This window comes from Epinephelus lanceolatus, chromosome 19 (genome assembly GCF_041903045.1).
Source record: "Epinephelus lanceolatus isolate andai-2023 chromosome 19, ASM4190304v1, whole genome shotgun sequence".
NCBI classification, from domain to species: domain Eukaryota; kingdom Metazoa; phylum Chordata; class Actinopteri; order Perciformes; family Serranidae; genus Epinephelus; species Epinephelus lanceolatus.
The window spans coordinates 35498579-35616149 of NC_135752.1; the positions used below are offsets into that span (position 1 = coordinate 35498579).

Below are 117571 nucleotides of genomic sequence, written 5' to 3' on the forward strand. Positions count from 1 at the left end.
ATAGTATTTTTCCACATTTGATGCCAAATAATTCAACAGAACGCCTCAATATTTAGAAAGTCTTTTGTACTTTTTATTCAAGTTTTACCATTTATTTAGGGAAACTGTTAACATTTGTCTTCTCATAATGAAAATGTACATTTATCAATCTGCATAAAACATCACATATACAGTACATCAAAATAAATACATCATCTGGTGGGTTGATTGAGCTTCAGTCAGTTTAACTACAGCTACGCTATTCACATCGCAACCTCCATGTCTGCAACAACGCATGTTTTTCGTGACTTTTCAGTCAGCGGCAGGTCCAGACCTGGAGACTCTGAGGCCAGTCTACGACAGTCATCCATCTAACTACGGGTGAGGAATAAGACATCAGTACTGCTCTGGCCCCAGAGTCATTTAAATACCACGTATCTACAGCTAAAGCCAGAGCTGGACCTGCTGGAGTACAAAAAGCCTTGAAGGTGACGGCAGGCAGGAGGGAGTCGGGGACAGGACACAGCTGACATCCTGTGTCAGACTAACTAGGAAAGAAAATAAGAGGAAGCCGCTAACCTGTACTTCCTTCCTGTTGGTATCAGTTTGTGGCAACAGATGGTGAATCATGATAAACAAAAACTAAATCCACCCCTCTATCTGCGACTTTTAAAGTTGTAATCCTTAAGATTTCAGTCCTGGTTGGTTATTACTGTAGTGAAAGCTAGTGTGGTTTTACAGTGTGTTCTGATCACCGATGTATTAACAGATCCAATATGGCGCCACCACTCAACATTACTGCTGATTTGTTCTGGTGGACACAACATTTTCCCCATAGACCTCCAACTGGCTGCTCTCAGACCTAGAGTCGTCTCCTTTGGTCTGAATCAGGGACTCATGTTCCAAAGTTGTATAATTGCCTAGAGTTGGTTCATGTTCTCACGGCAGCATTTACAAGCGGACGAGATCAAATGCCTTGTGTGAGAAAGCTGCTCTTGATTGGTCAGAATTTCCATGTGGGAAAAATCCAGGAAGTAAAGCAAACGTTGAAGAAGAGTACACTTGCAAGATAAATGTGACACTTTCTAATGTCACAATGGAGGGACAACTACGCAGGTTGATTTTAGCGCTGCTCATCGTGGACTATATTGCTGTCATTGTTCATTATTACTCTTTCTATAATTGATTTTTACTATACCTGAAAAATGAGCATTTGTGTCAATTACTCATCGTGTGTTATGTTGAATTCGTAAAGAAACCTTTGTTTTTTCTCGCACGCCTCTGCGATGAACGAAGAATCCAACAACGGTGAACATTCCTCATGAATTAAATGAAACGGTGGTTGTGAAATTGCATGTGTTTGGGAAGTACTGAGCATACGACTGGATAAACGAGACTTGGATTATACTGTACAAGTTGTGTGATAGTTTGCATACAGATGTTTTCATGGTCTTTGTCTTCAATTCATGAAGAATGTTCACCTTTTTTGGATTCTCCGTTCGTGGAGGCATGTGAGAAAAAGTTTTCCTCATGAATTCAACATAACACACTCTGAGTAATCAATATACAAATGATCATAGTGCAGGTGAAGTATTCTTGTAATGCATGGAGGATTTATTTTTGTGAAACTTTCCTAGAGCCTAGAAAAGTGATTTTAAAGTGCATGATATCATCAAAATGTAAAGTCTATGGGCCAAGTGGGAACAAACACTAACGAGCATGTGGGAAGAAGCAAAACTGGAAGCTAGAATTTGTTTTTTGGCTGATGAACTGTTTTTAATTCAATTGAGTGGGTGCCATCTTTGAGTTCAGTATCTAGGTCATATAATAAATTCATAGTTTGCCTTAGGGGTACTCTGGAGTACTGCAGGGTGTATGTGAGGTTTAAGTGTTAAGGTTTAAGTGTTAATTAAAAAAATATCAGTCATGCATAATTCCTAAAATAATTATACTAATGTCAGTTCAATAAAAAAATGTATTAAATGTATTAAATATTCCTATTTTCAATGGAATCAATAACTGTCGCAAACTGTCAACTGCTGCAACAAAATACTACAACACTTAATGACAGATGAAAATAATCATTGTGTATTTTTGTGTTTGCTCCTTATTGTTCATGTGACTTTTTGGATTTGCACCCTTTCGACTTTGCATTTCAGCTGCTGCACAGCAGCTTCCTTTGGGATAAATAAAGTTTTATCTTAATTTGAATCCAGTGTAGGAATGGCGGACTCCGCCACAAGCAATAAAAACTACAATATAGAGAGAAGAAAAGAGTCTGACCTCACTGTATACTGTACTGTAGTATCAAAAGTGGAGTATAACGTCAGGAAAATCTTAAGGATTAAAACTTTAAATTCTCTTTCTGAGACATAATCCAGTTTTTTTTTGACAAAAATACTAAAAAGTGCCTCAATCCCCTAAATCCACATTCCTCGTACTGTGTCCTGTCCCCTCCTCCGTCCCCTTCTCCCCTCCTTAACTGCTATTATCCCCAACATCTCCTCTTTTCTCACCACGTCCAAAGTTCTTCGATGATCTTCGGGTCTTTTCCCCCTCCGTCCTCCATCTCTCACCATCTCCCGTCCACACTGATCCACACTGACTCCGCCTACCTCCATGTCTCCTCTCCTGTTTCCCATCACGTTCCCATCTTTAGATGCTGTCACGTTTAAAAGGAGGGGAGAACAGGATCAGTCACCGCGTCTCGTGGCAGAAGGGGCCGGACATCATCTATTTTGTATTTACATCGCCTCCTCCTGGGCGGAGAAGGAGGGAGGAGGGGATGAAGAGTTAGGACGGGGCGGGTCGGTCTCGGCTCAGAAACGTCTTCTCATATCGATACTTCATATTCACGAGTGTCCTGTTGACAATGAAAGAGAAGAGGGAGGCAATATTAGAAGTGTGTGAGTGTCCAGAACGACAGTGTCCCACCCACCGTTTACCTCAGGCTCACTTGGTTTATCTCACTGTTACACATTTGATCAATAACCATGGTCCTTATGAGCAAAGAGAGCGATCATGCTGACTTGTAGCTCCTTCTTGTGTGTAATCATAATGCAACATGTGAGCATCGAAATTAGGCTGTGTCCCATACTTAATGAGGAAGACACAGTTATCATTATGATTATTTTCTAAATAATCCACATTCTTTTAGTTGACTCATGACCCCTATTAAGTCAGAAAGATTACTTTAGTCCATCCATCATCCAGGGCCTGGTTGTGGGGGCAGCAGGCCAAGCAAAGCCCCCCAGACGTCCCTCTCCCCAGCAACACTTTCCAGGCCCTCCTGGAGGACCCCAAGGTGTTCCCAGACCAGACAAGATATGGAATCCCTCCAGCGTGTTCTGGGTCTGCCCCGGGGCCTCCTACCAGTAGGACGTGCCTGAAACACCTCTAACAGGAGGTGTCCAGGAGGATCCTGATCACATGCCCGCACCACCTCAACTGACCCCTTTCAACGTGAAGGAGCAGCGGCTCTACTCCGAGCTCCTTCCAGATGTCCGAGCTCCTCACCCTATCTCTAAGGCTGAGCCCAGACGCCCCACGGAGGAAACTCATTTCGGCTGCTTGTATCCACGATCTCATTCTTTCGGTCACTACCCAGAGCTCATGACCGTAGGTGAGGGTTGGGACGTAGATGGACCAGTAAATCCAAAGCTTTGCCTCCTCTGAGAATTGCCACCGTAACGTGGTGTAGGGATTTGCGTGCTGGAGGGTTAGGAGGAAACACTGCTGACCAAGTCGCATTGCAGCCCCTCTCTCTGTCTCTTTCTCTTGTTTGCTGTCCCTCTCTTCCTTGCCCTGTCTCTTCCTGCACCGGTTCTCCACTACATGGTGGACTCCACTATGCTCTGTCACGGTCTCTCTCTCTCTGACACATCTGCCTCCTGTCAGTCTTGTTAGTCCTTCCCAGTTTCCAGTTTCCCTGCACACCTGCCTCGTTTTAGTCGTTTGCTCCACCCTGGTGTTCCCAACCACATTCCAGTGTCAGTCAATCCTTGTTTCCCTCCTTATACCTGTGCCCGCCGACTCAAGCCCTGTGTTGTTCTTGTGATTAGTGTTCTGTGTCTCTCTTTTTGTCCTTTGTCAGTTTGTCTGTATTCATACATGCCAAGCCTCTTATTTGTCATTTCCTCGCTCCCCGATCCTCACTTGACCCAGAAGTCGTTCTGATGTGCCGTCTTAAACGCCATCTGAAAGCTTTTATTTGTGCTCAGAGGAGCGAGGATCGAGGAGTGAGGAGGAGCGATGAGCGAGGACATACGAAATCAGCCTTCATGGGAGTCTTTTATCGTCCGTCACGCCTCTGTATCGGATTGTTTAACTGCTGCAGCGAATCAGACTGATCTGATACAACTCATCATACTGGAGTTCAATACGCGAGTGAAGACAGATAAGAGAAGAACTGAAGAGCATCACTCCCAAGTTTTATATTCCATATTTCCTCATTCACCATCTAGTTTAAAAAAATCAGCCCTGTAGGTCTGAACAACAAAAGACAACTTTCTTTATTTATCAGAAAGATTTTCCTTTTCACGATCTGTTGTTTCCCTCGTTAACATTAATTAAAATAGGAGAGCGTGTGTCTGTCAGCAAGAAACACTTTTTACTACATTTATTATTTCCAACCAGTCACACGCGAGGCTGATCATTTCTGAGCGTCGGGCTGATGAGATGCATAATTTCAATTCTCCCTGAAACATTTAGCCTAATAAATCATTTTCAGAGTTGAAAAGACATGATAATCATATTCTGGGTTATTAATTACTGAATTCATGATCAGGATATCAATAGAGACAAAGGCAAATAATGAACAAATCATATGAAGGCATTCTGCGTCACTTAACGGCACATGGTATAAACATATTATAAATACAGAACACACGTGTGCAGACACAAGCTCCATCAAAGTCTCTACAGCCTATAAAGCCGACTGTGATCCAGCTGTGATCAGAGGAAGACTGTGTTACTCATTGCCATGGAAACATTCAAGTGATTTTACAATCATTGTAACTGCTGTCATATTTTGTCTGCACATAATGACATATACACCAATCAGCCAAAACATTAAAACCCTCAGTGGGTGAAGTAAACAACATTGATCATCTTGTTACAGTGCGATGTTCTGCTGGGAGACCATTGGTCATGGCATTCATGTGGATGCTACTTGACGCACTCAAACACCGCTGTGGGCTAGGTAACCCCCCTCACAGCAACGGTATGATGGCAGTGGCCCCGACAGCAGGAAAATGAGCCATGCTACACTGCAGAAACTGCTCAGGAATGACCTGAGGAATGTGACAAAAAGCTAAAGGCGTCTCCTGGTCACCAAATTCCCCAGATCCAAATCTGATCGAGCATCCATGGGATGTGCTGGTTCCTTAGAGGTACCCTTAATCTACGGCGGGGCCTCCCTGGATCAGACTTGTCTCTGACATGTCAAGGCATGGACACATGACCTCTGGAAGGTGTCCTGTGGTGTCCTGGCAGTTTTTGTGGTGTGGCATGGCTCATTTTTCTGCTGGGGGGCCACTGCCATCAGGGAGTACCATTGCCGTGAGCAGGGGTTACTTAGCCAACACCGGTGTTCGGGTGGGTGGAGCATGTCAAGTGGTATCCACATTAATGCCAGGACCAAAAGACCTACCACTGGTTTTAATATTTTGGCTGATCGGTGTAAATCCCACGTACAGGGTTGTTTTGTGAGTGAACAAAATACATTTCTGTATGACATGCAGACTGCAGATTATCACATACAGAGATGTTTTGTAAATAAGGACTGGGCTATGACTAAAGAAGTCAGGTAGGTCTATGAGTAACACCAGGAGATTTTTTTTTTGTTGTTTTTCTAACTTATATATTTGACATTACCCTGCGCAATCTACATGATGTTGTTGAATATCAGCCTCTTTTACACTGCCAAATTTTGGGCGAATGTTGGGCTGTTTTGCCGGCAAGCTGCAAGCGTTTAGACACACAGAGCCGGATTGGCGAGTTGATCCGAGGTGCCCAATTTGTAGGGTAGTCATATTCGCGGAACCCTTTTAGTTTAAACAGACCAAAGCGCCCTTCCACAATGGGAGGGGCTGTTGATGACGCCGCACGTGCGAGCCACTGGCGGTGGATAAACAGGAAACAGCTGATAGCAGGAATGAGCAAGAGGGAAACACAAACCTGACAGACACTGTAAAGATGAGCAACTGCGGAGACAACGAATTGCGCGCCCTCCTTGTCCTCGCAAACAAAGAAGCCATTAACCGTCAGATGACGGGGACGGTGAATCGCCCTCTGACTAGCCGCTGCTTCCCTCCCACGTCACTGTTTACGTCACACGCTGAGCTACACGTGTTGTTACTTGCTCACGCCCCCCATTGCCCCGAAAAAGGCACATTCTGTATAAACAAAAGTAGGTAGGCGGCATTTTGCTGCACTCCCCGATTTTGTTTTTATGCTGCCAATGCTGAAAATTTCCTGCAAATTTGCACAGTTCCTGTTTAAAAAGGGCTACTGTTTCTGGCTACACGGTTCAAGCATTGTTTTAAACAGGCTACGGTAACTGTTTTACATACACATATGTTTAGTTTTTTTAGTCAGCTAAAGAAAAAACCACGTGATGTCTGTATTGCAATGAATTGAGGGTAATTAAATCAGTGAAGTCTGCTGAAGTCTGCAGCCCAAGCAGACTCTCTTGAAGTCTGCAGAAAGTCCGCTTGAGGCCCCTCGTGAACTGGATGAATTGTGGATTTGAAAAGCCCTCAGCACTCCCAGACTTCCCAGGAACGCACTCACAGAGTTTGCAAGTGTGGTGAAGTGCGGACATGTGGATTCAGCCATGGTGTCTTTCCCTGTATGTGTTGATCTCTGGTGTTTTCTCTTGGATTGCTTTCCTGTGTTCTTCGTGCAATCCTGGTTTGTTCTCAGTTTAGATATGGTTCGTTTTTCTTTTGTACTTTGAGTTACGCCCGTCTGTTTTTGAGGAGTTTTACCAGCTGCATTAGAGCTCGCTTTTCGTTAAAACCATCTGGCTGCTGCTCTGCATTTGGGTCCTCATTTGAACTGAGACGTAAGACTGTGGAGCCTATATGTCTTTATAATCCATCATACTATATTAACATGAAAAATGCCCACATTTCCAAATAGTCCTGGTCATTTTGATAAAGACACTGAGCAATACATCCATATTTAAAGATAATGAGAGACTCTGACAGGCTAATAAATGTAAGTGGTACAAATTTAGGTGTTTAAAGAGTTAATGTGGTGAATACTAAGATAAATGATTACAGTGAGGGTGTGTGGATGGTTGGGCGCTCAGTGTACTGTTTCAGTTTTTAAACATAGTGGACACTCACCCCTCCGGTCTCATAGAGCGGGTTGTCAAACTCTGTTTCCACGGTGATCTGTCGGTAAGGATGGGGGTAGATCAGAGGGAGCCTTAAGTTGGAGTGATATCTGCACCTAAGGGACATGACGGTGGGAAAAAATGGAGATAATTCAAGGATCCAATTTGCAGAAAATATTCCAGAGAGGCATTTTCAATTACTCTATACATATTTATTTTATAAGATATATATAATTAAAGAAGTAAATCTCCAGCACCACTTGCAGTCAGAGGTTTTACCGTGTGACGTAGACATAAGCCCCTCCGAGCAGCACTGACAGCAGAAGAACCAGGATGAAGATGGCCAGCGCTACATTCCCTCCATCCAGAGTGGAGCCTGCAGTCGCCTCTGCAACTGAGACGACACACCACAAATGAATCGAGGTTAATTGAAGGCATCAAGAGAACAAATAACACCTGTGAAAGTCTAGTCGAGGATGGGCGAGCAAACGTACGGGTAAACAAATGAGCACAAACAGGTGGAGGGACAAACACACACGGAGGGGATGGACTTGGCAGGCAGATGTTTGCTGATGCAGGCGGCACACACACAGAGGTGAAGTGCTTTTTATTCTTTGGTTTGTTTGAAGGGTTTTTGTTTTGTGTCGGTCTAAAAAAACCACAGACTGTGTGGTCTTTTCAGCCCACAGTGTCAGAGCACATCAACACACACAGGTAACACTCACCTTCCAAAGCATGGTTGCCAAAGCAGTCATGGTTGGCTGCAAGACATCATTCTGTCAGTCAGTGCATAATGAAAATCGACATCACACTTCCTGTGGAGTTTGTATTTGTATCAAGGCTGCTCTGAAATGACCGTTCACTAATCCCCATTCTGTCTGTACTGTTACTGCACCTGTCAGGACCTGTCAGGGTTATTATTATATTCAGTTTAATTTAAGAAAATACAGAAATAACAGATTAAAATATTTAAACATTCTACGTATAATAAAATATTTGGATATGTGGTGTGGCACTAAGATTTATTTACATTTCAAATATATTTACCTTATATGTTTCGATATTTTTCATAATTTCTATTGTTATTTTTTAATTTTATGTGTATGATTCTTGATTTTTGCAGAATTTGATTTTTATTTTCTCTTACTGTGTTTTTTTTTTGTACTTGAATACAAGTTGTAACACCACATTGTCTCTTGCATATGGAAACTCATTTCGCCAGTGTAATAAGAAAACAAAAACAAACTAGAGCACTCGCAGAGCGCAGACCCCGCAGCTCGGATTTCCCGCCATTTTATCATCTGTTCCTTGTCCCATTATCAACCTTTCCTGAATTTCATCAAAATTCGTTCAGAACTTTTCGAGTTATTTTGCAGACAAACAGACAAACAGACCAACGCCAGCGAAAACATAACCTCCTTGGCAGAGGTAAAAACAAAACAGCAAAATATTTTAGGTAATTCTACTGAGAAATTTTCTTGAGATAATGACAGACAATACTATCATTATCATTATTTTGAGAAAGGTTTCTCATTAATCAGTATCAGAAATAATTTATAGATCCCTGAGGGGAAACTGTGATTCTTTACAGTCGCTCAGATGTAAAGAATGAGGAATTATAAGAAGTAAGAAAAAGAGTATGAAATAGAAGTATGAAAATATAAGCAATAAAATAAAATAAAGTAAAATAAAACAAAACTGTGCGTTAAAGAAATAAAAATAAAGTATGCACGATGCTACAGTGTTTAACACCTAGTACTTAAGATATATAAAAAAAAAGAAAATAAAATATATATTGTCACAGTGCTGAGGCTGTATTAAGTGTAAAATTTAACTACAATATAAACATCAATAGGATAAATTAAGAACAGAATAAGAGTAAACATAAGAAATATGTACAGTTACATGCATGATAAAGTTGTATACTGAAAAATATTTCAGTTTTAGTAATGAGTGGATCTTCAAGTGTTTATATGTATTAAATTCGACCGGGTTATGTGGACATCATATAATCTAATGCTCACTTGGCGGAGCGTTGTTCCTGTGGGCTCCAGCAACACTAAACCCCTGAGCTTGCCTGAGAAGAACTAAATGCACAAACTTTTTATCTTTAAATATCCCATGGAGAGAGACTCTCACTGCAGCCTGTTCTATTTTGCTCTGAAAATGTCGACGTGCAGCCTCATTCTGTGGACGATAAATGAGGTGCAGACTTCCATCTGTGTCACCGCTGATGAGGAAATACACTAGCCCTTTTTAGATAGGAGTTGTGCAAATCTGCAGGAAAGCCCAATCAGTCTTTTTTCAGCATTGGCAGTATAAAAACAAAATCGGGGAGTGCAGCAAAATGCCGCCTACCTACTTTTGTTTATACAGAATGTGCCTTTTTCGGGGCAATGGGGGGCGTGAGCAAGTAACAACACGTGTAGCTCAGCATGTGACGTAAACAGTGACGTGGGAGGGAAGTCAGACGGCGATTCTCTCATAAGTCGGCCCGTTCTTCACCGTCCCCGTCATCTGACAGTTAATGGCCTCTTCGTTTGCGAGGACAAGGAGGGCACGCAATTCCTTGTCTCCCCAGTTGCTCATCTTTACAGTGTCTGTCAGGTTTGTGTTTCCCTCTTGCTACTAGCTGCTCGCTAATTCCTGCTATCAGCTGTTTCCTGTTTACCCACGTTAGTGGCTCGCACGTGCGGCGTCATCAACAGCTCCTCCCGTGGTGGAAAGCCGCCTCGTTCTGTTTAAACCAAAAAGGTTCCGCCAATATGTCTACCCTACGAGGCGAAAAACTGGGCACCTCGGATCAACTCGCCAACCCGGCTCTGTGTGTCTAAACGCTCACAGCTTGCCGGCAAGAAACGTCTCGGAACTCAATCCAGGCTGCGATTATGTTGCAACTAAAATGTAATTGTAAAGCAGTTTTGTAACATGCGAAAGTAATTTCTAGGAGACAACAATATACGTGTAAATGTGCAAATTACTAAACTAAACTGATCAGACAATCGCTCTTTGGGTAAGGGGGTTAGCAAACAATCATTAGCATGCACAGGGGCATGATCAATCTGTATCACCAAGCATGGGGCAAAAAAGTCTTTGAAGAGTATTGTTTTCATGCATAAATCCAAATGTATCCAGAAGAAGGGCAGTTCATTCCACATGTATGTTATAATAAATTGTGCAAAAGTCTCACCCCTGCAGAGTGGAAGTGGGCCACTCCAAAAGGACGGGTTGCCCAGGATGCATTTAATGGCAACCTCTCCAATGAGCTCGTAACCTTCGTAACAAACGAAGGTGAGCGACTCCCCTGGCAGGTAGAGCCTCTTGGACAGGATCTGGTAGCCATTGTCAGGGAGCCCAGGGTTCTCACAGGAAACAGAATCCTCAGCTAGATACAGAAGAAGAAGAAGGAGAAAAAAACAGAGCTGGATGGATCTTGTTGAGTTTCTCAACACGAATCAGAGGTTTTTGCGTCAGAGCTCGACTGACAGATTTGACAGGCTCTGGCTGAGGTGACATGACTCATGGATAATCTCCACCCCCTCCTCCAGGTGGCTGAGGGCTGATTGGTACGGTGCATTAGCATTGCATTTACATATCAAACACTTCACACAAACATTAATATCCCTGAAAACACACACACATGCTCACACACACGCACGTCTTCAGTGCAGAGATGAAAATGCAGGAGATGAAGCATCGTCTCTGGCATGTGGAGACGCTGTGATCTGTGTCAGCAGAGGAAAGAAAGAGAGCCAGGCAAGAAATCACACAAACCCACTCATGTTAGATCGCACAGCCACGGGGAGAGAGCCTCTCATCTTCAGTTATCTGCCATGTGCAACTGTCTATCCTGATGAAAGCTTTCCCAAATCACAGCACTGACAAATTAACCAAATAAACCTCGGGATCCTTTCAGCCCACAACTTTTTCCCCGGAGGTAAAAGCAGCTGTGTTTTGTCCCTTTCTTTTAGGGCTGTCTTTCTGATACTCACAAACACAATGAGGGAGCCGAGACGTCCACACAGGGGTCCCTGGCTCACGGCCGTAGCAGGTTATGGTGGCGCCGCCCTGCAGGATGAAGCCGGGGTTGCAGCTGTACTGAATGGTCGTCCCCACCAAGAGTTTCGGGTCGGACAGAGACCTGGTGGAGTGCTCCACGTGGCCAGGATCTGAGCAGTACATGACTGAGAGAAAGAGGAATATATGATGAAAACAGACATATGAAGACACTCGTACCTTCAGTACTTAAAGGTACAGTCATAGATGTTAATACTAACTAGATATCAGACCCCAAGATGGCGCCTTATGTGCATTATATTCACAATATGCGAGACTGACCACATCACTGAGAGACTACAGCTGGTTTATTGGAGGTTCCTTGCAACAGGAAGTAGATGGTGGATGCAGCCTTTGTCAATGACGCCCCAAAGATATGGAACACACGATATCAGTGAAGCTAGCTCGCTAAATATTTTTATAAGAAAGCTAAAAACGTATCTGTTCACTTTAGACTTTAACTAGCTCTGACGTCCTGATACAGGTCTGAAACTCTTTGTTTTTACGCTTCACGCTGCTGCACTGAATATTGCCCTTATTGTAAAGCACTTTGTGCTGCATTTCTTGTATGAAAAGGTGCTATATGAAAAACATTTATTATTATTATTACTGTTTTTCCCGCTGGCCCTGTCTGCGGGTTGCAACTTGGCTCATAGACTTTACGTTTTAAATCGTTTTTCTCAGCATGAGGAAACTTTTACAAATATCAAACCCCCATGGTTAAAAAAAACATAATAGGAGGAGTCATAATTGTCCTTGTTTGCAGTTAAAGGTGTCCTGCCAACAATTTGTACAGACGCCTCTTGGAAAAAAATGGCTCCAAGGCTTAGCAGCGTTCCAGGGGGCCAAGGTCCAATGTGTAGGATTTAGAAGGATATATCGAAAGATAAGGAATATGCTATAATAGCTACGTTTTCTTTAGTGTATAATCAAGTGAAAATAACAATTGTTGTGTTTTCGTTACCTTAGAATGAGCCATTTATATCTGCATAGGGAGAAGGGGCCCTTTGCACAAAACACCTTATGTTTTTCCTTAAAGTCCCTGTTAAGGCTTTCTTAAAATAAAATCAGTTGCACAAACCACCTCTTTTCCTTCAGGTTAACTTAAAATGTTCACTTAAGTATTCAAGGTTGTCTCCTTATCCTCATCTTATACTCAAGGAACAGCTTAAAGTTTGTTAAAGGGATAGTGCACCCAAAAATGATCATTATCTACTCACCCATATGCCGATGGAGTTTTAGAGTCCTCACAACACTTGCAGAGATCCAAGGGGAGAGGGGGTAGCAACACAACTTCACCTAATGGAGGCTGACGGCGCCCCAGATTCAAACGTCCAAAAACACATAATTGAAACCACAAAATATCTCCATACTGCTCGTCTGTATTGATCCAGGTGTCTCGCACAAGCGCACACATGAGTGCGGTGCCCAGAGAGGCAGTCAGAGCTACAGGCTACAATGACGCTAAAAACAGAGTTCAAATGATGTTTTTCCAAACAACTTTTTATGTCGGGGCTTCAGGACACTTGGATCACTACGGACGAGCAGTATGGAGATATTTTGTGGTTTCAATTATGTGTTTTTGGACGTTTGAATCTGGGGCGCCGTCAGCCTCCATTAGGTGGAGTTGTGTTGCTACCCCCTCTCCCCTTGGATCTCCGCAAGTGTTGTGAGGACTCTAAAACTTCACCTGAGACTCCATCGGCATATGGGTGAGTAGATAATGGCTGAACTTTCATTTTTGGGTGCACTTTCCCTTTAAACCATTGCACATAAGACTTTAGGCATCACAAGCCTGAGCACAAGCAAACAAATGGTTACCACGGTAACTGTAGTATTTTACCACTGCAAAATCCCTGTCAATGCAGTAAATGCCTTAACATTTTACTTAACTAAGAAACAATCTAAGGGATTCTGTGCAACACCCTTAAGTCCCTCAGCTTAGGAAAAAATAAGTCTTAAGTGGCATACCTAAGGAGAAAACTGAATCGATAAGGCATATTGATTAAAGTAGTAGTATTGATAAAATCTTAAAGATACCCGTCCCTAGTCTTAAATGTGCTACATAACAAACTTGCATTGCCTTAAAGGTTTCATGTACTGAAGAGAGGACTTCAGGGGAAGACAAGATGCCTACGTTAACCCCAGTTGTCAAGAGGTTGGATAAATTGTTGGACTTGACTGTGGCACTTGACGAACGTTTAGCAGGTCTCCAAAATAAGTAGGAACTATCATGTGGTGATCATGTAAACTGGTACTTAGGTGAAGATCACTTAAAAAGAGTCCTGTCAGGAATAACAGATACATGCGCACACAGAAATTAATAAATAAATAAAAGTGGAACTGACTCTTTTCACAGAACGGCGGCTGTGAGCTCCAGGAGAGGTCTAACTGACAGGTGAGGGTCTCCCGTCCCACCAGATCGTAGCCAGGGTCGCACTGGTAGGTGATTCGAGCCCCTCGTACCAGCGCAATGTGGGATGTGGTCTTCCAGCCGTTCTGGATCTCAGGCAGGTCTGGACAGGAGTCGTTTCGAGACACCTCTGTAAAAAGAAATAATGACAATTGAAAAAAAAAAAAGGTTGATTAATTGAGCGGTTATGGTTTTGCCATTGATCGTGGTTCAGGTTCTGCTACAGTGAAGCGTTTCCTCCTTCACAGCAGCGACAAGGGTCGAGAAGAAAACAAGATAAACAAGAAGACGTCTGAGTTAGACGTGATCCTGGCACACGCTCTCTGTGAGACTGATGGACTTATTGTGTGATTACTTGACCGTGTGACAGAATGATGGATTTCATCTGTGTTGGACAGTCTTCAAATGTCGTCTCTCCAGCAGAGTCTCCGCTCTGACGAGGACAGTTTGTCTCTGAAGCTGCAGCTTGGAGTCGGTTTGAAATCAGACTCCCACTAAAACTGTCCTCAATAAAGTGATCACAAGCTGTCAGTTATCTGTCACAGCTGTGTTGATCTGCCGCAGAACAAAATGTTTTTTGCTCTTCTGTGCTGTCAGAGAGATTTTCCTCATCATAACAAAATTATACTAACTCAAGGTCCACTTACTGGCTTTCAACTCCGTCTCACAGCATTCATCAGGAGACTGAAATGACTCACCTGACGACCTCATGGCATTAACTGACAAACTTTGATCATGTGACAATGCCTGAGCAAACTGCACTGACGAAGACCATGAGATGCAGTTGAAAGCCTCCATTTAAGATGACACACTTCTCTTCTCAAGGGCAAGAATGAACTTTCACACCCAAGTTTTTGCTTTTATTTTCTACAGTTTTTATTGTCTAATCTATTTTATTTTAATTATGACTCAAAACACAGAGAAGAAACACTGCTAGGGTTGCAGTTAGCCATGAATATTCAAGGTGAAAACTTTCCATGGGAATTAACCACAGACTGTAACCACTGTGATGTCACACATTGGTTTGTGGGCCCCTGTTTTAAAGCTTTGAGTTTGGCCTGTAAGTCACTGCCACCTCGGATTTTTGAAGCCAGAAGTGACCATATTTGGACGAGGGGGTAGAGATAAGCCGCTAGCTGAGTTAGCATTGTGTATTAACAACTATGGTTAATTGTGATAATGTTAATGCTATTTTTTGCTGGCTGAAAACAGGCTTAAAATCATAAAAACAAAATGTACTTTCTGGAAAAACTGAATATCTGAGTCCTTAGTACAACCAAATGCTGAACAAGACTTATTTTAGTCAAATGAGTGGCTTTAAGCCTTAATGAAATGTAAACAGGTGAGCTGTATAAAAATTCACCCCTGCACAGTTATCATGGATGTTAAAATTAACTATAGAGAACAAATCTGTTTTTGCACCAGGCTGTAAACATGTTAATTTCTGCTGTGAAGTTAAGCATTTTAACATGGAGGTCTATGGGGTTTGACTCACTCTTGGGGCCAGCCTCAAGTGGCCATTAGAGGAACTGCAGTTTTTGGCACTTCAGTTGTAGCTTCGTTCTTCAGGCTCAGAGGATGCAACTTTGGATTAACAGGAAATAATGTGAATAAAATGGAAATAGAGGTTACTTGCCGATGCCGCATTTACCATAGTAGAAACATACAAACAAAATGGTAGTGTTTAGCATTGTCGCCTCACAGCAGGAAGGTTCCTGGTTTGAACCCAGGTTAATGATTGTCTGTCTCTATGTGTCAGCCCTGTGATAGTCTGGTGACCTGTCCAAGGTGAACCCTGCCTCTCTCCCAATGTCAGCTGGGATAGGCTCCAGCCCCCTTTTGACCCCTAGTCTCGCCACCAGACAATCAGAGATCTCCGCCTTCTGATAGTCTGGGGACACTCCTTTCTAAAGTGTGTTTGACACACCGGAGAAAACGGCCGGCAACAAAGCAACACCTCTTGTATTTTTTAAAAGGACACGCCCTCCCGGAAATGCGCGCTCCCCTTTTTCTCGTCCGCAAGGAAACAAACACACAGAGAGCTTGAAAATGGATGCCGAGAGATTTAACTCCGTTTTATCAAACGTGTGCTCAGTCCACAAGATTGTGGAAATGAAGGACTTACAGCGACTTTGTTTAAAACTTTTAACGCAGTCGGACTATGTTTACGAGCACAAGAGTTCAGCGAGCCACCAAAGGACCGCCCTGCAGATTTACTATTGGTTCTGCAACGTAGGGAGTTTTTTAAACTCTGAAATTGTATCCGCCCATCTAAACACAAAATCAGGGAGAAAGACGCTTTGCTTAACTAAAGACTAACTTGTGACTCTATTCGACCCCTAACACAATAAGCAGTTACAGAAAATGAATGAATGAACCATTTTCACTCAGCTGAACTTTAATTAGATGAGCTGACTCACTGTATTGGACTTTTGTTGAACAAGAGCAACAACAAAAACAAAAAACTTTCTTATGACCCCCCCCCCCTTTCAAAATGAAAGACTTCTCTTCAAAAATGAATTCTCCTCTCAGGCATTCATATCCTCTCCAAGTCAGTGTCTGATTTTGTGTGCATTTTTCCCCAAAAAGTTCAAGTCCTCAAATTCAAGTTAACATGGAAGCCAGTGAAAAACTTCCGGTGGTTACGTCTTCTTTAAATCTCTTATTCAGTGTCTCTCTTGAACTTGATACTGACTAAACTTTGAGTGATGTTTGAGAGCTGCTTGGAAAGAGACAGACGATATTTTTAGGTGGCGTGTCATTGTATCACGCCCCACAAGGGGGTTCAATTAGTGCACCCACCCAGGTGTGGTATTTCCATCACTGCCGATTGAAGACTGTTGGAGCTGGAGACAATAGATACCCATAACTGCTGCAGAGTCATTTGTCCTGGAAACGAAAGTCAGTTATAAACTTTCCCACTACATACAAAAGCCGGATGTTAGCAGTGGTTAGGGGGTTAGTTGTACAGCGAGAAAGGGACTCTAGTGGGTGTAAGGGGCTTTATCTCCAGTGGGGAAGGGGCTCTAGAGACCAGCTTGGAACATAGTGGAGCAAATAGCAGCTAAAGACACAGATATTTCCATCAGGAGTTGGTGGAGATCAAAAACAGAGCTAAAAGAGAGACACATTCATTAGGTGACACAAACACAAAGACTAATGAATCATCATGTTGCTCTGTAACTGCTGCGTATGGAAATAGGTAGCAGTCTGCTAACAAGCAACGCCTCTTGCACTACACGGACTCATTAGACCCAAAAAATATAAATTAGTGCAGCTTTAAAGAGGCTGTTTCACTCAGTAAAGCAGATGCTCTCAGTTTTTGTGTGTTCATTGGCAGAAGCCTTTTAGTTTTACTAAATGAAAAAACACAGAGGCTGAATGTTTTTCCCCAATTCATCTGTATCTGTGAAGATCTCACACAGCAGCATGTAGTGATTACACAGACAGCGAAAGCAGCAAGAGGCTCCGACCAACAGGCTCTTGATCGTTCTGAAGATCTTTTTCAATCAAGAATTCTTCTGATCGTCTGATTAAAACTTTCTTGACATGTTTGTCTCTGGGATCTTAAAATCAATGGAGCTGTAGATTTTAGATCTCCCGGTCAAACTTTATAAAACCCACAGAACCCATAAGATTACAGCAACTTTCCCTTCGGATCGATCAAAGAGAAAAAGTTTTAATTTCTACAAAATGGCCACAAAATCTGAGAACCAAATGACTGGATGCTGATTTTCCACATCAAAGTGTGTTTGCAGGTGTTGGGGAGTTCTGCTGCATGTTTTAAAAGTTGTACAAAGCCTTCAGTTTCTCCAGAAGGAGCTGTTTGACGTCTGATAAATGTCCTCGAGTGATGTTTCTTGAGTCAGAAAGAAGAAACCATAAACAAGTTAGAAACAAAAAAATCTCTGCTGCAGGCTCGAGGCTCCAAGATACATTACAGCCACTTCACCATGTTGCAGTGTCACAATCACAACAATCAATGCACATCAACCAATCCTTGTCAATTCTGCATGACTTCCCAACTTCGTCCAATCACCACAACTTTTCCACATATTTGACCAATCATCATAGTTCCCCATGAGTTTCACCAATCACAGCGGTCCCTCACACAACATCACCAAACTAACTTCCTTGTTCCTGATTGTGAAGACGCAGACATGTACAACATGCACGTCTCACATTTACCAACAAAAATAACTGTGACTAACAAATACTTTTCTAAGGCGAAACACACCTGGGGAATCGATAAAAAAAGTTGACAACAGAGAAGACAGATCCCCGTGAAAGAGGCTGTTGCACCCACACCTGTTGCTGAAAGAATCAAGGTGAATTAGAATAAATATTCATGGTTAGTGGTCTCGAAGTGGTCTGAGTTCGGTTTGCTTCAAGTCTGCGGTGCGGTTCACATAACCTGTAGCCTGGAAATTCAGACCCAAATCTAGAAAGATTTAGGGTCTGGCTATGAGTAATGCAAATGGCCCAACTCGAGGGGCAATACATACAATCAGAACAATACACGGGGTGACGTATCCAGAGCTTAGCTACCAGCGGAGTTAACTGGTAGATTAGACTCTTGCCGTATCCGGTCGGCAAAACAGCAAAAACGTCCTTCTTGCAAAGGAAAGATTCGAGCGCCGTCTTCTGTTCCTCTTTTAGAGAAAAAGCCAAGTCTAACTCGTTCATTGTAGCGGTCAAAGCCATTTCAAACAACTGGTGTTCATCCGTAGCCATCTTGCAATGTTTACTGACTGATTCTGGTCTTCGTCGTCAGCGCTGTCGTCATCTGTTTAGCTCGCCTCTGGCCCGCCTATATCAGATACACCGATGTGATTGGTGCAACTCAGCTCCAACGGCATGGGTAATGAGCATCATTACTGATTGCCAGAGTGACTCGCTGAGCAAATTCAAATTGTGCTCTTGCGAGAACTCTGGATTTCCAGGATACATCACCTGTACCTTGTGAACAAAATGCTCTCCGAGTTTGATTTGCTCTTTGCCACCATATTTATCCCTCTAGATCACATGCTGTTGCACTGGGATGCTTGAAACATCAGATGAAACCATGTCAGCCTGTAATGCTTGTAAGGATGCGGATGAGGAATAGTTTGGTCCGCGGAAGATACTGCACGTCTCCAGATGGGGAATGTAGACTACATCAAACAGCAACACTCTATAGCACAGAAACGATGAGGTTCTCCTCCAATTTTAAGTTCATAACCACACTGCAGTGCCACATCAAAGTAAAAACAAAACTACATCAATATATATTATATATAGGCTATAGTGTGAACAGACACAGGACTAAGGCCCCATCAGACCTGAAGTTGATCAGAAAGAGAACTGAGCCCTCTTTTAAATGAACTGACAATATGAATACAAAAAGTCCCTTTTCTGCTGGTCCACTTTTTGGTGCACTTTAAGAGGACTGAGATCCATTCGTTTAAAAAGGACCTAGTGTGAAAACACCCTTAAAATGCACCAAAAAGTGGACCAACAGAAAAGGGACTCAGCTCTCTTTGTATTCAAATTGTCAGTTCATTTGAAAGAGGACTCAGTTCTCTTTCTGGTCAACTTCAGCTCTGATGAAGTTGACCAGAAAGAGAACTGAGTCCTGGTCAACTGGTCAACTTCAGCTCTGATGGGGCCTCAGTCCTCTTTCTGTTCACACTATAGCCTGTATACAATATATATGGATGTAGTTTTGTTTTTACTTTGATGTGGCACTGCAGTGCGGTAACTGAAGAAAAACCTGAGTGTTTCTGTGCGTTGTGGACAGTTGCTGTTTGATGTTTTCCTCGTTCCAAATCTGGAGGAGTGCAGTTGTTTCATCATCAGCATCAGACCAAAGCACTCCTCGTCCACTGGTCGTGCTGTCGTTACCTGTGGCCGTGGTTCCGTTGTGTCTATAATGGGTCCCACTGAAATAGTTTGTGATCTGTATACGGCAAGCCTGGAGGGCTACAATACAACAGCAAAAGGCAAAGCGGACCCGGAGCCTTTTCCCGAGGTGGTCTGAGATCAGTCTGCTTAGAGGGCTGAAGAGGACCAAGTGTGACCAAATGTGTTGTTCATTTATAGCCTAACGTTAGCTTTTAAGTGTTGCCGATTGCATTTACATCTCAAAAATCATTACCCAGCAGGACATGTTTCACTACTTCTAACATTTTATTGATGATGACAATGATGACAAGAAATGAATGGGCAGATTAAATGATAATGAAAATAATTGTTAGTTGCAGCTCTTTTTGAATGGTTAGTTTGTTGTTAGTGAATCTCAGTGAGCTGTTGTTGTACAGCGCAGAGGTTCCTGCCAAGAAACAATTACTGCAGTTACATGAAATCAGCTGCAGATTGCTGTTATGTTCCCTCACAGACAGTTTATTTTTTCCCTTCCTCATTCATACTTTTGAAGGCACATTTGTTGCTCTGTGGATTCTAATGTCTCAAGTGTATAACAGACTCGAGCGAAGGAAGAACAAAACAAAACCACCTCCGGTATCCGCTCATGCCAAGAAGTAAATACAGAACATTAATGAAATTTACACTGTTTAAAGACAGAAAAAAATCATTACCGAGCCTGGAGAGACTTATGAATAAGTAGCCTCCTGTTGGGACTAGTGTGTGTGTCCCCGCATAATGTATATTTGATGATTGATCGGGCAGCGTACTGTATTGCATTACACTGTACAATATAATAGGCCTACAGGGATTTGTAAGTTGGAGTTCCTGGATCAATTATTCATTCTCTATTGACTTGGTTCTCCTCCTCCTCCGTGCTGCCTGAGTGTGTGTGGTGGGTAATTTATTCCAAGAGCAAACACACATTCGTGCACACACACACAAAATCAAAGAGAGTAGCCTACGTATTCATGCTGCGTCTCCTTGATTTACTCCCCTGGGATACGTGTGTGGTGTCAGGAGGGTGACAAGTAAATTGGACAGCGTGTGTCTCGGTGCAATTCTAAATTGGAGTCAGGTGTTGGATATGTTGAAGCGCTGAGGATAGCTGTGTGTAAAAAAAAACAGAGGAAGTGAGCTTATTTGGCTGCTTGTTAAACTCTGGGCTTGTGTCTAGATGAGAGTCATTGTGAGAGGGTGAAACAAATGGGACGTGATTGAATAAGGGCAGAGGGAAACGGAAGGAAAGACAAATAAAGATGAGAGGAGAGAAAAGGGGAGATGAAAAATGGAGTCGGCAGCTTTACGAGAAAAGGCGGAATTAAAACAAACAGGAAACTGAATGTAAGTTAACATTTCCTGGATAGTGCTGATGTTAGTCTATATTTTTATTTTTCTTGGAAATATGTTTGATTGATTTTCAATGTTTTTATCCCACAACAAAAATACAAAACATGTTTATTTGACATCAATTTAACCACTTCTCCCCGTGATTCCATCTCTACCGTCGTGCCAACCAGCGTTAGTTCAGGCAGGACACGATGTCAAGCTCAGCTCACATCTCAGCTACATCAGTTGATCTCAAACAGCCCAATGAACTGATGGATCAGCAATAGGCGAATCTCATTCAGGGCGCCCTATTTAAACTGCTCTGGCCTGCCTACTGTTGCTGCTTCCTCTGCAAGCCATTTTGCAACCCGCCTCCACCCCAGCTCCTCCTTTTCATGCTGTGTCTGACTTATCAGTGCCATTTCTGTTTGTCATTGATGCTGCTCTGTTCTGTTCCTACGGGTCTTTGCTGCTGCTCTTCCTGTCTTAGGCTTGTCATGCAGGCGCATGGAAGGGCAGGGAGGTTTGCCTCTCTGCCTCAGACGTTCCTCATTTGCACATGGAAGGGCAGAGGGGTGTGCTCTCTTTGCCTTATGGCTTTCTATGCAGGTGTGTGGAAGGGTGTAGAGGTGTGCTGTCTCCACCTTAGTCTTTCCTCATTTGCACATGGAAGGGCAGACAAGTGTGCTCTCTTTGCCTTATGGCTTTCTACGCAGGTGTGTGGAAGGGTGTAGAGGTGTGCTGTCTCCACCTTAGACTTCCCACATAGGCACGCGGAAGAGGCTTTCTGTGTAGGGCTGAGGAAAGGCAGAGAGGCCCCAGAACAGAGCCATACCACCAAACATAATACTGCAAATAGAAATAAAGTTTTCTTCCTAACTGAATTGTATTAATTACTCAAACAAATGTAGAAAGAGAGAGGAAAAGGAATATTCACGCAACATTTATAGGTACCATCTTATTCTTTATCCTGGGGTTCCTGTAGCGCATCAAAAAAGTCCAAAAAGGGACTCCATGTCTTACTGAAGGTTTTAGAGGACCCTTTGAGTGTGTATTTAATTTTGTCTAGCTTTAAGAAATACATAACACCTCTGACCCAGTGAGAAAAGGATGGGAGAGTGTGTTGCTTCCAATTTAGAAGGATCAAACGTCTTGCCAGGAGAGCAGTGAAAGCTGTAACTGTGTGGGCTTTATTTGGTAAGATAGCACGGGATTCCCTCAGAGTTAGACCAATAAGTGCGCAGACTGGGTTGGGGTCCAAGTGGGTTTCAAACATTTCACTAAAGGCTTTAAAATACATATACAGAAGGTGGAGAGGTTTGGACATAACCAGAACATATAAATTACGTCTGCTGGCTGGCCTCGACATCAAGGGCATAATGGCCCAACATGTGGATGTGTCTTTGCCAGTTTAGCATTGTAAGATGAGCTCTGTGTACCACTTTCAGTTGTATTAAGCTATGTTTAGTGGATGTGGATGCTGTGTGTATCAAGTCTAAGATGGAGTCCCATTGGTCATCTGTTAGAGCTATTCCAAAATCAGAGTGCCAGGCCATTTTTATATTTTCAAGGGAGTGTGGATTATTATCGTTAACGAGCTCGTGTATCAGGGATATCATTCCTTTACGATCTGAGTTCAATTCAAGGATACGGTCGATATTCTATATTTTCCTTATTGTGAACAAATCACATGAAAAGATTAAGAGTGTATCCCAAGGCTCTCAAATTGCATCCATGTTTCTCTCACTTGCGTCTTAGACCCTCCCTCTGGGGATGCATAGAGAGATGCAAGGAAACCATGCGAGGAGAGAGGAGACAAGGGAATATGTTTTGAGAGAAATGAACTGTTATATAATATTCCTTTGAAGCATCATGTGAAGCTACGCCTGTTTCTGATGACAGTGGCAGCTGATCACAGCTGGATCAGCTGTCAGTCGGCTTTACCCTCCGTTACACCACTGGGTGCCGGTGTTTCAGATTTACTCGTGAGCCCGTTAACTGGTGACTTTAATCCAAATGTGTCTGTGGTTGTCATTGTGACAACAGCTGTTTTCAGCTCAGAAGAGAATACACATCTGTCCTCGTGAAAGCTTCAGTTTTTTCAGGACAATGTGTTTAAAGCTATAAGCTGAAGAAAACTCTGTTTAAATGTGCTCTAGATCACTCACGTTATCCATTACGCAGTCAGAAATGTCTATGTATTTCACAGTGGTTCTAATAGGTTACAGGTAATGAGAGTTAAGTCGTATACACAGTTAGTGACCTCCCACCTGTGTGGATATTAAACCCTGTTTCCTCCAGACGCTTTTGCTTTGGTACCTTTGGAACCAACAGTAACCCTTCAGACATGGTACCTAGACCCTAGTGTTTCCACTGCAAACAGTCCTCTTAAATGTGGGCGGGGTTGTTGTCACTCACTGCTCTGTCCAGCACTCACTGTATTTCCACCTTTATCAGTTCTCCACAAGAACGAGTGAGGATTAGAATATACAGTTCACATAGTTGGTCGAAATTAAGATATATAAACACTTGGAGCTCCACTCATTACTAAAAGTGTGTGTCATATAAAAACTAAAATGATGGTCAGAGTTGTCACAGTGAAATTTAAGGTGTGCTGATGGATTCACGTCATCAACTCATGCATTGAGGAACATTACAAGTTAACGTTCCACCTTAAAAGTCACCGGCAGTCGACCCAGTGAATGAAGTTATTTTTTCTCAGACTCCAGCTGCTGTGAGAGGCAGCAACACATCCTTTCATTTTATAGTTACAATTTACTAATAAAACTCTCCACAGTATGAACAGTGGTTACATGAGCCTCAAAACCAGACACAACTCAGCCCTGAGCAGAGTGACCGTCCTCTACTGACCAATCAGACTGCAGCGTTCACAGCTCCACCTTTTAGTAACAGATCTGTGTGCTAGGTACCCCAACAGAGGGGTTAAAAAACAAATGTTGTAAAAATGTGTACTCAGTGTTTTTATGATCATATGCTAAGAATTAAATAAGCAAACAACAAAAAAAGTTATGATAAACTGACATAAAATTCATGTCAGACAAGGGTCAAAACTTATATGTTACTGTGTTGTACTAAACTAAAAGTTTCGAGTGCAAGCTGCTTCCAAAAAAATAATTTAAGTGAGAGAATTGAGGTTTGCTTTAAGTACGTTTTGCTGTTACATACTTTTACTCTGGTAAGGTTTTGAATGCAGGACTTTTACTTATTGTTGAGCATTTTCACAGTTTGGCATTAGTACTTCTGCTTCAGTAAAAGACCTGAACACCACTGAAAATTTAGTTTCATGTTTAAATAAGGTTCAGTAATTTCCTATAACAGCTGCTCACTGTAGTTTTTGTCAAACAAACAGAAGGAAACAGTGCATTTCTTGGGGACTACTTTCAGGCGCGGAATAATACCGAGGAGGCTCAGGGTGATGTGGTGAAGTGAAAATGGAAAACAAAAGGTGAGAGACTGACCTGATGTGTGACTTTCTTCATTTTAGGCGATCAAATTGCAAAAAGTGCATCTGATGTTTTTCTGTATATACACATCACTTCTAATGAGGGCAGTCAAACAGCATTACAAACAATCTTTTATTGACTGTTGTGTTAATGACAACACAATCCATACATCAGTGCTCCCTCGCCATTTCTCTATTGACAGGTCCAAAGATTGGTGCAGACAAGTATTGATATGCAAACAGGTGATTGAGGGCATTTCGAGCTCACTGTGGGAGTTCCACAGTGACTGAGATTTATAAAACAGAGACACACACAGCTTTATGAACCTGATAAAAAGAACATGTACGAAGATTTTTATGCATCTGGCAGCAGGGCGTTGTATGTGCACCTGTACACCAGTGTCCAACCACTCATCAAGGACGTGGTGGTTTACAATCCAGGAGTATTGAACAGTCAGAGCCGGTGTGTTGATTGAAGATATATTTACCTGTACTTAAGTGGTAGCTGGAGCTTTGTTGTAGCTTCCTTTTGATTTATTAAACTCTGATTTCTTTAATTGTTAAGTCCTTTGTTTCACTTACACTAGGCTCCCTTGACTCTTTTTACCAGGTTAAATTTTATCGCTCTCCCCTCATCCCCTGGGCGTAATGTGGACACACAACAATTTCGGGGCTCAAACAGGGTTGAATAAGGAGACTGAGTGTTTGTCTTTGTGTTGATTATTGCCAGTGGCCATCGTGGTCAGTATTAATGCTTGGATGTCCTTCTAGCGTTCATTGAGTGTTCACACAGCTATGTCGGTCTAGATCATGGATGTATTAAGAGACCTGGATACAGCACTGAAGGCAGGACCTAGTTCATTCCTGTGAAAGTTGCTCAGGGGCTGTGACAAGAGTATCTGCGGACAGCAAATTTGTGAATCCTAGGACAGCAAAGGAGTGAAGCACCCTACTCTCCCTATGACTGGCTAGTATCTGTTGCTGGAGTGGTTAGATTTAAGCCTAGTTCACATTACACAATTTTCACCGTGATTTTGACGTCGCAGAGGATCTTGAGAGCCACCTTGGGTTGGAGGTGAGTCGGCAGATAGTCTGCCACGACGAGTCCTCATGTGTGAACAAGCCTATGAGCAAGTCGCCCCCTCGTCTGTGACTGGGACTGGATATCTGGCATGCTAGAAAACTGGAGAAGTCTGACACGACTGACAAAGAGCATCAGCCAATGAGAGGCGGGATACGTCCCACGTCAACACGCAGGAGGACGGAAGAAATGTGAGGAGGACAAGCTGCAGGGTTGCCAGGTCTGCTTATTAGCCGTGACTTTGGGCTTGTTTTTTTATACAGTCGCTTACAAATATAGTAGTAGTCGCAGGTTGCGTTTTTTTGGGCGTGTTTCTAAAGTGGAGTTGCTTATATGAGCTTGGTCTCTAAACGTTGCTTTTCTCTATATATATATCCGTCGCTTCTTTTGGGCTTGTTTCCATAGCCCTGGTTGCTTGTTTCTCTCCCAAGATCCAGCAACACTGACAAGCCGGCAAGCAACAACAACAATGGCGGCGTCCACAGGATCACGGGGAGTGCGTTGTGTTTGGACCCAGGCCCTGGAGGCAGATCTGATTCAACACTGGGAAGAATATCCATGCCTTTACCATGCGTCGTCTCCAAGTTTGGTGACGTCACCGCGTTATCTGGGGCTCTGTCGGCGAGGGCTCGGTGGAGAAATCTTGTGGTGTGCACACACAGGTCGTAACACAGTTGGTGAGACTCCCGCTGACAGAAACACACGTCGCCAGGTATGAACACAAAAGATTACGATAGTCTCTGCAACGCAAAATCAGGGTGAAAATTGTGTAATGTGAACTAGGCTTTAGGCAAGAAGAGTGGGACTGGTAATGTTTAGGGTAAGAATATCAGGGTAAGCCAATTGGAAGTAAGGCCGGCCATTCCTTCACTATCCTACGATTTGTAAATTTGCCTGCGAGCAAGTGCTGTTCTGATTCTCCAGTGAGGGAGGCGACTGACCAGCAGCTTGCCAGTTCCACTTCCCGCATACTCAAGGAACATAACGGTCATGAAGGAACTTGTCTCCCGGTGCAACAGTGTGTTTCACTGATGTGTTTATAACAACAATGAAGCTCAATTTACGTCTTCAGTGGGAACCACTGGGCTTGGAGCTGAGAGGCACAGACAGGAAGTCAGAAAGTATTGAGAGACGGACTAAAATGTGACTGGGTTTGGTCACTTTCATCACCTTTGTTCGCCAGCTAGGGCTGCACGATTAATAAAAAAAACAATATAACTAAATCACGAAATCGATTCATACAACTCTGCAATCTCATTCCTAAATGACGACGATTGTCCTGACACGTCATGCTGCATTCATGTGTTGACTTATTTGCTGTGCAACAATCCCAGTTGCTATTAAGTGTTTGCTCTACCAACAGGATCCCCCACCCCCCCGAAGGAAACAAAATATTTTATTTATATTATTTACCTAGTTTATGTGCGCTCATGTTATTGTAGCTCCGAGTGTTTTCCTGTTGCTCGGCTGCGTTTATCTCCCTCCCAGTGCGTCAGCTGTGAGAGACACTCGACTGACACAGGTGACCTCATGTTACCTCTCATTACTTAATTGTAAGTGCAATGACATGTTCCAAACAAGTTTAATTTATTACTGTAATCAGCCTAAAACAAGCCGGCTCAACTCGTGTCTGTGCAGCAGCCCAGAGTTTTAAAAGTGTCGGTGTGTTCAGACCTTTTGTAGCTTAGTTTAGTTTCTCTCCTGTGTTGCTGTTTGTACTCTCAGGTATCTGCCTTTGTTTACTGCGTCATGCTTGCTTTCAGATGGATCAGATTCGTGTTACTTCACCGCAGATGAAAGACAGTATTTCCTGTTTTGGTTGCTTCACAATAAAAGCTACTGAATGGCAAAACAACTTGAGAGTTTTATTGTCAAGAACTTGAAACATTCACTGTTTTACGGTCGCTTAACTCAAGACAAGCGCGTCATATAATGGTCAGTGTGTTAATTATTTTTAAACTGTAACTTCTATATTCAGCAGTATTTAACTTAATCTGTTTGATGTTCTTGATTAAGAGATGAAAAGAGACTTGAGGGTTTTTTTGTTGTTGCTGTTACAAGAGACTTTTGAGTTTAAGTCCAAAACTTAGATGCTAGTCCAGCATTTTGACAACGACCATGTCAGACATGTTTTTCCACTTGAGCATCTAAGAACCAGAAAAAGTCTTTTTGGCCCAAATGGCATCATGATTTGGACCCTGGAAATTGCAGTACCACTATGAAAATTGGCTTCAAAGCCCGACTAACTTACTGGAGGCCTTTTTTGTTTTTTGGAGAAACCCTGAGCAGGAATAATGTTCCCTGGTGGAGGTGGGTGTTTCAGGGCTCCTGCCAATGAAGTTTTCATGAATATATGTTTTTGTTGAGAAAATAAGAATCATGTGAGAGAATTGTGATCTCAGTTCTTAGGGGGAAAAATTCATGATTCACATTTTACCTCCTTATATCTTCACAGTAAAGGTAGGACAGGCCCTGGTGGTGCAGTTTAAACTCTCACCCATATAGTTGATGATGAAGCCCTCGCCCTTGCCGAAGACGAGCCCTGCTGGATCGGAGTGGAAGGTGACAGTCAGGTCAGGGGTGGTGGAGGAGAGCTTGAAGGGGCTGCTCCCTCCGACATACCGTCCCAGGATACGAGTGGTGACCTCGTCGCCGTCGGTGATGGTCAACATGTCGCTGTCACTGATGTTCAGCCTGACAACAGAGAGAGAGGGAGAAGTGTATTTAGCCAGTGGTATGAGCTCAGGACAGGTTGTGATGACTCACAGTGCAGTCATCATGTCTGCAGTCGACTGTGTGGGAGACGAGATGACCTCAGAGGCTAAACGCTGCATTCATCCACGGGCGAGGTGTTTAACAGGCTGTAAACATGCCGCCGCGTTTTTATTGCCCCGGCGACGTTTGTTTCACCACACTGGCAGAAGATGATGCAGTTTCTGAAAATTGAATTATCTGTAAATATGATTTGACATAAATCTAGCAAAGGACTGAAGGATGTAATTGGATTAGTGCTCACAGGCAGTGTGGCTAAAGTTGTCAGATCCATTTCAGAGCATAGAATAAAATTATTTATGTGTGGAATGAATAAAAATGAATTTTAAAGGACAGAGCTGGTGATATTTAAACCTTGATTACTGTACTGCTTACATCTCGATATACCTTAACTTACACCTTATCTTTCCTTACTTATTTACAGTACATGATGTGTAATTGAGCTGTAAAACACACTGTGGTGAATTTATATACTTATTATTATTTTGGGGCTGTTGCAGAGTTATTACTTCATTAACTACAATTTTAATACCATTTACAGGACTTTTAAAATGTATGTATTTAAGTAAAATGTGAAGAAATAGTTTCACATTTTGGGAAATGCTTATTTGCTTTCTTGCAAAGAGTTACATGACGAGATTACAGACAGATTATACATGTCCCAATACCCCCCCTCAGACCTACCCCTTGGCCCTACCCCCATATTTGCGCGTTCCTGCAAGGGGTAGGGATGTCCCAATTCCTTTTTGTGTGTAGGGGTAGGAGGCATAACGAGGGGTAGTGGGTATGAAACTAGCCTTCGGAGCGGGGGATTTCACATGCTGACTTGCCAGCGAGGGGTAGACGTCGCCATGGCTACCACCGAGCAAGAGACGGGGGAAAAAGTTCATACAAAGCTAACGTTACCGTCGTCAGGTTGCTTGTTAGCTAGCTAGCTAGCTCGCACTATCTGGCGTCTGTCATCTGTCCTGTTCTGCAAAACTGTCAGACTTTTCACGTTACGATAACACGCCAGCTAGTATAACTATGTTGCCTCGTAATATTAGCTGGTTAGCTCGCTAGCTCGCTAGCAGAAGTCCCCTGTCATCTGTCATTCATCAAACGAAGCATGATGAATACAGCAAACGCGATAGGTAGGATGAACTCAACTGGAGACTCCATTGTAGATGCCGATTGGAAATGTAGATGGCTTCCAGCTTCCTGTTTAAAATAGTTAGAACGTAACCGATGTGGTGACGTAGTGAGGGGTGTCCCAATTCCTAGGGAAAGATTTCAAACCCTACCCCTCGTTGCTTCATTTCAAGGGCCAAGGGGTAGTGGGCAATGGATAGGGGTAGGGCCAAGAGCTAAGGGGTAGTGGACAAGGGGGGGTATTGGGATTGGGCCTAACAGCTACCACTCCGATCTCTATACGCTAAGTATTAAGCTACAGCCAGCAGCCAGTTAGCTTAGCTTAGCATAAAGACTGGAAACAAGGGGAACTACGCAAATGGCAAAAAAAAAAAAAAGTTAGCCACGTACATTTCTCCAAACCACGGATACGCTACATTTGCACGTAATTGTGTAGCAGATACGCTGAAACTTTACATTTCAACAACAGTAGTTATGTGTGGTTAGGTTAGGCACAAACCACTTGGTTATGGTTTGGGCTTGTTTTGGCTTAAAATACCAGGTTTTGAGGGCACAATCCTGTCGAGAAACATGGTGTTGTGTCAGTAAAAAGACAACTGGTTTTTGTGGCACTATCCTGGCAGGAAAATAGCGATGGGTTGCTAAATAACGCCCAAATCTGGGGACTGAAAGGAAAACAGCAGTGACTCACTAAAACACAACCGGTTTTGTTGTTTGTTGGTCTTGAATAGTGGTCTGCAGCCGAGGTCACACACCATCCATCGCTTTAGAAATGTTGATATGATACGTAAGAAACATCCAGTAACTCTAAAGGCTCATTAAAACTCCCTTTACGTACGAAAATAGATTGTCTGTATCAAATGTTGTAAATGTCACTGCCCTCATACCGCCATGCTTCCTTTATGTTGGCATAGATACAGCCAACAGGTGGCAGTAGAGGGCAGAGTCAAAAGTTTCACATGATATCAATGGTAGAACAGAGACAGCGCTGTAGACGGCAGTGGACTGTACATCTCTATACACACATCACAACACGTGGACGGTTAATTCTTTTCCCTGTGTCACCAATTTGTTAAATCCTGCCATTATTTAAATGTCTTTGTTCTCTCGTCTCGTAACTTGCTTGAACTGCGCTACACTGCCTCCTGAATCTCCGCTAGCACTGCTCCATTTCCTCTGTATCTGTATCTGTTTTTTTTCATCCATTCAAAAAAAATTGTAACAACGATGAGTTACAGAAATAATTTAATCATACAGCTCTTGAAGACTGTTACTGACCATGTTAATCCAATTCTGAGACTTTTCAGGACACAAACAGCAGTCTCCTGGGTCAAAGTCCTGTGTTTGTTTGACACATCCCTCCATTCCAACCTTTTTTAACAACCTACCTTAATCTGAATGTCTATAGACACATGACTGTAATGTTTCTTGTTGTTACAGCCAGACTTAGATCTGTTTTCAAGGATGTTTTGGCTGCATAACGTCTGCCAATAGATTCATCTTCTCAGCCAAATGATATGTCACAAATTCTGCTTTTGATGTAACATAGCCCAGATCTGGTCCACTTTATTTCAGACAACAAAATCTTGCACACGACAGCACTGAGAGGTCTTTATTGGGTCCGTTTTGATCTGTCATGATCTGTCTTTGCATTGACAACCAATACAAGCCACAGCTGAATTAAAAATCCTCTGTCGGTTTTGCGAGGCCTCAAATGAATTGTCTCCATCCTCCATCTCCGCTCTCTTCCTTCATGCTGGTTATTTAACAGTTTCTAAATGTAACTACATTATTTTAAGGGGCAGAGCCTTTGCTCATCATCTTTGGAATAAACTCCCACTGCAAATTGAGGAGGCAGCGCTGATATTTCCTCTTAATTTCTATACACTTTTGATAAGAAGCACTCAGACATACGCCGTCAGAATAATTCAAAAGCTGCTTGACTGAAATAAAACTTCACATATTGGCTTTAAATTTAGTATTCGCATGGAAGTTTCTGAGACATGAATGTGAGAGGAGAGACAATACAATCCAACAGCATTGCAGAGTCAGCCACAGCGGCCAGTAAAAGAGAAAGAGTCAAGACGAGGGCACAACAGCTGGGTGAAAACTGCAGCAGCAGTCTTATCAGCACGCTCTCTCAAGTTGTCAAGTTTTGGAATTTAATGGTTCAGTGTGAGCAGGGAGAGAGAAATATCAATAGATGGGGTGCTGGACCCCTCACTGAGCCTCCACATGCATTTTTAATGATAACATTGGGCTCTCTGTGGAGCCAAAACTTTGGATCAAAAGTTCTGGTGTTTACGAGTCAGTGTTGGTGTATTTCTCACAGTTGTACATCGAGCAGCACCCGTTTGTCCTCCCCGACGTGTATCCTCCAGCTGCAGTCCTCTCCCTCTCCGTACCACTCCGGCCAGTTTGGAGAGAGGATCACCCCGCCGGGACCGGTCAGGTCACCTCCACACTGTGCTGCAGAGAGAGAGGACGAGGACAGAGTTAAAGTCAGATAGCAGCCAGTTAGCTGAGAGGATTAAACAAACAAGATATAACATGTTAATCAGCGAGCCTCAGAGGTTTTATAGATTGATTGTGTTACCTTAAAGTCGAGCTGTTATTAAACGTACGTCAGAGAGTGATATCAATCTGAACATTTAACTCTCTGCAAGAAAGCGAATAAGACTAATTCCCAAAATGTTGATTTTTTTTGGGAGATTGCAGCTCTCAAAGCATCAAACACACTGGAAAACAGCATCAGGCCTCATGCAAGGGAACAGATTAGTTTTCTGGATTCACAAGTGGTCCAGACCTGCTGTATGAATCATGTGCATATTCTGTTGGACTTAAAAGTCCACTGTTTGGGAGTTAGGGGGATATATAATATAATAACATATATAATATAATAACAATGTTTTCTATAGTGTGTTATAGCCTGAAAATAAGAATCATTGTGTTTTTGTTATCTTAGAATGAGCCACTCGCTTCAGCCACCACAGTTCTCCAACAGACTTTTCAGTTGTTATTACCTGACACACTCAGGCCTCCGTAGACAATATGTGGAACGTTTGATACCCAGTTTCTGTCCCCCTACGTTCACCTTTGGGGTTATCCTACCTATGAAGGGGTGTCTCCTGCCTTACCTCTCCCCTTTTGCTGTTGTGTTCCATGGGAGAGGTAAGTGACATTGCTCTCATAGTAACTTCTGTGTTTTAATGCTGTTAAGCTATGATTATAAGTTCATCTTATGCTAACATATTCCTGTGTCACTTAATTTGTGTAGTTAATTTGGTTTTTGTTTTTACCTCTTGCTGTCAGGTATGTTTTCTGTGTTTTCTTATGCTTAACTGAATGTAACATGGCCGCCCTTTTGTTGTTGTAATCCATTGGAAGGGGGCTTGAGTTATATGGTCATAATTGACGGCGTTTTTTGTTTCTTGCTGTCAGTTGTCAGGAATAAACGGAGATCACCTCCAAAGATATTCACGGTCTGGGCCTCTTCATATCTACACTAGAGTCCACCGGTTACATATGGATAAGTACCTCATACAACCCTGTGGTGGTACTGATTCCCCAGATTTCAGCAGGTTGGGATGAAGTGTGAGAAGCAGTTCCCATCCACATAATAAAAAAATATATTCACTTGTAGAAACAGGTCTTATGAAAGCCTTTACAATGAAGATGTCACCACAGCAATAATGTTTAAACGAACCAACGTGTTTATATATGGGGTAGGGGTTATGTTGGGTCTTAATGAAATAAAACAATAAATAAAATCACTATATAAGGTCTGCGTCAAGTTATTGTTATGTAAGCGAAACTCTTGCACGAAGGCGACATAGTGTAAAGGGATTCTTTAATACAGTGGTTCCCATATGGTGGGTCCTTGTGCAAAAGTGGGTCCCGACTCCATTCTGAGTGGACCACGGTTTGACAAACCTGACTTGCAAACGTGTCAAGTTTGTAAAAAGCACACTTTATTTTGAAGTACAGTGAATTTCTGGCACAGAGCTTTTAGTTTAAAGTTCCATTTCCTGCTGTAGAGTGAGTGACTAACAGACAGCTACATGACAGAAACAGCAAACTAGACCACTGACATGGCCAGACGCACATATGATGCTGCATACATTAAACACTGTGGACCTTGAACTCATGACTGAGGAGTAATCGTAACCCTGTGGCTGGACCAGTTGGGAAACACTGCTTTAATATTCCCTCTACTTTGTTTTTAAGATGCACAAAATCATCGTCAAACACCACAGCAGAAGGCAGCACTGTTTTCTCAAATGCGCCTAGAGACCAGAGTGCCTGGCTGACAGTGTTTGCTAACACAAGGTTAGCATTCGATTGAGGAAGGGTCACAATGTCCTGGGTGCATTTCCTCAGCTCTCTTAAGCCTTATTGAAGAGTGTCGTAACACCCTGATTGGCCCAGAGGGGAAATGCACCAAGCTGCTCTCCATTCTTAATTCGTCAGTGCCTACACCTTGCACAACAGGTGACCTGAATTACCCTTAAAGCAACTCCTGGGAACTGTGACATCCAGCCAATAAAGGGATTTGAGAGCAGGTACCACACACTGAGGGACAGCTACAACCTCACTTCAAAAGAGCCAAACTATGCCTTTAAGTAAAAGTACAAAAGAATTAGAAACAAAAGCTGAAACTAAAAGTTTTAATCATGCAGAATGGCCCGTTTCAGAATAAAATCTAATACATGTTTTTATCAGAATTGCTGATGCATTGAAGTGTTCATGGGGCAGCACGGTGGTGCAGTGATTAGCATTGTCAGCTCACAGCAAGAGGGTGAATGTGAGCATGAATGGTTGTCTGTCTCTATGTGTCAGCCCTGTGATAGTCTGGTGACCTGTCCAGGGTGAACTCTGCTTCTCACCCAGTGTCACCAACAGGAAAAGTGGTTTACGGAAAATGGATGACTAAAGTGTTCATCATTTTAATGTTACAGCTGGTTATGGTGGAGCTCATTTTTAGGACTTCATATACTGCTGGGGAGTTTAATCTGTAGTAGTCCATCATCATTAAATAGTTAAGTTACTGTACAGTAACTGAGGTTATCAAATAAAAAAGTACAATATTTCCCTCTGAGGTGTGATGGAGTAGAGTGCATGTAGTTTTTATCCTTCAAGACGGCTCTTGAATGAAACTTGAAACAGAGCAAAAGAGGAAGCCTTACACAGCAAGTTGCTCACATGTTATGAACATGACGCCTTCATCAAGTCAAAACAAGTGATTTACGACAAGTTTGTGCAGTTTGCTGATTCTTATATGGAATTTTTGTACAAGTGAACTTCATCGGTGCTAGTGAGCCGTCTGAAGGTGTTGTGGGCCTATCACTGAAACACCAGTGAAGAAGAGGACACAGCTGATGACCCCAGTGAAGATTTTACCCTCCTTAAACCCCCATCCATGGCTCCAACCTTCACTCACAATTGCAAGTAGGTCAAGAACACCCATCCACTTTCATCCGCTTATCGGGGGCCAGGTCGTGGGGGCAGCAGGCCAGGCAAAGCATCCCAGATGTCGCTCTCCCCAGCAATGCTTTCCAGCTCCTCCTGGGGGATCTTGGGATGTTCCCAGGCCAGATATGTAATCCCTCCAGCTTGTTCTGGGTCTACCCCAGGGCAGAGGGGTTTGCGTGTCCCCGTGATCCTGGGAGCTGTGTTGTCCAGGACTAATAGCCCCTGGGTCTTCCAAGGCAAAACAGTCCCAAGGGGAAGGGGCCAGACTAAGATTGAGTCGAGAAGACCTTGATGAAACTGCATATTCAGACATCAAGCACCTCGACCAGTATGGGGACACTGGGGCCCAACCCTAGAGCCAGACCTCACCAGTGAGCATCTAGTGGCCAGGCCTTGGGCCATGGGGCCCGGTCGTCTCAGCCCAAGTAGATAACATGGAGCCTTCGCCCTGTAGGCCCACCACCTACAGCGACAGAATTCAGGGTTCGGTGCACTGTGTGCTGGGCGGCAGGCATGGGTGGGGCGGGGCCTTGGTTGTGCTGATCCCTGGCATTGCCGACTGGCTCATCAACCAGTTAAACTCCACCTTGATCAAAGTTAGGTATGTTTTTCTCCTGTTAGGTTCTCCTCTTAGGGGGAGGTGGAGTGTTCGGCCCGGTCCAGCGAGGAAAGTTCAGTCTGCACAGACGTCTCTCCTTGGCTCTGCCTTCCCTGTGCTTCATCTTACTTTCTTCCTACCTATGTTCGTTCCTACTTTTCTATCCATCTAACCTTAACCCTTTGGCTCCCACTCATAAACCCCCAGACAGCGCTATCACTCCCACTCATTGTCTCAAGTATGTGCATCAAGGGATTTTAACATCTAGTCCTGAACTGAACTCACAGAAATAAAATAAGAGAGGTTTCAGATAAAACTCTGACAGTGTTGTTGTCTTCCTGCTCTCAGTGTTACCTTTGCACAGCGGCTCTGTGTCATTCCAGTATGGATCCCTCGCACTGATGCACTCGATGACAGGTGGGCCTTGTTCCAGAGCGTGACCCGGGTCACATGTGAACTGGACCACAGCTCCGACACTGTACAGCGGGTCAGAGGTGGTGAAGTTTCCGTTCTGCAGGTACGGCTCGTAGCAGTGGCCACGCTCGAACGCTGGAGGAGAGAAAATGCAAATGAATATCCGAATGTGTCTTATTAAACTCACACCATGCAGCTCTCTGAATATGAAATTCTTTTCTCTTCCTCATTGTGATACCTCTGTGTCATTGCCAAAATCAGACGCCAAGATTATTTGGTAGCATCTCCCCCAAATAACTGTAATCACACATTGTCCATAAATCTTGTTTGGACTCGCAGAGATGATTCTTTGGTTTCTTTCTCTCTTCCCTGATGAGGATAAACATGTTGGACAGGATCTTTCCATCCCTCAACAATCAGCCAGAAACTGAAAGCTTTAGCTCAGATTATGTTGGACGACCGGCCCACTTCACAGCGATCCAGCCAAAATCGACTTGGCAGTGTAGGATGTAAGCAGGAACACAGAGCCTTGCAATCCGCTCTGATTTGTTTACATAATTACACTGTAATTATAGAAATAAAACTATACATCTTTGAAACTGTGCTGCCGGTATTTTTAGATGTACAGTAGCTTCTGTACCTTCGTAGCGGATGTTGAATCCCGTGTTGTGGTTGGGCTGATCGGTGATGAACTGGATCCTCACAGCTGGTCCTTCACTGATCACTCCCTCAAAGGGTATCTGTCCGCCCCGCCCCGAGTCGAACAGCACCACGGAGCCGGCATCCAGCCCGCTCCACAGCACCAGCCTGCAGTGAGGAAACACTGTGTGCATGAGTGGCTGTGAGAGTGACAGAATTAAGGTATTCGTAGTTTACATGAGTCTTTTCTTTTCTTCGGTTACTTTACAAAGCAAGCCCATCTGTATATCAGTCAGTCATACATGTCACCTTGAATTCATGATGACAACTTTGTTTTTCTTAAGCCCAGTTCAGGCTAAAGATTCTTGTCGAGTCGAGATGAAACAGACAACTAGTTGCACATTTGCTGTTCTGCAGCATTTTAAAAACCTGCTGTTTCACACCAGTGCAACTAGATGAGACGGTGTATCATCTCTAGTCAACAACTCTCTGTACTTCTGTTCTGATTTGCAGCTTTTCAGGTTTATTTAAGATAAGATAAAACCTTTATTGTCTGTCACAAGTAACAGAAATTCGTCTTTGGCAAGCTCCGAAATAAAATAGACAAGAACACACAAAACACAATAGACATTATACAAGATATGCAACAAAGCAGTGTATCTGGATGGGACTTCAGTGGTTATTTTAAACTGTTCAGGGTGGTGATGGCAATGGGAACAAAAGTTTTTTGTATGTATTCTTCCGGGAAAGTGGGACTTTGTAATGGCGACCTGATGGTAGTAGTTGGAAGGATGGGTGCAGGGGGTGGGTGGGGTCCTGTGTGGTGGCGGTGGCTTTCCTGGTAGCTGCTTTTGCGGCTGAATATAATTTGTAGCTTCTTAAATATGAATGAGGATAGCGACAGTGAGACACTGGCTACAGCTGCATTTGTAGTAGTGATGAAACAGCGAAAAACGAACAAAGCGAGCATCAGATGGACTGTATTCATAATAAATACGCCACAATAATATAAATAACCAGCGCCAATTAATCCGTCGATGAGAATGTGTGTGTGGGCAGGGCATGAGCACATACAGCGAGCAGCAGCAGTGACCCACCGTCCGACACCGGCACACAGTGAGGACAGAAACAGAGGGCTCAGCAGGGACGGAGCACCTGCCGCAGCAAGCCAACACACCATCTGCTGTTATTTTGACTTGACCAGCTGACTTCGCTACAAGCTGATTGGCTGCTGAAACAGGTGACGTCCTCTACTAAAACCAGCGTTTTGACCAGCTGAGTTGCAGGTGACACCATCAGCTGGGTTGAGTCGAGCTCAGACGGACCAGTTCACACTGCTGCAACTTTTCTCTGCAACGTTCTAAAACGGTTTTGTCATGTTGCAAATTTTTGGTCTGAACTGGCCTCCATGGAAAATGGCGATCGTATTGATTTGTTGATTGATTGGGGACCATGTTTAACAAACAGCAAAAGTACATCGCAACATTTGTTATTTCCCAAACACATGCATTTTCAATAAAAACCCTTGTTATTGAAAAGATCAGCTCAGTTTTAAATAATTAAGTTTTCAACAAAAATGCATGTGTTTGTGAAGTACTGAGCATATGACGAGACAAATGAGACTTGGATTATACTGCAAGAGTCGTGTGAGAGTTTGTAAACAGATGTTTTGATACAGTTTTGCTGATGTTAAACGTGTTCCCCAATCAATAAATTACTCAATATGATCGCCATCTTCTGTGGAGGCATGTAAGTAGAGGTTTTCTTCATGATTTCATGATAACACAGCACTAACTGATTTACAAATGGTCATTTTGTGTGTTTGGACTGTTGGTTGGCAAGAAACAAACACTGTGAAGGCGTCACTTTGGGCTCTGGGTCATTGTGACACCATTTCTCACTATTTTCACTATCTTTTCAATCCAAACAATCAATTGATTAATGGAGAAAATAATCAGCAGATTAATCCATAATGAAAACAAGGGCGTAGGTTTGCATATGGACAGCAGGGTCATGTCCCTACCAATATTTGAGAAAACGTGTTAACTGCCTATGGAGTGGAGTAATATTTAATAACTCTAATGTGCCCTCACAGAGACTATACGTCTCCAAAATATCCAATTAAGTCATGCTAGGATTTGATTGCCTGGAGAGGAAGGGGCTTCTTGAAGGCTCACACCATGTGCAAATATCATACGTACTGCCAGACACAGAGGAGACAAGAGCTGATCAGTGTGATGGGCTAAAACTTTGTCTTTCAGATGACTCACTTCCTCTCCTCTGGTGCCCGCAGTGCACAGCACACACACTGTAATTTTGTCCATGTCAACACATTTTATACTTGGTGCATATCAAGCCAACAGAAAAGATAAAGGGACACCAGGAGCTTATTCACCACCCAGAGCATGAGTAATAGACTGAACTGCACTGTTTGTATGTACACCTACGAAAGTACTGCACCAGAATTCATTTATAACCCATGTAATCATGAAGGCTGCGATCACATGATGAATACCCTCATGGGAGTTCAGAAGTAACTAGGATAAGACTTTTCCCCAGGAGACTGGTGTTCATGTCACGTCATCACATCGGGAACTGCCCATTGGTCCGAGAGCCCATTGTTCCGACCATATTAAACTCATTGTTCCGAAGTCCGTTCTGAAATCATCATGATGCCTGTGGGTAAGGTCTGGTTAGGTTTAGGCACAAAAACCACTTGGTTAGGGTCAGGAAAAGATCATGATGTGGGTTAAAATGAAAAAGAAAGTGACAAACACATCAGCTGTGAGCCTGCTCCGCCTCAAGCCTTTCCCAGCTGACCCAGAGCCGGTTTCGGCGCACCATCAAGGTAGAAATACGCCCGCCAGGAGCCGTTCAGCACCGTGGAAAGTCGGACTAATGGGATGTCGGACCAATGGGCTGTCGGACCAATGACATGGACCCATCACATCGTCATGTGACGTTAAGTACGTAACTTTACATTATGTGGGTAACATGATGATGCCCAACCATATTTCTTTTCCTGAACTTAATCTATGTACCACCAGTGTCCCTCACAATGTTGAGACCAAAGCTACGCCCTCAATGAAAATACTCGTTAGGTCAATAGTCGAGCTAAGCTCATAGTTAGGCTAATCAGTCAAATCGGACTTCTCGTCTTGTCTGAGTACATGCAGAAGAGAAAATCGAATTTCTGACCAAGTACGTCTGAGTCCACCTCGACTGGCGGCACTGTGTCCTTTTTAATATAGTGCGTATTGAACTAGTTCCGGTTGACCTGAAGAGGAAGCTAACTAGCTAGCTGTCGGAGCATGAATGTAGTGCGTCTTCTGCTTCTCAGTCGCCATTTTGTTTGTTTTTCTAGGAGTTACTGCACTGCTGCTACGTCATCTCCTTCTTCTTCTGCGTGAAAGCCCTCTAAAGAAAAAGTGGTACATGCGGAGAACGCCGAGTTCGACTCCAGTCGGACTAAGTGGATACATGCAGCAATAGTTCGATTTTCAATTGAATTATCTAGCTGTGTTAGTCGAGCTACGAATAGTCCAGTTTCAGTCGGACTAAGCCAATAATTCGATTTTCTCAAGCTGCATGTAAACGTACTGACTGAGTCGGGCCCTCCTACCTGTCAGTGGGTCCCAGAGCCAGTCTCTCCAGGTGGAGGTGCAGCCTCTGGTCCTTGGGAGCCTCCAGGGACCAGGAACAGGAGCGGTCCTGTGTGGCGTTGGGCCCGTGGTGGGGAGAAGGGGACAGCACCCGTCCTACTGTGGCGTTCTTCACTGTGCCTCCACAAAGAGCTACAGAGGAAGTTCAGCGTGATCAGTCATAGAGTGTATGCACAGCACATTTATGTAAGTTTGTTTATTCCATGTTTATTCCAACACTTTGTAATGCTGCTTTGAAAGCTGCTTCATGAACAAGGTTAATTCACTTTTTGTATCATATTAAAAAAGTAATAATGAATGCAGTATTCTGTATCTTGGTGAACTAACACGAAAACATGTTGGGGACTAAAAATAAATTTGTACAAATCATGCTCTCACTTTACTCTGCTGAGCAGCAGCACTGGTATCTATCAAACATTTTAAATTGTGAAAACACTGGTGGTCCGTTCTGGTGCCACGCAGAGTCAACAGTCTGCAGGATCTCATTCCAACTGCAGAGTGAATAAACTCAGTGAAATATTTGTCTTGAATAAAAACCTGCAGACCAGTTGGACCGTCTTCACACTCACCCCTGCAGCTGGGCACCTTGCCGCTCCACACCGGCAGCGAGGCGTTGAGGCAGGTGAGCATCGACTCCCCCTCCAGGTGGTAACCCATGTGGCAGTGAAAGCGGGCGGTGCCTCCGGGGAGCAGGTCCAGCACGGACACCTCCCCGAAGTGAGGCCTCTTTGGCAGTGAGCAGCTCAGCCTGAAGACTTCACAGAGAGAGAGAGAGAGAGAGAGAGAAAAATCAGGGAGGAAGTTCATCAGTGTTTTATGGTATTGTTACAATAACAACCACTGGTATTTCTACTACTGCTGCTTCTACTTCTGCAGTTAATACTAAATACAACTGTAACTACCACAGCTGCAGTTTGCAGAACACATCAGAAGAGTTTAAAAGGCATTACAGGATAAAAGGACAGGAAGTATTACCCTGTCATGGCAAGAGTTTATTCCAGTCAGTCACAAGGCTAAGGCCCCGTGTCCTCCAAAGCGTTTCTTCCCAGCTGAAAACCCCAGGTGCTTCTTAGGAAACTCTTCAGAGCACTTTGGAGGTGCAGCATTTTTTTCAGCTGAGATGCTTTGGTGTGTCTGGTTACTATTATACAGAATATCTGCAGTAGTAAAAATGTTGGCGTGAAGTAGAGTGCTTGCTCTGGATGAAGGGAAGGCTAAAGCACATAAAGCCCAGTACCTGCGGTTATTCCACAGGCTAGTTAATAACATGTGGGGCAGGAAATCCAAAGTGTGGGATCATTTTGAGAAGGTGAAGGATGAACCCAAGGTGATATGTAAACTCATCTTCATCGGTCGACGACAAACATGACGTATCATGTGAAACATGGAAGTAGCTACATGCCCATTAGCCCACAGCGTCATTAACAGGCAGCTCGCTCAGTGTGTGACGTGCACTTGTAGATAAAATATAGGCCTATATTAATGAAGGTTCATTAGTACGGTTTTGTATTTCTCTGTAATGTAGCACAGTGTTAACAATGTTACTGATACTATTCTTTCTCACACCTTCAACTCAAACCACCAAAATATATCATTTAATAATTACATTAATATGGTAAGCATGTGGGCGACTAGTCGACCTAAATGACGACTATTGGTCGACTAGGAAAATTCTTAGTCGGGGGCAGCCCTTGTTTGACCAAGCGGCAACCTCCAGGGCTGAAGCCAACACTGAAGTGCCAAAAACTGCAGTTCCTCTAATGGCTACTTGAAGCTGGCTCCAGAAGCTAGTCATTCCCCATTGACCTCCATGTTAAAATACCCAACTGTACAGTAGAAATAAACATGTTTACAGTCTTATACAAGAGACAATTTTGTTCTCTGTAGCTAATTTCCCTGTTTATGACAACTGTACAGGGGGTGAATTTTAATATAACTCACCCGTTAACATTTTATTAAAGTAGCTGTGCGGAACTTTTTACCATTTATAAAACTGTCCCTAGTTTGTATCACCTCCCCTTGAAGATCCGTATATTTATTTGAACCCAACAGTGACAAAAAGCCTTTCTCTATATGGCTATTTAGCGTAGCCTCGCGCGGGTCGGACGGACAGCGGAAGTCACCAAACCAGAATACGGCACCCGGAGGTGGAAGTAAGTCTGCACGCCCGCAGCGGCCCGCAGCCATTAAACCACAGAAGAAGGAGCAGTGTTTACGAGTAGGATTTAAGAAACAGGCTAAATGACATGATGTTGCACACTCTTGTACAGTAGGTGGTGGTATGCACCTGGAAGTTGTTTGTGATCCGCCAATAAATTGAGAGAAGAAGAAGGAGCCGTGTTTACACAGAGTGTTCGTTGAGTAAGCGGTACGCAACAGGCATTGCTGAACACATAACAGTTTTACCAGAGATGTATCTAAAAGGACTTGGTTGTACTTTCGATGTCATGGCGGATAAAGAAGGAGCACCATCTAAAAGAAAAAGAACCGAAGAACAGAAGAACAGAAGAAGACTAAACGGGACAGTGACAGGGCTCGAGCCCAGACGCGTGTAAACCTCGGTCGGGCATTCACCAAGTGGAGAGAGCTGAGAGATTTGAAAGGTTTTAAAACTGATCCCAAGTTGGCCCTTTTCCTAATCGACAGGTATATCATATTTGTTTTTATTTAGACTATTAGGTCAATAGCTTTCTTTAACTTGATGCTAAGCTAAAGCCTTTATGCCGTCGAGAGTTCCTTTACATGCTTCAAGTTTTGTTTGTTATTGCACTTACTTGGTTTGTTGAAATTGATTGTAGTCTGTCCGGTTGGTTATGTGTGGATTGTGTGAGCGTGTGCATGTGTTGGCTCTGAGCTCTAACATGCATCAAATAAATCAAATGAACTAAAAAGTACAAATAAACAAACATACGCTAATATCACTCGATCGATTGATATCCAAAAAATAGCGTTCAATATTGTGTCAGTAAGTGTCGAGTATCAAAACAAAACGGAGCAGAGCAGAGCAGAGCAGTAAAAGACTGTGTGCTCTCTCAGCATTCACTGTTTGTTGCACACCTGCATGCAACTAGTCACCTGATTATAAAGGCCTTTCGTTAATACCACTGGTCAACACCAGATGGTGACATTTCTCATGTATTTAAATGAGTAACTAAAAATGGCTCCAACATAGACAATATACCGCAACTTGTTAGACGTTGTTTCACTTCAATATATGACGACATAGACGTTATAAGCAAGCTAAATGTAACATTAGCTGATGTGAACCGCTTTTGTCTCGTAATGTTACAACAAACGCCACAAAATTATCTGTGACTGTGACCATGAACACAAATATAGCAGGCAGATGTCCTCAGTTTATAAGAAATTCAGAGCTACACCAGAACATTTATGATTTTCCTCTCGCTTTTCAAAACAAAAGCATGCGGTAATTGCCGGTTGCAGTCGAGATTTTACAAATGAAGCCAAATGCCGGCTGCAGTCGGAATTTTACGACACCAGGCTGTGGGTGTCATATCGCTTCAACCAAAGGGGGCGCTATAATCAACGAAAACGTAAAGTTCCGCACAGCTGCTTTAAGGCTTAAAGATACGCATCATTCGGTTTCAGTGACAGGCTGTCTGCCGATAGTGTCCTCGGCTCCTCCACAGCTCCACCCTCTTACCCAAATACGGTCACTTGTGGCGCCAAAAAAACACAACCAATGACAAATTCAAGGCTTCAAAACGGGAGTCTATGATTTTGAGACTAAAAAATATGCTCTTTGACCAAAATTTAAATACATAAGGAACACTACTGGGAGGCTACAGACTGAAAAAAAGAATGAAATAATGGAGCCACCCTTTAATTAATTAAGTCAGCTGTAAAATGTTTGTAAATTAGCACTTTAGGTCAATGTTTCTGTTTCCACTCTATTTGGAGGATCACTTGAGAAATCACACACTCACGGGTGAATTTTAATTAAATAATCATAATTAAATGAGCTTTGTAAGCTGTAAGTGATAATATTCCTGCTCTGTTTGTGTTGTTTTTATTCCCTAAACACTGTTTTTCATGCCTCATCTTGAGCATATCTCTGTCTGCGGAGGCATTTTAATCTTAGTCGCTGAGACTCTGTGCTGTTCCCCTACCTGCCGCTGATGTAAGAGGATTAGATGGCTGTGATTAATGGCACAGGTGGGTCTTAACACTCTGATGCTTCCTCCTTTCCAGTCCTTGTCATATCCATTATGGGCTGGCACAGCCAAACACACATATACAGAAACATACACACCACACACACGCTCTATACAAACTCCCATATCCTCAGCCTCCTAATGAGACGAGAGCCAATTAATCAGAGCTCTCATCAGCTAATTCACACGACAGATTCAATCACCGTGCTAAGTGATTAGACGAGAAGTTTTTTGATGATGCAATTAGCATGTATACAGGGTACAAACACCCCCCCAGGCGCTAATGAAGAATTCACATCTATTGAATTTGTATAGGGTGTTAAATATATATATATGAATATTTAAATTTGTGTCCACACTCACTCTGATAGTGCAGCTGGAAGATGCCCATGCTCGCCTCCGGTGCAGAGCGGTAGTAGACGGACAGAGTGTTGGTGGGACTGCGGATCACCTGACCTTCAACCAGCAGCGTGTGATTGGCCAGGACCAGAAGGGCGCCTCGTTCATCTGCACCCCTGATAGACAGCTGCTCGCCTTCTGAGAGGTTCACGCTCTTCACCTGAACACACAGGATGACACAAGTTTAAAAGTAAAGATGAGGAAAGTGTCTACTTCCAAGTTAAGTTTTGTCTTTTTTAATTCAGATATTGCAGTGGTAAATAAGACTTAATGGTACTCAGGTTGCGCTTAAGAGATACTCTTAAGGGATGTTTGTTATTACCTCTCATTAATCTAAGATCGACAGAATCACCTATGCTGTGAGCTCGTTAAAAAACTTACTGAAAGAAAATAAACTCTGTGATACCAACTTTATAATCTGTGATTTTCTAGTTTTATACTGAAGTGAGTCAAACAGCTCAAACCAGTGTCATGCTAAACTTCAAGTCAAATTTTTTACACCACCATTCAAAACATTGTAATTTCCTGCCACCAAAAGCTTGATTGGGTCCAATCAGATGTCTGAGAGGACCACTCCATGTGTGGAAAAATCTGAGGAGCTGGGAGGAAAACAACTTGTTCATAGTTCTGCCTGTGCTGCGTTCACAGACCCACAAAAACCTCATAAGAGAGCGGAAACAATGATCACAAAGGAACACAAACAAAAAAACTAGAATTACCGCCTCATGATTGTGTGCCTCTGCAAACCAGACAAGTTGCAGTTAACAGTTTACATCCATGTCTGTGAAAACATGGATGCTTCACACACATCTTCTCTCCGGCAGCACAGATGAGCTATACAGTCAGCACAGGTTCAAGGTGATCACCCAAGATTAGTGTCACCAATTCATTATCTGACCACATGTCTCCCCTTCTGTTCCTGAGATGTGATGTAGTAGCCCGAAAGGTATTTTTGCAGAACATTATGATGTCACGGTGAAGTTGACCTTTGACCTTTTGGATTTAAAATGTCAGCACCTCATTATTTTATTCTGTTAGACATTTGTGTGAAATTTTGTCATAATTAGAGTATGGATTCTTGAGTTATGGCTGAAAACATGCTTTGTGAGGTCACAGTGACTTTGATCTTTGACTTTTGACCACCATATTCTAATCAGTTTATAACTGAGTCCAAGTGGATGTTTGTGCCAAATTTGAGGAATATCTCTCAAGGTGTTCCTGAGATATAACATAAGACAGATGCAAGGTCATGGTGACCTTAAGCTGTGACCACCAAATTCTACTCACTTCACCAGTGAGTCTAAGTAGACTTTTGTGCCAAATTTAAAGAAACTTCCCCAAGGTACTCTTGAGATACCTGGGTCATGAGAATAAAACAGACAAGGTCACAGTGACCTTGATCTTTGACTTTTGACCACCATATTCCAATCAATTTATTGCTGAGTCCAAGTGGATGTTTGTGCCTAATTTGAAGAATATCCCTCAAGGTGTTCCTAAGCTATCACATTCATAAGAATAAGACAGATGCAAGGTCATGGTGACCTTAAGTTGTGACCACCAAATTCTACTCAGTTCATCACTGAATCTAAGTGGATGTTTGTGCCAAATTTGAAGAAACTCCCTCAAGGTACTCTTGAGATACTGGGTTCACGAGAATATGACAGACGAGGTCACAGTGACCTTGATCTTTGACTTTTGACAATCATATTTTCATCAGGTTATCACTGAGTCCAAGTGGATGTTTGTGCCAAATTTGAAGAATATCTCTCAAGGTGTTCCTGAAATATCACGTTCACAAGAATAAGACAGACGCAAGGTCATGGTAACCTTAAGCTGTGACCACCAAATTCTACTCTGTCCATTACTGAGCCTAAGTGGACCTTTGTGCCAAATTTGAAGAAATTCCCTCAAGGTACTCTTGAGATACTGGGTTCACGAGAATACGACGGATGAGGTCACAGTGACCTTGATCTTTGACTTTTGACCACCGTATTCCAATCAGTTTGTCGCTGAGTCCAAGTGGATGTTTGTGCCAAATTTTAAGAATATCCCTCAAGGTGTTCCTAAGCTATCACATTCAAAAGTATAAGACAGATGCAAGGTCAAAGTGACCTTGACCTTTGACCAACAAATTCTAAGCAGTTCATCACTGAGTCCAAGTGGATGTCTGTGCCAAATTTGAAGAAACTTCCTAAAGGTACTCTGGAGATACCAGGTTCACGACAACAGTTTCATCTGCATTCATTTCGTCCATATTTGTGCATGTTCGTGGGGTCAATGTAGCGTAGTTCAAGCGAGTTACGACTGTAGGAGACGACAAAGACGTTTAAAAAATGTTGTAACGGAACAAATTGCTAATATTGTGAAAGACTTCTCCGTCCATACATTACAATGTATTCAATGGCCTTGCAGTCCACCACCTTCTACGACGCTGCCTCCGTTAAAAGGTAAATTATTATGACCTCATTGTCACCTCGTTTGTTGTGTCTATTAACTCCGCCTTCTAGTGCCATCGATTGGCTGTATCTATGCTATCATAAAGGACACATGGAAATATTAGGGTAGTGAGATTTATGTTTGAAACAGATGTATCTATATTTGTACGTAAAGGAGGTATAAATGAGACCATAAACATCTATGGCTTGCGTAGCTTGACAAGCTATTGCGTCCCGCCACACTTCCTTTGCCATACTGTGTTCACACACTTATGAACTTCATCATTCTTTACAAACCGTTTAAGTGTCTATATGTTGTTAGATTTATATAAATGTACATGTGCTGCGTCTGCAACAAATCAGCGCCTTTAACAGTTCCTGCAGGTTTCAGTAAACTATGGAGACAAATGCTCACAATAGAGGTAAAGCTTCATAAAAACGGATTGAATAAACAGCTTCATTTTCAGCTGTAACTTATTTTCGGTCTTAATCTTCTTGCTCAAATTCAGGAGCTAATGCTCCAGAGTCCATTGTTTGTAGCACAGAATCAGCTCTGTCATTGTCTCTGGGTTTCAATTTGCATCATGATGTTGCAAATTTCTCCAAGAGTGCAGCTGTTGTTCCAAAATGTGTTGATAGTTGTCAGACGTTGGAGGGAAACAGAATCCATTTTGTTATTTTGTTTGGTAATATATGAAATCTGAGCGCCGAACCAATAAAACTGTCAGCTGCAGTGAACCGAAATTACATTCTGTGTCTGTGTTTGTGTGCGTGGGCTTGTGTTGCTGTCTTTGTGAGGACCAATTTCAGGTTTAAACCTTATGAGTGAAGACATATCTGCATCGTAGGGATATTTCAGACTTTTTTAAAGCTAGAATTAGGGTAAGGTTAGGGTCAGGGTACTGCCTCATTACCACACAGACTTGTTTTGTGTCTGTATTTCCAACCCGTTCTCATCCCAACTCGTCAAATACCGCCACTTTATCAGTGGACTAAAGCATCAAAATATGATGCGCTAGGTGCCTTCCTGCATCAGTTTTGGACATTCACCAACAGCGTCTTGTTAAACGCACCGTGTCTTTTCAAAATATGTTTCCAATTTACAATTTTTTACATTTATAATTTCTGATGGTTACATGTAGACAGTCTTTTTCAAAATAAACTTATAAAAACACCTTGTTTTTACACTTATTTCCTCAAGTTTAGGCAAGAAAATCATGTGGTAAGGTTTCGGAAAAAACATCACGGTATGGCTTAAATAAGAATGGTTGTTACAAACCTAACGTAAAGTCACGTGACATACGTCATGTCAAATACGTACCAAACATAGTATCCTACATATACTAGCACACTATGTTGATTAACTCCTGGGTGAAAGTCCAGGGTTTGTTTGTTCAATTTATCTCCCCTCCCTCCCACCCTTTACGAACTTTCTCGCTCTTAATACCATCGTAGCTGCTGGCGGCGTCAGAAATAGCTGCCGCTTGATGCATATCATATCGCCATGAAGAGTGTCTTGGTGCATCCGTGTCTGACGCTGTAATCACTGACAAAGCAGCAGTATTTGACGAGCTGGGAGTGCGAAGGGCTGGTATTACTATGTAGAATTTGAAGTACACCTCCTAGTGTTTAATGCAAGGAAATGCATCTCTTTACGGATGGAAAGAAAATGCCACAGCAGAATTGGCAGGAAAGTTAATTTCAAATGTTTTTCACTGGCGAATCTTGTGGAAATACAGAGACAAAAATAGGACCAATGATGCATGGAGACAAATGAGTAAGAAGGTAGGCCTCTCAGGTGTGTAGCCAGTTTTGTTAAATATTTTTTAAAAGACGTATGAACCACTATGCACGCACTCTACATGTTACACAGCTAGCATTGACTGCTGTAACACTGGACTTTCTCAGATGTGGTATCAATAACGGTGTATCTTATCTTATCTTATCTCAAGGTTAGTGGTAGGTACTAGGGAATAAATTAAGTCAGCGACGGTCTTCATAAGTATAAAATGATGAACACAGTGTGTGTGCCTGTGATTGAGAGAAAAAGAGTGCTGTTTTGCCAGTGTTTGAAAATAAGATATTAAGTCTGCCGTTGCAGTAATGTTTTGAAGGTACTTCTGTTTTCTGAATGATTAAAAGTCCACTGTGTAGGATTTTGGTGGTGAGGACTGAAGACTACAACCAGCTGAAACTAAATTTCTTCAGCGTTCATTGTTCAGGAGGTTTTTACTGGGAGCCATATTATCCACAGAGGTCTCCTCCTCTCTAAAACGAAAAGACCAGGTGATTTAAACCAGTAACGAAAACTGAATAAAGCAGTTTCAGGTTACAAATCAGTATTTCTCCAAAGAAGAGAAGCTCCCCTAACACCTGTTAATGTATGCTCACCTTTTTTCTCTGATAACTTAAGATTGAGACGTTCAGGAGGTTTTAAGCAGGAGCAGAATTTTCCACAGAGGTCTTTCCCTTTTCGAAACAAACAGACCAGGTGATTTAAACCAGTTAAAACACTGAATAAAGCAGTTTCAAGTCACAAATCAGTGTTCTCCCAATGCTGCTGGTTGCAGACGGGCTTTTAAATATGGTGGCTAATGCGAAAAAGTGAAAACACGAAATAAACCCCTCAATCTAAGGTAATAAAAACACAACAACTCTTATTTTCAGGTGCTTATACACTAAAGAAAACATACTTATTATATTATATTCCATTTCTGCCAATATATCCCCCTAAATCCTACACACTTAACCTTTAAGCATGTACATAGTTCTTTATTTGTTCCTTAATATAAATTAATGTCAGTGTTCATACAGTGGATATAATCATTTTTAAAAATATATTTTTTCATGTATTTTGATTGTAATTTTTTCTATTTATGACCTTTGCATTTGTTTTTTTCTTTGTTTTTCCTCTTAATATGTTTATTGTTATGCACTAAACCCTTATATTATATTACAACTATGTATATGTATAATATCTCATATTTTATATTATATATTGTACATACCATCTTATCTGTGTTGTACATATTGTATTGTTGTATATATGTATATTTCAAGCACAGTACTGGAGGACAAAAGTAGAGAAATGTTGAGTATGTGTCGAATCAAAAGCTTGAACCTACCACCGTGCACATATACAGACAGCAGCAGCTGCCACTAGGAGGCAGAGTTCCACCTGAGATCAGATCAGATCACAACACACTGATACAAACACACCTCACTGCAACATGATGTCCAGCATGATAACCAGCGACACAGCTAACAGTGAATGCGATGGCTTATCTGCAGTCTGTTTGTGTTTGCACTGCATCGTGCTGTCGCTGTGTACCTGCAGCTCCACTCCGTAGCCGGTGTACACGGTCACAGTGTAGGTGCAGTGCAAGAAGGTGCCGTCGGGCAGAGGGGGGTCATCAGTGGAGTCGATGTATCCCTCTGGGTCTGAGAAATTCACCATGCAGTTCGACAAAGCTGGAGGAGAGAGCAGCAGAGCAGTTTATTTTGCACTGGCCTTTTTTTATTTTTAATATTTCTTTTTGTTCTCAACCCTGCCTTGTAATCCCTTTAATGTGAGCCTGACTGGAAACTCATTGGAAATCCCTGCTGTGTATAATTAATGACGGAAATTACAGGGATCAAAGCGGCTACACAGCAGACACAAGGAGGCACAGCGAGGCTGTTAACAGTGACTTGAAATAAATAATCACATTCTCCGCTCCTCTAAAGATTGATGTGAGATCAGTGATGGGTGAAGTGTTCAGATTCTGGTACTATCAGTAATTACACAGTATCACAATGTAAAAAGAAAACCTACATCAGCAGCAAAAGCCCTGCCTTCAGTATGTTATTTAAGTACAGTGGTGGCATTTAATCAAGTACACTTATTCAAGTACTAAACTTAAAGCTGGGGTAGGCTGTTTCATGAGGGCAGCATTGGGAAAACAACTTCTGCAAAACCTCTTAGCTATGTTTTCAGGCTTTAGAAAATCTAGGCCATGACTGGAGACTCTGGCCAATCACAGGTCAGTTCAAAGAGAGGGTGTTCCTATTGGCTGTTCTACAAATGCAGATGCACGTGCATGTCCCTTCAGATGGTCAAAGCCTGATTCAATGGTGGAGAATACTGCAGAGAAAGTTGCTGTCCCAGCGTTGGCAACAACAACCCAACAAAATGAAGACAGACTGATCAAAAGGGGTTCTGACAATAAACAGAATAAAATGCTGCTAATATTTTAGCCTTCCGCTAACCGCAGTCAAGGACTCACGGCTGCAGCTTTAAGTTCATGTTTATGTCGCTAACATTAGCTAGAGCCTCAAATCACAGTATGTCCTCCGCTTCACTCCCCACCGCTACAGACCATCTCGCTGGAAGGACAGCCAGCAGCAGCTTCGAAGATGGACCCCCAGTCAGTAGCCACAGCAACCCAAATCCAGCCAGCGCAAACCCCAGCTCGGGAGAACCAGACAGCCAAAACTCCCCACTTGATTAGCAAACTTTCTGTTGCTGCTGTTACACAGGTTAGACCCTTTGCTGCCCCTGGCCATCAACCTGTTGTGACACCCGGCGCTGGAGTGTTTGTGCTGACTGAACTTGAGCCACCACAGCTATCAACCAAGCTGCTGCATGCTCTTCTTTCGGTGAAGCAGTCCACAGTGGCAGGGAGCAAGGAGAAGGGACGGCGGTATGGCTAGCAGCTAATTCCTGTCTCATTTGCGGCCTGATAAACAGAGAGAGTAAGAGCGAGGCAAAGAGGGGCTGAGTAGATGAGCTGGGTGCAACTTTACAATAAATCAGTGTATGGGGAGACACTTGCATATGCTTGTGGTCATCTGGTGGGAGGGGCTTAGGACTGAGAGGGAGAGCTGCAGGAGGAGGGAGGATTTTCAGATTCTGCTGTGTTGTTTTTGCCTTTTCCAGATTCCTGTCTACCCCAACTTTAAGTACAAATTTGAGGTACTTTTTTTTTTGAGGTACAACCATTTTATGCCACTTCACACTTACACTCCACTGTATTTCAGAATTCAGTGTTTAAATTTTAGCTCCACATCGAGCAGCTACAACAGTAAAATGCTGCATCATTCATAACAATCCAGTAATACAAGTAAAATGTTGACCTGATCATGGCGCTAGAGGAAAAGTTAGAGGAAAGGGATGAAGGTTCATCATGAATGCCTGAACTGAAGTTTGTGAAAATCAATGCAATAGTTGTTGGAGACCTTTCACACATAACCTCGCGATAGTGCTGAAGGGAAAAGTCATCAGAGGATCCCCAGAGTCGTTAGGGTTCATCATCTGGGCAACATGAGTATGTAGAAATTTTCATTGCAATCTGTCCAGTAGTTGAGATCTGAACTTTTGTTTGGTATACTCTTTGAATTTCTCCCAGCTATGTGGGATCAGTAGGACCTGATAAGTATAAAAACTAAACGTTGTCAATGATAATTAAGTCCCAATGTCCTAAAACGAGACGATAATAAAGTCCTAATGTCTTCAAATTTCGTAATTAACAGTGTGAATCAGAAATCAACAAGTTTCAACCATCAAATGTGATCAGGTTTTGTCCACTTTTGTGTCAGGATCGGCTGCAAACAGACTTGGCAGAGATAGCTGCCATCTTGTTTTTACATGGATTAGTGTATTGTGCTCTTACTACCACTAGATGGCACAAAAAAGTGTCCACAAATGAGGACAACAGGTCTAAGTTAATAAGAATGAAGTATAAGGTAAAGTAAACCCAAAATGTGATGTCCTCATGTGAGGATACAGGGTCTCAGGATATTTTAGTCCATAGAGCATGGATAGAAAGTACAATATTAATGTCTGAAATGTAGTGGAGTATAAAGTATGAATTAGAAGTATTCAAGTAAAGCACAAGTACCTCAAAGCTGTACTTGATACAGCACATGAGTAAATATATCTCAATTACTTTGCACCAGTGTAAGCTGTTAGTATGCATATGTCAAACTAAACGATGACTACTTGTACCTGATGAAGGTGTCTCTGTCTCTGTCTCTGTGTCTGTGTCTCCTTCCAGCATCGTGCCCACAGTGGTGATCTCCTCCTGCTCAGGGGCATGTGTGTGTGTTTGTGTGCGAGGCAGCTGGGAGTGTGTGTCTGTGGGAAGAGGCTCAGTTGGACCGCTGCCTCGGCCTGACACTGCAGCTGATGGCGGGGGTTTTACCCTCCTCAGTAATCCCCCGCTTTGATGCTCCAGGGAATGACTTCCAGGGAGGGAGCCGACGCTGAGTCCTCTGCCCAGGAGAGGGAGCAGGTTCTGGGGCAGAGCCGAGGGCAGGATCTCCCCTTTCTGGGAGACAAGTCGTCCTTTTTGAGTCAGCACTGATTGTAGCAAACCTCCAGCCAATGAGCTTTTGGCTTTGGGGCTGCTTTCCTTTGTGCTCCCTGGTGTTGCCGCTGGAGGCTGGGTGGAGGGGGCGGCTGTGGGGACTTCTTTATCTGGGAAGAGTGGAAAAACAAGGGAGGAATCATTTCAAGCGACGAGACAAAAAAATCTTTGAAAATGCCCCAGGAGCACAACTCTGGGTGTTTCTGTCACTGTCCTGCTGCACTTATCAGGAGTGGGGTTATCTCGCCAGCACAGCCAGAGCCCAGTTGAGCTTACCTCCACTTTTCACACACACACAACATACCGAGAACACACACACACACACACACACACACACACACACACACACACACACACACACTGGTGATGGTGTAGCAGAGAGACAGGGCAGTTAAGCATGACAGGAGCCGAGCGAAGAGGAGGGGGGAGAAACTACAGAAAAAAAGAAGAAATGCATAGACAGGCAAACCGCTCTGCCGTGCATGCTAAAATGCCATCTCCAGCAGCTTAGTTCAAAAACAGCACAGAGCAGCATTTACACACACACAACCCCCCCACACACACATACTTTGTGGTCCACCCTCACAACAACCAGCAGCCCAACACACACTGAAAAGCCCTCATGGTGCAGTCTCACTTTAATCTACATTAGAGTGTCATTTACGCACTGCTCGAGCAAAAAGGAAGTACTGCTGCTGCTGTCGTTTATATCACCAAGGAATTAAGTCAGGGGAAAATATCCTCTGTGAGTTGTCGACAGCACGAGCACTTTGTTCTCTTGTTCTGCTGTTTTTCATCTCCAGACAGAAAATAAATAGCCCCTTTTCCTTTTTAAATGTCTGGATATGTACCTGCATTACCGCTCAATGTGTCAAAACCGCCGTCATCAAGAAACTCATTTCAGCTCTCACAGCTTGCAATTATTTAGGCAGCCACTCAGCAGCAGATGTTGACACACACACACACACACACACACACACACACACACACAGAAAAACTTTTGCTCTTGATGTAGCTCTACAACTTTGATGTTCTGAATCATTTAAGTTTAATTTGACTGAAAATAACGCCACTTGACACTCGTAAACACGCAACATTTTTGATGAGCAGCCCAGTTTATGATTTAGCCTCACATATCAGCCGAAATTGTTTACAATATTCATAACTATGTTTTCATGAGTGTATAATCACCTGAAATTAAAAATGGTGTTTTTGTTACCTTCGAATGAGCCGTTTATATCTACATACGGAGCGGGTCCTCCTCCACAGCATCGGCCATTTTGTTTCTACAGTAGCCCAGAACAGTGTTGTGTCATACTGTTTCCATGTTGACATGTGTTTCCCCATACCAAAGCCTGAACCAAACCATTAGCCCTAAACCTAACCACAAATATACATCCACAATTTTCCTTTAAACAAGTCTAATCCATTCACAATACGATTATACGTGATAGAAGTTATGAGAGCTAACTAACTTAACCTGAACAAGCGATTATCTAAGCTAGCACCTGTCGTGATGCAGCGTTTAATTAACAAAGGCAAACTGGAAAATACACAAAAGTAGGCCTGTTATTACGGTTAGAGTAACATGGCAGGATTCTCACTCTTAATCACTCACGCACACACATTGAAAAAGGAGAAGGAAAAAGGTGTTTATTCTCTGTGCTAAACTTAATTGTGGAAGTCTCACTGCTGAATTGTTGCCACTTGAAGCTTGTGCTGGCGATGCACGTGTCCGTGCGCTAATTGGCGAGCATCTCCTGAAGCGAGGGCGTGCTGAGGGCTTACTGAAGTGCAAATGCAATCACCAGAAGTAAAAAGCTAATGTTAGACTATAAATGAACTATACACTGACTTCAACATTAGCCCATTTATTTTATATAGGCCTATCTAACCAAAAACCCATTCAAAAAGATCCATTGACTCTGAGACGAGGGAACTGCAAGTGCTAAAATGCTAACTAATTTCCATGTTTTAGAACTCTTGCAGCACTCTGTTGTAGCAGTTTGTTAGCTGGCTAGTTAGCTAGCTGGCTAATTGAGGGAATCGCGAGTGCTAAAATGCAGACTCATTTCAGGGTTATAGGACTTATTCCTGTTGTGCTCTATTGTAGCAGTTTTTGTAGCAGTTCTTTTTAGCACTTGCGGTTCCCTCGATTAGCTAGCTAACTGACTAGCTTTTAAGCACTCGAGGGTCGAGTCAGCTAGCTAGCTAATCGAGGGAACCGCAAGTGCTAACAAGTTAACTTAGTTCCGGCTTTTTGGAATCATTCGTGCTGCGCTATTTTATAGCGGTTTGTTTGCTAGTTAGTTAGCTGGCTAACAAACTGGTGACAAACTAAATAGCTAGCTAGCCAACTAGTTTCTATGGTTAGGAGGCTATGCGGAGGGATACAGAATTGTGGATTTAGACGTCATTACTATGACATAAGGTATGGCAGCTATCAAATATCTGATTGTTTAAATTAAGCTGCAATCTATGTAAATTGTATCATTTAAAATTTCATTTTTCATTTTCACACAAAGAAAAGAACTGTTACACAGGCGTTACTGCCGATACCAGACTATATTGACATTGTTTACTAGAAATATTTCCTCAACCTCTCAACAATAGCCTCTGTAGTCTTATTTTAAAGGGTCCTGACCGAACTCATCACTGTTTTACGTATGGAACGTTGATCTGGTTACCACACAGTGTAAAAGACATTACAAAGACATTACCATTGGCTCCAGTGCATTTTTAAATGTATCTCTTTTAATTATCCTTTTTATTTTAAACAATACCTATATCCTCATACACACTTAGACATGTATTATATGTTTTTTAGTTCCCAAAACCAACAAAAAAATTGGCAGATATGCCTTTAAATTCAAAGCTCCCTCTGACAAAAAAAAAAATTCCCATTAAAATAAGATTTTATGATCCATTCTTAAAGCATCATGTTACAGTTTCTAATGACGATGTCTACCTGCCCTCCAGTATTGTGACGGATGCTGTACTACTATTAGCAGTATTAGTATTATTATCATTATATTGATGCACCAGGTGTTTTATGGTACATACATCTCTTTTATTACGTGCTGGTATTGTAGGCTTATGGGAATGATGTGGGGGTGGGTTGGTAAACGAGAGCCATGTACATGTACTGAATCGTGTCCACTGTAATATAGTATATTGTATGTTTTGTGTTCGCCCCTCTTGAAAATGAGATCGTTCATCTCAAGGGGCTATCCGCTAATAAACCTGTCTGATTTGACCTATCTGAGACTAAGATGCAGCCTCAGTGGAGCATTTTACAATTGAAAAATGAACTGCTCTGTCCTCTCTGGTGGACAAAGTAGCCTACAAGAGAGTACATATACTTCCCATGATGAGAAATAGTCCGGCATAACCCCCTGTAAAATGACAATTTGTCTTTTTTAGACTTTGAAACAAAGAAACAAGATCCAGCATGTTAATCTGGGAGCTTTAGAGGTTCTGGTACGCTGATTTTATTACCACACTTTATGGTAAACTTGATCCAAAAGGTCTACATGATTAAATAAAAGTATTACTTGATATTTTTACAGCATTAAAAAAACCCATACAGCTATCAGATTAATATATAAATCAAATCATCACAATCAAAGCCACAGGTGAGCAGAAAATTTCAAACAAACGTAGTGTGCACTCTGAAGTGAAAGTGAATAAATAATTTATAATAACTGACGTGGTCATTAGTCACAATGGCAGGTGTAGACTTTACATTTTTCAGTTCCTTACGGTATGAAGTGACATTTTACTCCACTCTGTCAGAACATATGTCTATAATGCTTCCTCCAGTCATAATCAAAGCTAATCAAAGTATCTTTAAGTAGCTGACTTTGATTAATATATCGCTTAGTTGTCTGCCATTAAATTAATCACCAACTTATTTGGTTATCGATTAATCAGTTTACTTTTGAGAAAAAGACATCTAAATTCTCTGATTTCAGCTTTTTAAATGTGAATATTTTCTGCATTCTTTCCTCCTCTGTGACAGTAAACTGAATATCTTTGGGTTGTGGACAAAACAAGACAATTGAGGACGTCATCTCGGGCTCTGAGAAACACTGATGGACATTTTACACTATTATCTGGCGTTTTGTAGACATAAAGGACATAGCAGGCGGGTACATACAAAAACAGTTTAAGGCAGGTGCTGGACAAAAAGAATAGCATAAAAAACATGAAAAAGTAGATGTACAACTTATGGAAGTGCCAATAAAGTGCATGTAAGGCAGCTACAGTGTGCGGACTCATGACATTTTCTCGAGCAAGCAGCTAATTGACTAATCCAGAAAATAACTGACGGATTAATCGACAATTAAAATACTTGTTAGTTGCAGCCATACTCATTAATGCTTGAAAATTGCTGCTTGAAGTTTGCAATGTAAAACAAACATTTCTAAATCAAGTGAACAGCAGCTTCATCACAGGATCAATGACAAACAGAGAGCTGAAGTCCTGCCCGCTTGTGAAGCTGCACCAATCGATATTTCTATCACAATGGATCCGAATCAATATGTGTGATGTGACAAGTGTCATTCAGTCACAAACCCACGGACAACTTTCACGCCTCGCTTAGATAATGTGATGCTTCAGTGGTCTGGAGTTAGACAGATCAATCTTTTTACTGTGTTTTAGTGTTAAATTCCTGTTTCTTTTGTTTCAGAGATGAAGTCAGAGTAACACAAAGACGGAACTTAGCACTAAAAAGAGTGTAACTTTGGGAGATACCCACTTGATTTGTGTAATTCAGACTGCTGAAGCTTCATTTATAAGTCTATTACACTTTCAAATACATTATTTCACCTCACTGTTTGAGGTGAAATAAATGGTGCGTGTAATACAGAATTTTTAACTCTGCATTCAAATGACTCTTGCCAAAATGCCGGAGTTCCAGTCCTTTCCCCCACATTCAAAGGGTAGTTTGGACAGAGTGTTCTGTGGATAATCCAGAGTAATTGCAACATTAATCAAGTCAAAACACATTGCTTTAGAGTTTTTTAAATATAACATTTAAATGCTGGAAGAGCTGCAGCTAAATGCCGTTCACCTTTGCTGTAATGGATCTCTAAGACGTGCATCTGCATGGCTAAATAGAGTGATGTGGGAGGATGTATTTTGGGTCCTGGTTCCGGATGTGAAAATCCATAGACAAAATTTTTTCCACACACAATGTTGCATGACTCACAGCTGCGGCTCTTTCTATGGTTAGGATCGGCATGAAGCTCTCCTGGTTGAATCATCCACCCAAAAGATGAACATCTGTGTCAGAAAATGCCTGGTTCCCTGATTAAAAAAAGTCAAAGGCACAAGCCTGTGTACATAAAAGCTGAAGTAGGAATGGGTAACTACGACTCCCAAGGTGCATTTTTGCAAGAAACATCAGATTTCAGAGCTTAAAATTCTGTTATGTGACAAAAAGATAACAGTGTTGAGAAATCTGCAGCTTAAAGATACGAAACTAAAGTGTCAACCAAATCACCAGAATAAATGTTGGAATTGTACCCTCTTAAAAACACGGTCATTTGCATTTGTACCTTATTATGTAGCGTATATGTTGAGACTTAACGTTTCAATAAAGCTGTGGTTAACGCCTGGTTAGGTTTAGGCACAAAAACACTTGGTTACAGTTAGGCAAAACACCCGGTTTTGGTAGCACAATCACTGCAGGAAATGCCACTAATGTCTTGTTGAAAAACAACCAGTTTTGTTGTGTGTTGGTCTCAAACAGTGGTCTGCAGCCTGGCAGCCGTCTCACCTAGTTTTCACACTCTGACCACCCCCTCCCGATGACAAAGTCAGTTCATATGTATGTAATAGTAACTACATCACTTTAGAAACACTGATAAGATACGTATGAAACGTACAAGTGTAGCATATCTGTGGTTCGAAACAATGCCAACATTTTCATCTGCTGACTGGGCTGAGACAAGATGAGAAAAGACAAGATACCATGAAATAAGCCAGCAAATGAATACAGATAACTCATGGATTGATTACTGAATGGGCTGCTGGGCACAGGCCCAGGGGCCAAAAGTGTCAGGACCCCGGGCCCTCACCCACAAAGAGACACATACTGACCAGGAAGTGACTCAAAAAAGACCACAAAGGAACTTGACTACAAAAGACGGTTTCAGAATAGCTGCGAAGAGACACACAGAGACTCACAGCAACTAACAAAAGGGGCAAAGCAACAACAAAGAGACTCAAAATGATCACAAGGAAGCACAAGATCACAAAGAGACACAAAACTACAGAGACTACATGATGACAACAAACAGACGCAAATTATTAGCAACTAGAATTACTGCCCTGCAGTTGTATGCCTCCATGGACCACTCAAGTTACAATTACAGTTTACATCCATGTCTGTGAAAACATGGACGCTTCACAAACGTCTTCCCCTGGCAGCACAGAGGATCTATACAATCAGCACAGTTTCATGATTAGTGTCACCAATTCAGTATCTGACCAAATGTCTCCACATAAATGTGTCATTTATGTGAAATATTGTCATAATTAGCATACTAATTCTTAAGTTATGGTCCAAACTATATTTTGTGCAGTCACGATGACTTTTGACCATCATGGACGTTTGTGCCAAATTTGAGGAAATTCCCTCAAGGTGTTAGAGTCAGGGTTACATCGATATTAGATAATGCGTTAATGAGAATAAGATGGATACAAGGTCACAGTGACCTTGACCTTTAACCACCAAATTCAAATCAGGTAATCCTTGACTCAAAGTGAATGTTTGAGCCAAATTTGAAGAAAAAAAAAAATCCTGAAGGCACAGGCAAAGATATCGTGTCATTAGAATGAGACAGAGGAGGTCACAGTGACCTTTGACCTATGACCACCAAAGAGTCAAGTGGACCATTGAGCCTAATTTGAGAGATTCCCTCAAAGAGTTCTTTGAGATATTGAGCTCCCGAGAATGGAACGTATATATATATATATATATATATATATATATATACATATATATAGACGTACAAGTGGATGAACAACCTGAAAAAACATAATCCTTCCGGCCACAGCTATCGCTAGCGCTGAGGCGTAGACACTGATTTGTAACGCAAAACTGCTTTATTCAGTGTTTTTACTGGTTTTAATCACCTGGTCTGTTTGTTTAGGAGTGAACCTTTAAGAAGAACCTGAGAGAAAGAAGAACAAACTGAGCCTTTAAGAAGAAAATTACAAGACAAAAAGCAACAGTGGTGTGATGTGGTAATCAGCAGCAAATCCACTTCTAGTATGGCAGTGTGTTTTGTTCCCAACTGCAACAACAAAGCATTTTAAATTTACTTGATGCCTCTGATTGGCTTATTCTTACAGAAACAACAGCCAAGGCTCATGGGTATTATCATAACACTAGTTAGGGCTATCCGCCATGAGAAAATGACAAACAAAACATGATACGTCAGAAACAAAATGGAAACAATTAAAGCTGGTGGTCACATGGGGTTGTTACTTTATCCATTATGATCTTGTGTTTCTATGTTAAGTAACGTCAAGGATATCGTTCAAAGGAAAATTATAATACAGAACGGGGAGAAAGACTTCCACTTTGAGCGCACTGACCCTCTCAGACTAAACAAGACAGTTTGTTGCCTGAGCAGCACTTTTGTGGTTTTGTTATCTTTATTGTGTTGACAGAATTTTCACGAAAGCGTTGCTGGCTGACAATCCTTTGTCCTTAATTGGTCTCCTGTGTGTGTGTGTGTGTGTTTGCAAATTTGCATTCACTGTGCCTTTGTTTTGTTGTTGCACTCATCCCAATTACCTTTTTCATAGCAAGAGGGTCATCATGTGACTTTGAACCAATCCAAACAATGATGTGTTATGAGAGGAGACACATGAATACAGATGGACTGAGGTGGAATAAGCAGAATTATAATGAGCTGTATGTTTGATCAGCTGAACCCAAATATGTAACCACACTAAATGACTCCATAGTCTTTTCTGATGGAGTTTAAAAGGCCCGCCGAACATATTGTATAATTAATTTCCTGTCATGTATCAGAAAAATGTGCTGACAGCTTCCACAGCTGTGCTTCTGCTACCTGAGTATTTCGGTTCGTTCATCAGATGAATAATTAAAGCCCAGATGTTGTGAAGTCCATTAAAGCACAGATTGTGTCTATATCCAGTTTCCCCCCATCGCAGTTTTCAAGATTAGTGTGCTCCGTTTAGTTTCTGGGCAGAAGACAATAGATAGGTTGATGAGCGCTGACAGACTTGTGGCATTTTTGAGGTTTGTTTGATGGAAATTTGCTGTGACATACACTGTTGTGACAGACACAGTTTGATGGGGCATTCAGCTTTTTGAGAGGACTGTCAGACAAGAGGCTTGTCACTCAGTACACGGATAAAACTGAAAAATAAGTGATTTAATAAAAAGATAATGACAAGGATGAAACATGGAAATAAACAGCCTTAAAAATAAGAGTTACATAACTGCTTAAAATCAGCTGTTATATTGATGTTTTTCTTCTGAACAGAGATGAAAACAGAAAATTTCAAAATGGAGGAAGATGCCCCCCTTAAGAGCAAAGTTATTTTTCAGTTAAATTAAAAAGTATTTGGATCTGAGCTCAGTATGTGCAGGATGATGAAGCAAACCAACACACCGTTGGGAGAAACAAATTAGTAGAGCAGACAATTTTGTTGTTATAGTACAAAAAAGAAAATCTTGCCTCAATTGTTGGGCACGACACCCTTTGCCTGAGGCAAGCTCAAAACAAGCCATCTAACTAAAGAAAACAAACTAAAAATGCAACCCTGATCCATTAATGGACTGTTCAGGAGATTTCTAGCCTTTCCTTTAGGCTAATTGTTTTTATTTCAGGATGTCTTTGCTAAAAATGATGGCTAATTCTAGATAGATAGCAATGCTAATGATTGCTAGCTAGCGAGCTAACAACACTAGCAAGCTGTTGATACTACAATACCAGGTCCTACAGGCTACTACTACTACTAGGATATGTAGATATGAATTATATGAAGTCACATATTACTTTATACTAGAAAATCTAACTAAATAATATTTTTAGGCAGGAGCCCCCGGGATTTTTGCCCCCTATATTAAGTTTTGTACACATCAGGCTTGATAGACCCTTTTAGGGCAGACGTCACAATGGCATCATTTTATTAGCTGGGGCAAAACCTGCCTCTCCCCCACAGGGCTGTAGGCTACATAGGAGTGTTAAAATGTGTTTGTCTTGTTGTGTTATTGGGAGCCAGAATAGTAGGAGTCATGGCTCAAAACCAGCCGCCACTGCCCGTCAACAAAAACAAAGACAACTATGGTTAAATGTGATAAGACCAAAGGACTGGACGGAGGCCATCATCAAAAATGCTCACATGTGCAGCGCACACTTCATATCAGGTTAGGGAGAAAGTATTTCCTGTTGTAGGGATGAAAAACGTTATGTGTATTAAGGGTTATCATGTCCACCTCATCAGAAACTGGGGAGGGATTAAGAGGAATATTGGATTTCTCTGGAATGCTAACTTTTAGCACATTAGCTAACGTTAGCTTTGATAGAAAAACAAACTAGAGGAAACCATTCGAGTGTGGTCCTCCTTTGTAAGATTGGCTTCCTGTGACATCATCCATCCACTGGGTGAGAGCATGTGGGTCGGCCAGTCTGGTCCCGTTGGTCAGTGTTTACTTATTCAAGTAACACTTACGGTCCCAAAGAGTGAGTGACCTGACACAGTGTGGAGAATTGTTTTGCCTCCAGCTGAGCCTTGGCCACCAAAAAAATGTCATGCTGTATTTATTCATATTTGTGTGAAAATTTGTTGTGAGGTCACAGTGACCTTGACCTTCAACCACCAAATTCTCATCAGTTTATTCAAAAGTCCAAGTGGACGGTTGTGCCAAATGGTAAGAAATTTCCTCAAGGCTTTCTCGAGATGGACACAGACACAAGGTCACAGTGACCTTGACCTTAAACCATCAAAATCAAATCAGGTAATCCTTGACTCAAAGTGAAGGTTTGTACCAAGTTTGAAAAAAAAATCCCTCAAGGAATTCTTGAGATATCATGTCACAAGAATAAGACAGACAAGGTCATAGGGACTTTTTACCTATGACCACCAAAATCTAATCAGTTCATTAAGTCTTTGTGGACATTTGTGTCAAATTTGAGGAAATTTCCTCAGGGCCTTCTCGAGACTGAGACGGACACAAGGTGACAGTGACCTTGACCCTTGACCACTAAAATGTAATCAGGTAATCCTTGACTCAAAGTGAACATTTGTGCTAAATTTGAGGATCAATATCAAAGATATTGAAGATATTGTGTCACAAGAATGAGACAGATGAGGTCACAGTGACCTTTGACTAATGACCATCACAATCTAATCGGTTCATCATTAAGTCCATGTGGATATTGGTGCCAAATTTTGGGCAATTGCTGGTGCATTTAAACATAGTCAGTGTCTCCTTCTGGCTTTCAGTTGTCAGTGTGGTTTAATCATTGTCCAGTTTTCCATGTACAAAACAAAACCATTCATATGAAATATCTGTTTGTTAAGAGGACTTCCTACAACCTAAAAGCATCAGAGACCGTTCAAATATATAGAGTAGCCCTCTCACACATCTAACTGGACCCTATCAGGCTTTGTATCTTAGATAACAGCATCAACCATCAGGCTCTGTGTACTTTGAGATATTATCTTGAAACATTTGGATCTCATCTAAAGTGCTATCAGGAGCTGTGAGTTTGCAGATTTTTATTCCACTCCAAGACACCAGAGCAGCTGATTTCAGTGATCAGCACCTTCAATCAGAGGGGAGGAAATAATCAGTGAAATTAGCCACCGCTTGTTTTCCAAACCAACCAAACATTAATAGAGCTCGCAGAAAAGCACCATGAGGCGAGGAGTAACGAGGGGTGATAATGCTGCAGGATAATAGCGGATAATAGAGCAGAAAGGGTCATATGACACAACTGGGACGAGGAAAGAACCAGTGAACAGATTAAACACTTTGAACCTAATAAGGTGGGACTGTCGCCACGGCTGGAAGACGAAGGTCCGGAGTGCTGGCAGAAACATAAACTTGCTGCCTGTGTGGTCAAAGATAACTACCCAACACTACACAGCAGGACACAGCGTGAGGATATCTGTTTGGGTGCAAAATAAATCACAGTCTGCCTAATGTACCTAAAAATGCCAAGTCCCTTTTTTATTCTGCAGAATGAAAAAAAAATCTGCAGGAAAATCTGACAGTCACAGTCAGAATTGGTGTAGCCTGTTTTCAGCCCACTCATCTCAGCGTTTAAATGAAATTAAAGTGCATGTTTTCTTTTGCCTAAAGGAACATAGCTGCTCTGCTTTTCTCCTGAGAAAGAATCAGAAAGCAAAGGAAGACATTTAGGCTATATTTGATATTTTTTGGTTGTATGATGACTAATGATAGTTTTTGCATTAACATGTCAGTTCTACATCAACGTCGATGGAGAACATGTTTCCATACAGCTCCTCTAAAAGACAGGAGCTGCCCACAAAGTTTTATTTGACACACACAAGACTTAAATGCTATTTTGTGGATAATAGACAGGGTCTGTTGCAGTGTAGGCTCTAAAAAGACACAGAGCCTACCCTGTAAGTACGGCGTCAATTTGACGTAGAAGTATAAATCCTGCATAAGCTGTGTAATGGCAGCAACAGAAAGTTTGCTGCTTCCCGGTCAGGATAACGCCAGTCTAGTACCCTGGAGCTGGGGTTTGCACTGGCTGGATTCAGGTTGCTGCTGACTGGGGGTCTATATCTAGAGCTGCTGCCCACTCTCCTCCCAGCAAGGTGGTTTGTAGCAGCAGGGAGTGAAGCAGAGGGCAAACTATGATTCGATGCTCTCAGTAATTAATGTTAGCTACATAAACGTGAATGTGAAACCACAGTCGCATCAACATAACTGCTTTGTAAATCACGTTTTTCTTTGAGAAAGTCTCTAAAACCAAAGGGAGATATCTATACTTTAGATATTTTGGTTCATGATAGTGCCCCACAGTTTTTGCATTGACTTGTCAAAATGCTGTCAGCTCTCCAGTTCTTGTATTATTTTAACTGTATGTTTTCTGTAATAGGCTAATGGTAAAGCACTTGTAAATGTACGTGTTTATTTACGCTTGACAATTTCTGACCATTTGTGCGCCCACATGCGGCTGGCGCAACCCTGGCGTGAGCTGGTGGCCAACAGCAGCTACAGGTCTAACCTGTGTAATGGCAGCAACAGAAAGTTTGCTGATCCAAAGGGGAGTCAGGGCTGTCTGATACCCCAGAGCTGGTTTTTATGCAAGCTGGATTTGAGTTGCTGCTGCCTGGGGGTCAGCCTCCAGAGCTGCTGCCCGCTCTTCTCCCAGTAAGGAGGTCTGTATTGACGGGGAGCGAGGCGGAGGACACGCTATGATTCAAGGCTCTTGCTAATGTTAGCCACGTAAAGGTGACCTTGGAGTCGCAGCTGTGATCCTTTGGCTCTGGTTAGCAGAAGGCTAAATTATTAGCAACATTTTCTCTCCATCTATGAAACACTTCACCAATACTGACGAATGATTTGTTTCATTATTGTCAAACTCTCTTTCTGATACATCCATCTTCGTTTTTGGGTTGCTTTGCAGTGTAGGCAGCTGTTGCCAATGCTGGAATAGCAACTTTCTCTGCAGGATTCTCCACCATTGAATCAGGCTTTCATCTGAAGGGACGTGCACACGCATCTGCATTTGTAGAACAGCAAATAGGGATGTCCTCTCTCTGAAATGAGCTGCGATTGGCCTCGTCACAGATTTTCTACAGCCTGAAAACAGAGCCAAGATGAGGTGCAGAAATCTAGTGCTCTCTCAGACCACTTCAATTACAATATGTTGAAAGTTTATTACGGGATTTTTGCCCAATGAAGCCAAAATTAAACTGCCTACCCAAGCTTTAATAAGAAAGGTAATAATAAAAATATATTGCTGTGGTCACTATGAGGGGATAGTGCAGTATGAGGCCACTAATTTAGTGGAAAACAAATTAAATACATTGTCAGTGAACATTTTGCTGATACATTTAGTATCAACATTTTTGCTACCTGCTGGGTATGTTACTTAGCTACATTTCTTCATTATGTTAATGGAGACATGATTCAACATTACCCTAAAAAAATATATTTGTGGTTTTAATTTAGTTGTATATAAACTTCATTTCTCGGCGACAGGGCTGCATGGAGGAATAAGAGCCAGAGTTTTCACCTACATCTTCCAGCTTATCCAGGACATTTCTGCAGGCACTTAATGACATTGTTAAACGAGAATGACTCAGTTTGTATATATGGGCCAAAACAATCTGCAGCTGCAGAAGTGAAAGGTCACTGTGCCATCACACGAGGCCGTAGCTACTCTGAAGATACACCTTTCTGTTTGGGGAAGCCTTGATGTCTGCCGTTTCAAAGGCCTATGGAATAAGTTGTGCGGGGACTCGGCGGGGTGCAGCCATACCTGGGTGACCTCCTGATCACAAAGAAGGGATGAAAGGGACCACTTGCTGGTCCTTGACAAGAGTTTCCTAGGAAATGGCAGCATGTACTGTAGCTCACAATAATCAGGACAGTTGTGCCTATTTCAGGACATCAGACGAGAGATTTATTGATTCTGAGAGTCCTCAAAAAGCCCAATCTGTGGTGACAGCCACAACAAGAACAAGTCTTAGTGGCATTACTGAGGATGTTCAGAGTGTTCATGGAGCAGATCCTGCAGAAAGCTGCACACTTATAAATCTGAAGCAATCTTTTTATTTCAAGTTCTAGAGATCGATGTGTTGGTACATTGCCTCCTTCAGGAGGAGGACGGCCTTCCTAGTTTTATCCTGCAGACAATGTGCCGAAACATAAACCTCTACAGCTTATATATAAGATGCTACATCAGAGTTTCAGACACTGTGTACTGAGCGGTTTTCTTTTTCTATGCTGTAGTGGAAACAAAGTCCACCAACAGTAAAGTGAAGTGATTCAAAGTTTAGGCTAACGTTAGCGGCTCTGCTCAGCTCTTTATTGGACAAATCAAAGTGTATGATAATAAAGCACAGACTAACCCTTGGGGTTGGCGGCCAAGCGAGGTAATAAGTCTGTGGTAAAAAAAAATCTGAGTGGTTATACATTTTTTCTTATTACATGGAGACAGGCTTGTGCTTGTTTTGTTATTGAGAAGCCAATGTGTTTGAATATTTGTTGTTTTATTGTGGATTTTTGTATTAAATGTTGTATTTGTTGCATTTTAAATGTGTTTTGATTGGCCAGGTCTCTCTTGTAAAAGGGATTTTCAATTTCAATGGGACTTCCTAGTTAGATAAAGGTCTCGCTACATTAATGTCATCATGACATCAACATGTCAGCATGTGGCCAGTGTAGTAGTGAACATCCCTGAGAAACATTGTCCACCCTGCAGGGATTAGCAGCAGGAAAACAAAGTAAAAATTAAAGTGATACTTTGCCGATTTTAAACCAGCTTTGTATCAAAACAATGTGGGCAGTATGTGTACATGAACTTCAGTAAACTTCCCTCCATCTAACCAGTGCGTAGATATCCCTCTTTGTCCCCCTTCCCTCCTCTCGGGCTGTTGCTTGGACTACAGGCTGTACTTTTGGATTTTCGTATTGCCCGCCATCCATGGCGCCAACATGGACGCAAACAGTATAGAAGCAGATCAAGAGACACACCTGCCCCTCTGTTTCAAACTTGGACCGAATCTGATCAAATGGCAAAACTAGGCACTGTTGATTGAACATATAACAAGATTATGTTACTGCATCGTCTATTTCTTGCCCATTATGTTTTTGGAAACATATTTTAGTGCCATGTTTCGCTGTAATAGACAGAGTTTGTGATCAGAGAGTGGGCGCCACACTGTTTCCTGCACAATGAAAACGGAGGCTGAAAAAAACAGAAATACAACTGAGAAACAGTAAAACTAAACAGCGCTGATCATATTACAGCTACTACAGGGCATCACTTACACAAATAATGTAAGCATGGGTCATAATAGAGTGCTCCAAGGATGACATTTTTTTGTAAGGTGACGCCAAAGTTAGCATTGCACTGCGCACTGGTTCCCTCGTCAAATGCCTATGGGATTTTTCCATTGGATTTTTGATTATTGCAGAAAATAAGCTCTGTGGTGAGCAACCGTTTATGATACTGTTTTGTTCAGTAAAATAATCTTCACAAATGAACTCAACTTTAATGATTTTTGAAGTGTAAATGCAATTGCCATGAGTATAAAGCTGACGTTAGGCTATAAATGTACTATAATACGGTTGCATGACTTAAAGGGACATTGTGTAACATTTTCAGTTGTTTATTGGCAAAAATCGATGCCTGCATTCATAAATTTGTCATCACTGGTGTACTATTACCTCCACCAATAATCTGACTTATTCTCGTAAAAGGAGAATTTTGGATTTGTTTGTACATTGTGCGGGTAAGTCGTCTGGGGGGGTTCCATAACATTTCCCCATCTTTAGAATACATATGCCAGCAGGGGACATACAGCCCCAGCTTAAGCGTTTTCGTTGAGAGCCAGGCCAGCACTGCGTGATTGAGAAGCCAAAGGAGAGGAGTGAGAGGAGTGAGAGGCGCTTCGCTACTACCCCAGCGCTACTGCAGCATAACAAAGTCCCACTCTTTGAGCATAATGCAGGATCATGCATATGCAGCATCACGGGAGACGGAATCCTCGTCGCCAAGAAAGCACAGAAGGGAATCAAAGGGATTCGAGGGGAGGGATGACGTGTGTGAGGTTGAGCCACTTGTCAGTTGTCAAAGGACAAGACGTGATTGGTTTGTTTCAATTTACATCCGCCCCAACAGTCCTACGTTGTAAACACAGCCAGCATGGTGAAGCCTCGTGTGTCTGTGTAGGAGCCTGAATGAATACTCCATGAAGTATCGGATGACATGGTTTCATCAGTGTTATCATAGCTTTTTTGGTACACAGCGGCTACCGTTGCTGCAATACGCGTTTGAAACAGTGAGGCGTTAGAGTGCGCTATCCATTTGAATGCAATATATGATTTCAGCGTTAGATGGGAGGAATTCCTACACACTGTGGCTTTAATGTCTCCACCATAACAAGATTGTAAAGCTGTGTTCAGCATGGCTCAGCGTGATGATGTTCTGTAGTATCATTTAGCCATTTGTTAGCGACCACTGTTTTTTAAGACTAGGGGTGCACACTATTTGATTTTTTGCTGATATACAACATGCTGATATAACACAACTCATTAGGTCTACAACCGATACTCAACCTTAGTTGAGTGATCATCAAGTCTTTTCTGTAGTGGAATTAACATCATATTATACACGCATACTCTTATTGTGATAGCCCACCAGCAGATGTAGCCATGAAATACAATACTTTTCAATGTAATATTTATTCATTATGCAAAATATGAAAAAGCATGTTGGCTGGCTCCGAAAATTCATTTTAAAGCCAATATTAGCCGATACAAGGACGTCCCGTATCATCTTGATGATGGAGTACACGTAAAAGCTTCAAAGTTCACCAGTGGGGTATTTACTGACGTAATTTAATGCAATAGAGTGTGCCAGGGCTGACGTCAAAACCCGGAAGTTTAGCATCGCGCTGGTTCCCAGAAGAGAAAGTGAATGTGATTTTTGCATTGCGTTTTGGATTATGTCAGAAAATAAGCTCTGTGGCTAACACAAGTTTATGATACTTACAGGTTTTGTTCAGCGAGATAATCTTCACATATGAACACCTTTCATACCGCATTTGAAGCTTAAATACGATCGCCAGAAGTAAAAAGCTAACGTTAGGCTTTAACGGACTACATGACTACTCCACGGTCGCATGACTCTTGACGTCACCGCCACTAAGCTTTCAACTGATTTTGGCCGCTTTATTTTAAAAACATTGTATAATGGGGAAATCGGACTGTTTAAGCTAAATAAGAAGCTGTAATGGCGGACTGCCAGCACTCTCGCCTGTTCGGGGGTGATGACGTTTAATGTCCCCGACAGGGTTTGTAGTCGTATTGAGCAACTTGTTAGCAACCACCTTTTTTACGACACATAAAAGCTTCAGAATTCACAAGTAGGGTATTTACTGACGTGTTTTATGTCGTAGAACAAAACCTGAAACTCGCTTAAGCTTTTGTTAACCACAGACCTTATTTGAGGCATTTTACCAAAATCCCATTCAAAAAACATATTGACTTTTAGACGAGAGAACCGGAAGTGCTAAAAGCGCTAACGGAGTTCCAGGTTTACTGGCACACTCTGTAGAACAAAATGTGAAAGTCTCTTAAGCATATGTAATCCACAGACCTTAATTCAGCCATCAAACCAAAAACCCTTTGACTTTGAGAGGAGGGAACCAGGAGTGGTAAAATGCCAACTCATTTCCATGTTTTAGGACTCATTCCTGGGGCACTCTATAAGCTGCTTGCTCAGTCAACCTATGTGATTGTTTTTACAATTAGCGCTGGCTGATTAAAAAAAGGAAGCCAGATTGTTGATCATTCACATAATTATTCGGGTGCTGCAAACTCCTTCAAACTTACTGTCAAAACACAACAGATCTGGCAGAAATTTGGCAGATTGTAAAATCAGTAAGGGGGCGATTCTCTCCAGTCAGTGTGTGTCCAGCTTTATGTGGAGTTTAGTGTCCCTGACCACACTCACACATGCAAATGGACTCAACTGCCAGTCTGGCACTTTTTGGACCATTATGCTCGCTGGTTTGAATTCTCCGAAATATGCAGGAAATGAGCTGTGGCAGAAGTGACTGTGAAATGCATTCTGTTTCATCATTGTTGATGGTGGTTTGTTATCAGATGGATGATTGAAGCCATGAATATTAGATGCCAGGAATTTCATTAGACGCCCTCATTGCCTTTCTCTGTCTTGCCTCCATTTGTAGGTGCAATGCTGCTTCTCATTCTCCGTTAATATACCCAGACACAAACATGTCTCGCCGAGGAGTCCAGGCTACCTTAAACATCGAAGCAGTGCTCACCACATCGCCCTATTAGCAACGTTTAGTGTCTGGTGTGTGTGTGTGTGGTACGTGCTGCTTCTCTCAAATTAACTGGTAACTGCAGGAGGAAAACAACACCGACTCTGTGTCTGTTTATTTGACTGAGGAGGTGAGCGCTGTGAGAGGAGCAAGAGAGTGAAATGGAGGCAGAATTCAATAGTCCTCAGTGACTGCAGACTTTCATTGCCACTCCAACACAATCAAGTCTGAGGCTGTAAAGCAATGTCAAAAAAAGGTTTCAACGGCGCTGAAAGGGGGGAACCTGACAACAATGAAGATTGGCTCCTCTGTGTTTTTGTGCGAGTATATTTGTGTGTTTTCTCCACTGCGCTAAAATACAGAGAGAGAAGCTCATCCTTTTGTTTTCTTTGTTACTCGGTTTAATTTGTATTCCGCGAGTTGGTGGCTGTTTAAAGGTGCTTTATCAGACCCGTGACTGGCAGCTACTGTATCTGGAATACATTCCCTGTCTACCATGTCCGTTCCCCATGGAGACTCACTGTGATAACCACACACACATACACACACACACACACACACACACACACACACACACACACACACACAAACACAAACACACAGCACGACTCAGCCGTCTGAATGCTGCACAGATGGTTTTTGGCTACATTAACAACACACATCAGTTATCATTTCAGGTGCAGGAAAACAAGTCTTGCTGTGAGCACGTCATGTCTGGTTTGAACTAATCAAATTAAATCAAATAGTATTTCACTTTATCACAACTTAGGTGTCATTTTTATTGTTCTGACCTTTATCTTTGATGTAAATTATGACAAAAGTGTCAGTGCTGGTGGTCCGGTATATCCCAGGGCTGCACTGGTTCTCTTCCAGTAAATGGACTTGCACTTGTATAAGCGCCTTTCTATCCTTCTGACCGCTCAAAGCGCTTTTACACTACGTCACATTCACCCATTCACACACACATACGCTGGTAGCCGAGGCTACCATACAAGGTGCCACCTGCTACTCAATAACCATTCACATGCACTCACACACTGGGAGCAGTTTGTGGTTCAGTATCTTACCCAAGAATACTTTGATTTGCGGACAACCTGCTCTACCATCAAAGCCATAGTCTCACTTGCCTTCTCAGCCTCTATTCATCACCAAACTAACTGCCTGTGATCAAAATGGAATCATCACAACCTCATCCTTATTAGCTCTATCGCATTTGATTGGGAGTTACTCCAGAACTGACCATTAACTAATGGTTTGTAACTCGTTTGTTTCTTGTGTACCTCAGGGTGCTTTCACTCCTGCCCTGTTTGGTTCGGTTCAATCCAACTCAAGTTCATTTGCCCCCTCAGTGCGGTTCGTTTGGGCAGGTGTGAACACAGCAGTCACACTCAGGTGTGCACCAAAACAACCGGACTGAGACCTTCTTGAAGAGGTGGTCGAACTCTGGTGCGGTTGGTTTGTGGTGAGAAGGTGTTCCGACCTGGATGTGAAGCAACTGCAGTCACATGACACATTGTTTGGGTTAAACATGAGCATGTTACAGTCCTGGAGGATTATTAATGTGCACCTCCTCCTGTACTGCCTTAATATGCACATTCAGCACATCCAATGCATCAAAACATTGTTTTCTAGTTGGAGCCGCGCCTCGTTTTCAAACTGTATGGTTTGACTAAAATGAACAGTGACAGCAACATAGTCCACGATGAGCAGCGCTAAAATCAACCTGCGTAGTTGTCCCTCCATTCTGACATTAGAAAGTGTCACATTTATCTTGCAAGTGTACTCTTCTTCAACGTTTGCTTTACTTCCTGGATTTTTCCTGCATGGAAATTCTGACCAATCAAGAGCAGCTTTCTCACACAAGGCATTTGATCTGGTCCGCTTGTAAATGCTGCAGTGAGAACACGAACCAACTCTAGGCAATTATGCAACTTTGGAACAAAATTAGTCCCTGATTCAGACCAAAGGAGACAACTCTAGGTCTGAGAGCAGCCTTATTGTAAAGTGTTACCCTAACCAGTCCAACCAACGAAGACAACACATACCTGCCAATCAGAGGGGGAGTAGCGTGAGTCATGGCTTTGCCATCCTAGAAAAAATAAAGTTTCTGTAAACGACAAGAACAGTGTGTTGGCGTTTCTCCATCATAGTTGGGGATGTGAATGGAAACATGTCCAACATGCTAACGCACATTTGACGGCATCACCCACATGTGACAATCACTAGGACGAGGAAAACAACAAACCAGAGCCAAACTCCTTATCTCTGCTGCTTCAAGCAGCCTGAAGACACAAGAGCAGAACAGGATGAAACAAGTTCTGAAGCAGTTGGTATTTACACTGGAAGATAGCCAAGGTGGAACTAACTGTAACACTCCTCCTGATGCACAAGTTTTATTTCTTGTTATTCTATTATTCTGTGTTTTAATTTTATGTCATAAGAGATGTTTTTCATAGATATTTATAGGTATGGAATTACCTAGAATTACCCACCGAACCCATAGAACGTTTTTAGTAAGGATAATGGAAGAATAGAGTGGCACAAAAATGGTCTCACAAATATACAAATGTTATATACAAAAATTACATGAGTCAGGGAATACTTTGGATATAAAAGAAAAGCGTGAGTTAGAGATGAATGTTATTATATATGATGAAACGTGGGAAAATTTGTGTGAGGGAGGACACCAAGTAACGAATAGCGCACTACTGAAAGAGTTTAATTGGAAACTAAAAATAAGGTATTTCAGAGCACCTCTCATTGTGTCACAATATGATAGTAACACAAATCTGTGCTGGAGGGATCGTAACCAGGTTGGAGATCGCGCACACATTTTTGGGACTGTCTGACACTGAAGACATGCTGGAAACGGATTCACACACAGATACCGGCCGTTTGAACGCTGACTTATGATGGGACCCGCTGTTTTTAGGAGCAATCCCTGGTGGAGCAACGAATAGGATAAAGACTTACTGCTTTTTTTTTTTTTTTGGTGGCAAAAATCTTTTTTTTTTTTAACTCTTTCTTGGCTGAAACCAATACCTCCCACCGTTCCTCAGTGGCAAGACGGGTTGATGAAAGTGTACTCAATAGGAAAAAGAAAATAAAACAGTAAAACTCCATGTAAAGACAGACAGGTTTTTTATTCTATGGGCTCCTGTAATTGCTTATTTTAGATTACCGAAGGGAAAAGGTGCTTGGGAATTTGGCCAAAACTGATGTCAACTTATTTAAATGTATTTATTTTATCTTATTTTGTCTTATTTTATATTTATTTATTTTTTAATTTCATTTTGTTTTATTATATGTAATTTTATGTTTTATAATTATTTTATTTTGTCTTATTTTATTTTGAATTATTTTATTTTATTTTGTTTTACTACTTGTCTATGGTAATTAATTAATTTTTTTAATATGAGATTCTGTATGTGCATGTACATGTTACCATGATTTATCATTTATATGTTCGTTTGCTGAACTGTAAATATTTTTTTCTTTTTATTTCCTGACATAGTAGTAATATATCTATATAACTCAAATTTGAATAAACGTTTTGTTTAAAAAGATAAGAGATGCTTCTCAGTTTTATTCCCTCCTGTAAAACACAAGTGTTTAAAATGTTCCTTATTTCATGATAAAAAATTGTTTACCAAAGTTGCCGGTGGGCAAAATGTTCCCTCAGTCCCCTGCAGGCTTGTGTCTGTCTTTGACACTTGCACTACTGTCTGTTCAAAATAAATAAAAAGAAACGTATGCATTGTTTGTTACAGCTGTACTCATCTCGCATGGCACCGTGACTCCTGAACCAAAACGGAATGAAGCGAACAGTGACGTCTGTCTTTTGTTACTGTCCTATTTGTGATGTAATAAGATTAAGTGATATGTTGTCATGACGAGAAAAGGTCCTTGTAGAAAATAAGTAATCTGGTGTCTAGTAACAGTGAGATAATACATCATATAATATGAAAAGTAGACATGTTGGTGAATGTATTCCTCAGTAATTAACTTGAACAGAATTTATTATCATCAGTATGAAAAATGGCCAAACCCCTCGTTGCATCAAAGCCAAATTATCCTCTCAGAGCCATTTGCTTTACGAAACAAGACGACTTGACCATCAGTGCTGCTGATTAAGATCTCACTGCTAATTGGCTGCAGACGCTGGAAACCCGACTCGACTTGTGACTGCAGCAGTTGTGATCTCAGATGTGTCTGCCTCTCAAATCCAGGCGCTGGGTAAGCACACTGCACTGATTTAATGATTTCCTGTGTGAGAACTGACGAGTGCCAACACACGCACACACACACACACACACACACACACACACACACACACACACACACACACACACACACAGATCGATGCTATCTAAGAATTAACGCTTGAACTGAGCTCGGGGTCAGCGAGTGGAATGACCTGAAACTGAAAGCATAGCAGATATCGAACCGACCAATCAAGTATGACCTCTGAGCAGATGTAGACAGGCGATCTCCTCTCTGCTCTCACAAACACACACACACACACACACACACACACGCACACTGACACACATATTATGTAAAGGAGCTTGTTAGCATCCATATCATTTATACGTGCACCCTTATTAGCACACTCAGTCTCATTACGACTGATTATCTTATCAAGTTTTGATTCGCGCGTCTTCAAATTTGCTACATTGAGGAACAAAAATAATAATTCCCAACGTTTATCAAATTAATGTCGTGATTAATAAGGGCTAATTCTCACTGAGATTAGGGATTAAATGACAACATCCTTCAACTAATGATGCAAAAGAGCGGAGGCAGCGTATCCAGGGAGACTTAATTAAACCTGGTTGATTGAAAAAGCGGTGAACATAAAATAAGTGCAAGTAAAAACAAATTTGATTTTTGAAAACACCAAAAGTGCCACTCAGATAAAAGGGGACAGATTGTTTTGTATGATTTAAACTTTAACAGCCATCATCTTCTGCCAGTACATCAAACAGTAAATCTTAGAAGTGTAAGGATGAACTGATGTGAGCCTGAAATCTGACACAACAGAGATTCAGGAACATTAAAATAAGTGGCAACGACAATCTGATGTTTGTCTGTGCTTTTCAATCATGCACCTGCTACCACACCAGTCTCACACTGACAGAAATGTCCTGAGTACAACATCGCCTGAAACCTGTGGCAGTCTGCAGAACAACTGTATCACAAGACATGGAAGTGGCGTCTCAGACTTCACCGCTGACAGCTGGGTTGCCAGCCAACACAAGATAAGCTGCACTGTGGCGTTAGCAGGTAATGCTACCTCCAACAGCCATGTGCTGAGGGTTTTAAAGGGATACTTTTTGAGTCATAATAATTTGGGTAGTATGTGTAATTTCCTGCCACCAGAGACAGTAAGAGTATAGAGACATACATAGACTAAATTCAGAATCAAACGGTAAACCTAGGCTGTGCTGATAAAAATATAAACCATAATTTTGTTACTGCATTGCCTATTTGTCACCTATAATGTCTTCAGAAATATATTTTAGTACCCTGTTTGGCTGGAATAAGAGAATTGTAAACAGGAAGTGGGCGCTATACTCTCTCCTGTGGGCTACTGTAAAAACAGAGGTTGAAAAAAATGCAAAAACTAAAACGGGATTTACACTTCAGCATGGAATCAACACCATACCTACATAAACTTCAACAAAAATGTAACTACACATCGTGGTGACGCAGACCTCCTGTCTGTTTCTGTAAGCTGAAACCATTTCCCTCAGTGGAAACAAAGCTTTGATTCATTTTAATTTCACAGAAACAATAAATTGTGAAGACAATAAAGCCTCCACAAAAATAGCATTTTAAGTCTTGTGCGTGATTTATCCTGGCTTCATATGAGCAGAGGAAATCTCTGCTAGTCGCTAGGCTAATTTATACGATGTAAAATGCCATAGGCTTGTGCTAATTACGTTAGCATATTGTATTTGTTTGGAAAACGTGTTTAGTATAAGACAGTTGTTTTGCCGGTGAACCAAGTTGTAATGGAGCCAAATTATGTAACGTTGCCTTTGTTAAATGTTGCTGTTGTCCCTGGCTTCATATGAGTAGCTGCTGGGCTAATTTATACAATGTAAAATGCCATAGACTCATGCTAATAATGTTAGCATGTTGTATTTGTGGGGAAAACAAGTGTTTGTCTGTGAATGCTGCGAGTTATAGTGAAGCTGACTTGTGTATTTGTGTTTGAAATTGTCTCTATTAAGCCATGTTTAATGTGTGTTTAATGTGTGTTTTGAATCAACTAAACTTTACAGCGCTTCACAAAAACCCCGCCGCCAACTAGTGTTTTGGAGGTGTAACTGCAGAGTGACACAGACACACTATAGCACAACTATAAAAGCTCACCTCGAACTGCAAACAAGGTCAATTATGACTCTTTTCATGATGACTTTTTGATTCATATGGGTTTTATATTTGTAAAACTTTCCCCGAGCTGGAAAAAAAGAGATATTAAAAGCTGCAACATCATCACAATGTAAAGTCTATGAGCCGAGTGGAACTTGAACTGTTATATTTCATTTCTTTCACAGCTGTCTGCACACAGGTTTGCCAGGAAGCGCTTTTTCTGCACATCTGATCACTTAAAAAGTGTTGAAATGCAGCGTATCATATTACAAAGGTATGTGTCTTGTTTTACATGTCGGATCATGGACTGTGTGTCCCGTAAATCATGTGGATCAATAAAGTTTTACCTTGTCTCAGACGCCCATCAAACTGTCTGACACAGAGTGACAGAAACACCTGTGAGAAAATCTGCACTGCTTTTGGTTTAAGACTCAAAACTTGATGCTCTGACATCACATGGTTTCCAGCCATGAGCCTCAGCTGTGTGTGTGTGTGTGTGTGTGTCGTCAGAAGCAGGTGCCACTGCAGCCAGGCATGACCAGCTCAGTTGAGCAGATGGCATCATCTGTGGGCTCTTTTTCCTTCACACCATCCTCTCTCGCGTCCTCCATCATGAGCAGCCTGTTGGTGCAGCTGTGTTTCCCTCCACCTCCCATTCGCCTCCATGTCAACTTTACTTCTGCCTGTACCCAACATTCTCACATCCCTTTCCTTTTCTCTGCGAAGACACGGCATGTAACCGCCTCTGTGTTTCTCCCTCGGGCAACACGCATGATTAATGAGCGATAAATCTCGTTGCTCAACCATATAAACGGTTTCCCAACTGGATTGTAGAACAAAAACGCCCAAGATTTATTCCAGGAGAGCGTCTTTTTCTTTTTTCTCTCATCAGCAGCTACAGAGAGAGAAATCCTCTTTACATGGTCTCATCCACCGTATAACACCACAACCTCCTACATATAATCAGTGGTGGAGGAAGAACTTAGCGTCAGTAAAGGTGTTAATACTACAGCATGAAAATACTCTCTTACAAGTAAAAGTCCCGCATTCAAACGTTTACTGAGGTTAAAGTACAAAAGGAGCACTGAAATCTAATAAAGTAGCATTAGTATAGCACTAAATATGCAGAATTAGTTGTGAAACATTTTATTAAATAATTTGCAAAGTAACTTGTCACTGACATCAGAAAAATGATAAATAAAGTGGAGTAAAACTTGTAATATTTGCCTCCAAAATGTAGTGTAGTAGTATAAGTATAGGATGCTTGGTGGCAGTGACAATTCACAGTGAAAATAAAGTAATTCACACTGGGTGGAGTTTTTGTTTGTTTGATTGTAAATAAGGTGCCAGAGAGCATAGGGGAAAAAAAGCATTGAAAAAATGGCTTGTTCATCAAAAACAAGTTCCACCACAGGATCCCTCAACCCTCCCAGTAAGGTGTGGGCTAAGCCCCTATAGCCCCTTTTCCACCAACACTTCCAGGAACTTTTATGACCAGGAACTTGTTTACCTGGATAAAATAATTCCTGGTAATCTGTGTGGTTAGCGTTTCCACCATACCTCAAACTTCCGGATAAGTTATTCAAATTAGCGTGATGACGTAGATGATTAGGCGTGCGCCCTGTATTTGGCTGGCTACATGCTGGTGTAGAGAGTTGGGGCTGTTCGTCTCAGCCAGAAGCTAAGTTTAAAAGTATTTTAAGATAGGTATCAAACTAAGTTAGTTTACATACAGACAGCTGTCATTTGAGCTTATTAGTAACAATTCACTATCAGCTGAACTAGCGTGCTGTCCTTGTGTAAGACATAACGTTAATGTCGGTGGATGAGAGACTGTGGATGGAGCATATTGAATATCACTGTCTACATGTTTACATGTTCATGCTTGCTGAACACATGTATTGATAAAGTATTGTATTGGCTTCTTACTCACTAAGGTTAATGTCACTTACATTAACGAGTGTAGCTGCCGTCAACTCGAGTCATTTTCAAGTTATCTTTACTTTGTTTCCACTGCGGCTGCTCGGCTGTTCACCGGTTGCCGTGTCACGTCGGTTCAGCGCCGGCACAGAGCGCAGAGGAGAACTGATACCATTAGTGCTCATCCTAGGCCTTTTTGGGGTATTTTTACTGCCTTTACTTTTAAGCTCATATCACAGTCATTATAAAGGCTACATACACATGCTATATCTTCTTTTTTTCATTTCATGTTCTTCTATGTGCCTGTATTTTATATTAATTTTTATATCAATGAAAAAAACAAATCTGTGTGACTAAATTCTTACATTTTTACATGTATCTCACCATAGCAAGTTGGAAGTTGACATATTCTGCCATATATGAAGAGGGGAGAGTCTCTGGAATCTGGCAATATAAGAACCATGATGCTGGGACATTCTGTCACTTCACAGCTGTCCAAAACATGTGGTTTGTGCCAGGCGGACATGATTGCCAATATTTTTTCATTATTGCAAGAAATTCCATTGACTCATTCACAAGTCAAAAATGTGTTTTATCTGAAAGAAACATGAAATATTTACATCTAAGATCATAGAAAAATAGTCAACCAAGTGCAATGATGTCCTCCAAGATAATATTTGCTTTTCAGTTTCAGTTATATATTGGGGGGACATTTTGGGCATTGGTGGGGGGGCACGTGTCCCCCTCAATGTATATGGTGACTACGGCCCTGTCAGCATGCATAATTAGGCTACAGTTGTCTGGGTGCGCAAAGGTGAAGTGCGCTTGTCTTGTCATACAAAGTTTGATGGAGTGTCAACTGGACAATATGGAAATATTTGGTAAGATACAATATTCCTCACTATATGAAGTGACTGATAACAAGATCTGTATAATGGATTGTAAAGAAATTCATCAGGTTTTTATTTTGTAGTCAATTGATCTGTATTTATAGCGTGATGGGATGACAGCACAATGATGTGTGTGGTCCCGCGCTTTCATGTGATATGCGTGGCATTTCTGTGCGAGCCTGCGTTCGCGAGTAATCCATCCAAGAGTAATGTGTGTGCAAAGCTGTATGAAAGCTCTGTTATACTCTGTTTTATTGTAAATTTATCAGTTTTTTTCGCTGTGAAAACATTGGATTTCCGACAAGTGCTTGGCCTTGTCAGAAAGCTACAGTTCCACTGTTTCACGTGATATGCGTGGCTTCTCGCTATGACGCACAGTCGTGGAGAAAATCAGTAGAGAAGAACAGGTGTGAATTTGGACGCACTATGCATCATTTGGGCCCATAGGGTTAAAATTTGCAGCTACTCCCCGTGCCAGGAAGTGTGGAATGCTGCGTGTGTGTTCCACCAATCAGCATTCTTCGGCACACAGCCCCGCTACTCAAGAATTCCAGGTAATCTGAAAAGTCCTACCCCCTACTAGGAACTTATTTCAGGGAAAGCTTGGGATTGAGGGAAAGTTTTTTACCTTTTTAATTTCCGTGGAAATGTGAGGAGGTTTTTCAAAATCCCGGGTAAATGAGAAAAGTTCCTGAGGTGGAAAAGGGGTTAATGTCGTCAAATCCTAGAAACACCCCTGCGTACCTGACCTTTGCGACGCTGGTGCGACTGGCCCCTGGCCTCCTGTCATTTTACAAAAGGACAAAGTAAGGCCAGTATCCCCGTCCTATAGTTTACATTACAGCTCACAAAAGAGACACTATTACATTTACTGTAGATATGACTAATGAAACTTCCCATAATATCAGTACCCTACAGCCACTAACAATATGATGTCATTGACAAGCGTGTTTAATTAGCCTGTATTTTGATGATGTGCTATATCGATATCACGCACCTGTAGTTCTTGCTGCCTCCAGACCTACAGGTCCTTGGAGTCTTGCACCTTTTTAACCAGCGGCTAAACCATCTAACATTGTTTGATTAAAGCTTTAGATCCTTTTTGTTTAACCAGAAACAGCCCCAAAATCACCATCACCAAACCCACCAGACTCCTTTTAAATGACCAGTAATTTTAGCCTGTATAGAGGCAGCATGTTTTCACATCTACCTGGGTGAATTAAGGGTTAATTTCAATCAAACCAGAGCTGGTGATTGTTGGAACATTATTTTGTTTCTGTCGACTTTGAATGAAGTGAATTTTACAATGATAAAATTAGTGTTTATTTAATGGAGTCTGGTTGGTTTGATGATTGAGATCTTGGGGCTGTTTCTGGTTAAACAAAAAGGCTTTTACTCTTTAACATAAAAGTGGCAAAAACAAACACTTTTAGTGGACGTTAATCGACGGTGCCAACATGCCTGAGTGTTAACGTTCAGCCTGGCTGCTGCTCTCACTCAATACTGGACCAATTTTTTTTTTTTTTAAATGTTCTCATTAGTCACTTAGATGCAAAAAACATGAGAAAATAGGGTCCAACTTGAAAAATACCCCTTAACTTTGGGTTTTTAAGTTTATTTGAAATGCAGACAGCCACACAGAAACTCCTTCTGCATCAAACGATGAGACGTTTTGTGGGCGTTCACATGAACACCAACTCTATCTATTAGTATCTCCCTTAAAAAGTCCAGTACGTGTCAGGTTATGAACGTCTGCATGTGTACATGTGTTGTCGCTTGTGTATATTTGTCACGTCCAGGCTTATACCAAGCAGACTGTGAAAGCTGTGATGACATAAATATAATGCTCAAATGATTTCAAACTCAAACTCTCGTGTCATCAGAGGTTAGGGGACCTTGTTGCAGCCTTTAGCCATATTTGCAGAAGACGCTCGGTCACACTTGTGCCAAAACTCACAGATGGACACCCGCGACAGAAAGATGACTATCATCACCTCCTGCGATGACAGAACCTCACATTTCACATCGACTATTACGTTTCGGAAATATGTTTGTCATGGCAACTGGCTGATCTTAGCATGAGACGCACTTGTGCCTCGACACAGAATAAGAGTGTCTCTCGGTGTGTGTTTGAGTGTTTGTGAGTGATGAAGCGGTTGTGGCTGCAGCCAGGATGAACACACAGAAAAGTAGAAATGATTTTAAGTAGTGCGTTCTTTGCTGCCACAGCTGTGTCTTCTTATGTGGAAACATTTAATCCTCACGAGGATTAAATGTCCTCAAAAGGAAGGAAGGAAAGAGGGAAATATTCCCGAGTCAGAACATTTTTAACTTCTTTTCAGGGCTGCTTCAGAGTTGGATGTGGGTTTAGGGCTAAGATTAGAATGGGATTAAGTGGAAATGTCAGAGTTAGTAGTGGTAAAGGTTAGGATTAGAGGAAGAATGGTTAGGGAATGAATACAGTTTCTAACAAGTATGCAGCAGAGATACAAACGTGTGTGTCTGTGCTAACATGTACATGTTTGTTAGCTGCTCCGTTGAGCAGAAACATCGCCGTGTGAGTGCATTCGCAGCCACAAGTCATTGAAACTCTCCTCACACTCCTGCCTGCCTCCAGTTAGCAGTGGGGAAAGCTGAGGGGGTAGGAAGACGAGGGGGGGAGGGGAGTGATGAAAGAAAGTGATGCCAGTTGATGCCAGAGGAAACAGACAGCTCCGTCTCTCCACAGACCCAAAATCTTGCTGTTTTTACTACATAACATATCCACGACAATGACGACTTCCTCTGTTATGTGTTGTAGAAATCTGGAGTGTCATATTAAAGGAGGCTGCTGGTTTAACTCCAAATTTTCACTGACTTTTAGGTCTGTAAATTATGAAAATCAAACTGCCTGCAGAGAGCTGCTTTTGATCAGTAATCCACCCAGTAAATACTTTATATTTGTTGCTGTTATCTTTTAGCTGTGAAGCTGTAAGCAGGGACTCTTGGGAGAGTCGGACTCTGAGATAAGATATGTATAAGATATAAGAAGATTTCAGTCGGCTCAAGTTTAGATAAATGTCGGAGATGGGCTTTTTAAGTAATTTCCATATTCAAGTACTTAAATTAAAGGTCCAGTGTGTAAGATTTAGAGGGATTTGGTGGCGTCTAGCAGTGAGGATTGCAGATTGCAACTAGCTGACACTTCTCCTGGCGAGAATTCCTTCAGTGCTCATTGTTCAGGAGGTTTTTGCCGAAAGCTGAATTATCAGCAGAGGTCTCTTCCTCTCCAAAACAAACAGAGCCGGTGATTCAAAACCAGTAAAAACACTGAATAAAACAGTTTCTCTTTACAAATCAGTGTTTCTCTGCTGCTTGTCCAACATGTTCTCATCCCAGGTCATCACCAGCGTTACAGTAATAATATTATTTTTCCCAGTATCGAGTAGTGTAACTAATTACTAATGAAATACAACTATCACATCACTCATTTTCGTAATCATCGTGCTGCACACGCACATCACAAAGCAGCAAGCTGGTTGGAAACGCTGACCTTAGCGACTGGAAATATTCCCATTACTTTGATTTTGTCGGGAGGAAAGATGACAAGAATACCGTTGCTGCAGGTCATCAGACTACGGCTTTTTCCACTATGAAAAACACGTCCTCAAACCTCCAATCTGAAACACCACAGCTACTATGGCCGACAACACAACAAGGTGAAGCTCCAGGAAATACACCCCACCAAAAGTGAGCCGTCTGCGGCCGTGGAGGTCAGCTGTAGCGCTACACTGGCTTACAACCAAAATTGGATTTTAATCATGCACAGCTGCAGCTACAAAGAGGTGATGAAGCTTGTGGCTGGATATGTTGTGGATGAAATGTTGCTCCACGAGTGATTCTCCGACTTCAAGGCAGAGCCTTTGGAAAATACCGTTCATAAATAACTGAAGAAACCCCAGGTAAATAGAAGCTATCTAGCCTTAGCTACACATATCAGTGTTGACCCTGATATTAACACAGAGGCAAACATATCAAACACTTTTGGGAAGAAATACCAAAATATCAATTACCAGTTTTATGAGGTTTAACCGAAATGTAATATATTACATTTTTAGAGTAACAAGCCCAACACTGGTCGTCACATATCACTGCTTTGTCAGTGGATTGTTGCGTCTACATATTACGTGCTAGGTATCCTCCCACGTCTGCTGTTGACGTTCCTAAAAGCACATGGTTAGGTTTACGCAACAAAAGCACATCATTCAACCCGGTCTCACTCTGAAGTCATCGAAATCTGGCGCCTGGGCACTGACTTGCAGCATCAGACACTGGCAAAAAAGCTGTCCTTTAATGTCACCGTTATAGTTTAATGGCGAGTGGGGCGGTTGGGAGGTGGATGGGTCCAGTAAATATTGACTTTCACCCAGGAGAGTGTTGTTCATGTCCTGTAAGACTCTAAAGCCAAACCTTGTTCTTTTCTCCTAAACACAACCACATGTATTGTTGAAGGAAAAAAAAAGTAAATTCACGGTGTTGTACTAACGTAGTGCTTTTATTTTGAAAGATATTATGTCTAAACAATTTTGAAAGGAGACAATGCATGTAACAGGCAGAACTTGACATGGCGTCCCAGAACGTCAACAACCAACACACCCAGGGTACCTTGCACGTCATATCTAGACGTGGAAAGTCCATGACTAAACGTCCATGTGTGACGAGGTCAGAGTGAGAATGTGTTGCATCATTAGGTTTAGAAACACACATCATGGTTTGGCTCTACGTTCATACAGGAAGCAAAAACCAGGCTCCTAGGTGAAAGTCCGGGGTTTGTTGGACCAATCCACCACCCCTCCCACCTGACCTACAGGGACCTTCCTGCTCCCTGTATTATGTAATTACTGGCAGTTGCCAACAAATGCACTATATCCTCCTCTTTGTTTAATAGAAAACTACAATGACCTGCTGTTTGAGGAAATTACTGAAACATTTTAAAAATATTTTTGTGTTTATACAGATTTACATCTTCAGTAGGAATCAATGTGCTCGGAGATGAGAGCCACAGACAGGAAGTCATAAACATTTGACAGACGGACGAGCAAAGTTTCTTAATTAAGGCGTTTAATTTTTTCAGTATTAAATACCTCAACTTTGCAGCAGCGACGATCCTCTTAGAGCTTCTGTTTACTTTGGAAAATGGTTCTATAATGGTCTGACATAATGTAAAATATGCATCATTTGCATCTTTTAAAATGAAATTTCATTATCCTCACATTTGAAAAATGAGAATATCTGCAAAAATGCTATTAATCTCAACACTGTTCTACATCCATGAAGCCAATCATTAACTTCCAAGGCCGATAAGATGAAAGTGAAGTGATCTCATAGCTCACTGTCTCCCAGAGTGTGTGTGTGTTGGTGTGTGTGTGTGTGTCACAGGGCCTGTCACAGGTATGTGGTGCTCTGTGCTTTTAATCCATGAATAAAAGAAAAGGTGGATGTATCTCCTCACCAGCCACATCATTTTTGTGAAAGGAGGCAGAGAGCCGAGCTGAGAGGAGTCAAGGAAGAAAGGGAGGAATGCTTTTAACGTGAACCTCAGGGTGGCCATGACCCAAATGTCAACATGGAGAACATTCAGTAATAAATTATGAGGCAGAAAAGAAATGAAAGTGATAAAGACACACAAGCTGTGCTTTTGTGAGTCAAAACCCAGATATGTGGCGGTTGCAGTGATGTTACGCTGTAATTAATGACAGCGTTGTGATTCAGATATAAAACCTGAGTGCAGCGCTGAAGCTCTCACGGTATAGAATAGTATATGTGCTCTAAAAGCAGAAAGTTGCCTCTGTTTCCCAGCTGTCCATTATCGTCTCCATATAGGATGTTCTAGCGAGGGGCCATTTTCCAGGTGGTGTAATAAAAGAAATATTTTACTTTAAGGCTCCGATCAATCAGAGCTGACCTTAGCGTCGATCAGTGACCCGCTCTATCTCTCAGAAATGCCCAGCAGCAGCTTTGTTCCCATCCAGACCTTCATGAGTAACTGATCAAATGACCAGCTGAGTAAAAATGGATTGAAACAGTTTAGGAGAAGGTAAAGACAGATTCGGGCCATAAATGATGACAGCCGGCAGACCATCCAACATGTATAGATTTTTATAAGTACATATTTCCCAGCTGCAGGCTGGTGCCAAGCAGCAACATGACCCATAACTGATTTCTGGCAGCCGAGTCTCAAATCACAGATGTCCAACCAAGTTTAGAATATATATATATTATTATAAGCCATGTGTGCGGAGCAGCTCGAGGTGCTGATGACGTTCTGTGGAGTACTTTTCTAAGCACACATCATCTTCTTTTTATGATTACAGTTCTTATTAATATATCCACAGTTCAAACACCACGAATGGAGGGTTATGAACCCAGTATGGTCACAGTTACTTGTAAATAAATTGATCACATTAAAGTATAAGAAAAAGGAGAAAATGGTGCCTTTGGTTTTCTTTACAAGGAGCATTGCAGCCTCACAGAGCTGTGAGCATGGCTGCAGACTCTCATGGCCCGTTCGCACCTCATTTGGTGCGGACTTTTCAGTTTGATCTGAACCAAAATTACAAGTGTGAAACCACAGTTTGGTTTGTTTCTAGTGTGTAAACATTTGTTTGGAAGGCACGGACTCGCAGCAAATTCTAGCAGGATGTCATCGGAGCCAGAAAACGAAAAAACAATATCAGCTGCGGTAGCAAACATTTGTAAAAAAAAATGACGTTTATGAGCTGACTTTGTCATCAGGAGGTGGAGGGGATGATGGATGGTGTGTCACGTAGGCGAGACACCGACAGACAACAAAATGGGTTTTGATTTACCAATTTACTGCTGCGTGTCCAACTGCTTTTTATGCCCAGTTCAGACCAAAGATTGTGAAATAAGTATCTACTTGCACATTCACTGTTCAGCAACCTTGTAAAAATCTGCCACTTCATACCAATGTTGGTTTGGTTGGACGTTCAGGACGACAATTTATGCTCCTTACATGCATTTTCAAAATAAACCTCCATTTTCACAGGATAGGTACAGTTTCCACTCCTTAAATGCATTCAGTCTGTTTTTTAACAGTGTCAATTTTGTTGATGAAAACTATGACAAAATTTCTTCGTCCACAACCTTTTTTCCATGAAATACACAAGACGATGACGAGCTAAAAATAGATCTTGATAATAAAAACTGAGACAAAATCTATGTTTCATTTTAGTTGACGAGACAAGATGGGACGAAAAGAACTGCCGTGCTTGTAATTATCTTAAAATGCTGCATGAGCAACAGGTTGGCAAACTCCGAGAATGAGACAAAAACGAGACGACTAAAACGAGACAAAAACTATGAAGGATGAAAATGACTAAAGTGTGACTACAACTTGAAAGCATTTTGGTCTCAAGACTAAGACAAACTAAATCTAAACTAGCTGTCAAAATTAACACTGTTTCAAAATAAACTTAGAACGTAGGTAAAATACCTCTAATTTGTTACTTGCGTCATCTAACGTCACATGATCACATCACATACGTCACGACTGTAGCATGCTACACATTCTAGCACACTACGTAATTAAAATGACTCAATTAACTTTTGGTTACACACACAAGGACAGTAACAGCGGGCTCCTGGGTGAAAGTCTTAAGTTTGTTTGACCAATTCACCTCCTCTCCCGCCCACCCGATGCAAATGTCCTTGCTGTTAACACTTTGGCAGTTTCTCCGAGCAGGTCTGTTTCATACTGCTGCTGGAGGGTGGCTCTGTGCTTCTGACCAAGTGTCGGGATTTATTGATTGGGAGTGACTTTTTTGACCGTCCTCTATTGACCAATCAGACTGCAGTGTTCACAGCTCCACCTTTTAGTACCAGATCTGTGTGCTAGGTACCCCAACAGAGGGGGGACCAAACATGGGGACGGTACAGAACGGTTCTATTGGTACCATCCACAACTTTTCACAGTGGAAATGAAAAAAAAAGGGATTTAGTGTGTTAGGTTTCTGTGCATGACCACTACTTTTTGGACGGGGGAGAAAAAAAATGCGCACGAAAAATAGACTTAATGTGCAAAAGCCTTTAGTCTTGTTAAAACTGGGCTTACATGCAAATGCATTACGATACAAAGAAGACACCAAAATATTTACTGTGATGACCAACTACAAGCAAATTTCAGTTCTCTGCAAGCTGGTTTTTATTCTGCACAGAAACTAATGGAGAGAGCAGTGATTGCCTAGAGGGCGGGAAATCAGTCTCCAAATACACAGCAGGTCATTTAAAGTGGGGTCATTTAAAACTCCTGGTTTCTGACTCAGTGAATTCAGTCTGAAACAATGTCTGCTGCAGCAACAGCAGCACCTAAAACATAAAAGGAAAAAGTCTGTGGATGATTCTGACACAAGCAACTGTCCTCCACTTCAGAGCATGACTGGCAGCTATCATCCTGCAGGAAGCTGCAGTCTGGATGAAGGCTTTGCATCTCCTCAGCCTCTAAATTCCTCCTACATCACGCCTCAAAACTGTTGGACCATAAATTTCTGAAAAGCTCAGAGGGGCTTTGCCGGTGCGAGAACTCTGCGCTACCCGTGACAGGAATCAATCAATCAATCCCCTCCAACCGACTGGGCAGCAGAGCGGAGCAGCGCTGATACATTGAACCTCACGGCCCAGACCGGAGCCAATCACAGTGAAAAAACACTCAGACATGCTTTCTATCCCACAATGCTCAGTTCGTCTCCGCAGATCTCTCAGACCTATTTGAGTTAAAGTACGAGGGAAACAAACAGACTGACTCGACAGCATGACAGGCGTAGCTATCAGTAAGCGTTGCGCGGCTTGGATTATCTCACACACACACAATTTGTCGTCAACAGACCTACTTCAGTGGGATTCCCGTATCAAAGGCAGATGATGGAGCAGAGCGGTGGCTTAGCGTAAGCTTTGAGGCAAATGGGAACTGAAATATTAACCTTTTAAAAGGCTTTGGCTGCAGACACACTTGATTGTGCCAATCTGCTTTGAGTGAGTTTGACAAGGCAAAGTGTCAGGGCGAGCCTGTGCGCGTGTATGTGTGTGTGTGTGTGTGTGTAACTCAGTCAGACTGAAAATCCAAATTGTCACTCTAATCCCAGACAACCGTATCAAATCTCTCTTTGGATCACAATTCATCATTTGCCACGGAGCAAAAAAGAACAACATTTTCAATGCCCCCTTTTCTAAGGAGCAGGCATTAAATATAGATTCGTCCTGAAGGGAGGAAATATTTTCTTCTCTTTCCACAAGAATTTGATCAAGTAATGTGGCGTCTCGTTCCTCCGTGGCTCGTCACGGACCCTCGGAGGCTCTGAACTTGTTAGATGCTGACATCAAACCACAGGCCTCATTAATCAACCTTGTTTATGCAGTTTGTGCTTAAAAGAATATTTGGGAAATATGCTTCCTGTCTTTCCGGCAGAGAGTTAGATGAGGGGATTGATACCACTCTCCTGTCTGTCTTAAATATAAAGCAGTCAGGACATGGTTAGCTTAGCCTAACGTAGCCAGTGGTGGATAGTAACGAAGTATATTTATTTAAGTAGGGTGAATTAAGGGTGATCAGGAGGATTTCCTGCCATAAATTTAAAACAATAGCCCAACAAATGATACACATCTGTAATACTGAAGATGTTACCCATCCATTTAAGGAGGAAAGAAAGTTTTATCATAATACAAGGAGGTGTGCCATACCATTTTAAGTAAACTGACCCCCAAACCTTTTTTACATGTTACCACTGATTACGGCCAGTGTAAGCATATTTATTTCATACTTTCATATAATTTCACATGCACATGTTTCGTTTCCTTTTCATCATGAATTAAGACTTCGGGCTCTAGTTTCGCAGACCAGGCGCAGCTACTCCTCTATCCCACCTCCGTCCCTCCTACCTGCGCAAGTCGGAAAGAGGGAGGAGAGAAGGCGTGGAGTGGGTTTTACACAGCCCATTCACATCACACCAATCAAATGAGCTCCTCTCCTCGCCCTGAAATGTGCCACACGAAGGCATAATGAGGGTTTACTCAATTCGCCTTGGCAGAAGAGAGCAGCAGTGTCAGACAGCCAAACTTCTCCCAGGAGGAAACTGATGTTTTGGTCCGGGAGGTCTGCTCGTAGTGTCCGAATATACAGAACTGCGAGCAGACCTCCACGGGCTGATGATGCAAAGGTAGCCTGGGAGGAGGTCACCACAACTGTAAATCAATGTTGCGTTTCTCTCTCTTTCTCTCTCGCAGTCTCACTCTGTTTCTTTTCTTTTGACTTTTCTAAGATGACAGATGCTGAATATATACTCCCTATCTGATGCTGTGGCTGTTTGTGGTTGGCTGAGAGGGATGTGAACTCATTAGTTTGCAGCTGTTTAATCAAATCAGGTTGGGTTTCCATTACACGTGCCAAACGTGCCAAACGGTGCCAATCCCCTTTGATCTGACATCAGATGTGACGGGACAGTCAATATAGAGATACATTTATGTGCTGATTGCAGATAGTTGCAATGAATAGTGGTTTTGTGGCTATTTATTGCATCGTTAATGTGCCTGATATTCTGGAAACCTGCCTGTGAGGTTTTGGTGACGTGTGCGCACTGTCCGTCAATCAGCCAAACTTCGGCTTACACCAGCTGCGCTCCGCCTGCGCTGACAGTAGACCTGGTTTCAGCTGGCGAGCTTTTAGCGCACCTTCGGCGAAGCCTTTTGGCACGAAACTGTCACTGCACCAAGCTGGATCTGTTGACACCTCCCCCTGCTGCGCCGCCACACCCATCTCAGCGCACCTTGGTCTGCCAAACTACCAAACTGAGCGCGCCTCAGGTTGCGCTGCTCGAAACTAGCTCTGCGCGGGGTTCGCTACCCTGCGCCACCCTGTGCTGTGCCGGGAAACTAGAGCCCTTCATGTTCACTTTTGTTAAACTTTATTGCTGAAGTCTGTTCACAACTCATGCAATATAAAGCCGTCTTTCTTTCCCAATTCTCACATCAACCCCCTCCCTCATTTCATTGATTTAAAAAATCCCTGAAGTCCAAAATTCAATGAATACATTTAATTGGGTTGAAACTGAACAAAATGCTAATCAGGATTAGTTAGGGTTAGGCTAAGAGGTCAATGCTAAGTGTTAGGTTTGGCTTGTATTAATGTAAACTTAGTGCTTTTTGCTCGCTTCAATTACAGTTTTTCTTAGTAACTGTGACAGATTACAATTACATTTATTTTGTTATTTAATTACATAACTCCAATACATCTAACTAGTTACACTCACAAAAACAGAACGTTTCCAACTTAAGCAAGATACCGTGATTTGACTGTAAGGGAAGAGCTCTGCTGCTTAAATGCCCAAACACACCATACCGACTTCAGAGAACTAGCAGCAGCTAGAGTCCCTGTTGCGTCACCGTGTCTCAACCAAAAAGTTGCACACAAATACACCAACAAGCACGTATGTTATGTGCCTGTGTGAGAGGATATATCCCTCCATACCATCAGATGGAGGTCGTGTCCAATCGTCATTCAAAAAGGGAAACCCAAAGAACGTTGTGGTGCTAGTTAGTCAGTTAGCACATTAGCAACATAATCCAATGTTGAAAGAACAGAGAATATTTACTGTGCACCAGTGAACAATAACACAAACCATCAGAAAATGGATAAATGGATAAAGAGGAACTAAAATTACCTCCCAAAACATAAGTTTTGGTCCTACTCCCTCTGGACTTTCATTCTTTGTTTACTTTCCTCACTTACATTTCTCCTCTTGTGAACTGAGCTAAACTGCCCATCAGAGTGATTTTATTCGCTAACACGCTCCACTTTTGCCGAGGCTGATTCAACATGCTGAATCTGCAGGAAAAAAAATAAGATCAGCGCTGATGAGGGCGAACAACAGCAACAGACGCTTACCAACAGCCCAAATTTGACTGACAACTGATTCTCAGCTTGGTGTGTCAGGGCCTTAAAACCAATGCCTCAAACAACATCGAACAAATTTTAATGGATTATTTTGAGGAGTACAGGATTGATATTATATTCATATGGCACATTGACTAACAAGAAAATTAAAAATGGCACTTCATATCAAAAAGGTTGCCGACCCCTGCAACTTTGGTGTGTAAGTTGGCTGATAAGCAACAAGAAATTGCAGTGCAAAGGTCACTTAGAAACAGTGTTATCGTTACAGTTTTGCCACAGAGCTCTGGACATAACAAAAGTTTATCTTTACACTATAAAATGTCCTGTTTAGTACCACTGTCAGAATTAAAAATAACAAAAATTATCAAAGTGTTTGTGTGTAAAAAAAAAAAAATACTATCACCCTAAGTACAGTTAAATATCAGTATCAGCCTCATAAAGCCATTATCAGTAAATGCACACAGTACATTTCTATTTCCCCTTCACAACCGAGCCGGTCTAATTTTAACATTTCACATGTACAAAATATGTGGGAGAAGTTTACGTAGATTGCTCCACATTTCCTCCGACACCTACACGACGCAGATGAATCATATCCAGCTTATTTATTTAGGGTCTCGCACATTCAGAACTTGTTCCAGGAATGCTTTGATAAACAGAGACTCAGGATATGGAGTCGGATAACAGGAAAAACTGCACACATGCACACACACACATGCACACACACACACACACACACACACACGCACATCCATAGCTTAAAACAGACATACACAAAGTTAAGCTTCAATTAATTGCTTCTATTGTAGAGAAGTGTCAGCAGCATCCGTGCAATCCTGCAGCCATCCTAGAGAGGATAATCCTGGATACACACCACACACACACAAACACACACACTCTCAGACAACCATACCGGGTCACAAGGGTCACAGCAGACCTGCTGAGGCGGAGACATCAGTGGTGGTACGACCTGCGACTGCTTCAGGCGTCCTCCTTTGATGTCAACGCAGCGCACAGAGGAAGGTTAGCAACAGGACATCATCAGGGGAGGCACATCACCTCCCCGCCAACTCCTCCTCCTCCTCCACCCACCCCCATCCACAAACACACACACACACACACACACACACGCACTCTGAATAATTCACTGGGATGTTGTCGTCTCTCATAAGATTGTTGCAGAAGCTCGGACCATATGTCAGAGTGTGTGAGAGGCCGAGAAGCTGCAGCTCTCACTTCTGCTCCTAATGAGCGCGGGGACTAATTGCGATGGCAGCCTGAGCATCGTCTGCACTCCTCCAGCTGCAGCAAAGCCAAACAACGCTAAACACGCACTCTCCCAAATACAAAGAATCAGGACAAAGAGCCCCAAACTAACAGCATTAAACAAGCCTGTTGCTGTGTCGTGGCTCTCACAGTACGTTAGTCTTTTAAATCTTCTTCACGCTTGTTTAAGTCATTTAACCACAGTTCGTGCCTGCTTTACAGTAATGCTCGATGATTTCCAAAGCACTCCGTATGTTTTTTTAATTGGTGTTCTACATTCCAGGCAGCTGTCAGGCTTATTTACATTCACTTACAGAAATAAACATGCAGCGACTGATTGGTAACCTTCTGACATAATTCCTTTAGCCTTTGAGTCCTGTGTGTTTGTCTGTTGTTGTGTCTTGGGGTGTTTTTTCTTCTTCTCCTTTTTGCAGATGTTATCCATCCCTGTTTGTACGTGTATATTAAACTGTATGTTGCTGCCCATCTTGACCAGGACTCCCTGGTAGAAGAGATTTAATATCTAAAGTAGGGCTGCAGCCAACAATTATTTTCATTGTCAATTAATCTGTGGATTATTTTCTTGATTTATCATTTATTTGTTTGGGCTATAAAAAGACCAAGGTGACACTGTCAAATATCAACAACTCAAAGATATTCAGGTTACTGAATTAATTTAATACATAAACTAATCAATTAATTGTTGCAGCCCTAATCTCAATGGAACCTTTCTGGTTAAATTAAGGATAAGCAAAAATAAAATTAACAGCTTTTTCTTGGTGTGTTTAAAGATTATCTGAAGCCTGATATTCATGTTTTCTGCTAAACAGTAACCTTTTAAAAAACACACCAAAATTACGGTAATATACAAGAAATGTAACATTTATGAGCTGACTTTGTCATCAGGAGGGGGAGAGGATGGTGGATGGTGTGACACCTCAGCAAGACCGCTGTTCGAGACCAACTAACAACAGAACTGGTTGGTTTTTTGAGTTATGCTGTGTTTCCAGTGGGGACAGTGTCTGGGTATTTTAAGCCGAAACTTGATCTTTTCCTAACCATAACTAAGTGTTTTGGGTTTTTTTGCCTGAACCGAACCACGCATTAACCACAGCATTGTTGAAACTACATTTTAACATGTCTGCTACAACAAAACATGCAAATGTATTGTGTTCGTGGTGTGCTTAAACGTAAAATGTCAACATTGTTTGTGGTGTTTGGGTTTAAATTATAATGCGGATCACATGCAGCATATTCAGATTGTTTTTTTGTTTAAAGGATGAGGCTGTCAGTGATTTGTATTTTTGTTACTGTCAGTACATTCTATAAAAAGACCAACCTGGTCTCATTCCAAAGTTGTCGAAAATCAGCGCTCGGTTAGTGAATTACGGAATTAGACACTGACAAAAAAAGTTGTCCTTTCATGTCGGCATACAATGTGTGAATCAATAAAGAGTTTATCATCATCAACTTAACATTTACTGTCGTCCGCCATGTGTCTGTAGATATGACATCAAGATGGCAAATTTCTGACAGGGTGTTCACATGAATTTTTCCAATCAGGAACTTTTTTTTCTGATGAATCCGACACCACATAAATGCAGACTGAAATAGCATGCTGTCACTGCACTTGTTAAATGACATAAGGACATTATGATGAACGGCCGGTCGCCGTTATTGTTTAACGGTGCCTGGCAGCGTCGGGGAAATGCAGCAAGACGACAACAAAAGTTAAGGCGGCGAAAGTCCGAGTGGGGCGAGTGGGTCTTAGAACCACGGACTTTCACCCAGGAGGCCAGTGTTCTCTTCCCGTGTGATTCTAAAGCCAAACCCTGTTCTTTTTTCCTAAATCTAACTGCGTGCTTTTGTTGATAAGGTAAAAAAAAAAAAAAGAAAAAAAATCAATTTGTGGTGTTGTACCAAAGTAGTGCTTTTATTTTGAAAGACACTGTATACAAATGGTAAATTTCCTGTGAAGATAGAAGTGTATCTTGAAAGAAGAGAACTTAACACGGTGTCCCAGAACGTCAACAACTAACGCACCCAGGGTACCTTGCACGTCGTATGTGGACGTGGAAAGTCCATGACCAAACGTCAATATGTGACGAGGTCGGAGTGAGAATGTGTTGAAAAGACATAAACCAACAACGTTAGCCCACCTCCTCTTGGGTTTTTTAAATACCCTTTTTTCTTGGATTTATACGTGTAAAAGCACACGGTGGATAAATATGTAATTTCATTTCAGTCAGACAAAGATTTATATTTATTAAGGATTAATATTTATTTGTATGAAGATCAAAACATCATGTAAACTACACATTCTTGAGAAACTGTGATGATTTATAATTTTGTTTTTGGCTTAACTTTTGTGAAAAGAATGATAAGTGTCTCTTTTCAGCTCCCCCTCCCTTCACACTTTTAAGACGGATCTTAAAATGTACATGTTCGGTTGTGTGTAGTGGTTTTAATATTTTCTAATCTGTTTTAAATATGTAATTGTTCTTACGAGTGTTGCTTTATATATGTGTATATCTTATATTGCTTTATGTTTGTGTGTCATTCTTTCATTTTGTACAGCACTTTGGTTGTTCTTCAATGTGCTGCATAAATAAACGTAATTTGAAGTGGTTTGATTGTCTGTACTTAATGTTAAACTGATGAGACGAGCCGTTTTATTTGTCGTAATTATGGGTGATATTATGAGTGACTAGTGTGTGAGACTGTATGTGTGCGGATCCAAGGAAGGATATCTAATGCTAATGTGGGGATCGACAAACCAACGAATGAACGAATGACCGGACAAACAACCAAACAAACTAATGAAAGAAAGCAAAGACAGTAAGATGTTCAAATAAACACAAGAAATCTGTGCTCTAGATAAAGGATAAGCGCTTAGTGAATAAACTCCTAAGCCCTGTGATAAGCTATTAGGGCAATGCTTAACGATACAGACCAATGAGCAGTGATAACTAACACGTCTTTGGGGTCATCAAGAAAATCTGCTGATCAACTAATCAATTAGTCAACTAATTGCTGCCGCTCTGGTTCGTAGGTTTGTTTGAAACAGACAGAAAATTACCAGAGTTATCCTTAAAGGTTAGGAATCAAGGTCAGTTCCCTCCAAAAATTAGAAGTATATACAATATATTCTGACATGTGGCAGCAAAATTCACATCACCTCAAATATAATGTTGATCTGCAACCAGCTCACATCACTCTGCGTGTCCTTGAATGCAACTAAAAACAGCTTTTAAAAAAGAGTCCCTGCTCACAGCTGCAATAATAAATCAGTGATAATAACATCATCTTAAATAAAATATAGCAGAGTCCATGTTCACTCTGTGATGGATTGTGTTTCTCTAACTCCTTCCAAAGTCTCTGCAGGTTGAGTTTCACCCTGTCGTGAAATCAGTCTTTAAAAACTGTTTATTAAGCTTCAGTAAATGCTGCACTAATTATTTGGTTAATACACTAAACATGCTGCTACATATAGTTAAAGAGCTGAACTGCAGGAGTGTGCTTCATCAGAAAACACAGCATTAGCTCTTGATTAAGAGCACAGTGATGTGTATAATCATGTTAATCAGGGGCTCATATTCTGGGGAGCTCTCCTTGAAATAAAAGGTTAAACCCCTCTAAGCCCACCTGTGCTTCACTGCTGCCGCTGCGGCTGCTGCCGGGCCGAGAGTGCTGCTGATTAAAATGGGGTCACCTCCAACTTTCTGTCGTGTTTCTGTCTCTGCTGATTCCTGCCTTCCTTTTGTCTTATGAGCACCTCTTCTCTTCTTTCTACCCGCTGTGTCTCTGCAAACTGTCTCCATGCTGTTTGATATAATTCTGCCTGAACTCCTTCCAATCAAATATAATTTATAGATTAACTGTGCGATCTATTTACAAGGGATGCAAATGAACATACATGATTAGAACAGCATGCACATTTTTGCAGTAATAACCGAACATCCCGCCACTTCTTCTCCGACCCAGAATAAATGTTGGCATTGCGTTGCTTTTGTACTGATGTTTCACCTGTCTGTAACCGCTGTAAATCTACACTCAGCAGTTTAGCACATGCCTTCTGGTCATGCAGTAAATTGTACACATATAGATCCTTTTAGGGCCGATGTTACGATGACATCAGTTTGTTAGCTGGAGGCCAAACCTGCCTCTCCCCCACAGGGCTGTAGGCTACATAGGAGTCTTAAAATGTGGTCTTGTTGTGTTATTGGGAGCCAGAATAGAAGGAGTCATGGCTCAAAACCAGCCGCCACTGCCCGTCAACAAAAACAAAGACAAAGACAACTATGGTTAAATGTGATAAGATGAAAGGACTGGACCGAGGTGATCCATAGCCCCCATGCCAAGAAGCTGGACACCGCACTCAACGCTGCCCTACGAACTGTCTGAAGATGTCTACGAGCCACCCCAACAAACCAACTGCCTGTCCTCGCAGGTATTGCTTTAGCAGAGCACAGACGAGTGAATTCCACCTCCTGCTCCTTCCACAAGATAGCTACAGAAACAGCACAGCGCTTGCGTCTCAAGTCCCAGTGCCCCTTTACCACATGCCCAGAACTGCTCCGTTCAACACCATCTGATACCTCAAAGGCTGCTTGAGTCAAGGCATGATGGAGGGATCAGTGAAAGTCAGCAGAACCAACAACTGAAGACCCCACAGATGTTCCCGGCCAGCACCTGCCCTGACAGCTATGGACAACCCTCAACCGCCTGAGAAAAAGCGCGGAACGTTTTGCGCAGCAATGTAAAAATGAGGTTTCTTGGACAGTGCCCACTGCGAATGTGGGGATCCACTACAAACAGTGGAACACATAATGACCAGCTGCCCCAAACACCGGCCACCAAATGGCGATTGAGGTCTAACTGACCTGCACGATGAGCAGTCTCAGCCAGTGATCTGTACATAAGCTACTTATTTTGGAAGGCTGCAATTATGTCACCAGTGAGCTGACAGGAGTAAAGAAGGAAGCGGTCCCGAGCAGTGTAGTGAAGAAGCAGGTTGTCCCAGTGGATAGATCAAAAATCCTTGGAGACAAATGCACATGTTCCAAATATTGAAGGGTATGTGTGCCCTGCCCCCTAAATCTACCTCTCTATCAGAGAGGAGAAGTTATATTGACAAACTCATTATTGTCAGTCAATCTCTGTGTCCCTTCTCGTCACCTTGCTTGTATTTGAGAAATGATCCCACTGAATGGCCAGAGGTGAGATGTAAGGTCAGATCAGGCTGAGTGAGATCATCATTTAATCTAACAAAGATCATAACCTGGCATTACACGGCTCAGTTAGCTCCAACCTCTACAGTTTGTCCGGCCACATTAACAACTGTAACTTATTTATGAGTGTCAGGATCCCACAGTGTTCACATCCTTCCTGCTGATGCCTCACGTCTTATTGCCTGGATCCACTTTTGTCTTCTTAAAGGCTCAGTTTCTCAGTTCGGCAGCTTATAAAAACTTAGTTCTGGGTTCTTTACCCTGTTTGGTCTCACAGCAGCTTTTGGACATGTTTCTGTTGTTTGTGAGCAGACAGAAATGACAAGGAGGCACCTTCACACAATATAAAGTCAGTGGAGAGCGATGGACTGTTTTCATCTCTGGCGTAGGTGGGACTTAATACTCCACCCCCATTTTGTAGCTAAAACGTCTAAAATGACATACCCAAATTAAAATGACTGTAGCTTCTGAACCGCTCTGACTACATGCATGCATGAGGTCTTGCCAGAAAGAAAACTCTCTGAAGCTTCTTGTGAAAGTGTCAGAAACACTCTAGGTGATACAGAGACAGAGTAATGGGCCTTTGAATTCAGTAAACAATTTAAGATTTTGCCTAAAATAAAGTAAAAAATGTGTTTCAGGATGAATAACTGTCTGTGGCTTCATCTGAGCAGGTAAATGACACTGTGGGGCTGTAGGCACACTATCAATGAACATTTATTCAAATTTGAAGAAGTTTGCTCAAAGTATGACCATTCTACAGTGTTTTTTCCATGAAAAGATCCAGGCGGAGGCTTCAAAACAGTGCTATCAGTGATCAAACAACACTCAGCCAGCTTCAAACATTGCACCTTATTGAAATCAGGTGTGATTATGATAGCTGATGTTGTTTATGACACAGAAATAAAGCCATACCAAATAAAGCCATATGAAACGTGAGAGTTATGATCCCACTTTCTAGACGGTATATCTCAGCCAAAAATAGTGGTAGGAGCGAGACTCTTACCTTTTATAAAACAGCTATGTACCCATTTACGGCTCTGCATAAGATCACGAGTAATCCTTTAACTTTTCCCGTCGAAAAACGGCATGACATGACTTGTCACCACTCATCGCGATTTTGGACTTTGTGTGTTTAGGCTACTCTGGTGCGAAATACATAATAAATAAAAGAAAAACAATTTTATTTTTGAAAAGTCGAGAGCTTCCTGAATCCGGCAATACCAAACATCACATGGTTTGATGACGTAGTGTGCCTGGGAGATACCATTTAACGGGGGGGGGGGTCCTGGCAGAGTTAGAGAGGTTAAATGCACACTGTCCTTACTATTAAATGTTGTAAGTTGTAAATGTGAAGCCGGTATAAGATTCTTTATTCACTGCTGATGAGTTTATTAGTATGGCGCTGCATTATATTTTATGAACTCATAAAAAGTGTAGGGTTAGCCAACTACTGAAGATATAGCCTACTGAATGTATACACGTGCTGCTTTTGCTTTTTAATGATTATAACAGTGAAAAAAAGACCGATCCTGCTGTACAGGAACCAGTGTCTTGTGTGGCGATCAGCAGTGATGTGGTGGTTCACTTTTACACTGTGATCTGTAGCCTATAGTTCGGCTTTAGCTTCTAACTATCGTTGTCTTTTTAACCTGTTGTTGTTGCTGCTGAGTCAGTTTGACATCCTGGATATATCCTTTCTACTCTCTGCTTTTATTACTTCTACTTAAGGAAAGAATCTGAGTACTTCCTCCACTGCTGAATATACAGATTTTTTTCATACACAGATATTACTACTTCCCTGCTGCTTTTCTTTCTCCAGCATCCCTTCATGTTTCTTTTTGCCTCAGCCTCACTTCCCCTCATTCTGCGTCTCTTTCTGATGCTTATTCTCCAAAAAAGTTTGCAGCCTGAGGATCTAGTTGTATAATAAGGCCAGAGTTACTCAACCATAAGAAACAATCTCCTCCATCTCCCCCTCACTTCCATTTTTCTCTCCTCTCACTCACAAGTAATAGGAAGGCAAAAAAAAAGAGGAGCAATTCGACTGGAGGAGGACCGCAGGAAGGAAGTTGAAGAGGAAACAGGAAAGGTGATGTAATGAGAGGAGAAGGGCGAATAACAAGAATAAAGGGAAGAGGAGAGGATCTATATTTTTAAATTAAGTGGACATTCACAACAAACTCTGTGCAACAACACAACACCAGCGTGGGTCGATAAAACGGCTCCACGTTGGCTTTTGTTTCGCAGCCAGAGCTCTTGAATCGGTCTTTCTGGCAGATTATCACTCTCACCCCAAGAAATTAGACCACGCACTGATCCAGCCTATCTTCATACACAGGCACAATCCACACATTAAAAAACACCAACACACACACTAACACATAAACACACACTAGCACAAGTCTGCTCTGTGACATTACATCTCTGCTGGGTGATCTCATTAACCACAGACACCGACGGTGAGATGAAACCAGCGATGCAGAGCGTGATACGGAGTGTGTGTGTGTGTGTGTCTACAGCAGGTGTGTGTGTGGCTGCAGTAACAGATCGAACATTTGTGCATGCACGCGGGGGGAAAGACGGGAGTGACAAGGATTAACAAAAAGACTGAAGCATGCTGGGAACTGCTGGATGAATTCAGATGAACGTGTGTGTGCGTCTGATGGGTAAATTATTAAAACACACAGTAAAAGAAGCTCTCAGACATTCAAAGGTGCCACGAGATCAACTGTCACTTTGGCTTTTCAAAGTAAAATCAAAGGCTGAAAGTGACGAAATCCTCTGGAACAAAAGCTCAGATCAGCTGCAAAGAATCATGTGAGGATATGACAGACATCAATTTTCTTTTGTTGTTTTGGGGGCACAATCACCACTGAAAAAGCAGGTACTGGTTGCTACACATTTGGTGGCTAAAAAGCTGCTGGAAAGACAAAGATGACTCACTAAATCACAACCAGTTTTGTTGTTTGAAAAATTATATGAGGCTATGAGAGACTTCTTTTGTTGTGATGATGTAAACAATTATAATCAACCCAATTTCCCCCAAAAAATGCTGGGATTGTAGGTTTCTGCAAAACATGGATATGTGGATTAGGCACAAAAAACAATCGGAAAAGATCATGTTTTGGCTGAAAATACTCAAGTTTGGGGGCAGCAGGAAAAGCAGAGTTGTCTGTAAAAAAAACACTAATTTTCATGCCACTGTTGCGGCAGGAAAAGCAGCTATGCCTCATTAAAAAAAACAGTTGTTTAAAAAATGATTAATAGGGTTAGTGGATAACGCTTAAAATAAAGACGTTTTGCAGCATAAAAAAAAAAAGTTTGTTTCATTAATGTGTTTTAGTCCACTGACGACTTATTTTAAGAATTAGGTCAAAATCAAAAACATATTTGACATTTTTAAATAGGATGGAATTAAAATTAGCACGTTAGAGCATCTTAAATGTAGTAGCGTGACCACTAAATATCAACACAACTTTTGGATAAAAATCCCATTTGAAAACACACCTTTTCAAGCTGGCATTTAATAACTAATTTAGTGGTGACACACATATTGATGATGATTTTATTATAATGATTTTATACCTAGTATTTATTATTGTGATTTTTGTCTGGTCATCTTATTAACTTTTATTGTATATTCCAGAATTGTTTGATTTTATGATCTATGTTTACACTGCTACGTGTTTGGGTTATTTTCTAACTGTGACTTATAAGGTGTCCTCGAGTGTCCTGAAATGAGCCTATAAATAACATGCATCATTATTATTATTATTATTATAAATATTAAATTGTTTTTTCAAGATCAGAGCAAATCCTGTTGGTTGTACTGAACTAGTTTGTCAGATTATAAAAGACTCACTCAATAATGCCAGAGTTGAAACTATTTAGAAAGATACCTGCAAACTGATACCTTAATTTTTTAAAGTTGAACCAGTGGACTATTTTTTCAGAGTGTATCCTGGCAGGAAAAGCAGTTATCTCCCAGTAAAAAAAATAAATAAATAATTTTTTTGTGTCATTACATTGGCAGAAAAAGCAGCAATGTCTTGGTAAAAAAAAATGCTTTTAATGCCTAAAAAGACACTGGAAACACATCATTGAATCACAAAGTCAACCAGTGTTTGTTGGTCTTAAACAGCGGTCTGCAGCTTGACAGGCGTTGTGCCTAGGCGTCAACATCCACCATCCCTTTTCCTTAAAAGTCAGCTCATACACTGCATCACTTTAGAAATGTTGATATATGTATAAAACGTATAAATGTGACATATCTGTGGTTTTCAGGAGCGTTCAATGCCAACATTTTTTCTGGCAGCTGGGCTGTCATTTCTATAGCCAAGCACTTACCTAAATCCAACATGCTTACAAATAATGTATGAACTCGATTAAGGCTACAACTGACAATGATTTTCATGCTCGATTAATCTGCATAGTATTTTCTCAATTAATCATTTAGTCTATGAAATGTCATTGTAGAGCCGATGGTGACGGGATCCTTCCTGCAGCATTTAGCCTAAACCTGACTCTTCATGTTTATATCAATCACGAGATATTCTTTCTGAATGTTGATTTTGTTTACACCAAACCCTGGCTACATTTAACAGGCACATGTGATATACTGCTATGAGCTTGTGTCCTTTAGACACGTGATTAAGATGAACTTTGTTTAGTTACTGGTAACTCTCCTCTGGGATGTGTGCATATGTCTGGGACTGTGTGTGAGTGTATTTTTAAGTTTGGGGTATTGATTTATGTGTGGCTTATATGCCTTTTCAATTTGCCCAGAAAAATAATATTTTTAAAAAATGTCTGATGGTGACATTTCAAGTGCTTTTAATGGACCATTATTCCAATACCCATTCTTATTATGTTAACAACAATATAAAAGGAAGACAGAGAAAAGCAGGAAATTCTCATGTTGGTGACACAAAACAAATGTTTAAGGTTTCAACTGATAAAAGACTGAAAGAATTCAGCCATTATCAAAACAGCTGTCGGTTAATTTTGTGGCGTTCAGCATCTTGTTGAATCGAATAATTGTTTCGTATGGTAGCCTACAAGGGCAAACGCACTGCAGCGGCCCAAAACATTTCCATTAGGAGAAGCGTGCTGCAGCTTCAGAAACAATGCCAATTAAAAAAAAAAAACACATTCAAAAAACCAAAACAACACACTGCAAATGAAAAACATGCAGCAGAAAGCCAAATACATTAACAGTGAATGCACTGCAAATACAGAAACAATGCAAAGTCAAAAAACACGCCAAGCCAGAAACAAATCCAACAGAAACATATATTCTTTTTTACATTTATCCTTAGTCCGTTACAATATTAGCAAAGAGCTAACTATGCAAATCTGTTGCTCCGCCCCTTTTATAACTCCACCCTAACTTGGGGAATAATGCTAATGAATTATTCAGGTAATTCATTCAATACAATTCTATCTATATACTATAGGTCTCCATCTACATCAGAGGAAGGATAGGTATCTGCACAGGTATCATCCATCTGTTAGTCTATCATCGATATTCAATGGTTGGACCAATAGATGTACACGAAATGGGTAACATAGATCCACATGTCAAAACAGAGTATTGAATGTCTGAATATTAACAAGACTGTGAAACTGTGTCAGTAAGATACCTGACAAATTAGAATACAAAGTATATCTGGTTTAATTGAGGACATTAGTTGAAACTGAACTTAAGTTTGAAGGTCAAAAATAGAGAAAATGCGCTATCGATGACTGAGCTGTACCACCGAGTTACAACATTTTATCAAGCCTAGCTAACACTTGCTGGGAGTTGGTTACATAGTTCAAAATGGTGCTATGTTTTAGGCAACAAGACAGCTGTTAAGATGATATATGGTTGGATTCGGTCACTCACGTAGACAGCTCAGTAATCGAAAAACTAGTACGACAAAGAAGTTCACTTATGTCAGCCGAAAACACTTTTTGTCACTGAACTCAGCTGAAACATGTCCAATCTCTGTGGAATATTGCGGGTCACTGTTTGGCGGTATTTTGGTCAACTGGCCAGAAGCACAAAAGGATCGACCCTGTGTGACCACATAGAAAGTCCAAGTGTTACAATTTACCCCGCGTTAGGTTGTGCCACGCGAACTCCTTGATATTAACTCTTTCCCTGCCACTGACGAGATTTTCAACCCGCTCTCACTCCGAAGTCGTCGAAATCCAGCGCTTGGGCAGTGACTTGCAGTGTCAGACAAAAGCCGTCCTTTAATGTTGGCATGATATGCGGTCGCCATTATAGTTTAACGGTGCTTGGCAGTGTCAGGGGGAAACGAGGTGGGACAAGGAGGAAAGTTAAGGCAGCGAAAGTCCGAGTAGGGAGGGCGGGAGGTTTGGTAAATGGGTCCAACAAACTCCGACTTTCACCTGGGAGAGCGGTGTTTGTGTCCCGTAAGATTCTAAAGCCAAACCCTGTTTTTTTTCTTTTCTGAAACCTAACCACGTATTTTTGTTGTCGAAGGGAAAAAAAAACATCAACAATAATAAACATTAAATTTCCTTTAAAAACGGAAGTTTATTTTGAAAGAACACAATGCATGCAACAGCGTGAACTTCACACGGCATCCCAGATCATCAACAACCAACACACCCAGGGTACCTTGCACATTGCATCTGGACGAGGACAGTCGATGACCAAATGTCGTTATGTGATGAGGTCGGAGTGAGAATGTGTTGATGATGGACTCAGACTCTGACAATTCCTGTTTTGATCAACATTCTGAATCTGAGTTGGACGAAGAAGAAAACGTGTTTGGTGGGACGAAACGGGATCTCCATGACAGTGACAGTGACACATGGACAAGACGACCACAGAGGAGACGAAGACAACAGTATTGCCATTGAAAGTGACGTGTTCCGCTATACCTCAAAGAGAACATTATTTTCATTATTGTTATCATTACTATATACATTTATACAAATCAAACTGACGTAAGGAAACACGGACACAACAAACACCAACTTTCACCAGAGAGAGCTGTGTTCGCGTCTCGTAAGATTCTAAAGCCAAACCATGTTCTTTTTTCCTAACCCTAACCACTTCCTTTTGTGCCTACACGTAACCACGTGGTTGTCGAAGGAAAAAAAAGGTCAGTTAGCTGTGTTGTCCTGACATAGTGCGTTTATTTTGAAAGAGACTGTATGTAAATGGTAAATTTCCTGTGAAAACTGAAGTGTATTTTGAAAGAAGACAATGCATGTAACAAACAGACACAGCGTTCCGAAACATCAACTACCAACACACACAGGGTTCCTTGCACGTCGTATGTGGACATGGAAAGTCCATGGCCAAATGTCAATAAACTGTTGTTTGTTTTGTTGTTTTTGTTTAGACTCTAGGGGGACACGAGACCACAGTGTGGAAGCTAATGAGGATCCATAAAGGATAGAGAACAATGAAGGATTTTCCACAACCTGGCAACCCAAAATGTGCTCTTTTTAAGGGCTTATGGAGATCTAGTGAATAAACTAATAAAAAATAATAAAGCAGTGTCTACTGTAGCGTGCTACCAAAGCAGCAAACATAGGCAGAGCATGTTTTTTGGAAGTCATTTTCCACCATCAACACCCACAGCCTCTCCTCCTCCCTCCATCTGACTGCCTCCATGCTTCAAACATCAACTTTCCCCCTGCACACTTTTCACTGCCGATGCTCAAACTGAAGGAATCCCCCCTGTCTCCCACTCTGTGCGTGAGAATCAGTGGAGCTGCAGCGCGTGTGTTGACAGGTGATCTTTCTCTCTGCATTCACTCCTGATCGAGCCTACCCACGCACACGAGTGGGCTCCGGTCCACAGGATGCTTGTGCAGCCTGGACTGTTGTGCCAAACTGGTTTGGAGGCTGCCTCGCACAGTAAATAGCCCGCAACAGCGTTTATTTCAAGACTTCAAAGGCTGCTTCAGACTCTCTCTTTGCCTCTCCCTCTCTGTGTTTCTCTCCTCCTACGAGTCGCGGGAGGAGAGATGTCTCAAAACAAGACAGGGATGCCCAAAAACAGAAAGACGAGTTGTTTTTGCAGCGTTTTAAAAAAACTGAACTCACGCTGCTGTCATTGGGATTGGATAGGAGCCAAGATAGAAAGGACAGAGAGGGGGGTTTAGATTAAAATAAAGCATGCAGAGGGTTGTGTTATAGATGAGAAATAAGACTGTACCTCCTGCTGAGACGCGGCTCCACAGCAGCCCGATCCACAGCACCGCGGACAAGGTGATGCGGAGTCGGTATCCGACCGAGCAGGCGGCCGGTGGCATGGCGACAAAAGCCGGTCCAGAGGGTGTTGGAGGAGGAGGTGGTGGAGATGGAGGTGGAGGGTGTGTAGATAAATATAAGGTGGAGAAAATGCACAGGAGATAATGAGCTCTCGGGTCTGGCTGGTGTGCAGGTAGAGCCGGTAACGTCACGGTCCGGATCAGAGCGTGCCGACGGTCCGCATGTCAGCGCAGCATCCTCCTGACTGCAAGCAGCGCCTCCTGCTTTCTGCCTCCGATCTGTCCTCCTTCTCTCCTCCGCGGACTCTTCTGTCCTCTCTCTCTCTCACACTGTCTCTGCGTGCCCCCTCACCCGCCCACCCCCCCTCCACACACAGACCTGACCTCAATGGTAATGAAACTTTTGCTCAGAGAGAGCGTGTGTGTGTGTGTGTGTGTGTGTGTGTGTGTGTGTGTGTGTGTGTGTGTGAGAGAGAGAGAGAGTGTGTATATGTGTCAGGGTGACTGTTGTGGGCTGCAGTAAGATCAGGACACACTTACATAAGATGGAGATGGAGAGAGGGGGAGAGTAGTCCAATGTAGTGGTGCAGATTTACTGGGTGGATGAGGGGATGTTTGCAGGGGTGGTGGTGGTGGTGGTGGTGGTGGTGGTGGTGGTGGGGTTGACTTACGAGCCATCTCATCCTGGAGCTGGTAATCTGTTTAAGTAGCAGTATTTCACTGTAGCAATCTACTGCAATCCGAAGCTTTACAGGCTGAACACACTGCAGGCTGATAAATGCTGACCACTGGAGATGTTCAGGAAACACTGGTCTCTATCGATGCAGCTTGATTGATTGAATATTAATGGGTGTCATTGTTAGTAGCAGTAGCAACAGCAGAAGAAGAAGTGGCAACAGACGGTGGTGGAGGATGTCAAAATACTCCAGTAAAGTGAGAACAATGAGGACAGTGTAGTGAAAGTAGAACAGGCTGTTCTCCAGCACTGTTTGTATGCTAGTTACAAAAATGCACCAGAATTGGTATTTAATATTTGTAGAAATGATCGTGAAGGCAACGAATGCGCTAACGGGGGTAAAGAAGCAGGTATGAGCGAAATTCCATGTAAGAGAAAGGTTAACAAACACAAGACTTTCCCACAGGAGATCGCTGTTTGTGTCCCATTAGAAATAAAGTGAGTTTTAAGGTATGCTATCACATATTAAGTACGTAACTTTACATTAAGTGTGTAACGTTATGACGGCTAACTATGTTTCTTTTCCTAAACTTAGCTTAGTAACTTTGATGTAAAGTATGTAAAGTAACGACGCAAGTTTGTAACGTGACAACGCCCAACTGTAAAACTAAGCTATGTAACTTTACTTTCCGAAGCCAAACCTACGCAACTTTACTCTCCTAATTCCAACCTAAGTAACCATTACTTTCCCAAACCACAAGTCCAACCACAATTCTTTTCTTAACCCAAATCATGACTCTTTTCCTAAACATCTTACATAAAATAACTTGACTAAACCTAACCTATTTAACTCTCTTTCCTAAACCTAACCTACGTAACTTGTTAAGTACGTAAAGTGACATCACCGAACCATGTTTCTTTTCACCGACATAACTTAACGTAAATACATATGACAATGCCAAACCGTAATTTTTTTCTTAACACTAACCTACATAGCTTTACATTAAGTATGTAAAATGACAATACCAAACCATGACCTTTTTCCTAAACATATCATACGTAACGTTACTTTACTGAATTTTACCTACTCAACTTTACGTATCTAAACTTTATCTACTTAACTTTACATAAAGAATGTCATGTGACTTACCCACAGGAGATTAGTGTTTGTGCCCCAATGCGAAACCAAGTATGTAACTTCACGTTAAATACTAAATGTGACATCACCCAACCATGTTTCTTTTTCTAAACTTTACCTACGTAACTTTACATACCTAAACCTAAACTACGCAACTTTAAATGAAGTATGTACTGTGACTTTCCCACAGGAGATCTGTGTTTTTGTCCCATGTGAAAGAGAAGTGAACTTTGAGCTGTTTAAAGTCCACTGTCTCGTTATGTTAAGTAAGTAACTTAAAGGTAGGATCTGGAGGATTTTCAAACAAAACAAAATATAGACATATACAAATGAAATCCTGCTTAATCATCACCTATGGGCTTCTACTCATGTGTGGTGGTGACTCTGTTTGCAGAGCTCCTGCCCTTTAACTGTATTTTGATGTTTTTGTGAGCTCGGACCGCTTCTGGGCGGAAATTTCCCCAGCCAATGAGAGAGCGCAGGTGCCGTGTCCGAGCGTGTCCGAACGTGCACCAGCGCAAGCCTTGCCTGAACCTCATCTGTGAAGCCTTCTTCCATACCTCCGGACTCCGTACACCTGGGAGAGTTGAGCCTGATAGGAGGGGCCGAATTTGAATGTGTGCTTACAAACAGCAACTGGAAAATCCTCCAGACCCTACCTTTAATGTTAAGTATGTAATGTGACAATGCCCAACCATGTTTCTTTTGCTAAACCTAACCTTTACTTTCCAAACTCTGACCTATGTAACTGTACATTCAATACGTGACGTGACAACGCTGAATCATGTTTCTTTTTACCTACATAACTTTACGTTAAGTCTGTAACATGACAACGCCCAACCATAATTCTTTTCCTAAACCTAACCTATGTAGCTTTACATTCCAAAGCCTAATCTACAAAACTATTACGTTCCTAGACCTAACCTACTTAACTTTATGTTAAGTATGTAACATGACGAGCCAAATCACTCTTTTCCGAAACATAACTTACCTAACTTTACTGCACTAAACCTAACAACATAATTTTACTTTCCTAAACCTGACCTCCATTACTCTATATTAAGTACATGATGTTACAATGCCCAACCATGTTTCTTTACCATGTTTTCTTTCTAAACCTAACCTACTCAACTTTACATTGAGTTCATAACGCAATTATGCCCAACAATGCATCTTTTTCTAAACTTAACCTATGTAACTTTATGTTAAATATGTAACATTATGATGCCCAACCATGTATTTCTTTCCGTAAATCTAACCAACATAACTTTCCAAAACATAACCTACGTAACTATTATACATGCAGTGGAGTAGAAGTAGAAAGTGTCATGAAAAGATAACAATAGGGTAAAGTACAAGTACTTCAAATTCGTACTGAGTAAATGTAATTAGTTACATTCCAGATGACGATAGAAGAAGTAGCAGTAGTACAAGTTTTGTTTAAAGACAAAGTTTGACTTCACAGGAGATCATTTGCTTGCTTGCCAAAAGTCATTCAGATGAAGCTACAGCCAGCAGCCTGTTAGCTTAGCTTAGCATAAAGACTGGAAACAGTGGGAAACTGCTAGCCTGGCTCTGTCTGAAGGTAACAAAATCCACCAACTAGCACCTCTGAAGCTCATAAATGAACCCATTGTTTATTCTTTGTTTAATCCATACAAATATCGAAGTGTAAAAAATGAATTTATTTCTAGATAATATTGATAAATCATAGACTATTTGGGGGCCAAGTGGGAGTTTGTATGCATGTAGGTTTGTGGAAAGGAAGGTGGGAAGTACTGACAATTATGACAGAATGTGTGACATGTAAGTTTGTCTGAGAGTGCATTCACATCACTCTATGTTTTATAAATATGGGCTTTTTAAATCTGATCATATGTGATTTGCTCTACCTCACAAAGTTCTTTCACTTTTTGAATCTATACATTGTGAGCGGAAGTATAAGATGTTCACTCGTGGAATTTTAAACACATAGATTTTGACCTGTTCCTCAAAACCAAGTAAAAGAAAAATAAACATAACACTCAGTATTTGTGTGGCTTCAAACCCATATTCGCCAAACTCTACTCCCGTTCCCTCTCCCAGCCTGTCTATAATGCATGACAAAAGGTCATCAATAATTCAGTGATATTACTTTATGAAAAAAAAGCTCTTGAACCAGCCAGACAGACAGACAGGGAACCAGAGGACGCCAGTCTTTCTTTCTATCTGTCTGTCTGTCGGGGGTTTCAGGGTTAGCTCCAAGTCGTAAGGAAGTAACACACTCACCTCATTAGCTGCTGTGCTACAACAACAGTCTCGCCCTTCTCTGCATGATTTTTCACTTGTAACTCTGAGCTGCTGACACATCCAGACGGCTGACAGGTAGAAAAACAAGAGCGTAAACATGAAACAGAGAGGAAAAAAACAAAGCACAGGACATGACTTGTGCTCAGAAACAACATTTGCTGCGTGTTTACTTCCAGGCTCTGTCCAGAGTGTGGTTGCAAAGAGTCTGTGAGTACTGAGCAGCTATCAGATTTCACAATTAGTTGTGTTTGCAGTGATCGTGGATGGATTATGAGATAATGGGCCCCTGGGCACAGACATGTAAGAAGCCAACCACCCCTCTTGGTAGTCTCGCTCCCAGGGTGTCAAAAACCGTCGCTGAGTCAGTGGCCTACTGTGTCACACATGCACAATGCACCCTTCAGCATCTGTATGAGACACACTGGGCTTATAATAAGCTCCAGTGTAATCATTATTAGATGGTGAGAGCAAAGGACATAGTATTAGAGCAAGAAAGTCTGAGGGTGATGGGTGGGATGGGAGGTGGACGGGTCTAACAAGCACAGGACTTTGACCCAGGAGGCCAGTCGTGGCGCATGTGAAACTGAAAGTCAACATTGTGTTACTTAAGGTGTCACAGATGTGGTCTGAACCCAATAGCAGCACCAAAGACAGATGGATAGTTTGTTATGGTCTTTTATGAAACCACTTGTCAAACACAGAGTGGGCAGGCAGGGGGAAAACAGTGATATAGTCAGTGTGTTGGCTCAGAACCTTCCAAGACACAGGTTCAGTCCAAAACACTTGGTGTGGCACACCGAAGCAGAGAACAGATGAGAGCAGTGGCGTCTCCTGGATGCACAAAGCGGCATCATGAGGGAACAGATGGGAGGCAATGTCAGATGAGTAGAGGGTCCGATACCATCCAACACACCTGTACGTAGGTCAGAACCGGCAAGGAGTTGAGGAACCAGTGGTGATGATGAGTGGATCCTGTGGCACATACACAAAGGCAGAATGTGCAGCCACGTGGCGAGGTAATCCACAGCGTGGGAAATCACAGGCAGCAGAACAGGTAAACTCACAACGGAGAGCTGACTGGCAGTCTCTCCACTCAGCCATGGAAAGCGAACAGAAACCAGGAACGGAAAAGCAGAACTCTTGGTTGGGGACAGACCGCTGAGTGGTTTACTGGGGAGCAGACGAGGCAGGCGAGGTCGGCAACAAGAAAGCAGTTCAGGAATGAACATAGGAAAGTTTTGTGAAGCTGGAGTATATATATTGGCAGGGAGTAATGATCCACAGATTAGAGCAGCTGGCTTGATGAGGTGGGTGTGGTGGACCAGAAGGAGCCGGAGATGTGTGGACAGGTGATAGGCTGGGTGCATTGGTCATAAAACACAGGACTTTCACCCGGGAGTCCATGTTTGGAAACGTGTGAACTTTGGGTAATTTTAAGGTGCGTTCTCACCATGTTTCTCGTTGTAAACCTAACCATAGTAACTTTACTTACCTAACCTTAACACCATAACTTTATGTTAATAACGTAACTTTACATTTTACCGTTGTATGAGGATACGTTGGTTATTTTGTCACATCAGTCGTTAGTTGTTCCTCATTATAGTTACATCGGGGTCAGCCGGCAAAATATAACGAGTAGGAATGAGATAATGTTGTGGTTGTTTGTTGTGTTGTTTTTTAGTCTCTTTGTGGTTGTTTTCTATCACTTCACAGTTTTTTTGCATCTCTCTGTAGCTGTTTGTCTCTTCGATCCCCTTTTACCTCTCTTTAGGATCATTTTGTGTCTCTGTGGTCAATTTGCATCTCTTTGTAGCCGTTTGTCTCTTCAATCCCTTTTGCTTCTATTTTTGATCATTTTGTGTCTCTTTGTGGTCATTTTGTGTCTCTCTGTGGCCATTTTGAGTCTCTCTGTGGCCATTTTGTGTCTCTTGTAGTCATTTGATGTCCTTTCCAACAATAAATGTGAAACAAACAAAGGTTCTGGTCCAGGGATCCATCGAGCTCTTATGCCCATACAATAATCCATCCCTGGCAGTGATACAGGTCATAAATACTTAAGTGAACTTACTGTAAGAAAGATCAGGTAAACTCTTTTGTGCAGTCCAGTATCCTAGAAACTGCATCCATATTTGACGATTCAGCACCTGAAGGTCAAAAGATAGGGTCACAGTTTTTTGTCTTAAAACAATTCTCACACATCCATATATATATACATATACACATATATATATATATATATATATATATATATATATATATATATATATATATATATGGATGTATTCTCCCCGTCTACATTGGCCTCTTATTTGACTAACACAAACTGCTGAGACCCCATATCATATTTGCTTCAAGTATTTTTGCAATTCAAGGACAATTCAAGGATTATTTTCCCTCCATCACTCACACTGGAATCACATTAGCAAAGGTACCTTTGTACAGCCAGTGTGGAGAGAAAGAACATTAGAGCAAATAAATATGTACAATAAAGCATATGTATGGGTACATTGGGTACACCTCCTGAGTACTGGGGTCGGATGCCTTTTGCCTTCAGAACTGCCTTAATTCTTGGTGTCATAGATTCAACAAGGTGCTGGAAACATTCCTGAGAGATGTTGGTCCATATTGACATGATGACATCCATGATGTGAATCTCCCGTTCCAGCACACCCCAAAGGTGCTCTATTGGACTGAGATCTGGTGACTGTGGAGGCCATTGGAGTACAGTGAACTCATTGTCATGTTTGAGATGATGTGAGCTTTGTGACATGGTGCGTTATCCTGCTGGAAGTAGCCATCAGAAGATGGGTACACTGTGGTCATAAAGGGATGGACACAGTCAGCAACAATACTCAGGTAGGCTGTGGTGTTTAAACCATGCTCAGTTGGTACTAAGAAAATCTCCCCCACACCATTACACCACCACCATCAATCTTCTATTGTCCAGATTTGGTGAGCCTGTGTGAACTGTAGCCTCAGTTTCCTGTTGTTAGCTGACAGGAGTGGCACCTGGTGTGGTCTTCTGCTGCTGTAGCCCATCTGCTTCAAGGTTGGACAAGGTGTTGTTGCTTCAGAGATGGTCTTCTGCAGACCTTGGTTGGAACCAGTGGTTATTTGACTTCCTGTTGCCTTTCTATCATCTTGAACCAGTCTGGCCATTCTCCTCTGACCTCTGGCATCAACAAGGCATTTTGGCTCACTGGATATTTTCTCTTTTTGGGACCATCCTCTGTAAACCCTAGAGATGGTTGTGCTGAAAATCCCAGTAAAAACTCAGACCAGCCCGTCTGGCACCAACAACCATGCCACGTTCAAAGTCACTTAAATCACCTTTCTTCATCATTCCGATGCTCCGTTTGAACTTCAGCAGGTCGTCTTCACCATGTCTACATGACTAAATGCATTGAGTTGCTGACATATGATTGGCTAATAAGCAGTTGAACAGGTGTACCTAGTAAAGTGGCCAGTAAGTGTATAAAGTGTGCAGGATTAAATGGATAATGCACACGTTAAAGCAGTTTCTTGCCCCATTGAACTTTATCATAGCATTGCAGTGCTCCTAGAAGTACTTTGGATAGACGGTCAAAACTATTAAAGAAAAAAATAAGTGTCAATAAACCAGAATTTCCTTTCAGTCTTCTATTTTCTATTTCATGCGTTTACTGTGAAGGTTCTTACTTTATCCTCCCAGTGAATATCCACAGTGTAATGACACTACATCATCTGTGTGGTGTTATCTCTGCTAATGTGCTGCCATGTTTATTATCCTGGGACTCTAAACAGGATCGTTGTCCACATGAATAAACTCCTTGATTTTTAGCCTGTGTGTGCCGAGACAGGCAGCGCTGTGTGTTAGCCAAGTGGCTGTCTGCCAACATGGCAGAGCGCTGTCTCCTCCATCTCTGATAACCAAAGAATAAAATGATTAGACAACGGCCTCTGAAGGAGAAGAGATATCATTATTTCTGTGAAAGATCAGCCCCCTCCACCACCACCACCACCACCACCACCACCACCAACCCCCACTCCAGCTCACTCGCTGTGTCATCCATCCTCATCCCCGCTCATTCTCCCTCTGTCTAATCCCCCCCTCTTCCATCTTACCCCCAATCTCATCTCTTTTATCTCTCTACTTTCCTCCCATCGCTTCTGGTTCTCACGCTGCTGTTGTGTGTTTTCTTCACAGATACATGTGAGGAGGGATAAAGCCTGCGCAGTGAGCCTGGCTGCTCGATGCTTCCACGTCTGTGTTTCACACTGCTGCATGGCAGAGGTGCAAGGGTCACATTGAACCGAGGAACACACACAAAAAAACACACACACAAAGAAAGTGAGCTTTTTAGGATACTCTTTGCAAAACCACAGGGGATGAACAAACAAGCTAAAAAAAGGGAATAATAGTAATAATAGTGATCACAGCACAAAAAGGCTGAGTGGTGCAGCAGTGAATAAAAAGGTGGATAAATGAAGATTTGCGGGCGGTGATCAACAAAAGGGAACAACCATCAGTTAAAAAGACAAAAAGCTTCATTATGTTTTCCAGCAATGTTGTCTCCTAGAAACTATGTTTGTATTCTACTGGTTTGCAGCCATTAATTTGATGTTAGAAACATCTGCTTCATGTTTACTGACAACACATTGCAATTGTTTTTCTAACAATAAACGCTCATAGCAACTAAAGCATGATATAACTTTGTTGTGGTGATGTTTAGGCACTCATCAATTAAAGGTTACAGTTAGGGGAATAGCCCCGTTTCCACTTAACACTTTCAGTATGGTACCATTGGAACCAACAGTAACCCTTCAGACATGGTACCTAGACCCTAGAGTTTCATCCACAAACAGTACTCTTAAATGTGGGCGGAGGTCTGCACCTCGTTTATTGTCCAAAGAACGAGGCTGCAGGCCGACATTTTCAGAACAAAATAAACGTGTAATACCAAGCTGCAGACCACTGTCTGAGGTCAACAAACAACAAAACTGGTTGTCGTTTGGTGAGCCATCACTGCGTTTCCAGTGGCTTCTCAGCCCCCAAATGTGGATGATTTTAGCAACCTATTCCATTCCATTTCCATTAAGGACAGTGCCACAAAAAGCTTTCGTCTTTTACAGAGACATCGCAATGACTTCCCATTGATCCCTCGGTCCTAAATTCTAAAGCCTGTTAATCCAAACCTTGCCCCAATGGACCGTAAACACATTTCTCCAACAGCTTGTTAGCCTAAAAACACATGCATGTTGCTCCGAAGTCCTTTTTCTCTGAAAATATTCATTTCATTTATTTGACTCACGACCATATCACACGGTACAGGGTACAAACGTTACATACAATAACAAAACACAGCGGTACACAGCGTAGCTAAAGTACACCCAGTGTTACTTCTTCAAAAAAGCACCTACTTTTGGCTCATCTGATTGTAATAACAAAATTAATTTAGACATAGATGGATGGTTTAAATAATACTTTCTCTATTAGTAATTAAGCTTACATTCTGACATTCAAACAAAATATACCAATACCAATCTCCCAGACAATTATCATCACAGAGGTAACAGATCCTCTGGTTTCTGGCCAGCTCTTTATATCCTCCAGTGCAGTTACGCAAGTGCAAGAAAAAAAATGCTTGCATTGTATGTTTCTGTAAACGAAGATACATGTGTTCAAATAAACACAAGAAGTTTGTGCTCTAGAGAAAGGATCAGCACTCAGTGAATAATCTCCTAAGCCCTATGATAAGCTATTATGGCAAGGCTTAACTATACAGACCAGTGAGCAGTGATAACTAACATGTCTTTGGGGCCATGGGGTGGGAACCTCCTTTCACCAGTGTTTCGTCTAGTTGGTTCCATGACACCTCCAGGAGGCTAGACAGTGATCTCTGGCGTCCCAGAGACACTCCCCTAACGCCAAGTCTCACTGCTCCCCGCAC

General features: G+C 41.9%; 1 protein-coding gene across 2 annotated transcripts; it reads right to left on the bottom strand.

Moving 5' to 3' along the window:
* Window positions 1-1845: 1845 nt before the first annotated feature.
* On the bottom strand, window positions 1846-107954 carry sez6l (seizure related 6 homolog (mouse)-like). 2 transcript variants are annotated; one of them, XM_033647677.2, is made up of 17 exons: window positions 107484-107954; window positions 53248-53718; window positions 50593-50732; window positions 44791-44986; window positions 40822-41007; window positions 40213-40384; window positions 36592-36758; window positions 35892-36086; window positions 31798-31936; window positions 28062-28258; window positions 13726-13920; window positions 11314-11505; window positions 10512-10706; window positions 8047-8082; window positions 7601-7715; window positions 7332-7437; window positions 1846-2842 (listed from the first exon to the last, which is right to left on the bottom strand). In XM_033647677.2, the coding sequence occupies exons 1-17, from the start codon at window positions 107578-107580 to the stop codon at window positions 2813-2815; spliced, it is 2829 nt and encodes a 942-aa protein (XP_033503568.2). In that variant the 5' UTR covers window positions 107581-107954; the 3' UTR covers window positions 1846-2812. The 2 variants fall into 2 exon arrangements, with proteins under 2 accessions (XP_033503568.2, XP_033503569.2); XM_033647678.2 differs by lacking the exon at window positions 8047-8082.
* Window positions 107955-117571: the final 9617 nt, after the last annotated feature.

Excerpts from the sequence above, each read along its gene's own strand:
- sez6l (XM_033647677.2), bottom strand. The coding sequence starts at position 107,580 with ATGCCACCGGCCGCCTGCTCGGTCGGATACCGACTCCGCATCACCTTG. Across the intron at positions 40,385-40,821 it reads CAAGGTGCCCAGCTGCAGGG|CTCTTTGTGGAGGCACAGTG; the intron begins GTGAGTGTGAAG and ends CTTCCTCTGTAG. Across the intron at positions 11,506-13,725 it reads GCCGCCGTTCTGTGAAAAGA|TCATGTACTGCTCAGATCCT; the intron begins GTCAGTTCCACT and ends TCTTTCTCTCAG.